This window comes from Scardinius erythrophthalmus, assembly GCF_964197995.2.
Source record: "Scardinius erythrophthalmus genome assembly, chromosome: 6".
NCBI lineage: Eukaryota > Metazoa > Chordata > Actinopteri > Cypriniformes > Leuciscidae > Scardinius > Scardinius erythrophthalmus.
In genome coordinates this window covers 3,656,289-3,799,907 of record NC_138226.1, presented here as the reverse complement: position 1 = coordinate 3,799,907, position 143,619 = coordinate 3,656,289, and the positions used below count along the sequence as shown (strand labels likewise).

General features: G+C 37.2%; 3 protein-coding genes across 5 annotated transcripts in view; all 3 read left to right on the top strand.

Moving 5' to 3' along the window:
• Positions 1 to 25,738: 25,738 nt before the first annotated feature.
• rbms1b (RNA binding motif, single stranded interacting protein 1b) lies at positions 25,739 to 106,958 on the top strand. Of its 3 annotated transcripts, none has more exons than XM_081367781.1 (14): positions 25,739 to 26,032; positions 54,645 to 54,826; positions 69,457 to 69,515; positions 74,904 to 74,995; positions 84,388 to 84,545; positions 85,903 to 85,982; positions 89,005 to 89,120; positions 93,359 to 93,408; positions 94,547 to 94,634; positions 95,907 to 95,957; positions 98,621 to 98,731; positions 100,433 to 100,513; positions 101,276 to 101,354; positions 105,165 to 106,958. In XM_081367781.1, the coding sequence occupies exons 1-13, from the start codon at positions 25,967 to 25,969 to the stop codon at positions 101,345 to 101,347; spliced, it is 1,206 nt and encodes a 401-aa protein (XP_081223907.1). In that variant the 5' UTR covers positions 25,739 to 25,966; the 3' UTR covers positions 101,348 to 101,354; positions 105,165 to 106,958. The 3 variants fall into 3 exon arrangements, with proteins under 3 accessions (XP_081223907.1, XP_081223908.1, XP_081223909.1); XM_081367782.1 differs by lacking the exon at positions 25,739 to 26,032 and adding an exon at positions 33,241 to 33,382; XM_081367783.1 differs by lacking the exon at positions 25,739 to 26,032 and adding an exon at positions 44,416 to 44,994.
• Positions 106,959 to 113,787: 6,829 nt separating this feature from the next.
• Positions 113,788 to 124,636, top strand: cd302 (CD302 molecule). The gene is made up of 6 exons (XM_081367780.1): positions 113,788 to 114,020; positions 115,853 to 115,978; positions 116,061 to 116,171; positions 120,921 to 121,103; positions 123,378 to 123,401; positions 123,612 to 124,636. Exons 1-6 carry the CDS (start codon positions 113,933 to 113,935, stop codon positions 123,812 to 123,814), a joined length of 735 nt encoding a protein of 244 aa, XP_081223906.1. The 5' UTR covers positions 113,788 to 113,932; the 3' UTR covers positions 123,815 to 124,636.
• A 16,161-nt stretch (positions 124,637 to 140,797) lies between these two features.
• Positions 140,798 to 143,619, top strand: part of baz2bb (bromodomain adjacent to zinc finger domain, 2Bb) — a 95,056-nt gene continuing 92,234 nt past the window's right edge. The window contains exon 1 of the mRNA XM_081367777.1: positions 140,798 to 140,958. The gene's annotated coding sequence lies outside the window, so the exon portion shown is untranslated. The remainder of the gene's footprint in view (positions 140,959 to 143,619) is intronic.

Sequence of the window (143,619 nt, the reverse complement as noted above, 5' to 3'; positions counted from 1 at the left end):
TAGAATTTACATAAACCCCGCCCCCTGAACATGATTTATAGATTATCAAGACAGAATATGCTAATCAATGATTAGAAGATAGTTAACTCCACATCAGTGACATACATTTAAAGGGATAGTTCACTTTGAAATTAAATTTTGGTGTGTTTTAGCTTACCTCAAGGGCATCCGAGATATAGGTGTCTTTGTTTCCGCAGTAGTTTCAATTTTGATATTTTTAAGTCAAACCGTTCTTGTCTGCCAGTCATATAATGCAGGTCATAAACAATTCCCAAAATTAAACACATTAAAACAATGTGTAATTGTAAGTACACATTGATGGCCTAAGACACGAAACGAGCGGTTTGTGTGAGAAAACGAACAGTATTTATATCGTTTTTACCTCTTCTACACTTTCCGGCGCTTATTGCGCAGACTAAGCCAGAACTCGTGCACACGTCACACACCAGGATGCGCGCGCGCCCTCAGATCACTTGGACGTGGCTGTGCATAAGAGGTAAAAACGATATAAATACTGTTCGTTTTCTCACACAAACCGCTCGTTTCATGTCTTAGGCCATCAATGTGTACTTACGATGGGGAATTGTTTCATTTGGACTTCTCTGTGCATGCTCTTTGAGACGGTGACCATAGACCTGCATTATATGACTGACAGACAAAAACGGTTTGACTTAAAAATATCAAAATTGAAACTACTGCGGTAACAAAGACACCTACATCTTGAGGTAAGCTAAAACATACCACATTTTAATTTCAAAGTGAACTATCCCTTTAAACATAAACAAAAAAAGTTTATGAAATTTTCAGGACACCCTGTGCGGGAGCAGCAGCTCATTTGCATTTAAAGGAACAGACACAAAAATGGTGCATTTTTGCTCACCCTTAAAAAGTGACAATTTTAACATGCTATATAAAAATATCTGTGGGGTATTTTGAGCTAAAACTTCACACACACACTCTGGGGACATCAGAGACTTATTTTACATCTTGTGAAAAGAGCATTATACCACCCCTTTAACACAAATGAAGGGACGGAGCTTGGTAATGTGTTGAAAGTGAAAGAATGCAGATATGTTGAATGAGTTTATATGAGCTTCAAGGGTGAGAGAGGAATAAAAAATAACAGATTTTTACAGTACTGGGTTTGATGAGAGTACCAGCAATGAAATTAGCTTGTGAATGAAGGGGTTCCAGTAATAATGATTTCAGTCTTGTCCATGATTAGTTTCAGAAGATCGGAGCTGAGCCATTGTTTCATATCAGATATGATCAATTTGAGTAGAGCAGGCGTACACATAGTGTATATCTGGGAGTCATCAGCGTAGAAATGATAATTAAAACCATGTTCGATGTAAGATCCAACCCAGAGGTAGTAAGTAAATGATGAATAATAATGGACCTAGTACGGATCCCTGGGGGACACCTTGCTTCAGGGGGACTAAAATCCTGCATTGAAATGTAAAATTTTCTATCAGACGAAAAATATCCACATCTGAGAAGTGAGATAAGTAAATCATGGCAGACAGTGTCAAAGGCGAGTAGAAGTATTGAGAGAGAGCCAGAGTCACCACAAAGTAGAAGAAGGTTAATCAAGGGCAGTTTCAGTGCAAAAACCAGATTGAAAGGGATCTAAGAGATTATTTTCTATTTAGCTGGCAGGCAACAGTACTTTCCAATTATTTTGGCAATAAACGGTAGATTTGAAATAGGATTTAGGGGTCAAAGTTGGGTTTCTTGAGAACTGGGATAACTGCTGCGATTTTAGTTACTTTTGTAGATTAAACTAGTTTTAAAAAGTTTTTTAAAAACGTTTTTTTCTGTTAATGTTAATTTTATTTTATGTAACAAACATGCTTTAGTTTTATTTAACTATAATAACCCTGATATAGGCTCAAAAAAACTTATATAGGTGTATACTGCTTAAAAAACACATGAGAAAAAATCCTCAGTGCGTGTTGACAAACAGGGATTTGGAAAAGTGTTGTGTTTTGGGAGAACATGAAATCAAGGGCCTTTCATCCCAAAGGGCCTTTAACACCTTTGCACCCTATAAAAAGTATTGCATTTAGTAAAAGGTGCCTTTTTAGAAATCAATTGCTTATTGAAACTGATCCGGTTTTAGTAGGGTAAAATATTTCCAGCATGTCACCGGTCATGCAACTCTGCATTACTTGCATTCTTCAGATGAGACTCCGGCTTTTTACGAAATCACATACTTCCCTACTATAGGTGAAAAACAGTATGTGACAAAAGAAGTATGTCTGAATTCACAATACTCATAAAAAGAGTAGCAAAAGTATCCAGATGACCTACTACTTCCAGCAAGATTCTGAAGTGTGCATGTGATGGACACTTTACTATCCCATGAGGCCACAGGAGAGGATTTGTGAATGACAGTGAAGGGATGCAAGCAATTGAAGCTGGTAGGTCACATGATAATGACAACATGGCGGATGTATACACTCGGATTACATTTACACTACACACGCATACTATTTATTACATGGCTTGGTTGAATTCCAATGTAGAATGCGGTCTGTTATTTCTTGATAACAGACCGCTGCGAAGTATAACACACCGTTGCCATGAAAAACAGAGCGTTGCTATGGACGCGGAACGAACTATTTTATTTAGCGGAAGCAATACAATCGTTTTTAAATCAATAAACTCCTATTTAAATCAATATTTTTTGTCAAATTATTGATTTATTTTTTAGGTAGCCATGTAATAAGCGGGATAATGTATAGCGAGGCGGTTGTAATAGTGAATAACAACCCCTTCAGGCTGATTCAAGACCCCGACGCGAAGTTCAGCATGTCGGGGTTGTTATTCGCAATAACAACCGCCTCGCTATACATAATATCCCTTACATAACATACCTTTGTAGCAGTCGTGAAGTAATTAGAAGAGAGTGTGTGATTTCAGACACAGCATCTCTCACCAAAGAGTGTGTATATTTACCATCACATGAGACGTGTGCGCATGCATTAATGTATGACTTCACACGTGTCTGACGCTGGTGGAAAGATCTCGACATCTGCAGTCAGCGGATGGATAAAGAGAAGGGGTTTTGCTGCTCTGTTTCTCTTCATTTTTTCTCTCTCTCTTGCATGACAACCCTTTTTTTATGCCTTGTTTTTTGTCTGTTGCATATTAATTGGCTTTTCAGGTTTATTTCCCGTCTCTGTTCTCCTAGGGCCAGATGCACAGCCTAAGGCGACTGTTTAGACAACTGTTTGCCGTGTAAGTAGTTACAACCTGGTAAATAATTCAAGATGCAGTTTGCATGTTCAGAAAAGCATTTATATTCACAGTGCTATGATGTTGCAGCTTTTGCAAAGAAAATGGGGTCATTTTCCCAGAGACTAACTAGCTTGAGCCTGGCCTTGGATTGAAGCACACTGTCAATATTAATTCACCATTGAAAATCCTATTTTGGTCTGGGAGTAAATCTGCTACCAGCTTTTACAGTATAAATACATACGCATTGTTCAAATTCTCCTTCTTTTGTAGGATTTCCTTTGAGTTGTCAATCGCAAGAATGACAACAAACAGCTTTTCAAGGAAGGTATGATGAAGACGAAGAATGTGCCCCACCTCGGCAGAAAATGAGACGCCGCCTTAAGACCAAACGTTTAAACACCACACATGCTTGACATTCCTGTCTCACACTGATACAGTATCTCACTAAAAGATCTTTTCTTCTTACTGACAGGAAGTAGATTCAATCTTATAGCAGGCTGCCATTTGAAGGTGAATGCACACCCGCATATAGACTTCTCAGTTTCGGTGAATTCGGCCTGTGTTGATGCTGTAACTATATAAATGCCCACACTGTAAACCCGAATAAGTTAGCAGAACTCAAAAAATTTAAGGCAATCGGTTAAGTTTTGAAATTCAAAGATTAAGTAAGCAGAACTGGCAGATTTTAAGTTTGTACTTAAACATTTCAAGTTAAGAACAATTAAACATTTCAAGTTAGGAATAATTAGTGAACAAACTCCATCGCACACCTGCAGGTGATAACAAGGATAATAAGACCAATTAGGTAGGTCGTTTCAGCAGATAAGGAACTGATGAAGGTCGTGTGACCGAAACGTTGTGTTAATAAATATTCATTTTAATTGCAAGTTAAGAACAATTAAAATCAGAGTACACTATTTCATACATTTAACTTAAAACCTTCATGAAAATCTCAATGTGAACACTTTCATTAGTATTAACTTATAGTTTTAACAAGCTAGTTTGCTAACATACTATTATGTTATCATGCTAACAATAGTATGTTATACAGCACTTGCTGTATGAGAGCAACAATTTAAAGATTTTATTTGCTCTCAAATCAAGCCGCATGCACCACTTGTCACCATGATGGTAACTATCCTAAAACCTTGATTTACACCGATTAAAATTTCTAGAAACTTTGGGACCATATACAGACTAGGGGAACTCATATTAATGTTAAAAAACCTCAGAAAGTGGAAATTTCATGTCATGGGACCTTTAACAGAAATTCTTCCAAAATAGCATAACAAAACATTAATCAATACTCAATATCCCACTTAAAATTAATCTTGCACCAAAAAAACATTATATTACACTTAATTTTAGGATTTACTCTCCCATTCAAGTGCCATCGGCAAAGCATGCTGGAAAATAGACATCCCAGCCATTTCAGTTAAACTTAAGTTTGTTTAATTTCATAAAACTCAAAACAATGAAACAGTTCAGTTTACTTAAAATATATCAGTTCTGTGAACTTGAAAGAAAAAGAAAGTGCTAAATACTCATAAAAGTTAATTTGACTGAACTAATTAGTTTAATTTAAGTTTGTCCTACTCAAACCAATTAATTATTTTGAGCGTAGGGTTTACAGTGGAGTTTTTGTTTTTAACTCACAGAGACTTTCGTTATCAGGTTGTGCTGCAGAAATGACAACATTTACATCTCTTTAAGCAAATACTGTTGCAAATACTTTACCCTACTTGCAGATAATATATTAATTAAATAAAAAGGATAGTTCACCCAAATATGAAAATTCTGTCATCATTTGCTCACCCTCAAGTTGTTCCAAACCGGTATGAATTTATTTCTTCTGCTGAACACAAAAGAAGATATTTTGAAGAATAAATAGAAGTAAATGATGAAAGAATTTAATTTTTGGGTGAACAATCCCATTAATAATACACGTTCATGACTGTTTAATACACTTAAAGGTGCAGTAAGCGATTTCTGAGAAACTATGTTGAAATTTAAAATTTACAACTAAACAAACAATTTTGTGAATATTTGCTAGATGTCCGTTCTGTGTGTGTGCTGAAAAAAATACTTTGTACATAGTCCTAATTGTGTGTAAAAAAGAGAAAAAAATATAGTGGATTGAACCAATCAGACTGAGCGCCACAACAATGTTGTAGCCAAGCACCAGTAGGAGGCGTGTCCACTCATGATGGGGGAGGAGAGAGAGTGAGCCAATCACCAGTAGGGGGCACGTCCACTCATGATGGGGGAGGAGAGAGAGTGAGCCAATCACCAGTAGGGGGGCGTGTCCACTCATGATGGGGGAGGAGAGAGAAAGAGAGCCAATCACCAGCAGAGGGCGTGTCCACTCATGATGGGGGAGGAGAGAGAGCGAGCCAATCACCAGCAGAGGGCGTGTCTACTCATGATGGGGAGGAGAGAGAGTTAGCCAATCAGTAGTAGGGGGCGTGTCCACTCATGATAGGGGAGGAGAGAGAGAGAGCCAATCACCAGTAGAGGGCGTGTCCACTCATGATGGGGGAAGAGAGAGAGTGAGCCAATCACCAGAAGGGGGCGTGTCCACTCATGATGGGGGAGGAGAGAGAGCAAGCCAATCACCAGTAGGGGGCGTGTCCATTCATGATGGGGGAGGAGAAAGATCGAGCAAACGGGACATTTGTAGAAAGAGAGTTGGATGAGATATTACCAAAAAGAAAAAGTTCAGAGGAATATAACTGGAAAGAAGCTGGGACCCGGGTTAATATTAGAAAAGCTTTCCAGTGCAGGAGAGAGACCTTAGAGAGCAGGAAGACCTGAAATCGGATGCTAAGGTTCTGTTTCCGCTTGATGCGCGAGTAACATTGATTTTGCTATGTTTCTCAGAACCGAGATTTAATAATATAGAGATATGCTGTTGTTGTAGTTGAATTACAGCTGAATCATCCATACTTGCGTGAGCTGTCTGTGTCACAAGTTTGTCCTGTCTTGTTTTGCACTTGGGTGTTTGTTGTGTTGGGCCTTGTGCTCGTGTTCATTGTTAGCCCCGCCCTTCTTATCTTGTTATTGGTTTAATTAATTCCACCTGTTGTCATCGTTACCTTCTTTTGTTTGCCTCCCTATTTAGTCCCCTTGTGTCTGTTGTACTGGGCTGTTACGTTGTCTAATGTTCTTGTGTTTTGTTCCCAGTGTTTTGATCTGATTAAGTTTTGTTCTAGTGTTTTCCCCCAGGTGGGAGTTTTGTTTGTACCTTTTTGCTTGTTTTGTTAATTAAAGTCTTATCTTGTTTTGCTGCATTTGAGTCCTCGTTTATGTTTCTTGACCGTATCGTGACAGAACGTAACAGCCATTTGAGGACTCAGCAGCATGGATTCTCGCGGGCTTTCTTCTACCACATGGGACAGAGAGGAGTTTAGAGGAACCAGGCTGGCTAAATTCAGGGGAACTCGTGGAGGACGTAGGGGAGGAGATACGAGAGGTGAGCACCGACAGTATTCTCCAGTTTGGTCATTCTTTGACCACGGACCGGCGAGGTTCAGCCCCGAGCGTCCTTCATCGCCTGTTCCCGTGGTTCCAACGCCGATGGTTCCAGTGATCTCAGTGCCGGTGGTCCAGAGTTCGGGGGCTTCAAGACGCAGGAGGAGAGGAAGGACTTCCTCTGCAACTGTTCACGGCCAGCCAGAGACTGTTTACACCGCGTTTGCCCAGTCAGAGACGGTTCACGTCACGTCTGCCCAGTCAGAGACGGTTCACGTCACGTCTGCCCAGTCAGAAACTGTTCACGTCATGCCTGCTGAGCCGGTGTCCCTGGACGAGATGGCCGTACAGCCGGTGCCTGTGTCTGAGCCGGTGGTGTCTGTTCCTGAGCCGGTGGTGTCTGTTTCTGAGCCGGTGGTGTCTGTTTCTGAGCCGGTGGTGTCTGTTCCAGAGTCGGTGGTGTCTGTTCCAGTCCCTGAGCCGGTGGTGTCTGTTCCTGAGCCGGTGGTGTATGTTTCTGGGCCGGTGGTGTCTGTTCCTGAGGCGGTGGCATCTGTTCCTGAGCCCTCAGTGACCGCGACACTGGCCATTATGGCCACAGCCATGTGGTGTGTGTGGGCTACGCACACACTTGAGCCGGAGCCAGTGTCTGTTCCTGAGCCGGAGCCAGTGTCTGTTCCTGAGCCGGAGCCAGTGTCTGTTCCTGAGCCGGAGCCAGTGTCTGTTCCTGAGCCGGAGCCAGTGTCTGTTCCTGAGCCGGAGCCAGTGTCTGTTCCTGAGCCGGAGCCAGTGTCTGTTCCTGAGCCGGAGCCAGTGTCTGTTCCTGAGCCGGAGCCAGTGTCTGTTCCTGAGCCGGAGCCAGTGTCTGTTCCTGAGCCGGAGCCAGTGTCTGTTCCTGAGCCGGAGCCAGTGTCTGTTCCTGAGCCGGAGCCAGTGTCTGTTCCTGAGCCGGAGCCAGTGTCTGTGTCTGTTCCAGTTCCTGAGCCGGAGCCAGTGTCTGTGTCTGTTCCTGAGCCGGAGCCAGTGTCTGTGTCTGTTTCAGTTCCTGAGCCGGTGGTGTCTGTTCCTGAGCCGGAGCCGGAGACGTCTGTTCCTGAGCCCTCAGTGACCGCGACACTGGCCATTATGACCACAGCCATGTGGTGTGTGTGGGCTACGCACACACTTGAACCGGTGGTGTCTGTTCCTGGGCCGGTGGTGTCTGTTCCCGAGCCGGTGGTGCCAGTTCCAGTGCCCGAGCCGGTGGTGCCAGTTCCAGTGCCCGAGCCGGTGGTGCCAGTTCCAGTGCCCGAGCCGGTGGTGCCAGTTCCAGTGCCTGAGCCGGTGGTGCCAGTTCCAGTGCCAGTCCCGGTGGTGCCAGTTCCAGTGCCTGAGCCGTTGGTGCCAGTTCCAGTGCCTGAGCCGCTGGTGTTTGTTCCAGTTCCTGCGCCGTGGCCGCCCGAGGGAAAGTCTTCGCCCTGGCCGCCCGAGGGAAAGTCTCCGCCCTGGCCGCCCGAGGGAAAGTCTCCGCCCTGGCCGCCCGAGGGAAAGTCTCCGCCCTGGCCGCCCGAGGGAAAGTCTCCGCCCTGGCCGCCCGAGGGAATGTCTCCGCCCTGGCCGCCCGATGGACAATCTGCTCCACCCTGGCCGCCTGATGGACAGTTTGTCCCTCCCGTCCCGCCCTGGTGTGTCCCTCCCGTCCCGCCCTGGTCTGTTCCTCCCGTCCCGCCCTGGTCTGTTCCTCCCGTCCCGCCCTGGTCTGTTCCTCCCGTCCCGCCCTGGTCTGTTCCTCCCGTCCCGCCCTGGTCTGTCCCTCCAGTCCCGCCCTGGTCTGTCCCTCCAGTCCCGCCCTGGTCTGTCCCTCCAGTCCCGCCCTGGTCTGTCCCTCCAGTCCCGCCCTGGTCTGTCCCTCCAGTCCCGCCCTGGTCTGTTCCTCCTGTCCCGCCCTGGTCTGTCCCTCCTGTCCTAGTGGAGCGTCTGGTAGCCGCTCCTTAAGGAGGGGGTTATGTCACAAGTTTGTCCTGTCTTGTTTTGCACTTGGGTGTTTGTTGTGTTGGGCCTTGTGCTCGTGTTCATTGTTAGCCCCGCCCTTCTTATCTTGTTATTGGTTTAATTAATTCCACCTGTTGTCATCGTTACCTTCTTTTGTTTGCCTCCCTATTTAGTCCCCTTGTGTCTGTTGTACTGGGCTGTTACGTTGTCTAATGTTCTTGTGTTTTGTTCCCAGTGTTTTGATCTGATTAAGTTTTGTTCTAGTGTTTTCCCCCAGGTGGGAGTTTTGTTTGTACCTTTTTGCTTGTTTTGTTAATTAAAGTCTTATCTTGTTTTGCTGCATTTGAGTCCTCGTTTATGTTTCTTGACCGTATCGTGACAGTCTGATGCTGTTAGTTGTTGCCTGTGTTGCAGAGCGTTTGTTATTTTGGGGGCGGAGCAATGAAGGGAGGGGTGTGTTTGTTTGGGTGTTGATTTAAAAAATCAACAGTGTTTCTCAGAAAGTACACTTTGTACTAATGTCAAATTTAAAGTTTTGCTTTGAAGTACACTTTAAATCAATTAAACCACTTGCACAGCAGCAAAATAAAAGTGTTAAAGTCTTGACATGTTTTGTTATATTTTTAAATCCTCAATTAGATTCACGTGTTGCTAAAGTTTCCAACTTTGCAAACCCAGCAATGATCTGCTGGTGTTGATAATGGTCCAGGAGTCTCCAGCAGGTGCGTCTGACGCCTCGACAGTCTGAGACGCCACCCTGAATAATTCATTGAAGAACTGGGATAAATTGCGAGGTGAGCTGTCTGGTCTGGCTCTCTAAAGCAGGCGTATTTCTTTTTGTGTTGGCCTGAATGTTAATGTGTACAAATGACTGTTTGACTGCTGCTACATTATTATATACCTTTGTTGCATGTGTGTGTGTGTGTGTGTGTGTGTGTGTGTGTGTGTGTGTGTGTGGACGTGATTCAATGGATTCTGCTTTCATGGATGTTCCTGTTTACAATAAATACAAAAATGTTTATTCATTATTTATTTTGATTTAATTAAGTAAAACAAAAGCTTAATATATATGAACATTTTTAATAAATACAGATTATATATATATATACAAGTATATATATATATATATATATATATATACATATATATGTTTATATAAAAATACAGTAAATATATTTTATTATATGTAATGAATATTCTTAGTACATAAAAATCCAATGCATAAATAAATAAATAAAATCACAAATATTTGAAATAAATTAAAAACATTTAGAAAAATATATATTTCATAATGCAAAAATATTAATTACTTTACATTAATATACATTAATATTCTTACAACATAAAAAGATAAAGTAATGAGCAACATATTGAGGAATCAAATAAATATATATTATAAAATTAATATAAATATAAATATATGACAATATAGAAAATGTTTCTTTCTGTGCTAGAAATACTGCAAGGCACAAAAGATAGGGAAAAATCTAATGTATGTGGGTCACAAAAAATAAATAAATAAATAAATAAACAAACACACATACTTGTATGTGGTCAATTCTTACTGCTACCAGTAAATTCATATGGGTTAGGGAAACATGCAATAATGTTGGTTTAAGGAAATTGCATAAATTAATTACAGAGCAAGAGCAACACAATGTTTGTGTCTAAACTTGAAACTGAAACTTTTCTCATTAATTTCAAGCTTGAACTCATCACAGGTACATTCAGTCTTCTTTGGCAGTCAGTCAAAGTACCTGACCTGCACTAGCACACAGTAACCTGAATCAAAGACTTCTCGACTGTTGACTGTACAGCATGTACTGTACCTTCATCAGCGGCCTGTCAATCAGTAATCCACGGGCATTAAGACTAAGAGCCATTAAAGGGGTGGTATAATGCCCCTTTTTACAAGATGTAAAATAAGTCTCTGATGTCCTCAGAGTGTGTATGTAAAGTTTTAGCCGAAAGTACCCCATAGATAATTTTTTACAGCATGTTAAAATTGTCCCTTTTTGAGGGTCAGTAAAAACGTGTAGTTTCGTGTGTGTGTTCCTTTAAATGCAAATCAGCTGCTGCTCCCGGCACAGAGGGCGCTGTTGTAAGATTCCTACAGAGTGACATGACATTGCATTTGTGTTACGTACTGTATTGTATGTGAAAAGAAGGATGCGACAGCTTGAGCAGACTCACAAATGTGCGACTACAGCAACTCTTCCTCTTCTCAACACTGCCTGCGTGTTCTCGTTTATGTAAATTCTAGGGTTGGTGATGTCACTAACCCGGGAGGAATGTGGTGTAGTCTCTACCAGCCGTTTGTTGTAGTCCTTAAAAAGCGATTTCTTTAAAAGCAAATATCTCCCTTTGCTTTGAACTTTGAGCGTTGTAACTTTGCAGATGTTGTTTATGCTCAAACAGCAACATTACACACTAACTAAAGTTAGAAAAGTGAAATTATAATCAACCACCCCTTTAAATGGGGTTGAATGGGGTGATGGGACAGAGAGACTTCTGCTAGACCTGCAGACAGAGCGCTGGGTCAGAGGGTTCAGCTTCAGCATTTGGCTCAACACTCTGGCAGCATGAGAGGTTAGCAGGATAAAAGCCAGGACTCGGTTTCACAAAACCGGCAATAAAAGGCTTCTTGCATGAAATGGGCCTCCGAAGTGTGTTTTCATGTTCCGAGCTTTAAAACGCAGACAGATTCACCCCCCTCTGTTCATAATAAATCATGTCAGGAACATGTCCAGGTCACATTTCCCCTAGCCTAGAAGAAAAACAAGAAATCATATTTTGCACGAAGAAAATGATGCCTGTTTTTAGGACATCAAGATAGCATTGTGAAACTGGTTTCATGACAAAAATAATGCATGGATGCTTTACTTTCACGTTTAATTTTACGTACAATTTACGTTCATCTTAGTGGAGATTCTCATTACATTCACATTACTATAATGCAGTAATTTATGTACAATGCTGTCATAATGAAATACAGCACTACTGAAAGCTGTGACAGGAGGCTGGAGGCAGAACATGTACCGATGAAGAATTTCCCGCAGCTTCGAGAGATGCAAAGCTTCTCTCTGTCACATCAGATCCCTCTCTCAGTAAAAAATCACCATGTTACATGAAGCCTTTTTGTGGCCTAAATCTTTTTACTGCCTCGTTTTAAGATCTGCCGTGAAAGCTAATGGTTTTCTGGCTGCCAAGAACCTTCGAGGAACTATCCATACATATTATCCACTCGAACCACTGACGACATACACTCTAATTAAGAGGAAGAAGAATTCCTGAAATGCTTTCCAGATGGGGAGGGATAATTAAAGGGACAGTTCACCTTAATATGACAACAACACAGGCAATGTTTCTGTGCTAGGAGGAGTAAGATAGATAGATAGATAGATCTGCAATAATCAAAACATAATAAGCTATCAAAGAATCATCTAAGTTGCTCTTGATATCAATGCGTTTGGGAAATATCACTAAAATCCTCCATCACACACACCCTGTGATGAACAAACACACTGCTCTCTTCCACTCAACGGCAGCTTCCCAATCAATGATCTGAGTCTGACAGCCTCTCGCATGCCATGATTAAACAGCACACACACACACACACACACACACACACACACACACACACACACACACACACACACACACACACACACACACACACACACACACACACACACACACTCATCCTGCTAGACAGATCCTGCTGCTGTTTCCCTGTCGAGTGTCTTTGCCTCGTCATCCACAGCGTTCACACACACACCCTTCCTTCAGGTCACACTCACAGCCATGTGCTTTAATCACACACACACATATATCCACACTTACACTCATCTCCTTGTAATTAAGCAGGATGTGTGTGTGTGTGTGTGTGTGTGTGTGTGTGTGTGTGTGTGTGTGTGTGTGTGTGTGAGAGAGACAGAGAGCGAGTGTATGAGAGAGAGAGAGAGAGAGAGAGAGAGAGAGTGTGTGTGTGCATGTGTGAGAGAGAGTGAGAGAGAGAGAGAGAGAGTGAGTGAGTGAGTGAGTGAGTGAGTGAGTGTGTGTGTGAGTGTGTGTGTGTGTAGATCACAGACTGAGTTATTGCTCTTGTTTAGCCTGATTTGTGGAAACTCACACAATCAGCTTCTCTCAGCACTTTCTGCTCAAACTCTGGACACTAAAGACTACAGTGAGTTGATGAACGGCAGCTGATACACCCTTCACTTTTTATTAGTGTTGGACAAATATTTCATAAAACTCTACCATGCAATATCAAAACGTTTATTTGTACCCTTTGCCACACAGTGTTTTTGGAAGTGAAGTGTGGTTGCATGTGTAAACCACGACCTCTGAGATCACCAGCTCTCCTCACCGCTTGACATCTACGTGTCACATTTCTTTGACATGCATTTTTCTGCACGTACAGCAGATTTTATACTCTGTAGGATATCATGTTTGACAGGATCGTTCTCAAGTGCCAGGTCAGGTGATGACGAACCAGCTAGAATCGCTCATAGGTATTTTCCAGGGGAAATCTTATTTATTCACACATGGAAACATCACTGATCACTAAAGCGGATCAAAAAGTGTGTGCAATGTCTTGTTACTCTTCAGTAGTTTTATGGTTTCAGTGAGAAAACCTGCACTAATGTATCAATCTCAGTGTGACTCAGAGTTTTTGTAGTGTCCTCGTCAGTGTAACGATTATACGTTCCTTTGAAGTCGTGGGACAGAGATGACATGAGGGTTAGCAAAGGGTCACCAAAAGATCAAAGGATTCGCAATAACAACCTGTGTGTGTGACACTTTAAGAGAGCAACCACACATCTGTGTTGTGTTTTATGTGCTTTGTTTTTTTTTTTACATGATTTCATTTATAATCATTAGTCATTTATGTGGTTGTCATTTGATTTATCATTTAATATTATTATTATTTGATTAATATAATTTATCATTTGATCATTTATTTATCATTTTATCATTATTCCTTTATGTCATTTTGGCCTAGTTTCACAGACAGGGTTTAGATTAATCTGGGATTAGGCCTTAGCTCAATTAGGACATTTAAGTATCTTTTATAAACGTGCCTTAGAAAAAAATATATATATTACTGGTGTGCATCTTGAGACAAAACAATGGCACTGACATTTTAAGATATTTTAGTGCAAGTTGCTTTCAGTTAAAACAGCTCAAACATGCATTTTAGTCTGGGCCTTGTCTGTGAAACCAGGGGTTTATGTTTTTATATTTTATATTACTCATTATTTTACTTATTTCCTTGCTCTTGCAATTCTTGCTATTGTTGTTTAATCTTATGATTGAGTGTTTGGTATAAGAATATCTCCATATCAAGGTATAATAACACTTGTTGGAATTGTACTGGTCAGGCGAAGTCTTGGCATTGAAACATACGCAACTAAGATTATTCAATAAACTCTGCTCTTTTTATTATCATCCCTTTGTCTTCTGTTTCTGCTCTTTCCTGGCTTTCTCAGTCAAACTCTCAGGCTGAAAGAAGACGGATATCTTCTGGCAGGGTTTCGGCATCCGGGGTTGGATCTAATATATCTAATATTTCTGACATGGAAATCCATCCTCTTACATTTTGGCGTAGTCGGCAGGGCTTTCGGCACAATCTAACCCATGGCTGCTTTTATCTCTAGTCCTAGTTACAGGTTTTTGTCAGTCAGACATTGTGCAAAGTAAATGAACAATACTAACAATAAACGAACAATAAACAAAAAAAATTGAAAATTAGAAAAAAAATATTATTTATAAAATTTACTTTATTTAATATAACTTTTGATTAATTTTAATCTAAATTTTGTAATTATATATATATATATATATATATATATAATTACAAAATTTAGTTGTATATTAAATAATATTTAATTAAAATATTAATATGTGTGTGTGTGTGTGTGTGTGTATATATATATATATATTGCATTATTAATATTTAGGCCCAAAGTGTCATATGGGCAGGTTTGCATGTCAAAATAATGCAAAATACTTTTTTATAAATAAAATGAAATAAAAACTAAGTACAACTCGGAAAGCAGCAATTGCCAAATTCAGAAAAAAAGTTATATTAAATAAACAAATAATATGAAAAATAACCTAAAGATATGACTAAATGTGCAAATAGTGATTGTGATAATGAACATTAGTTTACTAAAAAAAAAAAGAAAAAAAAAATGAAAACTAAAATATCTAGTGACATAATATGTAGTCTAATATATTGGCCGATATATTGCTCAGCCAGATATATCAGCCATCTTCGTTTAATGGGTATACAAAATTGTAAAAAAAAAAAATGTACTTTGTAAATTTTGTACAAATTTGTTTTTTATCAGTTATCTAGTTATGTCTGTAGCTGTTAGCATCAGCCATTGAAAAATGCAGAGTATAAAAAAGAAAGCAGCAATTAATGCATTCAGAAAATAAAGGGTCTCTGTGTTTATCTTGTCTCTTCTTCCCTCTTCATGGACACAGTCAGAGTGATGCAGAATGAAACGCTGCCGGTGCTGGTAAACCTTTGTCACATCGGTTGTTTCCCCCCACATGTCTCAGAGAGCGCAGAATAAACAGACTGCTGTAGGTCTGGGATCAGACAAAGGGCACGGCTGAGAGCCGGCCGTCCCACGGGAGGGAGACGTAATGAGGAATCTTGCTCAGGAATGCAGAGCGAACACTCGAAGATCACATTTCACGGAGCCACAGGATGAGCCGAGAGAATGTTCACTAGTTCTCCTGCTGTTTGGGAATAATAGTATCTAGCTAGTTTCTGGACACAGAATAGACATTGACGTGTAAATGCTGGCAGTCGTATGTTAATGTTTCAGGTTTGGCAACCATATAGAAACACACTGGAAACCACCGAGAACACTTTAGCAACCACATATCAAGCAACCATAGATAGCATCATGGTGGTCAGTTGTTTAAAAAAAAAAAAAGAAGTTTAACATGTAAGTCTGCAACAATCTGATCTCCGCTGTCAGGAAAAATAAAAAAGTTGTACACCTACAGAAAAAAAAAAAATCATTTAAGGAACTTAGTCATTTGGCTCGGATTTTATGCTCTATTTATGGTGATGACTCAACTGGCATCATATTGCTCAAGTTTCACTTCTTTGTGTCATTTCTAAAGTATTCTTTGCCAACATGACCAAACTAAAGCCCAGACCACAGAAATGTTATTCCAGTAGTTTGTGATTACTGGAAAATGATTTTTAAATGTGATTTTGTGATTTGTAGCAATTTCAATTGATCAAACTATTTTTGAGATGTGCATAGCAATCATCATCATCATCATCATAGAAATTCATATCTATAATGATGAAGATTTACTCAATTTCTATGACTTTTCCCAGCCTAACAACAACTTTGATTTGACCCAAAAAAGTATGTAAAAATAGTTTTTTAAAAGACCTAAGATACAAGATATTGTGAGAGAAAGTGCAATCCAATGAAACATTGTGAGTTACAATCCAATAAAATAAAACGACTGATATACTGTCAATAATTAAGAGTATAAAAACAATGTTATTGCAAAATATTCAGTAGTTTAACAGTGTTGGGAGACTGACTCAATCATGCCATTCACAATGATTTGTGGGAATGGTAACTTTTATCTGTTTGGTAGATTGCACTTCAGGAATAGATTGTTTTTTAACAAAATTATGGCTTATGGCTAAGAAAATATCATCACTGTCCAACCTCAGAGCTCATGGCTCACCTGTCTTGAATGCTAAACAGTATATCAATAAAAATACATTTTAAGTCATTTTGATTTGAATTTTGAACCCTGATTATAATAATAATAATGAATTTTTTTTTTTTTTTTTTTTTTTTTTTACAAACACAAAAAGTGAATCACAAGCAGCCAGTGCTTTCTTCTGAGATTTTTCCAACGGTCATTTCCTGTCACATGAATCTAACTGTGTCACAGATTCTTAAATTAGCTACGCACTGACATTGTTCTAAAATGTTGCTGCTGTTTTCTAAACTTCCCTGGGGGGTGTGGCCTACGGAGCGGGCTGACCAATGAGCTTGCACCATCAAAAAGGTCACAGAGTCGATGGACAAGAGGGAAAACAAGCTAAAGAATGAGAGCTCTGCAAAATGCCATGACAACACAAAGCACTGGTCAGCAGAATGAACGTCCTCAGAAACACATGCGTTCACTGAGCCGTTACTTCATGTGAACCTTGACACTTAATATGTTCCTGCATTTGCTCCCAAATCAAGGGAGGTTTGCATATGGTCTACATAAACAGGTTTCAAGTTGTCAAAACGATCCCGTTCACACGGGTCCGTGAAAATAACAAAAAATGCTGTATTATTCATAGCAGGCCAGTAGTTGGCGATGTCACTTCGTAAAGATACTACACATCTAAAGACTGAACACTTATATACGCATCGTCAAAGACGAGGAATCAAACGAAAACTGTCTTTAATATTAAAGTCCCCCTGAAAATCAAGTTTTTAATGCTGTTCATATGTCTATGTGATGTTTTCAATTATTACACAGCTCTGTGGAATACTTGATTCTGATTGGTCAATCGCGCCATCCGATTATCTGGGAATAACATACCGCTGAAAACAGAAACACAGGCTCATCCGGGTCACTGAATTCAGCAGTGCTATAGGAATGGTTTTTCTTTGTGGAAATTTTGTATTTGGTGAGCTAATAAAATATTAAAACTCAGTCGAATCAATATTTTGTGTACAGTTATTTAATTATGCCATCCAGTATCGTGTCTCCTTCTCTCTTGTTTCATGCAAACGCAGCGGCGACCATTTTGTGACTATTGTTTTATACACTGTTGGATTATAAGATACAAACAGGTACGATTTTAAAACAGTTTAATCTGAAATCAATATCTCTTATCTCCATAATTATTTATGTGTTGAAATGCTGTGTTATAAGTGATATGACTGTATACCGTATCTCTTAAATATCCGTCTAGTTTGCACTTGCAGCGATTGCTCTCTACGCGGAAGCTTTGCATTTAAAGACCTAATAAAATATTTCAACTCAGATCAATATTTTGTGTCTAATTATTTACTTATGTGGCAATTATCCGTGTAATAATGTACATCCAGCCAGTTATCATCTTAGAATAAACCCCTTTCAGGCTGATGCAAGACCTCATCACCCTGTCAAGGGTTTATTCCCAGATAACAACCGGCTGGATGTACATTATCCCTTACTTGAGACAAACCACGTGCAAAAAAGTCAACAGCATTGCTGAGTATTTTCTCCTTAAAGGCGCTCTCAGCGATGTTGGGTGATGTCACTTCTTGTTGACGTTTGAAGTATTGTCAAACAAAACGGAGGACAGCTCGACCCTCCCTCCTCCTCATCCCGTCCCCTCCCCCTCCCTTCCGTGTTTCCTGAAACAGGCTTTTCCGATGTAAATTTGGGACTTTGCGCGTTCCTTCTCCTTTTCCCTCTTCTTTGCTATTTGTTCATCGGAGCGTCGTTTCTTTGGCCGTGTGTCGGCCATATCAAAATTCAAGAGAATATAATTCTAACATTAGTCGTTGTTGTTGTCTAGGACATCTCTCCTCTAGCTAACTTCCCTCTTCATGCTTCTCTCTCCTCCACGCCCCACACCCCCTGCCATGTGCATGCGCACTAACCCCCCACCCCCACCCCCAAATCATTCTTGTTGGTTATTGGTGGGAACACTGTTTGTTATGTTTCGTGGTCCAGGCTGGGCCAGTTTGTTTTTGTTGCCGTTTGTGGAGCCTGGGCTGTCTGCAGAACTTTTTACAGTGAGTTCAGGGGACAGGCATCTAGCGGATAGTGAGGAGATGTTTGCTGTATGTGACAAAAAATGTTTCGGCCTAAAATACGCGTGACATCGCTTAGAGCACCTTTAAAACTGCAGTGAATCAAAGACAGTCTCAAAAACACGGTTTGAAATCACTGGTGTTTCTGACGTCACAAACTACCTTGTAACCAATCAGATCAACGTGTGATCGTCAACCAGTGGATCTCTGAGCTGGTGTGAGTGAGTGGAGGCGGGGCTCATTTGCATATTCATAGAACTGCATATACTAAATGAAGGGTGTAGAGTTCCATTCAAGCTATTTTGAGGGGATGTTTACACAACACCGGTTTCAACTAAAAACGTTAAACTTTTTACGCATTTTGGCCATTTGTTTACACAACAACAGCGTTTTGAATGCCTTTTGAAAATGAGTTTCAAAGTGCAAGTTTTTGAAAATGGTCCCCGTGTAAACAACAAAAACGGAATAAAATTATTGTCTACGGGGGACTTTAAATCCAACACGGAAATATGCAGGAGATTACAGGAATAAGCAAAATAACACAACCACGTTAACATAGACGACACAAAGAACAGACAAAACTCAGAAATTAAATACACAGGGGTTAGCGAGGAAACTAAATGAACATCAAGTGAACTTAATAAGTGACTAAGTGGCACACACTAGGAAACTAGGTCAAAATACAAACTAACAGAACCCTTACATTATGTTATGTTATCCATATTTATTTGAGGTCTCTTGCTGTATGCAAACAGTTATCTTATATGGGCCATTTTTAGAAATAACTGAGAACTGAGTCTGAGTTACGAGCAAACTTTTTAGCAAAAAATATATATTTAAACTTACATTTATATGTGTATTTATTCATTTAGTGTCACGGTGTGGGTTTTGTGTCTTGTTCCTTGTTAGTGTCTGTCATATTATTCCCTGCTTGTCATGTGATCCTGCCATGTGTCTTGTCATGTTCAGTTGTTCCCCGTTATGTTGATTAGTCTTCACAGGTGTTTGTTTACCACGCCCCCTTGTTATCTTGTTTAGCTTGTGTTCCCTGTGTATATATACCCTGTCTGTTTTAGTATGTGTCACGGAGTCCTTGTGTATTTATCACGCCACTTCTGTGTTCTTGTTTATGTTCTTGTTTTGGATGGATTATGATATCGACTATTGCCTGGACTGGATTTTGAGTAACGGATTTCCCTATTAAACATTTCATACTGCACCCTTGGATCTTTCCCTTCTTCCCAAGTGTGGATCGTGACAGAAGGACTCCGTCAGCTTTTGATCCAGCAGTATGTTTACCAGTGCCTCTTTCCCAGCCACCGAGCGGGAGAGGAGGCAAGGTTTTGAGGGGACCCGATTGGTCATTTTTCGAGGAACCCGTGGAGGCCGCAGTAGAGGAGGTGGACGTGGGAGAGACCAACACCACTCTCCACTCTGGCCCCTCTTCGACCCTGGGTTGGTGGTTTCCAGCCCAGTTTCAGTGGTCCCAGTTCCGGTGGTCCCGAAACAGAGGAGGAGAAGAGGGACTCCCTCCGTGACTGTTCTGGTGGATCCAGTTCCAGTGGTCCCAGTGCCGGTGGTCCCAGTGCCGGTGGTCCCAGTGCCGGTGGTCCCAGTGCCGGTTCCGGTGGTCCCAGTGCCGGTTCCGGTGGTCCCAGTTCCGGTGGTTGTCCCTGAACAGCCCGCTGTCGTCCCGGAGGCCGTGCCCGAACAGCCCGCTGTCATCCAGGAGGCCGTGCCCGAACAGCCCGCTGTCATCCAGGAGGCCGTGCTCGAGCAGCCCGCTGTCATCCAGGAGGCCGTGCTCGAGCAGCCCGCTGTTGCCATAGCGGCTGAAAAACTCTTGGATTATTTTTCGACGCTATTCAAGATCCTAGAGTTTCCCAGGAGTATTCACGTCCCGTCTGCCCAGCCAGAGACTATTCACGTCACGCCTACCGAGCCTGTGTCTTCGGACAAGATGGCCGCCGCCGAGCCTGTTCACATCACGCCTGCCGAGCCTGTGTCTTCGGACAAGAAGGCCGCCGCCGAGCCTGTGTCCCCTGACAAGATGGCCACCGTCGAGCCTGTGTCTGTTCCCGAGCCGGTGGTGTCTGAGCCGGTGGCGTCTGTTCCTGAGCCTGAGCCGGTGGCGTCTGTTCCTGAGCCTGAGCCTGTGGCGTCTGTTCCTGAGCCTGAGCCTGTGGCGTCTGTTCCTGAGCCTGAGCCTGTGGCGTCTGTTCCTGAGCCTGAGCCTGTGGCGTCTGTTCCTGAGCCTGAGCCTGTGGCGTCTGTTCCTGAGCCTGAGCCTGTGGCGTCTGTTCCTGAGCCTGTGGCGTCTGTTCCTGAGCCTGTGGCGTCTGTTCCTGAGCCTGAGCCTGTGGCGTCTGTTCCTGAGCCTGAGCCTGTGGCGTCTGTTCCTGAGGCGCCCGAGGGGTCGTCTCCGCCCTGGCCGCCCGAGGGGTCGTCTCCGCCCTGGCCGCCCGAGGGGTCGTCTCCGCCCTGGCCGCCCGAGGGGTCGTCTCCGCCCTGGCCGCCCGAGGGGTCGTCTCCGCCCTGGCCGCCCGAGGGGTCGTCTCCGCCCTGGCCGCCCGATGGACTGTCTGCTCTGCCCTGGCCACCCGATGGACTGTCTGCTCCGCCCTGGCCGCCAGATGAACTGTCACTCCCTGTCCCCGTTTCCCTCCATGGACCTGGCCCCCCTTCCCTCCCCCTGATCCTCCATCACTCCACCTCCCTGGGATTTTTGTTTGGTCTGTCACGTCTTGTAGCGTCTGGTAGCCGCTCCGTAGAGGGGAGGTTATGTCACGGTGTGGGTTTTGTGTCTTGTTCCTTGTTAGTGTCTGTCATATTATTCCCTGCTTGTCATGTGATCCTGCCATGTGTCTTGTCATGTTCAGTTGTTCCCCGTTATGTTGATTAGTCTTCACAGGTGTTTGTTTACCACGCCCCCTTGTTATCTTGTTTAGCTTGTGTTCCCTGTGTATATATACCCTGTCTGTTTTAGTATGTGTCACGGAGTCCTTGTGTATTTATCACGCCACTTCTGTGTTCTTGTTTATGTTCTTGTTTTGGATGGATTATGATATCGACTATTGCCTGGACTGGATTTTGAGTAACGGATTTCCCTATTAAACATTTCATACTGCACCCATGGATCTTTCCCTTCTTCCCAAGTGTGGATCGTGACATTTAGCTCAATGGCTCTAAACTGATTCCACTTCAGCACTCATTGACATCATGTGGTGAACCAACAAAGCACCAAAATCATCAAGATGTCAGCAAACGATTCCTACAGTGCAATTTATTAATATTACCACAAACTACAGGCCTGAGTATGCGAAATTATAGGCTATAACTGAATATGGCTAAAAAGGTTGTTGTTGTTGTTGTTGTGTGCAATTGATTTAAAATAATATAGTGTCTCGTGTCTTGTTATTATGTTGGTTGTGTTTGTGTAAAATCCTAGTATTAGGATCACATGATGTCTTTGTATCCTGAATGTTTCCAGGTCACAGGTGTCTAGAATATTCATACCCATGTGATTGTCTTTGTTTGTTGTGCACTTTATTTGGTGAATTTTTGTAATGTAATGTAATTGATAAGATTTTTTTTGTGATTGTTACTTTAAATAAAATTAAACAGTTTGTTTCACCAAACACATGGAACAAGCACTGGGCCAAATATTATATTAGTATAGTCAGTATAGACAAGGGCACTCATATGAATAGGGAAATCTTCGCCTTACAATTTAAGAACCTACACATTAGCTGGACTCAACTGAAAAAAATACAGGTTTGTGTAATTTGAGTTTAGGAAACACAGTTTATAATACCATAGGAGATAGAGCCGTGCTCACATGATTGAGAAAGGCCGAGTGAACTGACATTTGGCTTGACCGACAGCACATGACTACTTTGCAAAATCAAATAAATTTAACACTTAAAAAACCCATGCATTTGTTCTCATTAGAAATCCAGTATAACTCAGATTTCTTGTTGAATCACTGCAATAAATGAGTGTATAGAGTCTGTGTGTGTTTTGTCTTGACCCCGGGAATGAGTGTTTTTTCTGTGATAAATGAGTGTGTCATGCAGCTCCATCTGGAAGTTGGCATCAGGGCAGAGGAACAGCAGGTATAATGAATTGGGCAGGACAGGCACAAAAAACACGAGGTGACCCGAAAAGGCCCTTCCCACGCATTACACAGGATGACATTGCGTCTCGTTCTGTGATTACAGATGAGGAGCTGTTCTGAGCAGGTTTAATGCACATCAAATAAGTATAATAAAAGTTTGCACCAAAGTTTTAAGTAATAAAATAAGGTCACTTTGTTTGTGCAATACGCATCAGACAGATTTGTGGGAGTGCCGTCTGAGACTAATAGCAAGGCAATTGTAATCTTGGAAAGGGACAGCTATTCGCTAAAACATTCAATTTCAGGTATATAACGCACCTAATTATATGACTTTAGTAATCTTTTCCCCTCTCTTCTCTTTCTCTCTGCCGTTGAGATTTAAGGGGATTAAGATCTTGCACTCATCACTCAAGGCTTTGGCTTTTTACTGCAGGCTTTGGTCCAACCCTTCTTCACAGGGCGCTTAGACATGCATGATGTTTCCTGTCTCCTGATGCTCAACAGGAAGCGTCACTCACATGAGCTTCTGGCTGGACTCCAAACTAGAGGCCTGCAAAATACTGCTAAAGCAGCATTTAACCCTGTTTGCATGGATTATTATATCTCTTGTAGAATCACTGGCATTCCGAATCAAGCGATAATGTTTGTAAAATTGTGTTAATCTTGATAAAACAATGATTTAATGCCAATTAATAGTAATTTCATACAGATTTGGACAAAAATGTTAAAAGAAGAATAGATTTGAAATGGAGGGCTTACCATTGAAGATGCTCTGGAGGGAGAACTTGACCTTCAGCTTCCAGGTCCCATTCAAAAAGTCTAATCAAAAATGGCACTGTGGTCCTTCACATTTTTGTTTATAACCTTATTATGGCCCTTTTTTGCTGTATCAGGAATAGTTTGGGGGGTGTTTCAAAATTGTTTTACTGTTTAAATTGAACTGCAAAGCCTATAATAGACCATTTTACTTACCCTGCAATTGCTCGGCAAGTTCTAAACGAACATATCTTGTTCTTCCTGCTCAATAAGTGATAATATTCTCTTTTTTTGTAGTCCAAATCAGTATGAAAAGCGAGGGAAATGGCTTCTCAAACAAGAAAAAATGTAGGGCGGGACTTGTTTTTGTCCATGATTGGATGGTTGGGTGGTTGTGGTTTGCTATAGAGGGTTTTCACTACACGTCATCAATCCGGAAGTCGGCCATTTTGGAGGCACTGAACATAAACAATGCCACTGAACTGAACGGACTCGCAAATTTGGCTGATTATTGCTGCTGAAAAATGGTCGTGTTTTGGTCTGTACTAATCGGTCGCACCGGGAAAAAACATTTCGAGTTCTATGGACTGCCGAAAGTTAAAGAGAAGAGTGCAAAAAACTGATGAAAGATGGCGTTTGTGGTTGAGAGAGGCACAGCATCAGCCACATGTGTAAATGAAGCGTTGACTATGGCTAAAATGTTGACGTAAAGTAGTTCACTATGGCTACATTCACAATGTCAGTCCAAATCCGATTATCTTTGTAACCCGTTGGAATATGATCTAAAATGATGTCCACACTGTGTATCGCAACTGTTCTCTTTGACAATATGGCAATGATGTTGCGTTGATGGAGGGGTTTGCATTTGCAATAGAAATGTTGTCTTATTTAAATTTTTCAACATGGAAATGTGTAGCTGCCTTGCTAGACTACTGCGTCTTGAGCCGGGCGTGTCGCGATTTCGGTTTCACATTGCATATTGTTACAGCCCTAATTATTAGAATATAGACATTAAGAGAATAACTTTACTTTAAATACTTTAAACTTTAAATACTTTTACTTTTAATACTTAAAGTACATTTTAAATCAGGTACTTTTTACTTCTTACTTAAGGAGGGTTTTCATTGTGGTACTTTTACTTTTACTAAAGTAAATATGTCTCTGGTTATTTGTACTTTTACTTAAGTACTGAGATTCAGTACTTCCTCCACCACTGCATAAACCACGCGAAATCCGATCAGAGCGTTCAGACTTAAGTGGATTTCCTGATATGTGATTTGAATAGGATTTCAAATCACATATGTATGTAGCTTGAAACGGATTTCATGTGCTTTGTTTGGACTGACAATCTGAACGTAGCCAATGTCGGGATAAGAAATAGAAGGAAGAATTGTAGTAAGGACTAGAGAAGCTAGCTCGTTCGGATCTTTACCACATATTAACTTAAGTTTGTCAATTTTGCACTCTTTCCTGCTTACTAAGTCCTTCTCTATATGATTTCGCAGCTTCCATGTGTTTTTTCCGTGGTTTAGACATCATAAATTAGAGTAACAATGTGTTCATTAGTACATAAACAGCGCAATCCATGCCGTTGTTTACATCCGAGTACCTCCAATATGGCCGTGCATCCAGGTAACTGACCAAATCGTGATGTAGGTGCAAACCCTCTATTGGTCGATCTTGTGTAAGTGACAGGTTGCCCCGCCCTCACGCCAGAGGGAGGGGGAAGTTATTTTGATTAAAGATTACAAGGGCACATTAATTACATATTTTTTATATATAGCCTAATGATGTGCACGGATGGATAGGCCTAAATCATTTATAATAAATGCTGAAATATTCTTTAAAAAACAAGAATTGTCAATTTTGATTTCATAGTGACTAAGATTTTAAGATTTGTGTCAATACAGAAACTGACACAATTGAAACTGAAAAATAGACCCACCCTCAGAAATTGTAAAGACTCAAAACTTTCCCCGGTATCCACTATTTGGTTCATAAACAAGGAGGCCATGACGTTGACCTAGTTCAAATTTGTCATATATATATATATATATATATATATATATATATATATATATATATATATATTGGCCCTATCTCTTATTTTAAAGACTATCGTTAATAATTCAAGATGAGCACTTAGGCCTATATGTATATAGGCTATATAGCCTATTTATACATACATTATGTATGTATAAATAGGCTATATAGCCTATAGCTTATGATTAGCGTATGATACATATATGATGTCTCATTAAGTTAAGCACTTAATATAAGACATTAGAACATTTGTGAATCTATTTTTTACCATCTACTGCAAGATTAAAAACATTTATCACAGAATATGAAATATTCTTACTCTGGTGCTTTAAATACAGCGTTTGGTTGGTGTTTATTAGTCTGTGTTGCAGACTTTTCAGCAGAGTTTGAGTGCACTGAAGGGAGGCTGTTTGCTGTGTTTCGCTCCACTGCAGCTCCACCGCCCACATCCATCCTCAGTCTCCGCTTTCGGACGTCGAGAACAGAACCGGTGTTGATTTTCTCCAGGTTTCAGGTCTGACAGTAGTGACATCCACGTTTTTATTTAACGTTACCGCTAATCTTCATGGGCAAGGTGTGGAGGCAGATGTACCCCCAATATACCTACTATTACCCCTACCTTCAAGCCAAGGTACGAAAATCAGTTTTACCTCTTGTTTGATATCGCTTTTGTTGATGTGACTGGTGTGTACCGTGTTTTATTGGATATTGTCCGTTATGGATCGAGTGACGCTGTAGTAAGTTTGTTGCGTACTTGAGATGATTTTTCGGGCGGACATTTTAAATCGTGTTTTTATCAGATATGAACTGTCAAGTACAGATATAACCTAATCGCTGCTGTTGTGTATGCAGTGCTGGTTTAAACTCTTTGTGGTCGTCGTTTTTTGGCGTTATTAAAGGTTTTGTTCGTTCTCTCTGCCAGTGAATTCCTGTGACGTGACATCGCGCGCTGGCTGAAGTCTGAACTCCAGCACTTGTGTTGTTGTGATCGACTCTCTTGTGAACTTACTCATTTATCATGCTAGTTTTTCCCCTTAAGTATCATTGTTGTGTTTTGTAAGACAACATAATCATAGTTTAATTGTAAAAAGACTGAATGTGTTGTTTGTTTATACACAGTCATCAGTATGTGGTCGACCGATAGGGTGTTTCATATGGGCGATAAGGGTAACCGACATACATTACAATTACAAAAATCAAAACTGCTTAATTTTTAAATTATATATAAAAAATATTTTATTTTTTATTCTGAAAAGGTCTGTTTCTAGTGGCTGATGCAGATATCTAGAGTAGGCTGGTTGATGGTTATATTATAGATAGCCTAATTCAGAATCATAGCTAATGACATAAACTATTGTATTAAAATGTTTAATTAATATGAAATATATTTAATTAATATTACACAATCTAATAAATACTTATTTAAACCATAAATTACTCATATTAAATATATCTCTCTCCCAAATAAAAATATTTTTTTATCCATTGACAAGACTGTTGTTAGAACTGAAAACTTTTTAAGTTCTTCGGCTACTTCATCCAAGTGGTCACTGTCCGATAATCTTTTAGATGGTGAAATAATAGCTGATTGATCAGTCTTGTTCGTCTGTCACTACTCACTATGATATTCTTTTGAATTGTGCAATCTGCTCTATTAATAGTGCAGGCAACTGAATATTTTGAGAGTGTTTGATATTAGCCGATAACCATTCCCAGATCGTTGATGTTTTTTTAGTTTTTTTTAAATTGAGTAAATATTGTTTGAAATAAAGTGTTTTTATTCTAATGCATGCACTCTCCACTTTAGATACCAGCATCTGCCATTAAAATGATATTGGTCGACCAGTAATAAATACTGCTGTTTATCAGACATCACAACTGATCAATACTGGGTGGAGTGTATACGCTGCCTGACTATGGATATGGTACTAATCTGGTTTCGTTTATCAAAGATCCAGTTCCTTCCAAAAACATGTCACATTGTAAAAAGCTTTATGAAAGCATTGATTTATGACATAGAGGAAACATAAATCTTAACCACCAACCATTCTGTCAATCAAAAAAAACTCACAGTTAATGCAGTGGTCACTGTTTGACCTGACTGGTTTGCCTTGTTAATACTGATGTCTGCTGACCGAGTCCTGTGAGTATCAGATCCTGAGCTTTCATGCACTTGTCTCCATTAAGGCCTCATATTTCACTCTTATCAAAGTCAATCTGACGTATTTATGAAGGAAACCAGACTTGATTTTATCCATCGGGAATTGATTGGATTGTAAAAAGTGGATGATAGATGTATTCAGGTGGTTGGAGGCGAGATGCCAAGTCATTGATGATCCAAAATTGAAAGTTGATTCAGATGCATATTGAATGCACATATTGCAAAGACAAAATAGATTTTATAAGCTAATATGCACGGCAGAATCATGCACAATAAGACCAGAAAGATGGGAAAGTAAACAGGATCAATTCTGCTAGATGCTAGGAAGCTTGTATAGTATGTTGACTTTATGTGGGGGCCGACAGTATATACAAAAGCGTCCTGAAACTCCAAATACTGCCGCACTTATACAAGATAGAGTCCATTAACGCTTCATAAACTCTACAATGAAGTGGCCTGAAGAAATAGAGCACATTTTTAGTCCACATCATTCATCCTCCTTCATCTCTTATTTTTTGTAATTAGATTTTCATTTTGTGTTCAGAAAATATATCCAGCGTTTGTTTGTTGGCTGGTTTGCTATTTTTGGACACGTGCCCTTGTAGGAGCTTGGAAGTTGAGATGCTTTTGTAAGATAAGCCTTGACAGGGAAGGGAGGAATGACCTTTTTTATTATTATTACAGCAACTTGATTTCTTTCAAGGCTGGAAGCCAGCAGCTTTTGTCTTCATTTGAAAGGCGGAAAGGTAGAACACATTTATATGGTGCTCTGCTACAGCTTAGCTTAGACAACAACCCAATTACAGCATGTGAGCATATTGATTGTGATTAGCTGTGTAATTGAAGGGTCAATCTCACAAAACCGGTCAAAAACATGGTATAAAATATATTTAGGACCATTATTATTATTTTTTTTTACATTATGACATTATTTTCAATCACATTTCGCACCAAATTCAATAATGTTAAGCATTTGTTTTACAGCCATTTTTTTATTAGGTCTATATTAAATTCATTTATATTTTCATTGAACTGTGCAAATTGCCAACCAGGTACAAATGTCAGTATGGAAATGTAATCCGGAAAGTGTAACAGCACATGCAAAATGTTACATCAAGGAGAAGGAGAAAAATGTACAGTTGTGAAGAATAAGTCTACAGCAATTTATTACCAAGAGATAAGGGGAGATACAGAATACAGATGCGCTACTGTAATGGGAATTATGGGTGAATTTGTGCTTCGTTATCAAGAAAATAATGTCACAATGCAGCAAATGCAAAAAGCTTAATTTCCTTGCAAATGCCTAACGTATTTTTTCCCTATTTAACATGTTTTTGTGAGATTGAAATGTGCTTCCACACATTTTCTTGAGAATGCATGAAATAGACTAGAAATTATGAGAAGCAACTAAACTGTAATAAATGTATTCATGTCAAATTTACAAGTCGAGGGAGACATGCTGTTGCATTATCACCAGTGGTGCATAACTGTTCATTAATAATATGAATAATAATTAAAAAGCGCCAGTTTTTCCACCAGCTCTGAAGTATTTCCATGGCTTGTAGGTGGGCCGGTCGTGTCAACATAAGCCTGTGATCGAGGGGTGGGTTTTAGCACATTAACTGCCATTGGACATTACACACAGAGCCTGCAAACAAAGCCATTGTGAAAGGCCTGAAAAAGCCCTATACAATGTTTACAATACAGTTTGAAGAGTTGCCTGGCAGCGGAATGTACACAATTAACCAGCTCATTATGTGTGTGCCGAGCTGAAAGAATTCCAATTGTTCTCCTATGATAGTCATTCTGGGAACTTTTTGACATGAGGAAAATGAGGGACCAGCTCAACAATAATAACCACCATGGTGGCGAAGCACTCTGCCAAGGGCCTGTCTCACAAACACAGGCGGAGAGCTCCAAAGTCCTTCAGCTTAACTGACAAGGTCAATGAGACCCACACAGACTCGTCTGGTATTAATAGACTTGCTTTGTTACTTTGTGTAAACAGGCAATTCAGTAAATGTGTAAGTAAATATGTGAAGATCGAATGGGGTAGAAAATAGTTTTGCTCAAAGGCTATTGGAGGCCTGTCGAATAGTGCCGGGTTGTGTGAATGTGTGTGTATATATATATATACCGAGATCTGTCAGCTGGTAGAGATTCTGCTAAAGTGGATGATGTATTTGTGTGGGTATCAGTGGACAGGACTATTTTATACCATGAAATGTACAGTTCATATACTATTTTTACATGTGGAAACGATGAAGAAACATGGGGTAAAGCTGAAGCAGCGGGCATGACTGGAGTTCAACGTTCAACTATTTTGTCTATTTTACAGAAAAAATTATTTTGTTCACCAGAATTAAGAGACAGAACAAATATATATATATATATATATATATATATATAAATTAGTGCTGTCAATCGATTAAAGGGATGGTTGGTAATGATTTCACTTTTCTAACTTTAGTTAGTGTGTAATGTTGCTGTTTGAGCATAAACAACATCTGCAAAGTTACAATACTCAAAGTTCAAAGCAAAGGGAGATATTTGCTTTTAAAGAAATTGTTTTTTAAGGACTACAACAAACGGCTGGTAGAGACTACACCACATTCCTCCCAGGTTAGTGACATCACCAACCCTAAAATTTACATAAACCTCGCCCCCAGAACACGATTTATAGATTATCAAGACAGAATATGCTAATCAATGACTAGAAGATAACAACACATAAGCTACATAAACTCATCAACTAACCATTCAGAAATGTTCTGTTGCTTCTACATGTTGTCACTTCTTCTTGAGTCTCTCCATCATTGTCTGACTCCGGTTTGAACATAAAAGGCCCTTTAAAAAATACCACCCCTTTAAAAAAAATTAACTAATTAATCACACATTTTTTCTGTTATTAATCGCGATTTAAAAGTTTTTAATATTTTTATATTGTATTAATTTCACAGTTACTCGTAGAAACAACTTGAAGACAGTATATTATAAACATTTGTTGTAATGGCATTTTTATATGAATAAAGGGCAGTATCACTGATACTAATACTAATGTCACATTTAGCTGTGCCTTTATTATACATGGGCTAAATTTTTTCTATTGGCCCAGTCAGACCGGTTCAGATTTTTACTTAACCTGTCAATGCACAAAAAGTTATTGTTTTTGTTGTTTTTGATTAGATTTCCTGGTAGGTCTAACAGGTAGGAGATATACAGAAATTGAATAAAGTTATCAAACACTTTACAGTCTTCACTGCATAAATTATAAATGAAATATAGATTAATCCTTATTAAAGCTACAAAAGTTATTCAGTCAAGAGCAGTGAGTGATTTTCTCTTTTTCCTTCATTCATTGACTAACATTAATGACAGACGCGGATCTGACACATTTTCTCACAACTCTTGACGTTCATTTAAGACTTAATTTAACTAATTTAAGACAGGATACTCAACAAAATGGGCATTTTGGCATAGTTTAGTGTGGTTTTTGTCTGTTCAAGTGCTGTCTGAAAGCATAACAACAACTGACATCTTTCCCTCAGAGTTATTTACATACACTCACTTTGAGCAGATGAATATTACCAGGACGGCGGGATTATTAATGCTGCATTTGATTGTCTGGTTTTGATGCAAAAATGATACTTCATAATCATCTTTGGATATTCTCTGGAAAATATCTCATCTGTCGTGATTGTTTAGAAATTACATGTGTGGGTTGCAGGAGCGAAATGGTGTTTTGTGTCATGCAAATAAACAAATGATATTAAAGTCATGAATTTTAGGATATCATTTTACTGAATCTCTCTCAGAGCCCCTTTCCAATTCCAATTTAGGGAAAATCAAACACTAAAGGCACGTCCAACATCCATGTCTACACTGGATACATGCCGCGCAATTGGACGAAACTAGATCATTCCCCTTGATATCAGAGAAGCTGTTCACACTCGCAGCATGCCGTGTTATGATAAATAAATTACACGCATAAATTCTGAGCTTTGCACCAAATTATCTTCTGGTCTGCTAATTTCTCATCTTTTTTTTTTGAGTGGTCTACTTATGAAAATAACCTATTCAAAGTCAAAGTAATATTCACTCATTTGAATGTTGCCAAATTCTTGATTTGAGATCATGTTTTTGACCCATTTGAAGTATTAGTTCCCCATTTGTCATTTTCTAAATCTGCCAACAGCCTTGACAATGAATACATTAAATATTATGTAAAATAAGTTGATTTAATTTCCGCATATTTGTGCACATCTCATTAAATTGCATTGGGCCATATTTTAACGATCTGAAACGCAAGTATCAAGCGCGAAACGCAAGTAACTTTGTGGGCGGGTCTTGGGCGCTGTTGCTATTATACCGGCGGGATAAATGACTCTTGCGCCCGACGCAAATCTAAAATGTGTTGGTCTGAAGTAGCTTCATTATTCATAGGTGTGGTTTGGGCGTAACGTGAAATAAACCAATCAGAGCGTCATCTCACATTCCCTTTAAGAGCAGGCGTGCTTGTTCCATGGCGGATTACTATTATAATGGCGGATTTGCCAGGAGCGGTTCACAGCCGAGGAGACCGACGTTCTCGTCAGGGCCGTAAAACACAGAGAAGTGACATTGGGGATGGAGAAACCCACCCAAATTAGCTTCGGTTAAACAGGCGTATAATAATTTGGGTAAATGTGTAAGCTAGATTTATGTATATTTTTTCACATCTTCATGGACACAACAAGATGTTCCCTTGTGTGTTAATATTTTTCCTTGTAATAATGTATGGTTTTCTAAAAATGAGAACTGCTGCGTCTATGTGTAGATGAGATAAGCAAAGTGTATGCGCGTTGTGCACACGCTACATTGATTATGGCCAAGCATGCGCCCTTAAAATAGCATCTGAATAACATGCGCAACGCGCCACTGACTTTAGACTTGATCTTTCCTGGTCTGTGGTGGAATTGTTTTCTAAACCTGCAAAATAGCATGAAGGAACGTTTGCGCCGGAACACGCCTCCTCTTTTCGCTAAACCGCTCCCGGGAGCGCAAGTTCATTCTCTAATTTACCGACGTGCGTCTGTGGAGGGAAAAGTCCGCTGTGCAAAATACGTCGGTGTACAAAGTCAATTGTGCTGGGTGCAAGATAGGGCCCATTATGTCTATATCAGCATTATCTTTAGAAATAAGCATTGAAAGACACAATACTGTATAAAATAAATACTGTGTAAATAATTGTTTATTAAATCCAGCCATTTTGTCTTCATCTTAATTGGCGTCATTTTAATTCTACATTATATTGGCTCACCTATACGATTCCTATACGCAGTTTGGATTTTGATTTAAATCATTTCAAGGTCTGGAAATGAAAAAAAAAAAAAATATGTTTGTCTATTGCCCCTATTCAATTTTCTAAAACATAAAATTAAGAATTTCAAAAAATAGTGTTTTCATGCCAAAAGTTTAGCGATCATTTAGTGATTTTCGAGCACGACTGAATGAATTGAAGGTGCTCATTTTCATTTTGCATAACTGTAATGTACTAGTTGGCAATGTACAGTGCACACTGTTTAGTATTCAGCAAGTAGTAAGCTTGTGTTTCATTCCAACCAGTCCTGCACACATCCACACTCTCGCTCTCTCTTGTTCTGTCACTGACTCTCCGTGTGAAAGAGGCGTCTTCCTGTGCGACAGACACACACACACATGTAAACACGCTGCTTTCGTAGTGCCGTGCCGAACTCGAAGCTGCCGCTGTTGATGACCACAATGTGGCCCCCGTTAAGAAGATGGGGCCCTCGGTTGGAGCCCGACGGCAGAGGCAGGAAGGTATGTAGTCAACACTGTTTCAACAGCGCAGAAATTGCAACATTTAATTTCTACTTTGCAAATGGACCGAGACAGAACGAGATTCTCTGGGAGGAAGTCAACGGGCTGAGATGTCTCTCCATTACAAGGGAGAATGTCGAGAATGTGGTCTGGGCAAGCTCGCTTTTACGTGGCGCTTTTTAGAGTTGCATTGGAGTTCAAAAGCTTCCCCATGTGTTTTATGTGTGTTGTAGGCACAGTTGCATCAAGAGGCCGTGTGCATGTCGGTTTGCATGGGTTTATGCACATGCATGTTGGCAGGTTAGAGTGTGATTTGTAGCTCTGATAGCCTGTGGGGGAGGCTAGTGCTTTCCTCTTCATTTGTTTTCTCTGCACATTCAGCACGGACAGCTGTACCATGTCAAGCTGGGAGACTTTAGGACTGATTTGTGGGCTGCTTTCCTGTAGGCTTTTCAAGCTCCTCTAGATCTTGTTAAACATCCTTGGCTATTATAAACTATAGCAGTTCTTAACTGGCTTTGTTTCTGGACTGTTGTTTACCTTGCAATGTCAACAGAAATGTCCCGAAATAGACCTAATTCACTTTCTTAATACATTCTCCTGGTCGTATTGTGCACGATATTCCCAAAGGAATAGGAAAAACCGTAGTAAGTTTGCCATTTTGTAGATATATTTAAAGATGGCCATCTTTAAGCATGATGAAAAGTGGAATATGTGCAAGAATAATAAGCTGTAATATGAAACTCATCCGGAAATTACAAACAGACTTTTTATCGCTCTTAAAACTAGACTTGATCAAGTCTACACCATCGTAGGGGTCAAACTTGTATGCTTTTTCTGCTTAAAGGTGAAGACCCAACTTTATGCATGTTTTGTAAGATTCCCCTCTCTGTTAAACATATTTTATTAGATTGTCCTGGACTTGCAAGCAGAATGCTCTTTTATGAAGTTACCTCACTTAAGGACTTAGTAAGATTATGCTTGAAAAGGTTTGGGATTTTTTATCATATGTTATTTTAAAATATCTTCTATAATATGTTTGTTTGGTTTTTATTTTATTGCTTTAATGCTGACGTGGCACTAAATAAATCAATCTGAATCTGAATCTTTAAGCATGACTGTTTGGATTTATATGAAATGGTAACACTTTTCAGTATAAAAGTCCATTTGTAACTAACTAAGGTTAATAAAAGTATTGCTCATTGTTAATTTCAACATTTACTAATACATTTTCACATTTGAAAGTTGGATCTCAACATTTGTCATGCACTATATGAACTAACATTGAATGATCAAGGTGTAATGAATATAGTAATATTTATATTTTAGAAGGTACAGTACAATTTCATGGTTCAGTAATTTTTAATTTTTTTGTAATAAAGTTCAGAACCATTTTATTTATGTTTGTTTTCATTTAGTATCCATTTTAAAATCTTTTGGTTGATTAATCGGTTATCGGTCGACCTCCAATCAAGACCTTTTATTTCAGCCCTTGGTATGTATCGCTCACTTTGTTTTAGGGCTTTGCAATCAATCGTATTTCGATTTTGGCTTCCAGCGATTATGAGAACAAGATAATCGAGGTAAACTTTCGTTTACGCACTTTCGTTCCTCCCTAAGCCCTTACTTAACTGCTTTGTATCAGTAGAAACCTGGTAGTATTTTCGGGTAACCGTGCTTCCCTCCCTCATGTCCCCCTGAGACGAGAGATTTCTGTATTGTGTGTCTGGAATAAAACCTCAGATGACACAAAAGTCGTCATTTATCGTCATCAGAGGCTTTTTTGTCCTGAGGCGAGAGACTCCAGCCAGTAGGAGGAGCTCGTTCCGCATGTCTTCAACCCGCCCATAGGGGGATCTCACGATAAAACGCCGTCTTTTCAGTTTCGAGTCGACTAGTAGCCTAGCTGTATCATTTCTTCCGATACTGCCCTCTGTAACCGGTAGGCGTGGCTTTGGAGTGTCCTCGTAGGGCAGCGAAGCAAGTGCATTCTGGGAGTTGTTGTCTTTCATCCACATGAGCCAAAAATTAATTTTCTGTCTTTTCTCAGTCTAGAAGGCACCAACTTCTAAAATAATTTCACATTTCTACTACATAAATGACCCAACTTAAATACACATTTTCTGTTTCAGTGGTGAAATATCCCTTTAAAAGCGGATTAAGCCGCAAAAGAGACGCTGTTCCCTCGAAACGCTCCGAGACAGGGCGAAACGCTCATAAGCAAAGTATACCGAGGGCGTTTAGAGACGCGCCTGAACCGTCAAATAACCCACACACACGTAAACAGTCTGTTATGTCTCGAGTCAATATAAACATTTGAGAAAGCATGTTTGAAACGTGTGTGTAACAGTATATTGCATCCGTGCAGATCCGTGTTAGTCAAACAAGAAAAGACAAAGATAAAATCACTCACTGCTCTTGAATGAATAACTTTTGTATAGTTTTAAATAAGTATTAGTCTAATCAGATGTAAAATAACACTGCTGTTTTCCATATCTTTTTCTCTGAATACCACATTCCTGAAAAACCTAAAGCAATGTTTATTTAATTAGTATTTTTTTCCTTTTTTGTCGGTTTTGTTTGCAATTAGTTTCTTTGTTGCTGACTGTTTACTTGTCTGTAACTGTTTTGAGGACTTTCACTTTAATAATCTGCTGAATCTGCTGTTCTTTTACATTTAGAATGATTTTTACAATGAACTATATCTTTATCGTTATCAGCCTTGGTGTGAATGGGCCTTTACAGTGATAAAAATGAAAGGTTAAGCTTACAGTATCAATCTCTATTTAAAAATTAGCTTTTTATTATTTATTACAAAAAATAATGATTTTTAACATGCACTGCATACACAAGTTTTTCAACACTTTTTTTTTTTTGCACTCAAGGTATTTTTGCATGTTTAAAATCTAGTACGAGCACCCCTTTCCTCACTCTCCCTTTGTCCTTTCGTTTAATTTTGCACTCTGACCCTTTGTTTTTGCTGAATCAGCCCTTTCCGTCTCCTCATTTGCCCGTAACATGCTGGCATTACTCATACAAACACGTACACAGCAGAGGGAATGGTGCCACAGGTCACTGTCATGACCCAGAGTGTCCTTTTGAGTGCAGTAAACCACATTATTCCACCCCTACGTCACAATTTAGACATGTCCGTATCACTTTGACTGTTTTGAAAACATCCAAATGCATGGAAATTTTAGCAGAATGCTTTATGTTGTAAACAATTGCATGTCCCTATATGCTTGATTATTTGATTATACAGCCTTTGATGCAGTGTGTGTGTGTGTATGTGTGTGTGTGAGTGTGAGTGTGTGTGTGAAAACCACATATTAGCTGAATATTGAATATTCACCTCTGAGACAGTGAATGCAAATATCTAACAGCTGCTGAAATGTCTGCAGAGACATTAAACTAATCACAAGTTTGGCCTAGAATTGAACATTATTACGTACACTTTTGAGAGAAAACTCTCTTGCATTTGAAAGCTGCAATTATATTTGATCAAAAATACAGTAAAATCAGCAATACTGTGAAATATTATTACCTTTTAAAATAACTCTTTTCTATGTGAATATATTTTAAAATGTAATTTATTCCTGTGGTCAAAGCTGACTTTTTCAGTGTCACATGATCCTTCAGAAATCATTCTAATATGTGACCCTGGATCACGTCACCAGTCTCGAGTCGCACGGGTATATCTGTGGCAATAGCCAACAATAGATTGTATGGGTCAAAATTATCGATTTTTCTTTTATGCCAAAAATCATTAGGATATTAAGTAAAGATCATGTTCCATGAAGATATTTTGTAAATTTCCTACCGTAAATATATAAAACATTTATTTTTGTGAGTGAATGCAGCACAATCGCCAACATAAATGAACAACTTTAAAGGAGATTTTCTCAATGTTTCGATTTTTTTGCACCCTCAGATTCCAGATTTTCAGTGGTTGTATCTCGACCAAATATTGTCCTATCATAACAAACCATACATCAATGGAAAGCTTATTTATTCAGCTTTCATATGATGTATACATCTCAATTAAAAAAATTTGACCCATGTGACTGGTTTTGTAGTCCAGGGTCAGAAATGATGATTTGAATTTTTTTTTAAACATTTTTATTATCAATGTTGCTGCTTTATATTTTTTGTGGGAACTGATACATTTTCTTTCAGGATTCCTTAATGAATAGAAAGCTAAAAATAATTTACTTGGAACATAATTATTAAATCTTACCAACCACAAACTGTTGAATAGTCAAATATGAATACAGTGACCTTTTTTGCGTCATATTTTTCTGGGGCATTTTTGTCTCTTTCTGTGCAAATGTTTTTTATTTATTATTTTTTTATAATAAATTTCTGAAGCTGCATGCTTTGATGAAAGATTGTAATCCGTGGCTTGTATTGACCTGCTCATGTTTGCTCTGTCCTGAATAGCAGATGTTTTCTAGTCACATTTTATTTTATTTTTTTCACAAAAAGGAAAAGGATCGGATCCCAGGGCAAAGATCTCGTGCTCTCTGTGGGATTGTAAATGACCTATTTTACATTCTAACTATCCGACATAAACTGCTGTCGAAGCACGATCAGGCGTAGCTGGGGATTATTGATACCACAAGGTGTTTTCGGTGCTTCTAAGATCACATTTAAATTCAAAACGGCAGACTGAAATCGAAAACTGATGAGCTCAGGGGAAGTTATTTAAGAAGACAACAGGAAATGCAGTGTTTAGGTGTGAAGATGTGCTTTACATTCAGAGAGACGCACAAAGACACGACTCTGTATTTGAAGGAGTTAAAACAATTTTTTTTTCTGTTTGTGTATAAATTGACCAATTGCACTTGCAGCAGATATAGTGAAGCTATACTACTCTTCACACACGTTCCTCCTTCACTTGTGTTTAAAAGCGTCCCATGATGCACCTCAGGAAGTTGGTTTATGAATGTCCAGAGCGAGCGGCTTAATCAGGAAGTTAATGAAGTGATAATTATGTAAATGTGGACCTTGAAATGCAATGTAAGTCGCTTTGGTTAAAAGCGTCTGCCAAATGCATGAATGTAAATGTCAAATGTAATGAATGTTAAATTAGATATTCAGATATCAGACCGATTATTAATCGATACATATTAAATAAGTGGCAAGAAGCGTGGAATATGTGCAAGAATAATTAGCTATGTGACCCTGGACCACAAAACCAGTCACATGGGTCAAATTTGGATGTATGCATAATCTGTAAGATGAATAAATAAGATTTCCATTGACGTATGGTTTGTTATGATAGGACAATATTTGGTTGAGATACAACTATTGAAAATCTGGAATTTGAGGGTGCAAAAAAATCTAAACACTGAGGAAATCTCCTTTAAAGTTGTTCATTTATGTTGGCGATTGTGCTGCATTCACTCACGTTTAACTAAATGTTTTATATATTTACGGTAGGAAATTTACTAAATATCTTCATGGAACATGATCTTAATATCCTAATGATTTTTGGCATAAAAGAAAAATCGATAATTTTGACCCATACAATGTATTGTTGGCTATTGCCACAAATATACTCGTGCGACTCGAGACTGGTGACGTGATCCAGGGTCACACATGAAATTACAAACAGACTTTTTTTATCACTCTTAAAACTAGACTTGATCAAGTCTACACCAGATGTTGTATAGGTAAAGGTGAAGACCCAACTATATGCATGTTTTGTAAGATTCCCCTCTCTGTTCAACATATTTTATTAGATTGTCCTGGACTTAATACAAGTAGAATGCTCTTTTATGAAGTTACCTCACTTAAGGACTTATTTAGTAAGATTATGCTTGAAAAGGTTTTGGATTTTTTTATCATATGTTAATTTAAAAAATCTTCTATAATATTACTTGCTGTTTTTGCTTGTTTGGTTTTTATTGTATTTATATGATATTTGCATTTTTGTAATTACATTTTTGCCATGAAAATAGCATTGAAATCAATCAATCTGAATCTGAATCTGAATCCAGAGCGAGCATTTAATTTTTAATTCTGTTATTTTAAAACAGGTTTATATTAAGTATTCTGCCAGGGCCATTTCTGACCCTTTCAAAACTTAAAAAGCAACTTTTCTAAGCGTTGATTCGATACCTAAATTATTTTTATTTTTTTAGTTATCTTTCAGTTTACTTTCTATAGAGATATTTATTTAATTGATCATTTCTCTCTCCCGATCAACTCACTTCATGTCAAAATTATTTTATTGTGCTTTTAAATAAGACACACAATGTATTAAACAAAATGGACAATGCTTATAATATTTTTTTTATAATAAATATTATTACTATTATTATTTATATAATAAATGATTATTGTTTATTTTTTATATAAATATACAGCAGCATTATTTCTTCAATAATACATTTGTTTTTGTTTATTTCACTTTTAATAATGCAACAGTAGACTATTTTTTCAGTAAAAAAACTTTATTAAACTTTATTAAAACAATTAAATTATGCCATGGCCAAGCATATATTAAATTATTGTTCTGTAATCAACAAAAACTCACCTTTTAGTTACACAAATATGAATTTAGTAAATCTTGCCATATAATTCTGTGAACGAAACATTTCTAGTATGTTTTAAACTTTTCAAATTCATTTTACTGGATATCATACAGCTAACATGTTGATTTAATATGATTATTTTAAAAACATTTCATATTAGATAGCCTAGATGTTGGCATATTATTACTGATATTTAGATTTTATTTCCACATGTCAATTGAACACTTGTTTTCTGGACAAATGTTTGTTTGTTTGTTTTTGTTTTCGACCCAACACTTGCATATTTTGCTGTTGCTGTCATACATTTTTTTTTAAATATATGTTTCACCACAGACTAGTGTTGCACGGTGTACCGATACTTCAAAAGTATCGCGATACTCGGAAATTAAAAACGTCACGATACCTAAATTTATCAGTATCGATACTTAAAAATAAATAAATAAATAAAACGCCTCCCTATGGACGTCTGTGTTTTTTTCCTGATGCACGGAGCAAAGAACCTGCCGCTGTCAGTGTCATGTGACAAAACACTACAGCGAGATGACTGCATGTGCGAGCACAAGTGGTCCACGTCTCCACGACTCGTTGAAAAAGATGATGCGAGGAGTGACATATGGAAGTACGTTGCCTACCTTGCTCTGTTGCACGGTGCACTGATACTTCAAAAGTAAATCGGAAATTAAAAACGTCACGATTCCTTAATTTATTAGTATCCATACTTCTAAGAATGACCGCGTTCCAGATTTGTAAGGCCGGCGACACACTGGCTGCGTGTCGTGCCCGTTTTTATTTCGGCTCCCATGTTAACTGCCTGCGTGACGTACGTGTCTGGGCGCAGCTCGAGACGCGCGGAAAACGAGTGCATGCTATAAATATAACCGACGCCTATTTTTCACGCGTCACGCAAGCATGTTGGAAGCGTTAATTCCCAGGCAAAATAGAATAGGAAAATATGTTTCTATGTCATTTTGACACGAATACATATTAATAAATGACATTTTGATGGTTGAAAGTTTTGACATAAAAACAATAAATGTAATTAAAAAAAATATGATCGATTTTCAAATATTGCACCTCTCAATCAGAGCCGGATTAACGCAAAGGCAAACTAGGCACGTGCCTAGGGCCCGATTGGCGGGATGGGGCCCAGACAGAGGGACAAAAAAAAAAAAAAAATGTACAAATGTCCTATCTACAATTTATTTCAAAATGTATTAATTAACTAAAAATAGTGACGATGTTTATCTTAACCATAGACTGTTACATTACGTCACATTAACGCCAGCCCATGACTGTATATATAGAGGCGCCAGCCAGTTAAGTCCGAGGGGACGTCAGAGGCGGTCAACGAACGCATCCATCAGGTGCAGCGAGTGCGAAGCAAAAGCCTAAATAGGCACGCAAAGAAGCACAGCTCGAAATGCAGGTCATCGATTTTGGAGTGATTGCAATGTATTTTAAATATAAACGTGTGGGCTACTGTAGATCAGCGTATTTCTGGAAAAATCATTCACCGCTTTGTTTGTCTAGTCTACGAGTTTAAAAGAGCGCGAGCGTCTAACGTGCCCAGACGCGACGCTTTGAATTTGCGCGTACAACGAATAACATCGCGTTGGGAGCTGACTAGTAAAAAGCTACAAAAGTAAAAGACAAGACGTTTGTATTCAAAGTTAAAAAACCAACACACTGCAACATTTTTAAATGTTTCAAATAAAGGATCTCATATCTATGGGTCTATCTTCTATATTCTGATGCTGATGATTAGATAATACCCTGACATCATAGCCTATACGAATATTAGATTAGAATTTTTTTCCTGCTCAGTAGCGATCGTATCTTTCTCTTCCACTTGATTTGTGTATAGCATATTTAAGGTAGCAATGCAATACATAATACCATATTACTGATATTAATAATATGACAATATCTGCAGATATTGATTAAATGGGAGGGAAAAATACTGCCCATAACGCAGCTAAAACAATTATAAAAGCAGGTTCATGTTCATCTACTGAAGTGGGATTCTGGAACTGTGAATAAACTGAATAAAACAGCTAAAAATAACAACAAGAACAATAACATCTTCATTAAACAAAAAAGAGATTACCTTAGATAAATTTTGATGTAGTAGCTACCAGTAAAAAGTCTGGACCCATTACTATCTTTAATGTTTTTGAAAGAAGTTTCTTATTATGCTCTACAAGCCTGCATTTATTTGATCAAAATACAGAAAAAAACAGGAATATTCAGCGAGGATGTGTTAAATATATAAAAGTGATAGTGAAAACTTTTTTAAAACAACTTTTTAATAATCAAAAAATCCTGAAAAAAGTATCACATGTTATAAAATAAAAATTAAGCACCATTTCTAACATTTGATAATAAATCAGAATATTATAAAGTTTTCTAAAGGATCACTTGACACTAAATTCAGCTTTGAATCGCAGAAATATATTTTAAAGTATAGTAAAATAGAAAACCATTATTTTAAATTGTAATAATATTTCACTATATTATTTTTCTGTATTTTTGATCAAATAAATCCAGGCTTGATGAGCATAAGAGACTTCTTTCAAAAACATTAAAAATAGTAATTTGTCCAAACTTATGTACTGTGTAAGTAAAAATATACTAAATTTAAAATTAAATGTTGTATAAATAAAAAGGTTAGGAATCATATTTGTTTCAAGTGTTTTTTATTGGGGGTGGGGGGCCTCCAACATGAATTTTGCCTAGGGCCTCCAAATGTCTAGAACCGGCCCTGCTCTCAATACAGAACGAATTATTCTGTAGCCTATTTTGCCGTCAACACTGCCGACGTTGTCTTTGCTGCTATATTCCACAACTCTCTCCCCACATGTCAAATATATCACCAATGAGGCTTATCATATGTTACCAATATTAAACATTGTTTAATATAATCGCTGTTCATATTTTTATTCAAAGTTCAGAATCAAGATAAAGCTCTTATGTTTCTTATGATAAATGAGATAATGCTGCTAAATTTATAAAAAAAATTACCTTGAATGTAATTGCTCTAATTTATTTTTTATATTTTTATATTTCATATTTTGTTCAAATGTTTAATATATCTGCTGTTCATATGTTCATCTATTAGTGTGTTATATGATTAGAATGTTGTCCCGGTTTTAAAATAAAGCACAGCAATGATATTTGAGAGTGTTTCTCCCTTTTCAGGAAAAGTATCGAAAAAGTATCGAAATCGCAATACTTGACTTGGTATCGGTATCGAAACAATAATTTTAGTATCGTGACAACACTACCACAGACCTCATTTCAGCCATTTAACCAAAAACCCGTTGACTTCGGGTCGGTGGAGCCGCAAGTGCTAAAATGCGAACTCGTTTCTCCGTTTTACAAATCTACGTCATCCCTGAACCAGTTTATTCAGCTAGATATCAGGACTTGACATCAGCAGCACAGAAACATCATTGACTTGCTTGGAAACAGATTTAGATTTTAATGCTGAGGACAGTTTTGTGTTTTATGCATTTTGAACTTTAACGTCATCAGTGACATGGCTTAATTTTTTTTTTTTTTTTTTGAGGCAGATTTAGATTAGATGTGAACCAGTGGGTTTGGATAATTGTTAAAGTCATATTCAATATTATTATTTTTTCATATGGATTGTTTATTTCATTCCCAAGCCCATATTGTAAACAGAATTCTTGATTCTTCTGATGAATAATTATAGGATTAAGTTTGGTATTGTTTCTGGTAGAATAGAATAATAATAATAATAATAATAATAATAATAATAATAATAATAATTCAATATACAATACAATTAAATGTAATTTGTATATATATAATTTAATATAGTATGTGTATATGTATGTATGTATGTATGTATATATATATATATATATATATATATATATATATATATATATATATATATTTACTTTTTTTTATTTTCCCTAAGCGTAATTTAATGCAATTATTTTTATAATTTATTTAGTTTTTATTATATGCAAAATCATTCAATGAAATCAATTACAAAAAGAAAAACATTGATAGGGAAAACTGTGTTTAATTGTCATGTAAATAATGTCGCAATGCAAAAAAAAATATCTTAATGGTCCTAAAAGTATTCTTCATTTTCTTTATGTAAAATAATATAATTTCTGATTTCTTCCTACTTTTTTGAAAGGTTAAGTGTGACCTGAACATGTTTCCCGCGGGATTTACTCCTCCTACACCCATCGAGGAGAGTCGGCTTACATGTTGTAGCTCTTCCTGGAGTCAGAAAACACAGAATAGCATAAAAAATCCCCCTTTTTTTTAGAATATATATCCATCTATATTTCATCGGCATTGATTTTTAATGTCATACACACTCAGTTTTGGCTTCTCATGTTTAAACACAACGTTAAATCAGTCCATATAGCACATATGAAATTGTAAAACCACAAAACCTGATGGCCTCACTCAGGAATGTGAAGTATGTGAGCCAAAGGAAACCAAGAGCATGCAAAGGGGGGGTGAATGTAATGTCAAATCCTCTCGCTCCGAAACTGGGTTGTTCTGCACTGTACATAATGCATGTAAATGCACGCATGCATACTTAACATGCAATCTGCATTGTTATCCGAGTGAAGAGGCTGTTTGTGAGGCTTGTAAGCGTCGTTTGTGTGCTAATCTCCCCCCTTTAAAGAGAACACAGTGGTTTCTTCCATAGTGGGAGGTGTAGTTTTGTGGAGAAGTCACCGCAGATCAATGAACTGAGCGAAACAGACGGGCTGGGCAAGCCGACTACACCGAGCGTTCGTGGGATATATGCCTCTCCTTCCGCAAGACTTAATATTTCTCCCCCTATGCGACGATTCGGTCTTAAAGATACGTCTGTAAGTGAGACTATATGACAGCACTGCTCGGTCTCTATGGTTTATAGAGCCACAAACACAACTTTACCCTCCTGGATAGGCAAGAACATACGAGATAGAAGCATTTGGTAGACATTTATTCATCCGTCAGGGGGATATTCGGTTGTTGAGGATGATTTTTGCAAATTCTGGACACACAGTGAGGACGTCGTATAATCGTAAACAGGTAAACCTCTTATTTCACTTTAATTGTGGCCCAAAGTGTGGCTTTGGAGTGTATATGTGTTTGGGGAAACTGTTACGGTGCATTTTGCACTTGTAGTAATAATAATAACAATAACCAAAATGCATTTTAATCCAGGCAGGACTTGATGATCGACGGATGAAAGACTGATAGTGTCCAAAAGCAGCACTTCCATGAAACTAATCCATAAACAATAGCTGTCATTCGTGCCCTTCCAATCAAATGCTCGCCTCTGATGGGTGTGTTTTTGTTGTGTTAGCTTTTAATTTTATTGTGTTACTGCATCGACTCATTCACAATTTTAATTACCCCCCCCCCCAATCAAACCCGTCCCACGAGTTTAAAAATAGGCCTCTTATTTGAACAAGTTTTTACGTGTCTCATGTACGTCACTGCATTTTCCTCTGATGGGAATATACATTCACAGCCCTGCCTGCTCTGATGTGTGTGTGTGTGTGTGTTTGGTTTCAGTGGTTAATCTAGTTTACCGGCCTGTAATGGTCAAAAGTCACAGTGCTGAATTAATGCACCTTGTGTGTTCTCATATTGACACTGTTCGTTAAAGCCTTCTCTAATCTCATCCCATGCATTTCACACGCACCACCTATCTTTAACACGTCCAAGTCATATTTCAGCCTTATTTGGAGATTGTGCATAAAGAAAATGACACATTTCAAAACATTTTGGTGGAAATGTATTAATCCCTCAGATGTTGAGGATGATATTTTGCAAATTCTGGCCCAAGTGAGGACGTCACATCATTGTAAATGGGTAAAAACATAGTTACAGGTTCTTTGAAGTCCGATTTTAAAGTCTTTTTGGGTGAAACCTGCAAATTAAAGTCATATTTCAGCTGGATTTCTGGCTTTTGCATAAAGAATATGACAAATTTTCATGACAGTTCCCTCTCAAATTCTCATTACTTTAATGCCAAACCAAAAACTATATATATAGAGAGAGAGAGAGAGAGAGAGAGAGAGAGAGAGAGAGAGAGAGAACATTTATATTTATGTATATTTTATGCAATTATATGTTGTAACTAATTTAAATGATTATTATAATTTTTTACTGTAATGCATCAAAACATTAACATATCACATTACTCACAATTAAAGAATAATGGGAATTGGGAAGAAAAACGGAAAAGTCAAATGTCTGCATTACCGGTAATGAGAATTTTGGCTAATGAACTGAAAATCAGATCACAATGCCTTTAATTTAATACTGTTTTTAATCTGATTTTGGGGTCAGATGTGTTTCATGTGATGCGTAACTCTTTGCGGTCGGTGTAGATTGGTTTAGGTGACCTTGTCACATCAGCGCATCATGTTGGGATCAGATAGTGTCGCTGTTTGGACTTGCATTATCTGCGGAAGCCTTGTTGCGAATTGCATGCTTTTATTGCGTCTCCTAATGATGAAATTTGATTTATCAGCAGAAGAGATTGACCTCTTGATAGAAGAGGAAGGAGGCTTGAAAGAGGAAGGACTTGGTATGCGCTCAAGAGGATTATACATATATTCATAGGCCCGTTCAGCAGCCGAGCGGGATCTCTCGCAGGGTGAGGCCGGTTACTGGAAGTCGTCAGTGTATTTCCAGCACGGATATGATGGGCTGACTAGGTCTGCGGTTCTCTGATAAGAAGCCAGTCTCTCCCCGCAGAGCTGAATGGTCAAACAGATGCGAGATACAAAACAAGCTTTGAGTTCCTAAGAAAAGCCCGTTCCGCTCTGGGAATGTGTGTGTTTCAGTCAGGCCGGAGGACCTTCGAGGGGAAACACTGGTTTCTCGTCCCTCAAAGATGTTCTTTGTCCACTTGTTTGCGCCTCATTTCCTGTTTCTCCAATGCAAAGATCAGATGAGCGGTCTTGGTTTGTTTTTGAGGTCTGTCCTGAAATCCTGTGCGTGTTTGTTGTGCTGTCCGATGTATGTTTGTTAACTCGAAAATAAAAGCTACTTTATTTTTGCATGAATAGGATGTCAAAATGTGATTCTGCTAAAACTATTCATCCTGCGAGCATTTAAAGAGATTAGCACGCTTCAAGGACTTCCCGCTTGACCGGCAACGTGACTAACTGTGCTGTTTTCCAGTGTATCCTCTCAGAACACTTGACTAATAGCATAAAGTCATTGTGCTTTACAGGATGACGAGTTTATTTTCATCTAAAGTAGAAACCAGGGGTGTTTTATTTCCCAAGGCCGGGGAGGCAGTGCCTTCTCAGAATCAGCCGTACAGGAACAAAGCAAAAGCAATATTCTGTAATGTCATATTGGATAGTATTTTAACCACCCCTTTCTTTTCACTGACACAAACAAATGAATCCTTCCTTTAGCTTGTTATATTTTCATTAAGCTCCAAAAGCACGACTTGAATGGAGAAATGGAGTGAGCGGATGTGCTTTTTACTTTAGTATTGTTGTGTAAGATATGCTTTAAAACTTGAACTTCATTTAAACTTGAGAATGAACTTTGGTGTGACTTAATTAGGCATTAAAATGCATAGGATTGGTTTGCTCGTTGATTGTGTCAGGTTGTTGTTCCTTATGCCTTTAAGCCAGAAAATATGTGAAAGCATGCATTTAAATTGGACTAAAACACCTGAACACAAGGAGACTTTGCTGCCTAATTTCAGAAGTTAAAACATGCCATTGATAGAAAGAGAAGCGTTAATTGCCCTGAAATGTTCAGTATCGGTAGTGTTGGAGGAATTCATATCAAGGCAGATTTGGTGACCTTTAATAATCCACCGCCTTCTTTTTAAACTCGAGCTTGTCTTATTTATCCAGTCTTACGCAGCTGCATTGGACAATGGCATAAAGAGCGGCCAAAGGGTTTCCAGGCCATTTCAATAGGACATTGACTCTGTCCTGACCCCTAAATGCTGTCTTTGTTATGTAGACCTTTAATGAAATGATATTTTGTTCGGCACTACTGGATTTCATGGAGCTCAGATCTGTGCTTTTCAGCACCTGCCAATCTTGGGGATTTTCACTGCGGTCTCTGCCTTTGTGGGGGAATTAAAGGTGCAATAAGCAATTTTTGAAAAACGCCATTGAAAAGTGAATCGGATCGAGCACCAAAACACACATGTAGCCATTTAGCAGTAAGGGGCGTGTCCACTCATCATAGGGGAGGAGAGTGAGCCAATCAGTAGTAAGAGGTGTGTCCACTCATGAGAGGGGAGGAGAGAGAGTGAGCCAATCAGCAGTAAGGGGCGTGTCCACTCATATAGGGGAGGAGAGAGAGTGAGCCAATCAGCAGTGAGGGCGTGTCCACTCATGATATGGGAGGAGAGAGAGTGAGCCAATCAGCAGTGAGGGGTGTGTCCATTTATAGGGGAGGAGAGAGAGTGAGCCAATCAGCAGTAAGGGGCATGTCCACTCATGATATGGGAGGAGAGAGAGTGAGCCAATCAGCAGTAAGGGGCGTGTGCACTCATATAGGGGAGGAGAGAGAGTGAGCCAATCAGCAGTAAGGGGTGTGTCCACTCATGAGAGGGGAGGAGAGAGAGTGAGCCAATCAGCAGTAAGGGGCGTTTCAACTCATGAGAGGGGAGGAGAGAGAGTTAGCCAATCAGCAGTAGGGGGCGTGCCCACTCATATAGGGGAGGAGAGAAAGTGAGCCAATCAGCAGTAAGGGGCGTGTCCACTCATGATAGGGGAGGAGAGAGAGTGAGCCAATCAGCAGTAAGGGGCGTGTCCACTCATATAGGAGAGGGGAGAGAGTGAGCCAATCAGCAGTAAGGGGCGTGTTCACTCATGAGAGGGGAGGAGAGAGAGGGAGCCAATCAGCAGTAAGGGGCGTGTCCACAGATGAGAGGGGAGGAGAGAGAGTGAGCCAATCAGCAGTAAGGGGTGTGTCCACTCATGATAGGGGAGGAGAGAGAGTGAGCCAATCAGCAGTAAGGGGTGTGTCCACTCATATAGGGGAGAAGAGAGAGTGAGCCAATCAGTAAGGGGCGTGTCCACTCATGAGAGGGGAGGAGAGAGAGGGAGCCAATCAGCAGTAAGGGGCGTGTCCACTCATGAGAGGGGAGGAGAGAGAGTGAGCCAATCAGCAGTAAGGGGCGTGTCCACTCATGATAGGGGAGGAGAGAGAGTGAGCCAATCAGCAGTAAGGGGCGTGTCCACTCATGATAGGGGAGGAGAGAAAGCTCAGTGCAAAAGACAGACATTAGCAGAATGACTATAGAAAATACGAAAGAGGAAAAGGCCTGGGGAATATAACTTTAAAAAGAAGGGTTGTGATCAGGCAAGACCCGGTTAATGTCGGAGAAACACTAAAGAGCGGGAAGGCCTAAAACCGGACGCAGAGGTTGCTTTATATAACTTAAGATATGCTGTCTTTTGCTTGAATTTACCCATGTGTCATCTCCGCTTGTTTTTTCATTTGCATTATTATTATTATAAGCCTGGAACGTCTAAACCTCCTCCATCGCCCATTTCAAGCATCGCCTCCTAACGTGTGTCCGACAAGTGAGATAACACTCCTAATATATGGCTTTTCTTTTAGTTCCCCTTTTAGTGATCACTACAACCCTTTAATCTTGTCACATTTGAAATATATTAGGGACCTGTTCTTGAAAACCATGTTTGCTTGTTTTGGATGGAAGCGATGACTTTGCCATGGAAGGAGTAGAGGGGCTAAATATCAATTAGACATTCGACCTAAATTATCATAGTAACACAAATTGCTTTTACTCATTGATGACATCAGGCACATCGGCAGATTTCACCAATGTTGAATATGAATATGAATATGGGCGTGGAGGCATCAGAATAGGGATGTGATCCTTTTTGGGTAGGGGCGTGTTTGTTTTGGTGACTTCAAATATCAACAGCGTTTACCAGGAATCGCTCACTGCACCTTTAAAGGGACAGTTCACCCAAAATGATTTTACTCATTCTGATGTCCATCTGAATTTGTGTTTTCCAAAATCATGAAAAAGTACAGTGTTTTTTATACTGTAACACTCCAAAAAAGACAAATTTCACCATAAAAGTAGTTCATACGTATGACTTTGCTCTGTTTTGAGAGTTTTGAGAGTGCTTGACTTAAATTTCAGTCTATTTTTTGCAAAATGCTATCAAAATGTAGGCCTAGTGCATAAATCATATAGACTACTTTCATCTTGGAAGAAGGAAAATAATACATGGCCCAAGTGGCTCGGAGGTAAGGTCATTTTTGGGTGAATTGTTTCGTTAAATGTGAGTCAAAGTGGAGATAATACTAATAGAAGTAAACAGAAGTGCTCAGTGACAGCATAGCATGAAATAATATTCATCTAAATAAGCCCGTAGCACTATTCCCAAAATCTTATTTGACATCTGCGCCTCATATCCAGTACAAACAATGTATGCTATTATATGAGAGTTGAACTTTTACTCACAAATTAAAGTCAACCCCATTCTCTGGTGAAATTTCATTTGCATATTAACAACATAATGCAGATCATTTTTAAAGCTGGTTTCTTGAATGACTTTCCTCCAATAAGTCATGTTACAGTACATGTTCATGTTTTCAGAAACTTTCAGTGTTCTACATATAAACTTTTTTTTATTACATTTTCATAACACAGAAACAGGAACATAGGCTTTATTTTGAATCAGAATGGTACCTTCAGAATTCATGCTAAGATTGTTGCATATGCAAATACATATTATTGCATAATTTGGTTACACTTTATTTGGTAACACTTTATTTTAGTGTTTACATGTTACATGTAGCCTAGTTACTATAGTAATAACTATAAATGATGCATAATTACATGTAACTAACCCTAAACCAAACCCTCATCCTAATCCTAACCCTATAGTAAGTACATATAGTTACTTAATATCACTCAGTGCTTAAATGTATAATTACAGTGTAACAAAGACACCTTAAAATAAAGTGTAACCATTTATTTTAAGGTGTCAGTATTACAGTGTAATTATACATTTAAGTACTGAGTGATATTAATTAACTACATGTACTTACTATAGGGTTAGGATTAGGTTTGGTTTAGGGTTAATTGTATGTTTTTATAGTTATTACTACAGAAATTACATGTAACGTAACAATGACATAGCATTGCGTTACACTTAGTGTGTTCAAATGGGTCTCTAGACTGCAGACAAGACAGAAGTGGAAGATTAATGACTTTTTCTGGTAATTATACCATCAGGAATACGTTTAGGCTACAAAAAAACAGCCTTTAGATAAGTTCCTCATTGGTGTTTTTCGGTCATGTGACGTGAAATAAAATCATGTGCACTATCATGTAAAACAAAAGGAATGTGTTCTCACAATGAACTTTCTGTTAGTTTAATGTTGGAGAAGTTGTGTAAAAGGCAGAATGGGAACAGTTTTCCGCTCCAGTCTTGTAACTCATCCAGTCAACTGTGTCACTGCTGCATACCAGAGATTCCCAACGCTTCCTCCTCCTTGTTACTTCCACAAAAGAGCGAGCGGGATAATCACAGTTGAACTGCGAGGGCACTTGAGCAGGAAGACCTCCACAGCACAGAACATCTGTGTCCATACAAAACAGGACGGAAGTGATGTCTTTACCACACAAGAGCTCTTTTATAGTGCGGAGAATGAAGCCAGCAAAGCATTGACCTCAACAGATCCGCAGCCCGTTCAGAAATTCCCAAAGATTTTCAATGCGCCTCACATTTGGGTTCTGATTATGAAGTTTTCGTATGGATCCTTGTGACATTTACTTGATTTTTGCGTTTATATTTGAGAAATCAATCCAAAGGTCCAGTTCTCACTGTGCAAAGATTCTTCATACTTTATGATGTTTTGTCTAGTAGAATTTTCATATATTCCATTCCTTTTACTGAATCTAGCATGTGTACAAAATAAATCATGCATGATAAACACATTGACCAAAAATATCTTTATTGCATCCGTAACTATTTGTGTTCTCCTTTTTTTTTTTAGATTGTGCTAAATATTAAAAAGTCAAGTAACTTAATATCAGTCTTCGGCTTGATAGATATTATATTTAAATCTATATTTAAATTTTGCATGTAAAAGCTATTTCCAAAGGAATGACTTTCTTTCGCTAAATCAAGTCTTTTGCAACTTCACTTGAGTATTTTTAGTTTAGTTTATACTTTGTTTATTATTATAGTTTATTTTGAATGAGAATGGTACATAGCAGCCTCCTTCATTCCTGTACACTTCTATTGCATCAAAAATTGCCTCTTTTTTTTGTTGCACTAAATTTATTAAAACTTATGATTGCGTTTACATGTTTCTCAGGACTGCAGAGAAAGACTCAAGTGCTTTTTTTATTATACCTTCAGGAAAGCATTGTGAGTAAAAGCCAACCTTCATATTAGTTCCTCATTAAGGTGCTGTTTGTTTCTTGTTCGGCATGAGGAGTGGGAATTTATTGTCAAAATTTAAGTCACTTGCTTAAATGGGGTAGCGGGGCGGACATTTTGAATATTGCAAATTTATCCACCAACTACTAGGCAACCCATGCATTTTCATGCATGCAAATATGACAGATATTTTACCGTAGAAATAAATAATTCCTTGTGATCCTCTTGCAATTGTTGTAGACGTTCAATGAAACAAGCATGATTCACCTGCACTGAATATCAGAGATAAAACGAAGTGCTTTTGGGTCTGTCGTACATCTGCACACATCAAGGCTTCAGCACATAGAAACGTTCAGCGCTCGCCCTTCGGCCTCTTGTGCCGCATTCACTTCCTTTAGATTCTCAAAGCGTCCTCTCCGACAGCTTTGCTCCTAGGTCAGAGCTTCCGGCCCCTGTGGACCCACTTTATGCTGACAACTGCTTTCTGAAGTAGAGGAGACTGCACTGCAGATATGGATCACAGCGCTGCCAGATACTCATCCTACTGACAAACATGAGCAGTGTAGCATTTGAGCTGAGGAGATTCGGAGATCCTGTAGTGAGTTGGATGGAGAAATCAATGCATTGATGCATCTCCTGCTCAAACTGAAAAGCATATGCTAAACCAAACGTATTCTATTGGTGAATCAGAAACACATATGTTTTATATTTGACATGTTTTGCAATATTTATGAAATGTGAGCATGAGCCATCTTAACTTGACAAAGATTTGCCCCCATGCACTGTTGCCAAAAAAATTCCCAACATCTCTGTAAACACGCTTCCTTTAGGTCCCGTTTTATCAGAACTACGACATTGCTTTCCTGTTTTGCATTTGTTGCAGCTTGTGTTTTGTGTTTGCTCTTGGAGATTATACTTGGAGTTACTCTTTGTTAGGGTTGTAAAAGCAAGCTAGTACCTTCTCTTTTGGACAGCATAAATTAATAGGGATTACTGAAACGAATGAACGATTGAATGAATGAAAAAATGAATGATTTACTGAAATTAAAGGGTTAGTTGTTCACCCAAACATTTGAATTATCCCATAATTTACTAACCCTCAAGCCATCCTAGGTGTATATGACTTTCATCTTTCAGCCAAACACAATTGGAGTTATATTTTAAAAAAAATCCTAGCTTTTTCAAGCTTTATAATGGGAGTGAATAGTTTTTGAAGCCCAAAAAGCACATCAATACATCATGAAAGTAATCCATACGACTCCAGGGGGTTAATAAGGGCCTTTTTGTAATAAAAATATCCATATTTATAACTTGTGAAGCGAAACAATGTGTTTTTGTAAGAAAAATATCTTATCAATGATGTCGTCCTTAAAATTATTTTATTTTTTTCCCGGCCAAATGCATCTCTACAAATTTTAATGGGCCTAGACTGGAAACATTTTTACATTTCAACACTGAGATTGCATTAAGAAAACCACATAATGGATATAAACATGGTAAAAATGTGTTCAAAGTAGCTGAGAGTACAACACTTCAAAATCAAAATAGACTAATATTTTGTTTAAAAGTTTGAATAGCATTAAAATATCCGCATTCAGGTTTGAAACGACATGAGGGTGACTAAATAATGAAATTATTTTCATTTATGGAGGGTGTATTCATGTAAAACACTGTATAAGCAAACCTAAATTACAGGTTGTTTAACTTCCTCCTCAGTCTTTATAATGAGTGTGACGAAGGTTTGGGCGGCTCTTTGACAGTCTTGTTCATTTCATAATTGGTGACCAGACGTCCCGGTTTACTTCACAAGGTGTGTCCCAACAATTCACTAACAAACGTAAATGTGTGCCTGGTTTATCAGTTGGACTCATTGGGAGTGAAATCGTGTTTCTGGAATCGTGTCTCAAAAAAGGAAAACAGAGGAAGTATTTTAACATCAAATAATTACACATTTCAGCTGTTTTGCATTGTTTTGCGTTTAATTAAAAATTTGGGGAAATGCCACTAGTCAGTAGTCAAGTCAAGTCAGCTTTATTTCTATAGCACGTTTTACAATACAGATTGTTTCAAAGCAGCTTTACAGTGAAAATAATGTTTGTTTCTAGAAGAAAATAGCGTCACAGTCCAGCTTAAGTAAGTTCAGTGATGCTCATACGTTTGCTGGATTAGTTGTTGTGCTTTTTTCTGTCCAATATACAGTACTTCTCCTGCCTAGGCTATTTCTTTCTCACCGTTTACTTTTCGCTTCCCTGCTTTCTTTCTGTGACCTTGTTCCACTCTGACTTTAGCTTTGTTTTGTGTCCCCCCCACCAGCCCCCCGTTGGCCCCGCCTCCCACCCGATGGCTCCGCCCAGTCCCGGGACCAACAGCAGCACCAATCACAGCAGCAGCAGCAGCAGCACGGCCGGCTGGGAGCAGCTCAGTAAAACTAACCTCTACATTCGTGGGTTACCGCCAAACACCACCGACCACGACCTGGTCAAGCTCTGTCAGCCGTGAGTACCACCCGAACTTTCATTTCTGGAGAAAACGCAGACAAATATCAGGATTAGGGCTGCACTGTAATGGCTAATGGATTATTAATCACGATTATTGTCATTTTAGAAATTGATTGCACTTAAAGGGATAGTTCAACCAAAAATGTAAATGATTTTACTCACCCTCAAGCCATCCTAAGGTGTACATGACATTCTTCTTTCAGACAAAATGAATCATCAAGCTAATCCAAGCTTTATAATGGGAGTGAATGGCTGGTGAAAATTTGAAGCCCAAAAAAGTGCATCCATCCATTATAAAAGTACTCCACACTGCTCCGGGTGGTTAATAAAGGCCTTCTGACGCGAAACTGTGTGTATTTGTAAGAAAAATACCCACATTTACAGTATAACTTTATAATCTAAAATACCTAGCTTCCGCCAGACGACTTTTTCACCAGCCATTCACTCCCATTATAAAGCTTGGATTAGCAGGACTTTTTTAATATAACTCCTTCAAAGAAGAATGTCATACACATCTAGGATGGCTTCAGGGTGAGTAAATCACGGGCTAATTTTCATTTTTGGATGAACTATCCCTTTAAGCACAAATCAACGTCAACTCGCATGGTTTATTTGACCTCATATAGTTTCATGTAATACTTGCCAGTCCCTCCAGGATTTCACGATTTTTTTTGTGTGATTTTTGCGATCAAAATGACTGATTTTGTGGTGGTAATTTCCAGAAATTTGTGAAAAAATGTGCTATTTTATAATTAGGACATCATATTTACCATAATAGTATTATTTCAGATGCACAATAGTCATACATGACACAAATCACAAACAAAATGCATAAAGCTTGTTTATTTTGGTCTAATCAAATTCTCATCAAATTAACTTTCAAAACAACCTATGGGCAATTTTTCTACCTGACCTCTGTAAATATTAACAGCAGGTGTAGTAATTTATACTGTAGAACTGTGTGTAAATCCTGAGTTGAGGGGTCCTGAGCTGCAGTAGGCAACCAGTTACTTATAGTGCGGTGTTTTGCATGGCGTAGGGTAGGGAACGAGTATTGCGTAGCCAGCCGCACTATAGTAACCTGGCAAGTTGTCGCTTCAGTCGTTAAACGTGCTAAAATAGCGTTTTTCGGGGACTAATATCATACAGTAAAAGAATAAAATAAGCTAAGGCCGCGCCCCCTTGGTGGGCTCTGACATGATGCTAGCTCATTGGCCCACACATCAGAGGCGCCCGCGCCATTGGTTGTGCAGTTGCCGCAGCACAGCCAATGAGTGAGCCAGACACTCACTGCTAGCTGTGCAGCTGCAAAATGCGTTTTACATAGGCTTCAGTAAATCAAGGAAAAGGAGTTTCCCCTTTTCCCACAACATCTGTATCCACGTAAAAATGCATTGAAACTTTAATTAAACTAGAGATATTTCAATTGGGTGATTTATAATATAATGTTTTGTGAGGTCTTTTTCATTTTTGTGATTATTTTGCGGCTAAATGAGGAATTATGCAGGATTGCAAAAAAATGCGACATTTTGTTGATTTTGTGTTGTATTCAGCGATCGCGGAATCGCGAAAAACTGGAGGGACTGACTTGCCTCATAAATTAACACTTTTTTTTACATCTTTACCAGTGGTCTAATATCACCTGATTATGCTTAATTAATCGAGAGAATCAGAAATCGTGATCACGATTAAAGTGCAACCCAAATCAGGACATTATTTTTAAGCTACTGTTTTCATACAGCCCTCGCTTAAGAGTGCCGAAAGACTTAATGATTTAGGGAACCGCTTTGAGAGGTGTTTTATTTGCTGTAGTAGAAGATAAGATGAACGGTGTGGCCTCCAGTGCCCCAGTTTATCCGCATGTGTCTCATTAAGCCCAGTTTCGCTGCGAGACGGCAGCTCCTCCAAATGAAGATCGATTACTGTGGCCGTTGAATACACAATCCAATCGCTGCTTTACAGGGTCATATTTGTAGTCCATTCCCAGTTCTCTTTGAAACAATGTGCAGTTATTGCTTGATAAATGCTTCAATGTGGCCGAATGGCTCTGAGGTCAGTCTATTGATCAGAGATTGTCCGAGGCAGATTATTGAGAGACGTAAGGCTGAAATGTTTTGCCTGAGATCTGAGGACTGTTTCACACTCGATGCAAGTCAGCAGCATCTTTAGCATGATGTCGATTATCACAAAAAAATTATTTTGACTTATTTTTGCATGTTTTTTTAAATAAAAAGGCACAATTTGTGTTTACAGCGAGACTGTACAAGCCTATGGAGCAACATTTCCATTGTAAAAGCAAAATTGTGGAGCTTGTGTTTGTTATTAATGGGGTCATATAATGCCATTTTTGTACAAGCTAATATGATTCTTTAGGGTCTAAATTAAAAGTTTTGTAATATACTTTAACCCTCTGATGGTCTTTATTTATGTCTACACTCTGGGTTTTGGGGTCTCTAGAGACCCCAGAAAATAACATTTAATTTTGTAACAAGATAATAAGTTTTTTTTTTTTACAAATGTAATTTTATTCTGTTTGTTAATGTTTTTACTCAACATTTGTGCAGTTTTTGGAGAATTTATGATATTTTTTAAATTTCTATAAATAAATTAATAAATAAATATTTAAATAGCCTTTTTACAAAAAAACAGCATTTGATGTAAAATTCACTTTACAAAAGACCCAGATTTCTAACTTTCATTCATGGGGATAACATGGATGATTTTAAATGGTTTAATGTAACATTTTTGCCCATTTTTTGGAAAATGCAGTTTTAAAATAAAAAATAATAATTTTAACCACTAGATGGCTATAGAGCTCCAGTATATGCTATTTGCTATTAGACTACCTGAAAGATATCTTTTCACAAGTTGGATTCAGTTGGATTCATATCTAAATATTATAAAATCACAATTATAACAAAAATAAAATATTTTTGTCAAAGTTTAGCATTTTTTTGTACCAAAAAACCCCCCAGTTTTTCAATAATATTACATTATGATTAGAATCAAACCTGAACAAAATGTTACAAAGAGAAATGTTGGAGTCTTAAGATTTTATCATTTATTTCAATCATTTATTTTTAATCTAATTCTAGATTCTAGACACACACAATTGCGTGTGTGTGTCTGAGAGATAAAGAGAGAGAGAGTGTGTGAGTACACATTGTCGATGTGCCATTGTCACCACACCACTTTATATTTGAAGTGGTTTAGCATTTTGGATGATTTTATTTGACAAATTATAGCCTTACAAATGTTCCTGTGTGTGTGTGTGTGTGTGTGTGTGTGTGTGTGTGTGTGTGTGTGTGTGTGTGTGTGTTTACATTTTCAATGTGTCAGTGTCACCAATTTATTTTTGTGGTGGTACTGCATTTTGGATGATTTTATTTGACAAATTATAGCCTTACAAATGTTCCTGTGTGTGTGTGTGTGTGTGTGTGTGCGTGCGTGTGTGTGTGTTTGTGAGAGAGAGTGTGCGAGTACACATTGTCGGTGTCAGTGTCACCACTTTATATTTGTGTTGGTTCTGCATTTTGCATGATTTTATTTGACAAATTATAGCCTTACAAATGTGTGTGTGTGTGTGTGTGTGTGTGTGTGTGTGTGTGAGTACACATTGTCGATGTCAGTGTGACCACTTTATATTTGTGTTGGTTCTGCATTTTGGATGATTTTATTTGACAAATTATAGCCTTACAAATGTGTGTGTGTGTGTGTGTGTGTGTGTGTGTGTGTGTGTGTGTGTGTGTGTGTGTGTGTGTGTGTGTGTGTGTGTGTGTGTGTGTGTGTGTGCGTGTGCATTTTCAATGTGTCAGTGTCACCAATTTATTTTTGTGGTGGTATTGCATTTTGGATGATTTTATTTTACAAATGATAAGAGAACAGTTTTTATAGTCTCAAAAATGTATTCCTCTATATGTGTGTGTGTGTGTGTGTGTGTGTGTGTACGTGTTGTGAGCACTATAATTAAGCATTGTGGATGTTTTTTGCATTGGTGGAAGTGTGCCACTTTATTTGTGCCATTTCTGTCGATGTGTTCTGCGTTGTTTCTGATTTTGATGATGAATTTTGTCTATTTTGATTGCGGGGTCTCCAGAGACCCCGAAGACCACGAGTGTCACAATTTTTGTCACGCTAACATAAAAACAGATATCATTCCACTTTATTTTTTTTTTGTAGATCTAGAAAGTGTTGAGAGCCGTAGAAGGTTTCATACCATTTGGACAAAGGGAACATTTTTTTTTATTTGAGCAAAAGTCATTTGGGGTCCCAAAAGACCCCATAAACCATCAGAGGGTTAATTAAAAATTCTCATTAGTATTGTAAGAAAACACTCATTTTACCTGGTCAAAAACAGCTCTGTTTTCAGCACGCCGTTTAAGTGCATGTGTCTTTAAATGATAATGAGCTTTGCTCACCCCGCCCCTCTGTTCTGTGCGTACTGTGCCCCACTGTTTGTAACACAATAACCATAACGCGTTGTTCATTATAAACGTGGGATTATGAATTATATTGAGAACGTCGTACATAGAAAACACATACAGTGTAAACCTTAGCCACATTCATCGTGAAGTGTGCAGCAAGCGATTTGCCAAGATTAATATAAATATTAATATAAAGGTTAATAAAACGTTACACTCACTTCAGTTCTTCTGGAGGTGCAGCAGGAACACGAATAGTTGGTACCGATCCTTTTTTCAGGAGCAGCTTCTTAGCAGAACCAGCTTTATAACGTTACTGACCCTCTTTTGTAAAGCAGTCTGGTGTGTGAAATGATTTGCGCAAACATGAAAGCATTGACGTTGATCTTGGGGAATATTCCCTTCGAAAACAAAACTCAGCCACTGCGTCTTCAGCGGTTCGGATTTAGAAACATCAATATGATGCTGTGTTCGTTATTACACCCAAGAACAGAACACCACAATCGCTTAGACGCCATTCTGCTCATAGACAGTGCTCCAGCGTATCAACAATGACCGCGCTAGTCCGCACGGACTATGATTGACAGCTCGCTCACGAGCGAGGGCGGGTCTGTGTTGAAACGCTGCTGTCAATCAACAGTCGTAGGAGGGGCGTCCGACCGTGTGATGTCACACGGTCGAACGGCTTGATTTGAGATGGGGGAAAACATATAAAAAGATTTAAAAAAAACACTGGATGGATTTTTATCGCTTTATGATGGTTGTGTACAGGCACTGCCAACACATATTTCAGTGCAATCAACTTGTAAAAGTGCATGTACCATTATATGACCCCTTTAAAACACTTATGTGAAGGATTTCTGTATATTACTTGACAATTAAATCATCTTTATGAAGTGGGACTATGTTTCTACTGATAATTGATGTAATACGCCAAGTTTGCTCCATGTGAACAGTCTCTTTCTGGTATTCTTGCACTAAAGTCACCGCCATTAGCTATGTGCGTTTGACGTTGAAAAAATTGGATTAAACTTTACGCAGGCAAGATAAGTAAATGATTCTCTCACACTAGTATAAAGTCTTATATCTTCTTTTAAACTGTGTATTATTTGCTAAGGATGCACAATGTATCAGAATCATATTGATTATTGGCTAATATTCAAGAATTGTTTTAAAATGTATCTATATTCTACATTGGTTCATTTCGCCTGTTTTTACATGTAGATCACATTTGCAATCATCTAATGTTCACTTAAAGAGTATGTTTAAGCCAACTACTGGCTGAGAAGCATAAGGCAGCGTTTTTAGTCGTTTTCGCGAATCCGTGTGAACGGGGATCGTTTTGACAACGTTGAGGTCTGTGCGTGAAAAACTTTGTTTTAGTACATCGTTGTCATGTAAACGCACCCTTAATTGAAAAACGTTTAATTATATTAATAATTTAATAAAACTGTTAAATGTAATTTGTACCAAATCTAAAAAATGAAACGTTTGTGATTCATGGATTCACTTGTAGCATTTAAAACAATTGATTTTCAGTGTTTTATCTACATTTACTTATTTATAAGTTCATACAATTATTAAGATCAATTATTGCCCATAAAATTTAAATAATTACCCACTCATTTGTATTGGCCAGAATTTGAATATTTGTGCATGTCTAGTATTTTTGAATTTCTATTTCTTGTGTTTTAATGCTTTTTTTTATAAACTGAGGAGTAATGCAACACATAATGATGCCACACATTCTGTCGATTAATGATTTATTCAACGGTGTTGGATGAAGAAAGAGTCATGGCTCTGCTCTGTGGTCTTAGTATTGTAATCTCACACAGCCTGGCACTGCGGCTCAGTGAACTCTCATATTTCGGTCACTCTGTGTCAAGGGCTGGAGGGTGACTTTCCCCTCTAAGAGGTCTGGGATGAATGCCATCAATAAAAGATGAGGCATATGCTGTGTCGCTTTGAGTCTATTGGATAATTTGATGTGATTTTAGAGCAGAATCACAGGACCGGTCCTCAGAGGACTCCTGTGAGTGAAGGCACTAAGAAGATTGACAGATAGACCATACTGCATTGCTGCGGAGAGAAAAGGACACTTAGGAACAGAACGATCCAGTGTTGTCTGTGTGTCTAAGTTAGGGAGAGTGGTATGAGCAATTATATTTCAGCTAGTCATTTTTGCTGAACATTCGATGCAAAAATATATTAAATAACCATATTTTTGAAGACTTTTTGAAGGATAGTCAATTGAATTAAATCATTTTGTTTTCATTTGAGTTTGAGTTTTGATTGGATTTGAAGTTGGGCCAGTAATTGACATGGGATTGGGGCAAAAATACAAACAAAAAGGCCACCAAATTCAAGATAAGGGGACAAAAATGCCAACTTTGCAGTGTATAGATGGCTATTGTTGGTGGTAATACAATTTTATTGGTAACAATCTTAAAGTAATTGGTTAAATTTAAGTATTTGGCATTGAAGGAAACATAGAGACATTTAGACACAGCTAATGCCCTTACACAAGAAGAAAAAATGCCAAATATTGCACATCAGAAAAAATAATTTCTGACCCTGCTTCACATTATGAAACATTTGAGCTGAAAAAAATAAATGCTTAAAACTACAAAAGTCATATTAAAGAACATAGTTCAGGGTTTAAATTCATATCTACATTTAAAAACGTTTTGAAGCACATAATTTGGCTTCTATATTGATGCGGCACTTTGAATATCTAACCTTTTGATTTATTTTATTTATTTATCCCGCTGTGAAATGTTGCAGTACTCTGTGTTTGTTCGTAGCTGTCACACGTGAATCAGTCCTGTCCACTGATCGTGATGTAAAGGGTGTAGAAAGGTATACTGTTTGCTCAAACCCCAAGAACAAGCGTAACATCTTTAGAGGTGTATAGTTTCAAAAGACCACAAGGTTTGTTTTGGTGCATCGCTAGCAGAAGCTGAGCACAGAATGATCCTGTTACTGAATCTCGGATGGAGACTGGATGAAAGACCACTGATGTGACTTTGAAGTCTCATTTTCCTCCTCTGAGCCCTTCATCAAACTTCCTCCCACTCTATACACACACACACACACACACACACACACACACACACACACACACACACACTATCACATATCAACAAACATCGACTTTCTATCACATTGCCCTTTGTGTTTGCTAATTAGATCTCATTACTCAGGAACAGAAGCAGGACTCAACAATATAAACTTTTCCCCCCCTTTTTTGACCAGATATTTGCACTGACCAGCAATTTTAATTGTATGTATCAAAAAGAAATATATATATTTATATATATATATATATATATATATATATATATATATATATATATATACGCCTAAAAAGTCATGTAAAATATAATAAATAAATATTAAAATATTATGCATATTATATTTTTTTCTCATTCCTAAAAGTATTGTTGTGAATATTGATATATATCACATTATTTTTTTATTTATTAAGGTATTTTTATTTGTATTTTATTTTATGCAATAGTTACCTTTTACATGCATTTATGTACTTGTGCACACTGTTTCGGCCTTATTTATGGTTACACTGTATTTTATGGTGTACTTGTTACAGTGTAATTATACATTTACATACTGAGTACTATCAGATAACAACATACTGTAGGGTAGGGTTAGGAATAGGGTTTGGTTTAGGGTTAGTTGCTTGTAATTATGCATAATTTACTAAGTTCATGTACAAGGACACTGTAAAATATATTAGGGTTAGGGTTTTTTACCCTTTTTTTACCCTAAAAAGTCTAAACTCCTTCATCAGATTGTAGTCGGTCTTTGGAATAATTAGCCTGCATCTTAAGCGTCTCAAGACACGTTTATACTGTAGGGTTAGTAGTACAGAGTCCAATGTCACTTTGTTTCTTTTAGAAATCAGCTTTTTAATATATGCATCACCTCAAATAACTTTTCAACTGAATGCCTTGTGATGTTCACAGGTTTGTCCTCAGAGGAATTGGAGCGCCGTCTTTAATTAGAAAGCCTCTGCAGTGTAAAGAGAGCACAGTTCATCTATGGGCGTGATTGAGGCTCTGGATTAGTGTTGGGCTTTTCACTGGAGGGTCAGTGGTGTGATCGTCTAACCCTTCACTGTATTTAGCTTAATCTCATCCTGATGGCTAAAGAGATTTGTCCTTTGACCTTTCTGATGTAACCTTTTCCAGGGCACATCCCTGGGAAATATGTGAGGTCAGAGGTATCAATGTCATAACACAAGCTTACGGGGCTTTGAGAATCAGATAATATGTTGAACCATGCAATCAGTGTGTGGATTTGATCCTCTATTCTTTGGCTGCTTTCTTGACTGCCGATACGATTCTGTTAGGGCTGAGATATAGTTATATTTGTCTCAATATTTTTCAGCTGTTTGATACTATTCAGTATCTCGATATTGATGTATTTGCTCTGAAAGTGTATAAATTTAAGATTATTTATTTATTCATTTGTAGCCAAATATATTCAAAATGTTTGATGCTTATGAATGTTGAATGAAAATGTTGTCCTTCAGCAAATGACTAATCAATAAGTCATGACAACATATGTTTTTACATTACTTCAACTCATCAAAATAAGTTTATATAGCCTGTTTTATTTTATTTTATTTTTTTATGAGATTCAACTTTTTTGAAGTCAGTTCAATGTAATTTAAGTTGAAATGACTTACACAGCTAAGTTGATTGTAGTTTGTGTGTGTGGGTGTGGGGTTGTGTGTGTGTGTGTGTGTGTGTGTGTGTGTGTGTGTGTGTGTGTGTGTGTGTGTGTGTGTGTGTGTGTGTGTGTGTGTGTGTGGGTGTAGAATTTGGTTGCAACACCTCATGCTGAAACTGCATTGCATCTCTTTACACATCATGCCATATATGCTATATTTAGATACTTTGGCAGCCTAAAGATTGCCACCGTAAAACACGCAGTGTGAATATGATCTGTCACTGGAATCAGTCCAGTTTGCTTTGTGTTGATTATCCTGAGAATCTTATCTTATCCTGATATCATCTTCATTACCATACTAGTCTAAAACCTAAGTACATAGATGTTTGTTTAATTTTTTAAAAGCATGCTAGGGTGTAAAATAACTTTTCATTTTCATTCTCTTCTGTATGTTGTTGAAGATAGAAGAAATGCATGAGAACTGTGCTTGTGAATTGTTGCTGAGAGGATTTGCCTCTCCAAAAAAAAAAAAAAAACACTTAACGTAAGCGCCTGTAAGTCGCATATTCATGCAAATCAGAGTATGGCTTTCAGGACCCTTTCACCTTTCCATATATCCAGACTAGAATAGATTAAACAGCCTGTCCTTAAAGGGATACTTCACCGATTAGCATTAAGCTTTGTATTAGTAGAAACCTGGTAGTATTTTCGAGTGACCGTGCTTCCCTCCCTCATGTCCCCCTGAGACGAGAGATTTCTGAATTGTGTGTCTGGAAAAAAACCTCAGATGACGCAAAAATCGTCATTTATCGTCATCAGAGGCTTTTCTGTCCAGAGGCGAGAGACTCCAGCCAGTAGGAGGAGCTCGTCCCGCATGTCTTCAACCCGCCCATAGGGGGATCTCACGATAAAATGCAGATTTTTTTAAGTTCGAGTCGACTAGTAGCCTAGCTGTATCATTTGATCCGATACTGCCCTCTGTAACCGGTAGGCGTGGCTTGGGAGTGTCCTCGTAGGGCAGCGAAGCAAGTGCATTCTGGGAGTTGTTGTCTTTCATCCACATGAGCCAAAAAAAAAAAAAAAAAAATCTGTCTTTTCTCAGTCTAGAAGGCTCCAACTTCTAAAATAATTTCACATTTCTACTACATAAATGACCAGCGGTGAAATATCCCTTTAAGGAAACGCTGTCTAGTTGGAAATGAACCAAAACCAGGGCAGTTCTCCAAGGGAGGGAACATTCCTCAAACATTCTTCAAGGGTTGTGCGTTCTTATGTCGGGTAACTTAGCACTGCATCCGACCCAGAAAGTGACTAAATAAAAGCTATTTCTTCCTTGTTCCTCTGAGTTTTTGTCTTAACCAGGTGCCATGAGTGGCATGAGTTTCCATTTCCTCTTCGTCATGAAATCTCATTGGCCGATATCTGTTATATTATTTATTTTAATAGTTCAAAAAGTACAATAAATGTTCAAATTTAGATTTTTTTTTAAGAATTATTGAAAGGTGTCTTTTTAATAAATGCAACACGTTCCCAAAGTCATGTGAAATAATCGTGATTTCAATACTGACCAAAATAATCGTGATTATGATTTTTTTCCATAATCGAGCATTCCCACCTAAATCCTGCTCCACATAACTGTATACACCTCAGATATAAGTGGACAATTAAATTATTGTTGCTAACAAACTTGAGTGTTTCGCTTACACACTAGAGAAAGCTCTGATGGGGCATTTGATGGATATTAATATTTAAAATGTATTTTGAGGACGTGGAAAGAGCCAGGTCAGTTTCCTCTCTGAAAATATGTGTTTTGAAGCCGAACTTTTCTCAATTTTCTCAGGTTTTGTTCATGATGATGGAGTGTCTCTTTCCTCCACATCCTTACAACACACCATTCCCATTGGATCCGTGGATTTGTAGTGACTTTAATGTCACCTTTAGAGTGTTACTTTGCTAACGATAACAGTATAAAGTTGCCCTTGCGGAAAAAATCCACACCAGCTAGTTGTGATTTCCAAACCGAGAGAGAGAGAGAGAGAGAATAGTCTAAAAATATATGTATTTACAAAACATGATTAAATAAAATCCATGAGCTCATCCACAAGTTCACAAAAAGGTTTATATATTTTGCAAACAGCAATTCACAAACTCATAACTCACAAATTCATATTGACATGATACAATAAAATTTACTTTTACGAAATAAGACGCACACATTTTCATGAATACACAAGCATGTTTGCACCTTTCTGTATGAATTGATTGTTTAAACTGCATTTGCAAATCCTCATGTGTGTGTGGATCTATATATCGTAAATGCATTACTTTTGAAACTATTTTAGCTCCATATGCAGTCTCTATGAAATCATTTTTAAATTTGCTCATCCAGTTTTCGCAAAAGAATTGGAAATTCATTGGGAACCCTACATGCATTTGTATTGTAAATCTATACTGTTTTTTTACTATACCAATACTCTTATGGTCACCAATAATCTCAACAAATATAGGAAGACTGCGTTCACAGAGCAGCTGTTTGCTTAAGCCGAGTTATGAAACATCGCCCTGAGCTCTTACTATAGAGATCAATACGCCTCTGGCGGAGAGTAACTGGAGCTGCCGTCAGGCGCTATAATGGGATCAAGACTGGGGCTGAAATGGCAGGTGAAACACCAGTCACATTGTTCTCTCGGTCATTCAATCCGTCTCTCTGCCTCTCCTCCACCGTCTGGCCGCTGCAATTCAATTGCAATAGATTTTCAGTGGAAGCTAATGGAGAGCCGGCCTATTAGGACGGGTTTTTCCTCCTGATGGCCTCGTCGTTTCCCGGTAAACCAGGCGATGAAGCACATAAAAAGGCCCATAAACGCTGTTGTGCTGTCTCTCTGGACACGAGATTAATGAATGACATTTATCAACTTTTCATAACGCGTTCGCTATGTGCCAAAACCTAGTGAGCTGCCTTCGTAGGCAGCATCTAAAGGGATCATACATGCACAAGAAGGGTTTCAAACATTGGCATCACTTTTATTCTTCATGCTTATTTTATTTTATATTTGTGTGTGACAGAAGTAAAAAAAATCCCATTCATTTTCTCCATAGGGGAATTGATTTTGAACTATACCATTTAAACCGTTAAAGACAAGATCTACTGAGCTACAAGGTTGTTAATCGATCATATATGCTTTTGATGAAGCAATAAGCTGACATTATTTTAACATTTGTTTTTAAATAATCGAATTTAACAGTGGATTTCCTGGTTTAAAAAAAAAAACGACATTACTCATGATTCTGCTTCGAAATTTCCACCAATCAGAGAATCAGAACAGAAAATTGCGCCAAAATTGCCCCCACTCAATCACAGCGAATTAAATAGTCTCTCTATGCTCTCAAACTATTTAAATATTTGTATTTAGATGCATATTTTGCAATAAATGCTTCTAGAAATATAGACGAATAAATGGGATTGTTTTTATCTCCTCAATAATGTCATTAAGTACAAGTTTGATTTGCAAAATGCAATCATTTTATCGCCCAGCTCTTTATATAAAGTTGTATATACAGGTGTCCAACTTTATCTCTATACATACAGTATACTCACATAGGGCGATTATATACTATGTAGAAAATCTCAAATCCTTGATTGTTTATTATCGTCACTAAGTGTAAACTATATTGTCGCCCAGCTCTAATCTGCTAAATGTATATAAGGCATGAAAATATTAATAAACTATGATATAGTAATAACTTTATGATTTTCTGATTTGAAACAATGTGTATTGTGAAAAGTGCTATATAAATACATTTGACTTGACTTCATACACAGTCTTGTATATTTGACTTTCTGTCTGATTTTCAAGCACTTTTTTTGCTTAAAAAAAAGTTTGGGTCACACTTTAGATTAGGGTCCAATTCCTACTATTAATTTAACTAAGTTTAATAAAATAAAATTTAATAAAATTAATTTTATTTTTCCCTCCATAAACTCCTAATTTACTGCATATTAATAGTTAGTAATGTTGTTACGGTTAGGTATTGGGTTGATAAAGGGATGTAGAATATGGTCATGCAGAATAAGACATTAATATGTGCTTTATAAGTACTAATAAACAGTCAATATCCAAGTAACCTGCATTATAAGCAACTAGTTAATAGTGAGAATTGGACCCTAAACTAAAGTGTTACCAAAGTTTGTAATGTGATGTGGTTTCTGGTTGGTTGATTCATGATTGACTCATTAACAAAAAAATCCCCATGGGAAAAAAAATATTTAATGGGAAAAATACTTTCCGCTGTAAACGTGTCCTCCGAGTCCCTGAAAGCATTGAATTACTTTATTTTTCCGCTACCTAACACCTCCGAGCTTTTGATTGAAGCACGGCTTCCATAAGACACTCGGGAAACAGGAGAACGATGCAAGATCTTCGTAATTGATTAATATTAGGTCAATTGGTGCAAAAACAACCTTCACCTCCCTGGAGAAGCAGACCTCGAGGTCACAGACTTTAGGAGTCTGCTGTAATTGGATTTCAAATCTCATGAAGGCTTTCCTATTTGTGTTATTAACTGAAAGAGCTTAATGACCTCTTTTTTTTTTCTTTTCCTGCCATCGGTGGCTGTGGAAGTATTCGTGAGGTCATATTGGTGGTCAAAGGTCATGTTTTCACTCACATGTGCCTTACAGCATTCCACTGCAGTTTTTATAACCTCCTCATAAATCAATCAGGTTTCTGGCTCTGTTAACCTCCAGAGACGCTTCCTCCTGCAGATCTCGCTTCTGGACTTGAAGTGTGCAGAATACACCTCAATACAATCAAGCTTTTCTTTTACATTTTCAGTTTTATAGGCATACATTTTAAAGGAGTAGTTCGCCCAAAAATGAAAACAACAAAATGTATTCATTTACTCCCCTTCATGTAGTTATTCAAATATTATTGTAGGACTTTTGTTCGTTCAATTTGCAACTGTGATAGAGAAATAGATTAAATATTTTCACAATATATAAAATTCAAGCATTTTTTTTTAAATGATTTTATTGTGCTTTTTTGACTAGTCATTTGACTAGTTTAAGTTTTAAGCTGTATCATCCAACTCTAATTTGCACACATAAGGTCATCCATATTCAATATTCATATGCAAATACATATTAGTGTTATTTTAGTATCATTAATATACTTTTATTATAATTTTCTCACAAAAATTAGAAATGTTGCCTTGGCCACTATCTAAAGTAAAATAAGTTGTTTTAAATATTTAATTTTATTTCTGTTAATGGTTATTTTATTTCAAGTAATGAAAATGTATCTTATGGTTTTAGTTTTAGGGTTAACAATAATAACCCTGGTACATGCAGTATATGTTCAATTTTGGCTGTATACATCTGCACTCAAACTATCTTCATGTTTCACATGTTTCGTGCATGATTTATTTATTTATTTTGTTCAAACTGAGTCATTGATATCCGTGTGCGAGTGTGTTTTAAAATTCATAACACATCTCTGTTTGTTCTTGTTATAGGTATGGAAAAATCGTATCAACCAAGGCCATCTTAGACAAAACCACAAACAAATGCAAAGGTACGTGTGTTTATGTTCTGCCCTCTAATATGTGTGGAAAAAAATCTGTGCAGTTTAATGTTTTTCCTCATGATGGGATTTCATATTCCTCTGAGAGCTGCTTATTGCATTAATGTGCACACCAACTTTCATTTCAAATTTGATTAACAAATCACAAAAATGGCTTTTTATGGCTGAGATAATGAAAGAACACAGTGCAACAGTGTGGTGATAATTATTAAAATCCCATTCATTTTCTCCACGGAGAAACTGGTTTTTAAATGGTTAGTTCACCCAAAAATGATAATTGTGTCATTAATTACTCACCCTCATGTCGCTCCAAACCCGTAAGACTTTCGTTCATCTTCAGAAGATTTTTTTTTTAATGAAATGTGTCTGTTGTTCGATTGACTAAGGTCTATTGCGTGAACTAAAGTGCGTCTTCTACACTTTAATGGACAATTAAAAACATTGCATTATATTACATCCCAGTGTTGATTCATTTTATATTGCCAGCAAAATCATTGCGGTGTATTATACAAGTGTGTGTGCAAATGTGTAAGTGTTTATGCAGGCGTGTGTTTACGCCCTTGCTCAGTTATGCTGTCGTGGGTGTATGGGGAAACAGATACGCAGTCAGTCTGTCGCTGCTCTTCCCAGACCCCTCGCTGTTATTCCTGTCCTGGCCTCGCCGTCTTGACTGAGGCCTGTGGGGTTTGTTCCAGGATCTGGCTGGGTTCCTGGGCTCGGCACCTCGGGGCACGCCTGCCCTGGAGCATGTGGCTTAGTCACAGCGTTGTGGATTATTTATGTGCTGAGTAATTTCAGTCAGGCCCGAGAGGAGGGTGTTGATGGACCGGCTTCACGTCTTAGTTTCCTGCAGTCCAGCCCTTCTCAAACCCCGCAGGAATTTTAAAGAAGCCGGATGGAAAATGTTAACCCCCGAGTATCCCTGCGATGCACAAATGCAAATGATCTAAACCCAACCTATAATCTAACCAGCGAAGCCCGACTTTCACTTTCACATCAAACTGCGAAACACTAAGCTTATTGTATACGGGAGGATTTCCTGCAGGGGTTCAGGCTGCAAGACTGCCGAATGACTAACGAAACGTTATCAGCAAGATGGTAGAAAACTGTACATTTCTTGCCTGTTACCACCCACTGCTACTTATACCAACGACGGAAATAAGCTAAATATGTGGGAGAGCGTTGCTATATAGAGTGACGATATTGTATTGCAATAGGTAGCACTTCAAAGTCAATACCAAATCAAAACTAGTTAGCACATTATTTGTAATTGAAAGGGTTTAATGACAATATATGGTTAAAAATAGTTACAAAATAGATGTATGAGATGATGATAATAACTTGTACCATTGATTGTACCCAGCATAAATGTAAAATGTTACGAGAGAGAGAGAGAGAGAGAGAGCAGGGGCGTAGGAATGACTTTGACATTGGGGGGGACATATTGGCCACTATGAATCAACGTCCACCATAATAGTAACATACAGTATGGTGACGTGGTACAACATGTATGGAATCACAAACAGCAAATAAATAAATAAAATCATCCAATCTGTTTATTATTCGACAAATATTGGAGTTGGGAAACATAAAAAGTGTACAAGCCCCCCTGTAATTGCGGGCAGAAATGAGAGTGGCACTTTACAAGGCAAATATTAGATTTTTGTGGGGTGGCATTATTCTGAAATGAGAACACAGAACAATTTACTTTTGCTAAGGTTAACACATAGAAATCGATTGCCAGCTATGTGGCTAGCTATCAAACGTAACGTTAGCTAGCACCTCTCGCACAGCATAACACACGTTCAAAATTCCATTGTTGATTTAATCGTCATATGCCTCGTATCCATAATTCAATTTTAAAAAGCTTGCTAATTTCAACCGCTTGACTGAGACTAATTTACCTCCTACAAAGTCGAGTCTTATTCCAGTTCAAAGCTGGTGCGCACCGGTAACGTATTTGTATGTTCCTAGTGTAATGTTAACTTCTCTCTACCAATCAGATGCTCCGACTATAGGTGAAAAGTGAAGAATATGAAGCTGGTGATTGGGATGAAATGGGAAGGTTTGAACTATCACTCTGGGTTTGACTTGCTGGCAAAACCGGATATCTTCTTTGTCGCGCTTTCAAAAAAGTTCCAAATGTACAGTTTTTGTCCCTGCGGTATAGGCTAATTTTTGGGTGGGACACATGCAGCATTTTCCAATATTGAGGGGAACACGCCCCCCCCCCCCGGTTCCTACGCCAATGAGAGAGAGAGAGAGAGAGAGAGAGACAGAAAAGAGGAGGTAAAGAGGAGAGAGCCCCAGTTACAATCTTGTTTTATCCTTTCCCTGACCATGTGACTGACCAATCAAACTGGTCAAACTGACCAATCAGATAATTACAACTTCCCCCCTTGTACTAAAGGTGTGAGAGTTCATCGACCCCTCAAGTACACACATCTTGGCCTACAGGCCTTGATCGCTATCAGTCCCTCGGTGCCTTTGGGATCTCCAAATGATCCTTGTGGAAGAAAGAGGTGGAAAACAGTAAAGCAAATATCTTTGTTCATTTCAAATATCTTGGATTATTTTCAATCCTACATATACTTGCAATATTTTCAGCATGATTTAGCGGGAAGGGTAAAAATAAGCTTTTTATTTGACTAAAGATCATAGTTTCAAAACCACAATTTTTCTGGTTTAGACTAGTTTCACATTTAAGTTGATTGACCCTGTAAAGACGTGGAATGATAGTCTAATAATAATATTTTTTGAAATGGAACAGTTTATTGAACTGAAATAACAATATTTTAAGGTTCAATAAACTGTTCCATCATATTTGACACATCAGGCTTTTATGGCTCATATAGTGTGATGTAGTGAGAATATGGAGCTGAATAATTTTATTCAGAGGCACAAACTGAGTGAAAAATGTGCAATTTGGTGCAGATACTGATGTTTATATGGACAAAAATATTGCTTGTAATGTAAATCAATGAGATTTTGGGCATCGGACTACTTGCATAAAATGCATATTAATATCAGTCGTCACTATATCTCCCAATAATATGTCTCAGTAAGATTATATTTAAAAGCTGTTTTATGATTAAAGCTCTGTAGTTTCAACACCTATGCGATGCAATACAATGATGATTGAGAGATGAACAAATTAACGTTTCTCGAAAGCCTGATGATCATATTTGAGACTTTAACATGATTTTTCTTAAAGAATTAAATGATGTATGAATAAAGTAAAGTAAAGATGCTTCAGTCCAGTAAGTGTTCATCTTGAACTAACAATATAAAGTTATTCTTATGTTTACTGTATAAAAATTAGTAAAGATCTCACAGCAAAAAGACACGTGAACCACGAGCTGAAGATGAACGTTTTTACAATTATACTAATCAATATGACAACAAAAGATAAGCATCAATTTAAGGACCAAACGTAGATTTTTCAGCAAAGTTTTGATCATGTTGATCATTTAGAGGCCTTAGAAATTCATGTATCAAGTATGATATCTTCTATAAGAAGATAAATATTGTCAATTTATGCTTTTCTGGACGATATGACCGAGGGGTTGATTAGCTAATTATTTTTTATTTAAAAAATGTTTATTATTTTACTTTACTTAATTTAATTTTTTGTTTTAGTTTACTTTACATTTTCCCATGAATCACTTCAAAGTGTCAGTTTCAGTGAATCATTTTGAACCTGATTCAATGAATCATTTGTAACATCACTTACAACATTGCTCAAGACGGCTCTCCATTTTTCATATATTAAAATATTGTAGTAAAAATATATATTTAGGAAAATGTTGTTTATTTCTCTGTGTAGGCTTGAGCGATATACATGTGTTTATATTTAAAAATGTATTTACCTTCTTGCATTAAACATTTTGAATCTACTTCAGTGAAAGGTTTGGCTGAAATGTTGGTTCTTCTGATGAAAAAAGCAAAACTCTTTTATGCTATTTCAATAAAAGATGTTTAAATCAGCTTTTCTAAACACCACATTGTGTTTTCTCTTACATATAAAGAATTTGATCTGATATGTTGCTGTCCGCAGCAGATGGATCATACCTGTGGCTGCGTTTAGTGAGTGTTTCTTCGTCATGTACGTCATATGTATTTGAGCTATTAGTCAGGATGTTCTGTGCTAGCTGTGTTTGTGGTTTGACCTGTTCGCTGATTAAATATAGCAACGGGCTGAAGCAGAGGAGTGTGAAGGGAGGAGCCGAACGTAAGGATAACGTTATCTTGGATCGGCTTCCTCCTGTCCATTTAATTGTTCTCATTAGGGGAAGCAAACACTGATAGTGCAGCGGTTTTCTCACTCTGGGCTCTGTGATAGATTACTCACACAACACACTTACTCACAGATAAGATGCTCTCTTGAACCCGCCGCTTTGCTTCCTGCTCTTAAAGTGGCAACCGCTGATGTTTTCAGCCTGTACGCTCTTTGCACACGCTCACAACAGGTCCTGCGTCTGTTGGCGTTTTGTGCATTAAAAAAGCAAATACCCATCAAATGCTGTCATTTAAGAGCTTTTGAGACTTGCGTCTTTATTGTCTGGTAAATTGCATCACTTTTCCTGTAAATTACATCATTTTCTTGTCACAAAGTTTCTTTACAATTTTTAGTAACAGAGTTTCCCAAAACGTTTTGTGAAATTACATTTTACATGGATAAATGTGCACTTAATCGATTTATGTTTTTCTGGATGATGTGACTAAAGGATTAAAGTTGAATAGCTAAAAACATCTTATTTCATGAATAAGAACGATAACTTTCTATTAGAACTCTTTGGCTATGATGACAGTGGTCTTGGACTACTTTATACTGTCACCTTTTTATATTTTTGTTTTACTTTACTTTACTTTACTCTGAAAAAAATGATTTGTTAAATTTAATCAATTTTTTTTACCGTAAGTGGTTGCACACAATTGATTTTAGCTACATTTAAACAAATGCATTAAGTTGAACTAAAATTGATTAAGTTCAACTTAATGCGTTTGTTTAAATGTAGCTAAAATCAATTGTGTGCAACCACTTACGGTAAAAAAAATGATTAAATTCAACTAATCATTTATTTCAGTGTACTTTACTTTACTTTACTTTACTTTACTTTACTTTACTTTACTTTACTTGAATCACCACAGAGAATAATGGAAATAACTGAAAAAAGCAAAACAGCAATTCATTTTTGGAGGTTAAATTGTATTATTTTGTATTAATTAATCAATAATATTCTCAATTTTTGTATTTTTATTTTTTTTACAGTTTTACGCTATAGATTCCCCCTAGTATGCCTTGTTTTTCATATGTAAACTGTGTGCTGTCTCTTTAAAGGTGTATCTAAGAGCATGTTGTGGTTGTCTGTCTCTCAGGGTATGGCTTTGTGGACTTTGACAGCCCGGCCGCTGCCCAGAAAGCCGTCAGCGCTCTGAAGACCAGCGGCGTTCAGGCTCAGATGGCAAAGGTAAGAGCACACCTGAGCACACCTGTTCTTCCTGTCACCTGCAGCTCCTTCTGACACGCCTCACTGGATCTGTGTGACGTCAGCAGACGGGTGTGAGTGTGTGAATGCATCAGCTCGAGGATTAAGACACACCCTCACGGGTGCAGCATCTAGACAAACCCGCTGAATGCCTCAAAGACAAACCTGACAGGAACATGTCAATTTGTATTGCCAAAAACAAAAAGGCTGTTAATATATACATCCAAAGTGCTGGTATAATGCCCTTTTCACAAGATGTAAAATAAGTCTCTGATGTCCCCAGAGTGTGTGTGTGAAGTTTTAACTCAAAATACCCCACAGATATTTTTATCTAGCATGTTAAAATTGTCACTTTTTGAGGGTGAGCAAAAACGCACCATCAAAACCCGGCACAGGGGGCGGAGCTACAACAGTTTGTGTCCTTTTACCTCACACACACATGCACTGAAAATTTCAAAAACTTTTAGCCTTTTATGTTCAAACCGGAGTCAGACAATGATGGAGAGACTCAAGAAGAAGTGACAACATGTAGAAGACATTTCTGAATGGTTAGTTGATGAATTTATGCAGCTTATGTGTCTATCTTCTAGTCATTGATTAGCATATTCTGTCATGATAATCTATAAATCGTGTTCAGGGGGCGGGGTTTATGTAAATTCTTGGGTTGGTGATGTCACTAACCCAGGAGGAATGTGGTGTAGTCTCTACCAGCCGTTTGTTGTAGTCCTTAAAAAGCAATTTCTTTAAAAGCAAATATCTCCCTTTGCTCTGAACTTTGAGTGTTGTAACTTTGCAGATGTTGTTTATGATCAAACAGCAACATTACACACTAACTAAAGTTAGAAAAGTGAATTCTTAATCAACCACCCCTTTAAGATTTCTTGCATTCTGACATTTCCATTACAATTAAACACGTTTTCTACCAAATTCTCTTCATTGTAATGCAAAAAAATGACTGATTTTGGAGTTGTGGCCGAGTATTGCATTGCAGTTGTGTGGTTTACATTCCTGCGGAAGTAAATAAGTGGAGGCCGTCATGGTGACGTCTTGTCTGAAGCCTTGACGATCAGGCCCTATAAAAGCCTCAGTCAGGGACAGGGTGTGTCTCATTGCACTCACAGTTCCCCATCACGTGACTCAAGGACTCTCAAATCTAGTGAGCTGCCTACATTTTAAAGCATGCTTCATTCTCTCCCCAGTTTTATTTCTAAACAAATTAAAGATGTTTTGTTTCATTGCCGTCTGGTTTTTGTTAACGGAGGGTGTATATTGCGAAAATGCTTTTTGTAAAGACAACTTATATTGACTCTCATTTGTGTTCTTGGTCTTTTGTGATGATTCACTAACAAGGTACCTAGAGCATCAGAATTTGCATGCATATTTATTTAAAGGGCAAGTGTGTAATTAAAACTGAATTGCAGTCTGTCTGAGCGGCACAACCGGATGGGATATGGTTATGTTAAAGTATATCAGTACTGACAGTGTAGTTTGTGCTGAAGATATCATTTCAAGAGCACGGTTATCTGTGTTTAATTATGGCTTTTTCCTGAAAGAGTAGTTCGCCTAAAAAAATGAAAGTGTTCTCCCTGCACAGTACATTATAAATGGAGGTGCTTGGACAATGCTCTCACTCTGGCACACTCATCTTGGCGTGTTGTCCTTGGATGTTTCGTCCTTTCACCTTGTTCATGATATAAACAGATGGTTAGACGTCAATATCTCAGACAGGAAGCCCCTGGAGTAACCGGGTGACACGGCAATGTGTCTGAACACTTCACTCCGGCTTTGTTTGCAAAACTAGCTTACTATTTTTATGCACTTTTTGCTGCCTACATTGTTTTAAAAATATGTACACACTATGCATTGATAAATCTCTAAAAAAAAACATTTTATACTGCATTTTGTCACATACCTTCATACTTCTTGCTGTTATCATATCAGAAATTTTATTTTAGGTGCAGTTCTGTGTACAAAAAAAAAATCTTGCATTTTAATCAAATGTTGAGTTCAGAAAGAGACATTAATGATCATTGCTTTAGCATTGCGTATTGTCGCTGTTGGGCGAATCCTTGTGTGTCCAAAACTGCCTTCAGGAAATGGAAAAAAAAACCACTGTATTTTTTAAATAATTAAACACTGTTGTCAAAGTTGATATTGTGCCTTTATACAGGTGAAACTCGAAAAATTTGAATATCGTGCAAAAGTTAGTGTATTTCAGTAATTCAAATTAAAATGTGAAACTAACAAATTTAGTATATATACCTATATACATATGCATGATTATAATTTTCAGAAGGCTGACATTTCTGTATTTAAAATCCTTTTTCTTTTTTTTATTGATTTCAGGTAATATTTAAATTTTCTGAGATTTTGAATTTGGGGTTTTCATAAGCTGTAAGCCATCCAAATTATAACTTTTGCACGATATTCTAATTTTTCGAGTTTCACCTGTATATGCTCAGACATTTGCATGCTTCATTATATTATTAACATCAAAATCAATCTCAAATGGGAGGTTTTTTTTAGGTTTTTGATCAGCAAATTTCTGATATACGTGTTTTGTCCGTCATTTGAACGACCACATCTGAGGCAGAAAGTGCATCGCAGTACGTTTTCATCAACTTACAGGTTATAAAGTTTATTGTAGCTATAACTATGTGGATGCTCAGTTTTTTTTTTTTCTGTCATTTGGCCAAAATCTCATGTTATAAAAGATGAAGTATTTAAGACCTTATTGGCTATGAATCGACGACAGATGCTAGACTAAGACACTCTTCTCCGCTCCTCAAATAGCCTACATAAAACATTAGCCTTTATTTATCTGTATATAGTGTTTCTTGAGTAAAGTAAATGCTGTACTTATTCAAACAACCAGTTCTTTATCCTTGATCCTTGCATTGCAAACAAGCAGAGAAGTTTGAGTTACGAGGTTCAGTCACAAGCTGTTTTGAATACTTTTCATTGGTAAAATATTCGCAAAACCCACAGAGAGATGTGCAGGGTGACCAATAGTAATGATTTATGGTAAAAAAATGTTTATATATATATATATATTAGATTTCTGCCCAACAACACATAGTGTTTTCTGTTTTATACTTTAGATTTGGGCATTGTAGTTCATCTGGGTATACTATGCATACATATAGAAACTTCACATACATGGTATACATACTATATAGTGCAGGAATAGTAAGAGGAATATATTCTGAACATAGTCTTCTTACACCCTCACATATGCCATGCATTCCTGTTCACACATATACATATACACTGATTTTTTTTTTCTCTCACTTTCCTTGTACCATCTGTGTCTGACACACACTTACTCCATACGCATATTGTGTGCTTTTTCTGTCGGAGTCACATGGTTCATGTTGAGTAAATTGTTAGCAGGTGACACACATGCAAGCCCACACACACTGATACCAATGTTTCTTGCACTGCTATTCAGGATCATTGCTTCATACTACTCTTAAGTATGATATTTCAGACTTAATTATTTAAAAATTGTTTTTTTTGTGCTGGAAATTGGTATTTGGTGTCTAATGTCAGCTGATCGGCTAATAGGGATGTGTGTGAGATTGATGTAGTGTCTTTCCTCAGTATCTGTGCACTGATCAGAGCGTAAAGCTCTTAATGCCTGACCTGAGAGATGTAATTCAGCATTGCGTGCCGGCAGAACGCTCCAGCGCTTGAGCTGATCTCCATGTCTGAACGACCTCGCTCTCTCCGGTAATCTGAGGCCAGCTGCACCAGCCCGGCATAGCTTAGCCTATAGGTGTATGTAGATTTTCAACACATTTTTTAATAAAAGTCAAGAAAATGTCATGAAAACCCTGAAAAAAAAACACTAATGGAAGAATGCACACTTGATGATGCTTTTACTTAACTGTTTGCTCCCACCAACCCAACTTATTTTTTAATGTAACATGAATGTTAGATTTATGAAGAAACTCATTTGTACAAAATGCATTTATATTTGTATTTCTATATTCAAATATTATGCATTTAATATAATATAGATTTAAATGCATATAAATGCATAAATCAATACTTCATATTGATTAAAATGCATGTTAAATAAATACATGCACAGTAGGGCTATTGCAAACAGAACACATGGATATTTAAAGTATACATGGATATTTAATATTAATATATTTTCTCTCCAATTTTAGTGTGTTACTTTCAATAAAAGTGCGGTTATTTTATTTTATTGGCTTGAACTTTTTTTGGCTTGAATTCAGTATGATTAATTTCATTAAAAAGTCTAATATTAATTCAATTATACAAAAAAATGCGAAATTAAGATATGAAATAATAATTAATTTTTAATTCGATTTCTGCACAGAATTTTAACACCCTAACACACACACACACACACACACACACATATATATATATATATATATATATGGTCAGCAAGGTTTTTTTTTTCTCAGTTGATTAGTAATATTATTACTATTTAAAATAATACATTTTATTATTTATTCCCTGTGATGTCAAAGCTGAATCATTCGAATATGCTGTTTTCCTGCTCAACAAAACATTTATTATTATCATCAATGTTGAAAACAGTTTCATATTTTTGTTGAAACCGTGATACTTTTTTCAGGATTTTTTGATAATCAGAAAGTTCAAAAGAACAGCATTTATTTGAAATATATATATATTTTCTGCAGTGTCACTCTTGATCAATTTGATCTTGCATCGAAAGCATTTTTTTTTTTTTTTTTACATAATTCTACATATTTCAGTCAATTTTAGTACATTTTATTCATGCTATTTTGCTTCCAGCACCTTTTTAAATAAGAGCTTCCGTCTGTCTGGTGAAGCCCGGCCCTGATGACCAGGGTTAGCACCGGTATGTGGCTCTGGTATTAGATTTCAGGTCAGGATACGTCTGTTTAAAAACCACACCCGTGTTTTAGTTCTCCCCTGGAGCAAGCCAAGCACATTGTGAATTTATTTGCCATTCAAAAACGGGCCCATAAAACGCCCGCTAATAGCTACAGTGTTCGACCTTCTGTGTTTAGTTATATGGACATTGTCATTTGTAATAGCTACTTCTTGTAAAAATAAATAAATAAATAAACATTGTTTTTGATGACTCTTAAGGATCTCCAGCTCTCAATTGCTCTTCCATCCGTTATACCCGTGATGGAGCATCGTTCTCTGGGTACGACAGCTCCGCGCCGGCCCTCTGCCATTGTTCCCTAATGCTGCTATGCTGATTTTCTTTCTGTCAGCGTATTACTTTAGTAATCCAATCCCGCCTCTCCCTTGTCTTCTCTTTGTTCTGCTCATTTTTCCTCCATCTCTTAGGGGTGGAGATTGAACGCAGTAGGATGTTAATGAATATTAATGTAGCGGCCCTTTTGTCCCTGGGGAGAGTCTCTCTCTCTGCCTGTTTCTCTTTTGGTTTGTGCTGATGGAAGGGAAACTACGGCAGAAAATCAGTCGACGTTTCGCCGCTCGGATGGGGGGTGGCCGAGAGCCGCATGCAAATGACCTGCTCATCAATATTAATGCTCACCCTTTATTAGCTAGAGAGAGTGAAGAGGGAGACATGTTTTCACTTTAGCCTCTTTTATGAATATAGTTCACCTGTGCTATGTGTATTTAGATATTGTCTTAATTAACAGTTTTACCAAAAGTAATGAGCTGCCTGCCTAGTCGGCATGTTAAGGCATCGACACAAGGCCTTCCAAAACGTAGGCAGAATTGCGTTTATCCTTTGCAGAGATACAAGTTTCCCTGAGATATGAAGCATATATGTACATATATGTATGTACAGTATATAACCAGCCCCAACCAATGACGATTGACAGGAAATTAAATTGGTTATTTGGATTCTATTGGTCCGTGTTGCACTGGGTAGCTCAGCCCACATGCACGGGGTAGCTCCGCCCACAGTCAAATTCTATTTGTCCACATTCTTGTTCCACATAAATATATTAAAAGTCAAATTCTGATTGGCTGTGATTATATTATATATTTTGCTCTAAAAGTCTAGGCAGACGAACTGCTTGTTGCTTTGAGTTTGTTAGGAAGTTTAAAGCCCGGGACACACCAAGCCGTGCCAAAGAACTAGCGTATCAAGAGTCCATTTTCGTCATTCAAAAAGGGAAACCGAAAACTAGGACTGCAGATATAAACACTGTAAACAAAGCAGCGCTTGCTTACCATTTTGAATATCAATCATGCTAATCACTTTCTTTGTTCCAGTCAGCTCATGTTATTATGAAAATATTCACGCATTCGATCATTCACGCATTCACAGAGTTCTCTCTCTCACCGACGGCCCGATTCAACATGCTAAATTGGCCCAAATAAACCCGACGGCATACGACTAAAGCTAAGCCATCCAACGTTCAAAAATAGCCCGACATTGTCCATCAACTGATAGTTGGCTTGGTGTGTCCCGGCCTTAAAGGGATATTTCACCGCTGGAAAGATGAATGTGTATTTAAATTGGGTCATTTATGTAGTAGAAATGTGAAATTATTGTAGAAGTTGGTGCCTTCTAGACTGAGAAAAGCCAGAAAATGTATTTTTGGCTCATGTGGATGAAAGACAACAACTCCCAGAATGCACTTGCTTCGCTGCTCTACGAGGACACGCCCAAGCCACGCCTACCGGTTACAGAGGGCAGTGTCGGGAGAAATGATACAGCTAGGCTACTAGTCGACTCGAAACTGAAAAGACGGCGTTTTATCGTGAGATCCCCCTATGGGCGGGTTGAGGACATGCGGAACGAGCTCCTCCTACTGGCTGGAGTCTCTCGCCTCTGCACAAAAAAGCCTCTGATGACGATAAATGACGACTTTTGCGTCATTTAAGGTTTTATTCCAGACACACAATACAGAAATCTCTCGTCTCAGGGGGACATGAGGGAGGGAAGCACGGTCATTCCAAAATACTACCAGGTTTCTACTGATACAAAGCTTAATGCTAATCGGTGAAGTATCCCTTTAAGAAGACATCTATGTAGGCAGCTCACTAGGTTTATGAATAGGGCGATTATTGAATGGCAAGTCTGTGATTTCTGTTGTCAGATCTCCAGGTGTTCGTCCGTTAACTGATAAAGTGTGTATATACTGTGACGGAGCTCTGGCAGTGTGTGAATTGAAATAAATGATAAGATCTGAGGGCCTCAGGTGTTTTTGCAGGTGTGTGTAACTCAGGTGTGACTATTAACACCCTTTTAAACTAAAACCTTAAAGAGATAGTTCACCCTAAATTCACCCACCATTGACCAACTGAAACCTGGTCTAAAGTCAATGGTGCAATATATATATCTTAGTTATTTAAAGAGCACGTTAGTAATGTGCACCTATAGGCGGATCCACAACGTGCGTACACTCTGCTTATTACACACACATGGACGCACAGCAGCACAAATATTAAAAATAAAAGGATTACAATGTAAAAGATTATTATTGTGTACATAAAGACATGGTGGAATCCGGCTTGTCCCGTAGATGATCTGCTTGCACACTTTAACCTCGCTCTCGAGCAGATCCGTTTGAGCTCTGGAGACGCGTTCGGTCTTTCCACTATCAAAATCCATCATGTAAATTGCAAATCCGCCATGGCGCGAGCACACCTGGCATTTAAAGGGAATGGGAGATGAGACTCTGATAGGTTTAACGCATGTAAATCCCAAAAATAACCCATTACTCATTAAGAGAAAAGGGACAACCCTTTTAGACAATGCGCCGGGAGCACCGACCATTTTTCCCCATCGTTAAACTAGCAAAAGTGGATTCGGACACGCCCTAAGTGAACTCGCGCCCTGCGCGTTAGACCATGCGCTTAGATCGTTAAAATAGGGCTCCTGGTGTTCCTCAGGGCTCAGTTCTCGGCCCTGTTTTATTTTCTCTTTATATGCTTCTTTTGGGATCTATTTCAAACAGATATTGAGTGACCTTTCACCTCTATGTGGACAACACCCAAATGTATCTGCCTTTAAAGTGTGAGAATAAGCATGTCTTAAAGCCAATTTTAGACTGTTTGGGTGAGTTAAAACTCTAATTTTTTACATCTTAACGAGAGTAAGTCTGAAATTATCCTTTTTGACTCGAATGAACGCCGTGTTCATGACTTTGATCTTGATTCCCTGTCACCGTACAGTACCACATGTGTTAGGAATCTGGGTGTATTGTTTGACAACAGCCTTAAATTTGATAAGCAGAAAAGTGCTGTGGTTAAATCTTGTTTTTATCATCTTTGTTTTTTAACTGAGGTTAAGCCATTCTTGTCTCTTAAATGAGTTTGACACAGTTATGCATGCCTTTGTAACGTCTCGGTTGGATTATTGCATCTCACTGTGCGTCGGTGTTCCCTAGCCATCCATCTCACATTTACAATTAGTTCAAAACGCGGTGGCCCGACTTCTCAAGGGGAAGCGTAAATGTGAGCATATTACACCGATCTTGATTTCACTTCATTGGCTTCCAGTTAAATATAGAATTGATTTTTGAAGTCTTTTATTTCTATTTAACTCCCTTTGGAATCAGGCGCCACAATACCTCTCTGACTTACTGCACCCGTACACACAGTCGAGATCACTTAGATCAGGTGATTCTGAATGACTTTATGTTCCCAGGAGCAAAATAGAGCTTTTAGGTTGTTGGACTTAACAACAGTTAAGTAACAGTCTCCCGGCTTACATTAGAACTGCCCCAAATGTATATGCATTTTTAAATCTTCTCTTAAAACATATTGATTTTCTTTGCCGTTTAATTTTCCTTTATTCTCTGCTTCTATGAATTTTTAATCTAGAAACTTAACCATTTTAATAGCTTTCCCACTTTATTAGCTGATTATTGTTTTACTATATGTGATTATTGCTGTGTTCTTTTTTTATTCCTTTTTTATGCAGCACTTTGGTCAACTTCAGTTGTTTTTAAATGTGCTATATATATATAAACATTGTATTGTATGTGTGTGTGTGTGTGTGTGTGTGTATAGATATATAATATAAATATATATATATATATATATATATATATGTATATATGTGTGTATATGTATATGTGTGTGTGTATATATATATATATATATGTGTGTGTGTATATGTATATATGTGTGTATATATATATTTTTGCATGCCATATGACCAGTACCCGACATCAGTCAACCAATAAATTATGAATTATTTACTGCCATTTTGTGAATAATGAATAATATGTCTGTATTTTAAAATATAATTTAATTACAAGTACTTACATTTTTAGATTAATCTGTTTATGTAATCCAAATTACATAAAAGTTACCACCCAGCACTGATGCTCAGTGACGGATAACAAATAAAATGGCAAAAGTTTCACAGTTTTTGTCTCTTTTTTTCTCTGTCACACTCCCGACAGCAACAAGAGCAGGACCCCACTAACCTGTACATCTCCAACCTGCCGCTGACCATGGATGAGCAGGAGTTAGAGGCCATGCTGAAGTCTTTCGGACAGGTCGTCTCCACACGCATCCTACGGGACAGCAACGGGGCCAGCCGAGGGGTCGGGTTCGCCAGGTGAGGGTCCTCATATCTGAACCCAAATCACCATATCAACTCCTGTTGTCACGCTATCATTCTTTGTGAATTCCCCGATCATGGTTGAAGACTGTAGCGTTGATCAGGGCACGGGATTCAGACGTCCTGGAAAGCCCCTGGCTTTCTGCCCACCACAACACAAACACCTCAGACCCTCCCAATGATTCTTAGTGCCAGTCAGTTGCTTTAAAATATATCTGTGTATATCTGACATATCAGCATGGCAAAGCCAGGAAACTGAACTCTCTGAACTCACACGGGGCAAGTAAAAACTTGTACTAAGTGTTATTCACTTGAGTGAAAAAGTAATCTGAACAGGTTGATTTAATCAGAGAAGCAAGTTTTTTGATAACAACGATATAAATAAAGACAATGGTTTTTAATGTTAACACAAACCTTCTGTCATGTTGGTTTTTATAGCCCACATTCAAATGTTTATGAAAATTGATTTCAGTGTATTTTTGTTTTGTTTTTTGTAGTCAAACTAATTTAGACATTCAGGAAGAATGACATTTAACTATTTTTATTTACTTTTTTTTATTTTACTCAAATTTGACAAAATATAAAAATAAACAGCAATATATTTTTAAATGCATATTTTTAAATGCATTTTATACATAAAAATGCCACGCAGAGAGTTATTTTAGTATCATTGAAATACTATTATAGTGTTTATTAATATTTTAAAATATATTTTTAGTTAAAGTTTTAGTCATTTTGTTGTGTGTTTTTTTATTTTTTTATTTATATGTCTATATAGTTTTTATTAATGTTTTTATTGTATTTTAGTACATCAAGTTAAACTAAATTAAAATGAGAAATATTGCCTTGTAAGCTAGCTGAAATAAAAAAAAATACATTTTATTTTATTTCAGTAAACGTTTATTTTATTTCAAGTAACAAAAATGTTTGTTTTTTTTTACATTTTTAATTTAAGTTTTAGTTTTAATTTACCATAACAACACTGGTTCTTTGAACATTTTTGAGTGATGGCACGCATGAATCATTGAATCAGAGGTTTAAATTGATTCACTAAAATAAACAGTTTGAAGTGACTCACTGAAATGAATCAATCTTACCAACTCTAACTCTAAATGAAGTTTAAATGAGAGATGCTGTTATTATAACCTCTTTGTCTGAACAAGAAATAAAGGCCTCCATGCATTTATAGTGCATTAACAATAGCGTGATCTTAGTTTATTTTATATATTGTAAAAAGCCCTAGCTATGCTTCATATGACTTTTCATTTGACTATAACACCTTTCTCAACATTGACAGGAATGATGTTTGATACTAAAATGTGTAAACCTATAAACCGATATTATGTTTCTCTAGGATGGAGTCAACAGAGAAATGTGAAGCTGTCATCTCTCACTTCAATGGGAAGTTTCTGAAAACACCAGCTGGAGTTATGGGTAAGTGTGTGTTACGGGTGCTTCAAGTTTACTTTAAACGAATAGTTCACGAAGAAATGAAAATGCTATCATTGTTTGCTCACCCTCATAATGTTTCCAAATCCTTTTCTTCCACAAAAGAATACCCTTACCTCTTTTTTTCCCCATATAATACGAGTAAATGATGACAGATTATCATTTTTGGGTGAACTTCTCCCGTAATGTGTGTTTTATCTCTGTTTGTTTGTGCGTAAATGCACAGCGCGGCTCTGTTCGAGCACATTCATTCATTCTCTGGTAATGATTCTCCTCGGATGGGGTCTAAATGGAAACAGGCTTTCGGGCATGTGGCGCAACCATTCAGCCATACCAAACGGCTTTCGCACGAATGTAGATTCAGACTTGCTGCACGAAACACTGAAAACCCACAAAGCTGGGTGGAGCTTTGTTCATAATCAAAGTGGGAGCTTATTTGATTCGTGGAGGTTCGATCGGGGCTCAAGTGAATGCAATGTGTGCTAATTTTTCTTTGAGTGGAATCTCGGCCTTGCGTGGCCTCTCTAAGCATTTTAATTGGATTATTAGACTGAAATAGTCTCCACTGACCATGTCAGAAAGGAAGGAAGGGGATTATACGAAGACAGCTTCCACATTAGATGCCTGTTCTCAAAAGCATTGTGGGAAAGTCATTGTGGATGGAGCCAGGAAGCCTCAGAGGCTTTAAGACGGAAATCGGCGGTGTGTAACTGGTAGAGATTTTGCTATGCAATTTATGCATTACATCTGCAACAATGAATCATAGATGCTGAAAATGTGTATAGTGGGTTAAGTCAAGACGAGGATGTTGGTTATTAGGCACAAAGTTTAGTTTTTTACAGCTAGAGCAACTTCAAGTCACACCATGTTGTGACCCATTTTACTTCCATAATCATGAAACATGATATTCATACTTGCACTATTTGATATTCAATTGCACTATTTGTGCATCCTTAAGTCCTGACATACAGTACTGTCAGGACTTAAGGATGCACAAATAGTGCAATTCTGTCAGATTCAGTTGTTATTTTCTTACTATGGCTGGTCAAAATTTGCAAGCCACTGAATAAATGTAAATACAGGGAACTACACTGCGACCAAAATGGTCGCATATGCGACCTTTTGAAATGCCATTGCGACCAAAATTTTTAATGGGTCGCAAATGTATCACTGATTATTTTTGTACCTATGTTTTAGGCAATATGCTATGATTTACTATGAGCATTTATTAAAACAGAAATGTGTATTTTAAGAATACGTTTTATAACGTGCTCTGAGCATTCAACACATCAAGTTGGCTTCAGCCCCGCGACCGTTACTTAGATTAAAACGTACCATTGTATCTGCGCGACTCGCGAGCTCTCTCTCTCTCACACAAATACGGACGCGCGCGCAAACAGAGAGAGAAGATAATTGTAAAATGAAAATTGACGGGCTATAATTTAAATTTTGTTCTTGCTTGTTTTGTTTTTTCTGTCAAAATGTCGGAAAGCATATTGTATTATCCATCCGTGTTTTTAAAATTCGTTAAATGACGGACGTTTTACAACAGCCCTCGTTATGTCGGATTCGTCAAACTTAGCCTACTTGATATTATTTTTAGAATAAGTGATTCGTTATGCTATTATTGGACTCCTGTCTATTCATTGTCAACTGTTTTCAATAAATATGTTTGTATTGGCTAACATTTATGCAGCTAATGCCTGTCCTGTTTAAAATGTGCAATGTTCAAATGCAAAGACAGCACGTCACAAATAGAAGCTCTTTTCCCTGTGGTATTTAGTATCATATTTGGTAATTGGAATAATAAATTAAGTAGCCTATCTTTATTGTACACCTGTTTTTTTCATTTTTTTTTTCATTTTTTTTTTCTGTTTTCTAGGGGTTTCTTAATTTTAGACCAGCACACATTATATGCAATGCAATGCAATATAATGCATGTGTGTCCTATGTGTGACATATTTTGCACACGGGTAAAGGTGCCCAACATAAGTTATTTCTAAAGTAAAAAAAAAAAAAAGAAAAATGTGTTTTGGAAAATTTCTCTTTATTTGATTATCAGTAAATTTGTTTTCTATACAGAGATATCGGTATCGGCCATAACAGCAATATTAATATCGGCCACAATTTTCACATCGGTGCATCACTACTTAAGAGTTCAGGAGTCTGCCCATCTGTGCCAACCATAGCATGTTGAAATCCATTTTGCACTTTTTTGTGTACTGTATTTTCTATTGCAGTAAATCTATCCCAACCAATGTTAAAGAAAACAAAAACAAGAAGACATGTGGTTTAAAAGATGGCAAGTAAAATAAAAAGCACATCTGTATGCAATACAGTTTCATTATTGTTCATTATTATCCAGAGCGGCTTACTATAAACAATTTGTGCGACCAAATCATGTTTTGCGCCAGTAACTGAAAAAGTTAGTAGCGCAAGTGCCACCAGTGAAAAAGGTTAGTGTAGCTCCCTGAAATATAAGTTAATGTAAAACGTAACCTTGATTTGTTTTTTAAAAAAGAGGAAAATGACTAACTAAAGCGTTTTTATTTTAAGAGTGCATGTAATGCTTTAATCAAATAACATGAAATGCATTTTTAAAGGGAAAGCACTCTTTAAAAGGGTTTCATTTTTTCCATAAACTAGTTATACATTTAAATTTATGCATTTGGCAGACGTTTAAATCCAATATTATTGAATGCATTGCACTCAAGGTATGCATTTTATCAGTTCATGCATTCCCTGGAAATCTATCATTTCCATAATCTAAGTTATCGCTTTAATTTTAAGTGCTAGATGATGAATCTTAATTTAATCTACAAAAAAATCGAAATGATTGATATCTTGTCCTGCTCTGTATTTTCACTCTGTGTTTAATGTACTTACCGAACAAAATCTCTAGCGCTCGAGCCATGTCTGCTGTCACACTATGATGGTTTTGGTGGTGTTATGAGTGTTATGAGCATCATGCTGAGAGTTCATGCACCTCCTCCGTGTCTCTCTGCAGCGCCGTCAGAACCCTTGCTGTGCAAGTTTGCGGACGGAGGCCAGAAGAAGCGTCAGAGTCAAAATAAATATGTGCAGAACGGACGAGCCTGGGCCAGAGACGGGGACAGCAGACTCGTGAGTACTGCTCTTTTGCTCTCGGTGTCCGCATCACTCTTAGCAGCCATACATCACCTGCCACCGCTTGTTAGCAAACACACGGACAGCAGAGATGTTACACAACGCTGGTCATGTGGGTGTGTGTGTGTGTTTACACAAGCTACTCTAATACAGCCATATATTACGTGAGCTACACAAGTGATACTGAGAGTGGTGTGTGTGTGTGTGTGTGTGTGTGTGTGTGTGTGTGTGTGTGTGTGTGTGTGTGTGTGTGTGTGTGTGTGTGTGTGTGTAAACTGCTGAGTCACTTGATATTGCCCATCATGACACTCACGCTCTGTTCTAAATCCTAGTGAGCTTCCTACACAGGGAGCTGCCTTATAATACAGCATCCTAACTGAGATCTACCCTCAGAAGTGCCCTAACCCTGACCCTGATTTGAAATCCACAGCATATGTGGATTTTGGTTAAAAGTAAATTTGATAAAAAAAAATAAAAAAAAATAAAAAAAAAATATTATATTTTCAATACACTTCAGGATTTTATTAATCATATTTTTTTTTTTTTTTTTGATCAGTACTCTTTGGGATTGAACTAATCATATTTATAATCAAACATTTTCTTGCTTTTGTCACAATGCATTCTGAGATTTGTATTTATCAATATTTTACAATATTCCTCATCCAAATAGATTTTTGTAGACTTTGTCTTTTTTATGTTATTTTATATTATTGTATGTTTTTTATTTTTATTTTGATCAGTTATCTTCGGGATTTAATTAATCATATTTGTAATCAACATTTCTTTATAAGCTATATTGAAATTATCTCTCTTTGATTTGAATTCATCATTTTTTACAACAATATTCATCTAAATAGAATTAACTAGTCTGTTTATAAAATCTTTCTTTCATTCGTTTGTTTCTTCACACTAGTATTAGTTTAATCGCGATTAATCGCGTTAATGTCATAGTTAACTCGCAATTAATCGCACATTTTTATCTATTCTAAATGTCCCTTGATTTCTTTTTGCCCCATTATCTTTTCTCATTTTAATGCTCTTATCAACATGGAAAAGTGGATCGGCTTGCTTTGTGCAAATGTTTTTTTATTGAAAACAACATTGGCATAGGCTATACTGTAGTGTTCAATTTCACACTAACATTCTCACTTGGAGCAAATAATCGCATCAGAGAATTCGCATCAGCTGTGTGTGTGCTTGGCCATCAAGTGGTGTTTCAGACTGGACGTGCTGCGATGATCGCTCAGTTCACAACGACAGAACACACAGATCACTTTGGTCTTGTCAATGGAACCATTTGGCAACTTTTTAAAAGTAAACTTTCCATTCAGAATCTTATTGGCATCCATTTCGGCGTCTCGCGCTCGCCATCCACTCAAAACGTAACGTTAGCCTACTACTCTTTGGCCGGCTCGCAAGCCCAAACAAGTGTGTGTGTGTGGCGTGCCTGTTGTTTTGTTTCCGCTCTAGCTAGATCCGGTGTGGTGTTGTAGTTTTTACTAACGTTACTAGGTGTTGCAACAGCATGTGAAAAAAACGACAAAGTTTGCTAGGCCAAAAATAGCGTTTGAAAAAATGTACGCTGTTAAAAAGGGTTTGCGTTAATAACGCGTTTAACTGACAGCACTAATAATAATCTATTTTATTTTATGTATTTTTTCATTTTTTTGATAATTTTTTTACAGATCTCTTCAGGATTTAACTAATTGTATTCATATAATCAGCATTTCTTTTGCTTTATAATCCATCCTACAGTGATTTTGTCGCAGTGTATTCTGGGATTGCCTTATCTGAAAAATTTGGTCAAACAAAGCGCCTTTGCAGACTTTTAACACATATGATGCCTTAAAATGCTGCCTGTGTAGTCAGCTCACTAGGTTACGGAGCCGAGCGAGACACGTGCCTGTAGTCACAGTGTCACATGGCCATTAAAAAAGAAAATGTATTACATCACATCACAAATGTCCTTAATTGAGTCGATGCTGTGGTTTTTCTAATAAAAATGACTTTGAACATTTTAATTTTTTTCTGCTTATCATGTGCAAGCCTCGCACAGAGAAGGTCGTGGACAGCATGTAATTACAGCACAATGGGTTTCCTGTCACGCCAGATCATTTCCTTAAACCAATTTTATGGGTTTACATTTACATTACATTTACATTTAATCATTTAGCAGATGCTTTTGTCCAAAGCGACTTACAAATAAGGAGAACAATAGAAGCAGTTGAACCAGTTATATATATATACTGTATATATGTATATACATACATACATACATACATTTTTGGCTGCAAATTTGAGGGGAGAGTAGTGGCGTCATTTATTTTCAGTTTTCAGTTATTTGTCAGCAACTACTGTATAACAAGTACGGTGGCCCATCAAGCATTTGAACACTTAAGTCACACTCAGTGACATAATTTAATTATTGCATTAAAGGAACTTTCGGCCCTATAGTGGTAAAAAAAAATGCATGCATGCAGTTTGAGGAAGAATATTGTTTTGGTTGTGCTTCGGCTCCGCGTGACTGTGAGGATGAATATGATTATCTGACTGTTACTAGGCTTAAAGGGGTCATCGGATGCAAAATCCACTTTTATATGGTGTTTGCATATAAATGTGTGTGGACACAACCACCATACAATGAAAAAAATCCATTCACTCCTTTTTTTTTTTTTATCCTTAAAAAGCCTAAAACACTCTCAAAAATCAAGCCGTTTGGATTTTCTGAGCAATATGATGTCACATTGCTCATGCTCCGCCCATGAGCGCTGACGGACCGTCCCGCATTAGCATATTTAATGTCCGGGTCACTTTTTACAGCCATATATCTGGTTAGCAAACACACGGACAGCAGAGATGTTACACAACGCTGGTCATGTGGGTGTGTGTGTGTTTACACAAGCTACTCTAATACAGTCATATATTACGTGAGCTACACAAGTGATAGTGAGAGTGAGCTTCCTACACAAGGAGCTGCCTTATAATACAGCATCCTAACTGAGATCTACCCTCAGAAGTGCCCTAACCCTGACCCTGATTTGAAATCCACAGTGTATGTGGATATTGGTTAAAAGATATAACCAGTTTAGATCTCAAGCTGACTAACTATAGACGTTAATGTAGCTTTACCCATTAATAGACGCGCTACTTCTTTGAAAATAAATTCCAGCACATTTATTACGAGCTCTGTCTCGTTCTCTTTTTTTCCAGCAGACTCTCCTCTGTTCGGTGTTTGTTTAAAATGGGTGACACACACACACTCACACACACCTAACCTCTCACACCAGACACACGTCAAAGCAGCCGGAGCAACTTTTCTCTATTTACAGATTCAGATATGATGAGACACACACTGGCAAGTGACACATGTACGCAAAAAAACCATCCCACCCGCTCTAAAATATAAACACCTATAATCAGCGTTCCCACGGGTCATGGAATTTCTGGAATGTCATGGAATTTGAAAAGGTCTATTCCAGACATTGAAAGTCAGGGAATTTTATATATTTTTTGTCCAAGTCATGGAATATCAGGGAATTTAGTTTGTTGCTTTAAATTTTAGTTTCCATTTATCAAAATGTAATTTTTCTGTAACGATTTTTTTATCGCGCTGTTTCACACATCTTTCTACGGAGCCCCTGAGGGGACCTTTGCAAAAATAATAATACGGACTTTGATTTGATTGTCTGCTATATATTTGCTTCTCATTTATTAAATACAGGCAATTGGTTGATGAAAAATATATTAAAATTAAGATACAATTTATAGAAAACGAAATTCACTTTAAAGAAAGGCTTTCTACAAAACAGAACAGCTCGGTGCTCCGCAAAACAGCAGCCTGTTTTGCCGTTCATTATAGGTCATGGAAATTCATCTTTTTAGTCAGTGAAAGTCAGGGAAAAGTCAGGGAATTAGATTTGGTTTAGAGTGGGAACCATGTATAATAGACTTGCCACAGTGAAGACAAAAACACATTTTGGAAGAAGGATTGATTGATTTTTTTTGTTTTTTTGATTTTTTTTTTTTACAAAAAAAGTTACATAATACACCTTTTAAGTAACAAAATATCAAAGCAAGTGTCTGTATCTGTGCTTAACACTTTTCTTCATCACTTTGCTCAGTGTATTTTAGTGGATGATTCACAATGACAAAGTGACACAACACTTTTTGTTTTCCTTTTTGAACACTTCAAAAACTGAATAGTGTAATAATTGTTTTATTTCTCTCTCTCATAGGCTGGCATGACCCTCACGTACGACCCCACCACAGCTGCTATGCAAAATGGGTACGAGACCGTAAGAATTCAGAAAGAACCAGTGTTACTGTAGTATTTGTAGAGGATTATACAACCCCTGAAATAATTCATGTAATCACCACACTTAGAGGATCTTCACCCTGATTATAGCAAATAAACAACATAAACATAACACAAAAATAGCTTAAAATTCTGGCTTCATGAAACATACCTCAAACAAATCCACGTAAATTGTATTTATTTAATTGTTTTATCAATTTGATTAATTCCTTAGTTTTTTCCTCTACTTGCTCCGGGAAAAGACATTCCATTAATAAAAAAATAATAATAAAATTAGTGGATTTGTTTGAGGTATGTTTCATGAAGCCAGAATGATAAGTTATTGAACAAAACGTTTTGTGTCATATCTGTGATTTGTTAGTTTGCTATAAAGTAAAAAATCGTGAGTGAACATCCTCTAAATTTGGAGATTCCGTAATTTTTGCCAGGGATTGTAGTATTTATTAATATTTTTATTTATTTTTACTTTCATTTTAATTCTAGTTTATTAGTTTTTGATTCTATTTAGCTTTCTTTCTTTTTTTTTCTCTCTCTCTTTTAGTAATTTTAGTACTTTAACATAAATTTATATTTCAGTTAATTGCAACATTTCAAGGTTTTTGGGGTTTAAAATATTAATTTCATTATTTTAAATCCGCTTTATTTCATACTTATTTATGCTCTTTATAAGTTTTGGTTTCAGTTAACAATAAAAACACTATTATTAATATTATTTATTATTTTATTATTTAATTTTTTCATAGAGTTGCCATGGCACAATAAAAAAAAAGTAAATTATTATTATTTTTATTTTTTTCAGCCTTATTTCAATTAATGAGTTATTTTCAATGAATACAATTTTGTTTTTGTTAACAATAACCACACTGGAGAGAGCATGCACATCAGTTCACACTACAAATGCTTGAACGTTTTTAGTTGAGTAAAATAGTCAAGTATTATATATTTATACATGTTAATACTTGAACAAATTATATTTACAAATATGTATATAACAGAAGGTATCTTATAAGGCAGAATACTCATATTCAATGCTATCATACTATATTCACAATATTGCACAGCCTCACATACATAATTGCTTAAATATGTCCTTTTCATCTCTCTGCAGATTCTATCCGACCGCCTACAGTATTACAAACAGAATGATCACACAGGCGCCCATGTCTACATACATCTCACCTGTGTCCACATACCAGGTAACATAATCCAGTTCAGATCGAACAGACCGATCGAGGTCTCAGAGGTGGATGTGTCAGAACTGAAGTAATCACTCTCCCTCATGTTGTTCCAACCCCGTAAGACTTTCGTTCATCTTCAGACACAAATTAAGATATTTTTGATGAAATCTGAGAGCTGTCTCACTCCTTCATAGGCTTCTATGTAATCGAGATCTGCCATCACAGAAAAGTCCAAGTGACTACAGTGGCTCAACCTTAAGTTAATAAAGCGACGAGAATACTTTTTGTGCGCAAAAACAAACACAAAAATACCGACTTTATAAAACTCTTCATTTTCTTCTGTGTTTCTCTGAGTGAGTTCACGAGTGTAACAGCGCAGCGCTTCTGGGTTGTGCGTCAGAACGGAGGCTCACTATTGGTCGGCATCACACGCATCACACACATGACCAGCGTCGGCCAATAGTGAGCCTCCGTTCTGACGAAAGGCCCACACAGAAGAAAATGAATAGTTGAATAAAGTTGTTATTTTTTATTTCTATTTTATAATTTATTTATAAACTTTTTCAAAGCATTAACAAGAAGCTTCATACAATTAAAGATATAGCTTATAGCCCCTCTTTATAACCCTTTCCGCTGAAATAATTAACCAAACATCACATAAAAGTTAAGACAACAACAATAAAAAAATATATATATACATATATACATAGCCAATAATACAATTTTCTGACATACGGTATTCGTGGTCTGTACATAATTATAAAACAAAACCCCAATTGGTGATCATATTTAACATTGATCAATAAGTGGGAGAGTCTTCATCTTCTCAAAATATGTAATCATGGGTTGCCAAGTCTTTTGGACAGATCCTTTCATTAAATATTTAATTTTCTCTAATTTTAAGTTATGATACTAGATCACATAACCACATTGAGGCTTTATGTGGGCTTGTTGACATCCACTCCAATAATATTCTTCTTCTCATTTTTTTTTTTTTTTGCGCACTGAAAGTATTCTCGTCGCTTGATAAACTTAAGGTTGAGCCACTGTAGTCACTTGGACTATTTTAACGATGTCTTTACTAACTTTTCTGGGATGGCAGATTTCGATGCCATAGAAGCCTATGGAGGAGTGAGACAGCTCTCAGATTTAATCAAAAATATCTTCATTTGTGTTTTGAAGATGAACGAAAGTCTTGGGGTTGGAACAACATGAGGGAGAGTAATTACTGAGAGAATTTACATTTTTGGGTGAACTAACGCTTTAAGGGATTGTGTTTTTATCGTTCAGGTCCAGAATCCATCCTGGGTCACCCATCAGCCCTACATCATGCAGCATCCGGTGAGTCTGATCTCTCACGGTCCAGTTCATGCTGGTCTTCAACAGTGTGTGTGTGTGTGTGTGTGTGTGTGTGTGTGTGTGTGTGTGGGAGATCTACACTTGAACTGCTCTTAGACTGAGTGTGTGGGCGACATCTAAACAGACTCACTAAAGCTGCAAACCACATCAATATGAACAAACTTATGCCAAATAATAGAGTTAATAAGTCTAACCGTAGGCTGGCACATCAATACTTGACAGCATTGCTCATCCAATCAGAGTTTTATAAGTTTCCATTTATAAAAATATATATATATTTCTTCACGGCACTATCAATATAATAGCCTATTTTATTTTATTATGTTATATTATTTTATTTATTTTTTAGTAACACTTTACAACAAAGTTGTGTTAGTTAAGGTTAGTTAATGCATTAACTGACAATGAGCAATACATTCGTTACAGTATTTCTTCATCTTTCTTAACATTAATTAATATAAATACTACTGTTTATTGTTCAGGTTCTTTAACTAATGTTAACTTTTGATTTTAATCAGATATTAGTAAATGTTGAGATTAACGTAACAGATTAATAAATGCTTTAGAAATATTTTTTATCTTATTACCTAATGTAGTTAACTATGAAACCTTATTGTAGTTACATTACATTCTTTTTACATTTTTAATTATTGTATTTTTAATTTCTATTTCTATTTATTTTTATCAGATTTTTGTTTCTTTTGTTTTAGTTTATTTATAATAAGATCAAATAAAAACGTTGTTGTTTATAAAAATACCATTTGCATGTCAAAGCTCTGCTGCAGATATGTCTTTAACTGTGTGTTGTCATATGAACAACCAGTAATTAAACAATTAATAATTAAACCGATTTAAGTTTTCATAACCTTACAAATTTGCATTACCGTCATTTCTTTTAAAAATAACACAGTTGGACACCATAAGTCATCAGACGGTCACAGATATGTCATGTCTTACTGTAAATAACGTAAAAAAACATTTTTTTTTCAATTAACAAATTTATTTATTTATTTATGTCAATGTAATTAAACGTACGAAAACATTTTTGTCAATTATTTCCACTCCGTCATTTGAGAAGCCGCTTTTAGGAGCAACACTGCCTATAACAACATAAAAGTTCACATTTTGTCCCTGATACGTGACATGTGCTTCCTACTCTTGAATAGCAGCAGCCACCGCGGTTGTGCAGGAAACACTGGTGTGAGTGTGTGTGTGTGAGTGTGTGTGTTTGCATAAGTGCACTAACACTAAATCACACACAGATGCTGTAGTACAGTGTCATTGAAGCCCACGCCAGCATAAAGAACCTGAGGGGTGTGCGTGCGTGTGCGTGTGTGTGTGTGTGTGTGTGTGTGTGTGTGTGTGTGTGTGTGTGTGTGTGTGTGTGTGTGTGTGTGTGTGTGTGTGTGTGTGTGTGTGTGTGTGTGTGTGTGTGTGTGTGTGTGTGTGTGTGTGTGTGTGTGTGTGTGTGTGTGTGTGTGTGAGATAGAGATCAGTGATGAGGTACTAAGATTGCAGGTACTAAGTGAAGCTCAGCTGCATGAATGACACATCAAACAGGAAGAGACTCTATGTGTGTGTTTCTATTTGAGTGGGTGTATAATGTATATAAGTAATGTGTGGTATAATGGGCTTATGATTTTTGTATGAGTCAGTGCGTATAGAGCTGAGTGCCGTGGGTCATTAATGCGGAAACTGTGGCATTTAAAGGCCAGTAATGGCGCTGATGCCTCATAGCTCTTAAATATACGGAAGATTTTTAGAGTCTGACTCACAGCGTAAGAAAGCAGGACTCATCACACACACATCCCAGACAGACCCCGATCTCCGACACTGTACACTTCACAGGTGACACACACTCTCGGTCTCATTTACTTCATATTAAACTTCACAAACCATCATCTATCATACATTTCAAAGATATCTATGGTATTACCAGGATCTGTTTTTTAGTGAATATTATTTATTTTTTAAAGCACAGCAGTGAAAATTAGCAAAAAACAGGAATTTTGGGAAGCATTCGGGCTGTAAGTTGCATATTTCCAACTTTTTTCTTTGAGGGAATTATTATTATTTTTTTATTTTTTTTGTAACAAAATGTTATTGGTCAAACATTATGAAGACAAAGTGTGAACAGTAATTGTGATTTTTATTTTATCAAAGTTACAACGTTAAATAATTTTCATCTAATATTTATATTTTATTTTATTTTAGCTTTATTTCAATTGAGTTTTAATAATTTCAGCTAAAACAATAAAAACATTAGAAAGAGCAAATCAGCAAATTCACACTGCAAACGCCTGAAAATACATATTTTAGTTTATTTCAGTTAGTTGCAACGTTTCTCATATGTGTTTTTAAGTTTTTCATTGAATATCTATCATTTTTATTTTATTTTAATTAATGACAACACATTTTAAATTTAGTTTCCTTTTGAAAAGAGCATGCATATCAGCAAATTATTTTGCTTGAAAGTACATAGTACACACATATTGAGTAAAATAGAAAAAAAAAAATTTAAATTTAAAAAAATGGGCCAATTATGAAAGGAAGTGTACATATGTGGATATGCTCCTTATATGTGGCTTTCTTGCCTTTTCTTCCTAAGTGAATTAATGTAATGTAAATGTCCCGTTCCATCATAGGGAGCAGTGATATCGCCCTCTATAGATCACTCCATGTCTCTGCAGCCCACGTCCATGATGAGTCCTCTCACACAGCAGATGGGTCACCTCTCTCTGGGCAGCGCAGGAACGGTGAGCACAAATCAGCACTTCTCACACTACTGTCTTGTTTCTTCAAAATCTGCTGAATCACTTGCAGCTGTTAAAGGGTTAGTTCACACAAAAATGTAAATTCTGTCAGTAATTACTCTCCTGCAACCCCGTAAGACTTTTGTTCATCTTCAGAACACAAATTTAGATATTTTTGATGAAATCTGAGAGCTGTCTCACTCCTCCATAGGCTTCTAGGTAATCAAGATCTGCCATCCCAGAAAAGTTAGTAAAGACATCGTTAAAATAGTCCAAGTGACTACAGTGGCTCAACCTTAAGTTCATCAAGTGGTGAGAATACTTTTAGTGCGCAAAAAAACACAAAAATATTAACTATTTATTTTCTTCTGTGTGTTTCTCTGAGTGAGTTCACATAGTGTAACAGCGCAGCGCTTCTGGGTTGTACGTCAGAACGTAGGCTCACTATTGGCCAGCATCACACACATGACCAGCGTCGGCCAATAGTGAGCCTACGTTCTGACTAAAGCTCTCAGATTTAATCAAAAATATCTTTATTTGTGTTTCCGAAGATGAACGAAAGTCTTACGGGGTTGGAACAACATGAGGGCGAGTAATTACTGACAGAATTTTCATTTTTGGGTGAACTAACGGTTATAAAGCTCTGGCTGTGTTCAGAATGGAATGGCCTTTATACATTGCTTACTATGTTTTTTAAACAGTATGCACTATGCAACGCTAAATATTACAAAGTAGTTTGTTGTATACTGCACATTTTGTTAAAAGCACCGTGTCATCCAGGTATCCATGCAAGTACTTACTTTGCAACCTCTAAAAAGTGCATTCTATGTAGTATGAATGTAATCATGTGACCTACCAGTGTCAATTGCATCCTCTCCTGTGGCCTCATGGGATAGTAAAGTGTCCATCTTATGCACACTTCAGAATCTCGACGGAAGTAGAAGGTCATCTGGGTACTTTTTCGCTACTCTGAGTATTGTGAATTCAGACATACAATTCGTCACATACTGTTTTTCACCTGCTATAAAGTAGAACGGAAGAACTGATAAGAATGTAAATGTGTACCTTGAAAAGAATCTTGAAATGCAATGCAAGTCGCTTTGGATAAAAGCATCTGCCAAATGCATAAAATGTAAATGTAAATGTAAATGTAAATGTAAAGTAGGGAAATGCAGCCCATGACTGACCTTAAGCGCCACCTACTGGTGAATTATCAAGTTGCAATTAAAACATAAAGGCCACAATATGGAAGAACACATTTTCTGATAATTATAGTATTGAACAATTTAAAGGTACACTATGTAGCTTTTAGCGCTCTAGCAGTTAATATACAAAAATGCATGCGTCTTGAAGATGGATTCATGATGTACTCGTTAATTGTATACATTTTGAGTGAACAAAACATCGCATTAAACTTTTATGTTGGACGTTTTTATAGTGCAATAATATTTTTTGGGGTTACACTGATTCAGCATATAATTGGCCAAACGCTGCAAAACAATGCATAGGCCTATATTTAAACATATACAGGCCACACATGGATCATGCACAACAGTTGATCTCAGCAGAAATACTCAAAAGTAACCAAATAAAAAAACGCTGACAGAATGAGAGCACAAAAAACACTACAGCAGCAAAGTGTGCAGGTTTGTAGCTGCATATGTTGATGTTTTCTCTGTGTGTGTGTGTGTGTGTCTCCTGTAGTATATGCCAGCCAGTCAAGCTCTCCAGGGGCAGTACATCCCTCCATACACTCACATGCAGACCACCGCAGTCTCAGTAGAGGTGGGTTCATGTCCACACACACTTTCCCAGACACAGATTTAACCTCGTCCTGTACTCGAGAACTGTGTGAGTTCACAATCACCATAAATGGAGAAAAGTTCAAGAACAGACTGGGCTTGTGCAACTGTGCCGAGTGTTAAGAACATGTCCTGGGAACACGTTCACTCCAAAATCAAACTAAAGATATAGAATAGAATATTTTGCTAAAAAAAAAAAAAAAAATTGTTTTTAGAGCTATTGATTTTTTTTCTGTGAGATTATCTTGACAATTAAGCACATTCTCCCAATTATGATGCATAATAAAAATGACAATAATAATATATTATTTAAATTTAAGTATTAAAGTATTTATTCATTAGGGTAGTATTTTGTGTATTGCCTTTAATTTGATATATTAATATTGATATATCATTTGCCAATGATATATTTTGAATATGAATTATACAATTATTAATTAATAATTAATATTATTTAATTAATATATATATATATATATATATATATATATATATATATATATATATATATATGATAAAGTATAATATTGTAATAGTATTATTTTTTACAGTATTACAGAATGGGAAACCTATTATGTTGTTTGTTTTTCAGTGACATGAGCATGTTTTTGTGACATTCATCCATTAGCGCATGTTAATTGCCTTCAAAATAATCAGCGATTATATAATAATAATAATAATAATCAGTCATTTATATTCTGATTTGGTGTCTAAATGTGAGAAATTGAAGCATGTTCTGTTGTAGGAGAACAGTCCACAACCTCAGGTGGATTCGTCCAGTGATCATTCACCTTATACCTATCAGCAGGCCAAGTGATGAAGAGGTACTGTCACTCACTTCTTTCACCGTTGATCTGTACACACATACACATCATGTAACGGCTCGTGTGTCGTTTTACCATAAGTTTTTGGAACCCAAAAAATAGAATAGAAAAATCGAATCCACTGAGATTTTCCTATAAACCATTTAAACATTAAAGCCCTATTATGCCCTTTTTCAAAGTCTTGATTTTGTTTCGGGGTCTACTAGAATAGGTTTTCATGCTTATGAATGCTTCATGAACGTTATTTTACATATATTTGTCAGTCTGTCAGTAATTCTCTGAGGTGCGTTTCCCAAAAGCATCATTAGCCAAATGTGGTTGCAAGTGCCGTTGAATTGTGTTGGTAACGACAGAACTTGCAACCATAGTTGGCTTTGGAAAACCCTTTTAGTTTTTGTCTCCATTGGGGCTTTTGCACTGGGTAGTTATAGGAACTAGTCACCAAGGCCGTCCCCACGAGAACTACATTTTCCCCTAGGGCCATTTTCCTGGTTGCATTCGCACCTGCACTGCAGACTTTTATTTTGACAGCATTAAGAACGTCTGAGCACACAGCTCTCCATTCTCCATCTTCATTAGTTTATGATCTGCTTAACAGTCTAATACCTTATTAGATAGAACTGTTAAAGAAATTAAGCAGTATATGAAAATGTATTATAGCATTTGCAGTGTGCTTAATGCCCAGGTTGATTCCCTCCTTAGCGGAAAGGTTGAGAAGTTCTTGGATTTCGGCGTCAGTCCATCTATCGCTGTTTTCCAAGTTCGTGGAGTAAATATATAGGCTATAAAATGCCGTGTGTCAGTGTTTCGCATGCATTCGGCCAATCAGCATTCACTTACGTCACTGGTAGTTCCTGTTGTGCTGGGTTATAGCCTACTCTGAAGTAAGAGCTTAATTAGTCTCACCTAAAGGCGTTCCTAGGGCTAAAATCAATCCCAGATCCTGCGGTGTGAACACGCCAAAAAGCAGGTTATAGTCAAGTCACCTTCATTTATATAGCGCTTTTAACAATATGGATTGTTTTAAAGCGGCTTTACAGTGATAATAGTGAATTAAAGTAACAGAGATTGTTTTGGCTTTATAGCAGCTCTAGGATAAAGTTATTGTCCAGCTAAAGTTAGTTTTGATTGATTCACTTCAGTCGCAACGATCATTAGTTATTAACTTAAGGGCCGCTAAACACGACACCGTTCTAACAGAAAACTCTTAAGTTCTCTCTGCGCAAACTTTAAAAACACGAACCCGTGAGAACGCTGATGGCGTGCGCATGCGTATTACGAGTTCAGTCTATAGGTATGTGCGTTTGAGTATGTGAGCAGGCGTGTAGTCCAAACCAACCCTCAACAAACTACTTGTCTGGCCTTAAAATTTATATTAGGTTTTTATTCAAACTTATATAGGTTATAGGAACTCTGGTGCGAAAGCCCCTTATCAAGCCCCTCCTTCTGAAAAGCACACTGTGCTCTGATTGGTTGGCTGGATCAGTGTGTTGTGATTGGTCAAGCGCTTCGAGTGTGTTTGGGAAATGTCCCGCCCCTTACCATAACCGCCAGTTTAACACACTACTGACTAATTCACCCAGGCTCCGCCCCTTTATTCTGCATATTAATTATTTAAATGAGGAATATTGTGACATGTTTGTTCCCGGAAGAAAACTCAGGACTACAATGGAGGCGTTTCAGGAGTTCAGAAACACTGACACTGATATAGAGAAGAACTCCCGCTGGAGAAAGCCCTAATTGGACCCCTTTAATGAAAATGCATTTGATAAGAATTAAATAATAGACTTTTTCTATCATTAAAATTATAGACTGTTCCTCTTATCTTACATTTTTTGGAAATTGTCAGCCAACCAAACAGAAGATGTGGTCAAACCCAAAATCTATTTGGTATCTTATTATTCACAAAAACTAATGTATTCTTCAGACCATTAAAATGCTGTTCTGGGTTCCAGGAGGAGGACGGCCTGTGCATGTGGAAGCAGTGCATGAGGATCCTTATCTAAATGTTTAGAGGTCATTTCAAGTGTTGATGCATCATCGGTTTACATCAGTTTGAAACGATTGGTCTGGAAGTATAAACAGGTTTAATGCGGTATTAGTTTGAGCCCACCTGCAGTCATGCTTCACTGGTCCTGATGTGTGTGTCCGATCTAAATTAAAGGGATAGTTCTTCCAAAAATGACAATTCGGTCCTCATTTACGCACCCTTGCCTCATTCCAGACTTTTTTATTAACTTATTATTTGATGGTTATTCATACTGTCAAGATCCAAAAAGAACAAAAAAGTATCTTAAAAGTTGTCAATACAGCTAATTGGTTTCGTCATTTGTCATTTTCCATCATTAGGCGCGTTTCCATTACTGATTTGCGCAAAACTTTTGTGATTTTTTTTCTTCTAAATGTCGACAAAAAACTATTGTGAAATGACAGTGTTTCCATTAACTGATATTATGCGACTAAAACTTCATTTTTTTCTCTTGCGATAAATCATTCCAAAAATCATGGCGTTGGTAGGTTTATGTACTATATCCCAGCCACCGCACTAGACATTATTATTAATCAAAGGAGACGTATGTGTGTTATCCTATCATTAATGGCATGGAAAGACCCTTATACTGTGAGCGGCACATATGAGGTGTTTCTGGGTGTTTCTCACTCATTTCTGCTTCGAGGTCTTGATTGTGCCATTTATTTGAGGTTTAGAATCCAGTATTCCTGTAATTCCTGTAATTTTATTAATTTAATAAAGAGCTCTGTCTCGTATTCTGTCCAAACACACCGCGTCATCTACGTCAGCTGACCTGTAAATGCGCAAAAACTGTTTCTTTTTCGAATTGCTTGAAAACCCACCTCATGCGAGCGGAAAGACGGCGAGTTTTTGCGAACATTACGTGTTTCCATTGGCCGTATTTTCAATTTTCAATTTCAATTTGCGCAATTTGAAGGGTAATGGAAACGCGGCTATTGACGTGGAGGAATCAATGATCTCAAACCTGCTTTGATTCATCCATGGCATGATTTTTTTTTAATTGTACAGTCGTGAATAAGATTTATGAAGTCTTGCAGACTTGAAGATTCAACCTCGTTTTGTGTGTCAAGGAAGAAAAAAAATAAGAGGTTATTGGAATGACATGAGAGTGAGTAAATGAACGAAAACCTGGAAGTAAAAATAGAAATTTTACACTTGTAATTTTCATGCATGGATTTTTTTTGTTTTTGTTGAATATACGTTTTTATAGTAATGCTCAGATCTAAAATATTTTGTCGCTGAGAAATTGGTCTTTGGTTCAAGATGTTGGGAAATATATTATGTTATCTACTGTCATTCAAAAGTTTGGGGATGGGATTTTTAAAAAGCTCACCAAGCATTTATTTGATGACAAATACAGTAAAGACAGTAATATTGTGAAATATTATTATATTTTAAAATAACTCGTATTAAATAAATTGTAAAGTGTAATTTATTCCTGTGATCAAAGCTGAATTTTCAGCATCATTACTCCAGTCTTCAGAGTCACATGATCCTTCAGAAATCATTCGAATATGATGATTTGATGCTCAAGAAACATTTCTGATTATTATCTTTGTTCAAAACAGTTGTGCTGCTTCATATTTTAGTGGAATTTGTGATCATTTTATTTTTTCAGAATTCTTTGACGAACAGAAAACAGCATTTATTTGAAACCAAAATCTTTTGTAACATTATAACTCTTTTTTGATCAATATAATGCACCCTCGCTGAGTAAAAGTCTTACAGTGTTTGTGTCAAACTATTGATTTGAAGTTTTGGTTGTGCTTCACTTCCAGGGTTGTGTGAGGTCGAGAGAGAAGGAGACGACTGCTAAATCAATAACAGCTTCCTTTGAAGGACCGGCTCTACCGATGAATCAACATTTTGCACAGGTTCTACGATGAGTTCCTTGGTTTTATAATAAAACTACTTCAACTATTTTGGTATAAGTTCCATTAGGTGCAAATCAAGGATTCATTTCATCAGAGGATGCTAACAAAGAAAAAAAGAAAAAAAAAATGAAATGGAAAGAAAAAGAAAAGTTTTATTTTAATAAGGAAACTGATTATTTTTTACCAAGGATTGTCACATAGATGCAGGAACTTCATCATGCGACTCGATGTGCATGGATATTATTCTTGTGTTTATGATTTCAGATTTGTTTTTTTTGTTTTGTTTTCTCTCTCTCTTCTTTTGTACTGAAACAGATGTTTGTTCTTAGAGATTTGTCAGCCGGACATCCTGAGAAAGATGCGTTTGTGCTTGCGGTGTGAGTGTCGTTGATGTGTTTTTCTGTTGTGTGCTTCATCTTCGGTCTGACCGATCTGTTCGTCTTATACGATTTGCCTTAAACTCTTTCCCGTACGGTGGCCGAAGAAGAGACGTGTGCGGCCGCTGCCTTGTAAATCAGCTGAATAGGGCTTTTTTAGCAATCTCGCAAAAAGGAAAATTTCGCTGCGCTTGGATTTCGGTGTTTTGCTTTTTCAGATCTTTTAGAGTACAAACCGTTTCGAGTGACGACATTGATGGAGTTTTCATAGGATTTAATGTTTTTATAATCAGAGGTGATGATCCTTTGGTTGTTTGAATGTGGTAGAAATTCTGCTGAACGATCACATTTTTGATAATCGCCTTTTACTTTCGTTTATAAATCTCGGTGTTGTAGTTTAGCTTTAGATGAACTCGTGTGGGAGGGAGGGGGGAGGGGCTTTGACTCGTATTCTAATTTTGGGGGCGGGAGGGGGGCGTGGCCTGTCAGTCAGACCGAAAATGGTTTGATGCGTTCAGAGTTAAACCTCTTTAAGAAACGGCAGTGGTTCTTCAGCGTGTGGATTTCAGTGCTCGATTATAGCAGGCGAGTTTACTTCACCAAAGCGAGCGGATCGTGCGGACGTTTTCTCTCGAGGCGGGCCACGCTGAGACTTTTTAACAGACTAGATTGCAGTTCTGGAGAATGTGCCTTCTTTGTACATATGCATTCAGCTGTCTTTAGTCGTCGAGGTGCGGACACCGATAGCGTGAAGGACGATTTGGATCCAGCAAGTGCCACAAACTAAACTAAAACATCACTACAGAGCGGAGACAACTGAAACTGAAACGTGGAACGAGGACAGGTTGAAACGACGGCACCGTTTTAAACCCCTAGTGAGCTGCCTTCCAAGGGAGCATCGTAACTCATGATGATTTGTTAGAGAAATGCGTGCATCATACAAATGGATTTCAGGAGAGTTTTGCATTGGCATGTTGCTGTAAAGGTACAAAGCACACACAATTATTAGTGCTTTTTCATTAGAATCAACCATTCTTTACGATTATTTTTTTTTTTTTACTCGAAATGCATTATGGGATTGCCTTCTCAATGAAGGATATATATGATGCTGACTTAGTATTTGTAGGTATCTTAGTGCACTTACTGCCGTATTTTCCAGGAAAATAAACTGAAACATTGACAAATATTATAAACACAATAAACATGTGTTTTATTTCCCGTCACTCCACAACCAATCCTTTAAACGCAATGGTATTTGAAAATAAAATGAAAATAAAACAAACATCAATTATAGTGTGCATTCATTATAAACAACATTTAGAATAAATAAAAAAACACCAAACCTTAAAGCGAAACTGAAACTACCAAAGAATCCAAATGTTTTGCGAACTCGAATCATGAAATCTATATTTTTTATGGAATATTGCCGTATTTGTTATAAATGAATTATCCGTGCACATCATTTTATGTTATTTTGTTAATGTGCCTCATAATCTTGAATCAGAATAACTTCCCGTCCCTCTTGCAGCATCTCTTCTCTTCTCTGGTGACGGGGGCGGGGCAACCTGTCACTCACATGACATCAGCCAATAGCAAACCACAACCATCCAATATGGACAAAACCAAGCCCCACCCACATTTGTTCCCGTTCACTTGTGTATACGCACAATAGGGAAGAAAATTGCATTATAGTATCCATGTTTCAGGTGATAAAAACGTGACGTGTTGGGGAGAATATGACGGGCAGCTCACTAGGGTTTAGGGCGCGGCCTTTGAAACAATAATCGCATCCATTACAGGAAAATGTCTTTTATTTTCTTCTAAACTCACAATATACTTTAGTAAGGCTTTATTCATTAATTTGTCTTCCAAAAGACTGTGTTTTTGACCTGGTGGGTCTTGTTGACCGGTTATCTACCTCAGAGTTTTGTTGTCCTCTGTTTTAATTGGTCGGGCTAGCAGGTTCAGCCCGCCCCTCCAGACCAAACGGACCGCTCAGGAGCTGTCCATGTACACTTGATTTCTTTCAGGTTTTTTCTTTTCAGATACTTTGATCCTTTTCTTCTCCTTCTTCTTCAAACAAAAAAGTTTTTTTTTTTTTATTATTGTTATCGTTATAAGGAAAGTTTGTTTTAGTGTCGTTTAGCATTCAGATTCATCGTTTCGAAAGCAAAAAACAATGCTGCTTTTCATCACAAGATATTCCAGTAGTCCATAGGAAGTAGACAAGAAAGCGTGCGCGAGAGAGAGAGAGAGAGAGAGAGAGAGAGAGAGAGTGAGAAACAGCGATGCTGAAAGTTGCGGTTTTCCCGAGACATCACTGTTGTATGAAGCCCATTTACCGCACATAACACAAAAAAACGGTAACACTTTATTTTAAGGTGACGTAGTTACACGTTACAGGTACTAACTATAGTAATAACAGTAAATTATGCATAATTAGTATTATAATAAGCATAATAAGTTACTAACCTTCACCGTAACACTATAGTAAGTGCATGTAGTTAATTAATATCACTCAGTATTTATTTGAGGAAGTACAATGTAACAACGACATCTTAAAATAAAGGGTTACACTTTATTTTAAGGTGTCGTTGTTACAGTGTAATTATACATTTAAGTACTGAGTAATATTAATTAACTACATGCACTTACTGAGTTACGGTTAGGGTTTGTTTTAGGGTTAGTTGCATGTAATTATGCACAATTTATAGTTATTACTATAGTAACTACATGTAACGTGTAACAAGGACACTGTAAAATAAAGTGTTACTAAATTAAATGTAACAAAAAATCATGCTCTTGTAAATCATATTTTTGGTATTAAAAAGTTAAATTATGATTTAAAAAGTCATATTTATGAGATTTATAAGTCATAATTATGACATAAGTCAAAATTATGACGTAAAAAGTTGAAATCATGAGATAAAAAGTCAAAATTATGACTAAATTTTGAGATGAAAAGATAAATACTTAAGTCATTATTTTGACAAGTCAAAATTATGACGTAAAAAGTTGAAATTATGAGATAAAAAGTTGAAAATATGACATACTAAGTTGAAATTGACAAAAAGTCATAATTGACTGCATTTTTCATCTGAATTATTTCAACTTTTACGTCAAAATTATTTTTAAATCTCACGTAGTATCATAAGTTTGACTTTTTATCTCATAATTGTGACTTGTGTAATAATTTCGATTTTTCTTTTCTTATGTGTCAGAAATGGGCTTCCATACTGTTGCTTTCAGACCGAGTCCAGACAGAGTTTTAACGGCGTATCCGTGGTGCTCAGCTCACAGCCGAGTCCATTCTTGACGTGCGTGCGTGTGTGTGTGTGTGTGTGTGTGTGTGTGTGTGTGGCAGCGAGTGTGTTTCTGTGGAGTTCTTGTGTGGCTCATGCTGCTAGTAACATCTGAATCCGAAGTGCCAATCTGTGTCTGGGTCAAAGAGTTGAAAAGAGTTGTTGTGCAGAGAGAAATTGCTCATGAATATGAAAAATCATGTACTAGACAGCCATTAAGTTATATGAAAAAAAAGAGTAATAATTTATGAAGAGAGAAGTTTTGTACAGACTGTTTGAAAAAATAAAAACAATAAAAAGATTTTCATAGAGATATCTATATGAGAGTTGATTTTGTAATTTCTTTCTCTGTTTTACGTGCCACACGCTTGCCAGTGGCATCTTGTACGTTCGGTTTATCAGAAACCTTCCTCTGTATATTTTCTTTTGTTTTCTGGAGTGTTTGTTGAAGCCAAAAAAAAGCTCTTTTTCTCCCCTTTTACCCTTTGTTTCCAGTAGATTGTTAATTAAGCTTTATTTCTGTTCATTTCTTTGAGAATTTTTTGAATAAAAACACATTTTGTTTTATTCATGTTGTCGTTCATTCACCTAAAGCATCACGTCTGTTATGATATGTTTATGGTGTTTTCTTTAGACAACATACAAAGTAAATAATGCCAGAACTGTCATTTGAAGTTGCCTGCTGTTTACCACGTGACCAGTGTGTCCCTCTCTGCAGTTCTTCACTCTGACCAGCAGGTGTCAGTGTCTCCGCTCAAAGTTGGATTTGAGACACACTACTTCACTAGAGCCAGCTTTACCTGGAGCAAACCAGGTGTAATGCTTTCATATCAGCACTTTTCCAGAGACACGGGGAAAGAAAGACCAGGAGCTGCTCTTTCTGGTCCAGATCCATTAGATCTGCGCTGTGCATTGACTGTTATTCAGAAACATGCATAAGGTTAAAAACATGTTAAAAGAATCAAACATACACTGTGATATCAGGATCCAATTGTTCACTCAAATGTTAATGTATATATCAAAACCTATTCATCTATATAATCTACAAGACCAGGCCTAACCACATGTGCACAAATGCTCCAAGTACTTAACTAGTTACATTTACTACATACATATGTATATATATATTTATATATATATACACACACACACACAGTTTTTATATGAAGTTCATTATAAATACTATAGACTTCCCAAAACCCTGAAGAAAACCTTTATGCATTTTAATTATAATAATAAAACTGTTATTTTAGTATTATTTATATACTATTAAAGTATTTATGAATATTTGTACTTAACTTTTATTAAATTTAATTTTAAGTTTTAGTAATTTAGAATTTTTTTAGTTTTTGTTTTACTATTTTTATTTAGCTTTAATAAATTTGTTTAGATTTAGTCATTTTAGTACTTCAGCTTACCGGTATATATATTTCAGTTTGTTGCCAAAGCAACATTACTAGTTTTCATTCAAGTTTGTTTTTCATCTATTTTAATATTATTTTTTCAGATTTATTTCAATTGGCGATAACAATTTTTAATAGTTTCAGCTAACAATAATCACACACACACACATACATACATACATACATAAAATAAAATAAAAAATTAAAATAATTATTTACGAATCCAGGGCATCCTCAAAGGAAGGTTTTCTCAGATTTAGTTCAATCCTAGTTCACAATTTTGTCCCCAAACTATAGCAGTAAAAGTAGGCCTGAAAAGAAATTGTTGGATGTGTGGAATAGACTTGATTTGATTTTGATTTGATTTTTGATTTGAATAATTTATTTCGAGCTAAAGAAAAGAAAAAACAGAAATATATACATAATAAAAGAGAAAAAAAGACAAAATAATTTACATTACAGCTCGAAAAGGAGTGGGAAGAAGACAAGCTTATTGACTCCCACCCCTGTTCATAAACCCAAATAACAATAGACAACAACACTGCATATTTCTTACCATTTTACAAAACAACTATCAACCGAGTTGGTTACATATTAACAAATGCGACACTGCATTATACCAGGTCAACATTTACAGTATCTCACACGCTACAACCAGTGTATTATTTCTGTCTCCCATACAGAATTCATTACCATGTTGGCATTACCGTTATTCATCATCACCATTACAACCCATATAGCATTACTCTGTATCAAAGTGTTTGAATGATACATAAAATACTTTTATTCATGAAAGGTACAGTAATCTCAGACCGATTGATGCTCATGATAACAGAGAATAGTCTTATACACTTAAACAGTAAAATGTGTTCAACTGAGTTTACAGCACTCTTTTTGATACGGGAAATCAATATCAAACTTCAGACTGCACAATTATTCAGACAAATCTTTAAATGAACCATCCTAATGAAGGTTTGTCACTGATACTGTACTCAATGCAGGAGAAGCTGTGCCTCCTGAAAAACTGGAGCATTGAAGAGAGACTGGGTGTATAATTCAGTTTCATGATGTAATGCAGCAATCAAACACTAGCAGAACAAGAGCTACAAGAATCTTTCATGCAAAATGACAACACAAAAATGATCTGAACTTTGTTCTGTAGGTCTCGGTGGAAATATGAGTCCTGGTGGTAAATCATGGAGCAACAAAACTGCACTGATGCGTTGAGGGTTCATATGAAAAACACCCATCCAAAACTGCATACTTCCTAATCCCTACAAAATGCAAATACAAATGCAGTGTATTTCATGGTCACATTACCTTACATAAACTACATATCTCAAAATCAAACAGGACTAACCAGATCTCTTCTGAAAACTCTTCTTGAGAAACTTCATGACGGAGGGTCACAGATCCCCTTACAGGACAGCTTAGATCATGACTGTGTTACGAACCCCTTTTAAAAACTGACAGAAAAGGGTTGCATAACATGAAGGACATGTGAAACCTAAATACGATGCTTGAACATTTATTTAAATAAAACTAGTAAAACACGTATCATAATGAAAAGAAAACAAAGATATTTCTAAGATAATTACCTGACTATGATAAACACAAAAAAACAACAATAAAGCACTTCAAAGTATGAAGGCAACAAATATTAACAAAATTACAATTTAACCCTTTAGATCCTGAAGCTAAAATAGGTGTTATTCACATATTTTGATTTTTTTACTGTAAAATTCTAAAACAATGTGCAATCTTCATGTGCAAGGTGTCATCTTTTTCAGAAGAAAAATAGCTGTAATCAAATTACAGTTATTGACCATTACTGTGTGTGGTGAGTTTGTAAATAGAATTTAAATAGACCAAAAACAAACAAAAAACGAGAAAAAAATTACTGATTTTTATTTAGAAAAAAAAATAGAAAAATCATGAATGAAAGAAACTAACACTTTAAAGTTGAAAAATGAACTATAATACACATATACAAGTCTTTCTTTGTGACATTGGGTTGCAGTTTTACTTTAGGACACACACGTAAATGCATGCATACATAGGCACGCACACATATACGGTAAAATTAATACGTTTACATTGCCGGAAGTCAATGATTATAGTTTATAAAGGTTTAAAAATGGACATTTTTCTTACAAAAACCCATCAGGCACTAGAGCCGATTACTTTTATGATGGATGGATGCACTTGGCCACTATTCACTCCCATTATAAAGTTTAGAAGAGCCAGGATATTGTTTTATATATAACTCAGATTATGTTCAACTGAAAGAAGAAGTCATATACACCTAGGTCCTAGGATTATGTGATAGTTTCATTTTTTGGTGAACTTGCCCTTTAAGAAGCGCTGCATCAGTTCATGCAGCGAGAGCGCCATCTACAGGACCATCTGAGATCCACACCAAATATTGCTCTGGCAACTAACTAAACAAGTTTAAAATTGAAGTAACTATAAATTATTTATCATTAAGTTAATCATTTTAATAATTGCTTTTAATGTTCTGAGTACAGGTTTTTAAAGACATACTGTACCTAAAAGGTTCACAAAGTTGACTATCCCCCACAATACTGTACGTTTCTTTAAAAACGATGAGCTTGCAATGATCACACATTTATTTTATTAATGTTATTATTATTCCACAGACGTCTGGGGAGTGAGAGATTGTTTCATTTCTTTAAACAACTGTAACTCTGTTTATTTTTGCACTATGTCTCTCAGACTTTGATATATAATATTCATAATATTTCCATGTTAGCCTGCTTAAAATGAAAGTTTATATAAGAAAGTTTTCTTTAAAATCTTAAACACATTCCTAAACCGTGCAAGTTATTGAAAACATGAATAAATGTGTCTATTTTTTTCATGAATAAATATAATAATTTGTGGTATAATTAATGGCATTGCCATCTTATTTCATTTTAAACATTTAATTCAAAATGGTAAACATCTGGGAAAACAATTTCACATGTATGTCCTTTTGATTAAGAAGAATCAAAGTTTCTGATGTATTATTATTATTATGTAACAACGCCACTTTAAAAATGAACTTAAAAGCAAACAAACAATAAAGGTGTCATCTCTGTGTCCAGTCAGACAGGTTGTTTTATCCGAGTGTAAGGATGGTATGAGTTCACTGTTGCAGTCACGTATATACATACCTGTGGGATTTGATGGCTAGAGGCTCTTAAGTCTAGTTAACAGTGCCAAAATAATATCTGAAAGGTCATCGGTCATCTCTCTGTGCTTTAATATACAGTAATACAACTTAATAATGCACAAAGTCTCAGATTAGCTATATGTGGACATAGCAGTAGCAATACTATTACAAAACTAGAAACAATGCATTTAAAACCTTGACTAACCAAGTTAAGTTATTGTTGACACTGTGCGTGTGTGTGTGTGTGTGTGTGTGTGTGTGTGTGTGTGTGTGTGTGTGTGTGTGTGTGTGTGTGTGTGTGTGTGTGTGTGTGTGTGTGTGTGTGCGTGCGTGCGCGCGCGAGCGTGTGTCTGTGTCTGTGTGTGACGCGTTCAGCGTTCAGGCTCAGCCATGATATCTGCACTGTGTTGAAAACATGGAGTCCAGTTTTCGTCATTTTACAGTGTTTTACACCGTTCTTCTTGTCCTTACGTGCCGTTTCGCGCGAGGAGAAGACAGTGCTGGTGAGTAGTTTGCGTTAGCGAGTGTTTGTCACGCGTTTAACGCTGAGCTCGTTACGGTATTGTTTGTTTTAATGGCGATGCAAAACAACAGGAGTGAACTTCACCAGAGTACATCTGAGATCTCCAGTGTTCTCGCCACGAGAAACCGTTACATTGTTTCTTTTGAAATTGAATACATTGTTACAGTTACATTGAGTTACATTTGAAAGTTCTAAAATGGAACTTCAAACTTCTCTTCGTGTCAGTAGCTCTGCATCACAATGTCACGAGCTTTGACTACTATCTTAGCAAAACTGGGGAAAAATAGTCAGGCTCTAAAAATGAAAGGGGAAGCTCCACATAAACGTTGCTTTGTTAGTAATACCATTAGTTAGTAGTCTTATAATTATCGATACTGTAAAACTATAATGATTCGGCGCGTGAATTCCTAAATGAGCTTTCTGAAGTTTGCTTTCACGTTGTTTCAGTTTTTGGTGACAGTGACAGAACTTTCTGGAAATATGCGGGTTGATTTTGATTTTCCTGTAATTATTATTTTCATGCATGTCATTGAAATGAATTTAATATTTATCTTTAAAGTAATTGAAATGCCTGTAGTGTTTACTTATACTTTTCTACTTTTCATTTGCAAGGAGTTTTTTTGCAACCTTTAAATGTTTATAGTAATAATTCGCCCAAAATGAAAATCCTATCATCATGTATTCATATACTTATGCAAACCCATGTGCTACCATACAACATTGGCAATATACTGCATTTAAGTCTTCTGAAGTCATTATCAAAACATCATTGGTTCTTGCACTGTAAAAATAATGAAATTATTTTTGTTTTGTTTCCATTTCAAATATACATCAAACTTTCTTAAATCAAGATACATTTAGGCCTACTGGAGAAAATTAATTAGATATTAAGTGTTGCTTAGTTTATGCTTAAAACAAGAAAATATATTTGCCAATGGAGTAAGAATTTGACAATGTACAACTTGATTCTCAAGGGGAAAAAAGTTTTGTATATTTTTCGTTTTCAGCAAAAACTCACTTAGTTTGGATTAATTTTTTAGAAAATAAAACTTAATATCTTATAGCATTGTGCATCTCAAGTAAATATATCTTGATTTAAGAATGTTTAGATATTTGTACTGGAAACCAAGACAAAAATACTGAGGAAGAGCACATTTGTCATTTACGTATTGTCTGGTGCTATTTTTGATCCGAGAACTTCAACAGCTATTTTTCCTGTTTCAGAACAATTGAAATACAGTTCATATGTTATGTGAACTACAGCTAAGATACTTTTGTGATACTTTTATGAGGTTTGTCACTATGAACTGTTGTTCAAGTTCAAAATGTCTTAAGTGTTCCATGAAAAGATACAAAATCTGTCCTCGCTGAAACCAAATGCTGCATGATATAACTCAATCACAATTAATGTGTCCTCTCCGGTTCTACTCCGGTTCGAGCGGGATTTGAACCGGCATTGGAGCCGAGTGCACTAACAAGAACGCTAAAGACCGCGGCCTAGTTAGGGTTAGCTCCTCTTGAGGTCAAGGAGTGATGTTTACTTGCACTAGCTGGCCTCTGTTACACTAACCCACCTAAACCTCACTCCCATAATCCGGGTCACGGCACCAACGCAACCCCTTCGGTTCTACTCGCACCATTCACACCTCTGTTAAACCAGTCCATGACAAATTTGATGTTCGGTGTGCTGTTCGGGTTAAAACAAAACCTCAAATTAGCATAGAAGTGATCGTTTTTATCGCTTGTTACCTTGTGTACAAACCTGGTTAGGACTTGTTGAACTGTTAACCAAAAAATGCCTTGTCTGTATAGACTGCCCTGCAGACGGACGAACATGGTTGACGCTCGGCCTCAACTGCTATCATTTCATCCATGGAGATGAGGACGTAGCCAAAAGCTACACTTTTGGAGATGCAAGAGCAAAGTGTGGAACATTTGGTAATTGCTTTTTTGCATCTAAACTTGTGTATTGTTTTTCTACACTTTATAGTAGAGTTTAACCTTCCCATTACATTTTTAGATCTCTTGACAGTAAAAAGCGCAGAGGAGAATGAATTCATCGTTAATTACAGCCCTTCTGTGTGGAAAGGCAAAATGAACATTTGGCTGGGAATGTACTATGACAGCGACGGTAAGTTTAATTTTCATCCAGAAACACCTCAAAACCTAGCGATGCAAGTCTTTAAACATCAGAATGATCTATATTTGCTTTCCTGATGCCATATCTTATTGTGAATGTTTCATCTGTGCGTGTTATTCTAGTGAAAACATTTTGTTTTCGTAATCTTTCATCAAAATGTAATAATATGCTCCACTTCTGAAACAAATATTATTGTCGGCTGACATCGCGAATCCCTTTTACTTTTAATAAACCCCTCCCCTCAAACCATCAGCCTTCATTCTAGAAAGTGACACTAGGACTGGGCGATAAAATGATAGTGACAATTATTGCGATGTAATAAAATAATAACAAAAGTGTTTGTATAATGTTTATGCACAATGCAAATAATGCGTGTTGCAAACCGTCACACTGTTGCCAATAACTGATAGGTGCTGCCATTTCTGTTACGTATGTAAAAACGTTAAAAGGGAAACACGCCAGAAACGCTGTGTGTTTGATCACCGCGCCACGGACCGTTTATCAGCTCGGCTCAAAACAGCGTGAGCTTAGTTTATACATTTACTCGCTGACCGTCTCAATCACACGACCATTAAACAACGCTGTGAGATCCAGTGAGAAGCGTTTGAGTTATCCCAGACAAACCACAAATTAAATGCCTTGTGATTTAAACTAACGCCAGATGAAACCGCGCTGACATTCTCAACAACACTAATGCGGAAAACAGGAGAAACGTTGAGCAACAACGATACTGTTAGAAGGCTTTTCAATCCACAAATCACCTACATTTACCATGGATTTACTCTAGTAACGCAAACTGTAACCATGGTATTGTGGCAGAAATGTGGGATATTCATATCGATTTTTTTATTATATTATTAATGTAGACATTAAAGGGATGGTTCGGAGTAAAATCAACCTAGGGTCCTTTACACCATGACCTCGAGCCAAACCTTGAACATTATTAAAGTTAGAGCTTATTTAGAGATATCAGCCGAATGGCTTAGTGCAGGCGCTAATGGATGCAAGGCTGTATCTGGTAAATTACCGCACTAATAATGCCCAGAATGGCACCAAACTTCTACAGTAGTACAGTATTGGAAAGTTTATAAGTACATCAGGAGTTTATTTAACTAACACGTGCCTGACGGCTCATGCTACCGCTAACCCGCACATCGAGGTCACTTCAGTGATTAGGGAAAAGCACGTAAAAGTCCTAGCAAACTACATAATAATAGTTATAATATTAATCCCATGACCGTAATAGCCATATATTGTAAAACAAATGCACTGAAAAATAAAGCAAACTTTCATAATTAGTTTTGTACTAATTTCTATATTTGAAAGAGATAAGAACATGATCTTTTATTTTTGCATCAAGCTTTTATTTTGGCGGAAAACATGGTTTACAAACGTATTAAATGCATTAAAGGGATAATGGAATATAATTAATTACAGTATTTTTTGTTACTAAGCTATTGCAGTTTTTGTGTATTTGTATTATTCTAAATGTCTTTAGGCTACTGTTTAATAATAAATACCATAGAAACAGTATAGTAACCTTTTACACCGTGGTAGTGAGGTGCACTGCGTGGTTTTACCTGTGGTTAACAATCCAAATACTATATAAAACTTTACCCTTTAAAAAGGAGGTTGTTATAATTTCAACAGATGTTACTATTTTTGTTAATGAACATACATTTACATCTGCATTTTCACTCAGGAGCAAAAATCTGCCTTAAAAAAAGAAATAAAGATTTGATATTTATCTTGATAATTATCAATATCAACTGATATGAAATTTTTTATCTTGATAATTTTTTGGCCATATCACCCAAACTTAAGTAAAGGCACATTCACACCAAGAAGAACGATAAATATATAATGATAAGATAACTATATCAGTGTCAACATCAGTGGATGATATCGTTCTGTTTTTTATAAGCATACACTGCAGTTTTGTCGCCTGTCACTTTAAATGCATGAGTTCTTTAAAAGTTGATGGATTCTGATTGGCTGTCAATGTTTTAATCATTCATCAGCTGGAGAAAATTGTTCTGAAAGTGATTTCAATGATATCATTTCTCTGTGCTGTTATCGTTATAGTTGTAGTGTATTCTTAAATATTTTGAAGAATATTTTTTTAGAACTTTATCAAAATTATTATAGTTATTGTCCTTGATTTGAATGAGCCTTAACACCCACTTTTCAAAAACCACTCAATTTCATGAATAAAATCAGTCTTGCCTTACATTATATTTTCCTCATTGAATATCCTGTTTCACTCGGAAATATGTACGATTATGGATGTAATCGAATACAATTTCACGTTGATTTTAAGAAGTAAAATTTCAAATATGTGAAATTATAAATAATAATTTAAATAGTAAAGAGTAGGGAAAAAAGGATTCTCTAAAGAAATAAAGCAAATTACACATAGATATAAATGGTTGGATATTTTTTATTGCTTATTATTGTGCACACTTTTTGTTCTTAACTATGTAAATCACATTTAGTTCTTTAGTAGATAATTTTTGCAATATGCGGGTTATACAGTACTTTATTCTTGAGTTATACGTTCTAAAAGTAAGATAATGTTTTTCCCATTAAAAACACAAAAACATATGCAGTAGATGCTTAAAGGGGTGGTTGATTATGATTTGACTTTTCTAACTTTAGTTAGTGTGTAATGTTGCTGTTTGATCTTAAACAACATCTGCAAAGTTACAACGCTTAAAGTTCAAAGCAAAGGGAGATATTTGCTTTTAAAGAAAGATAACTACACATAAGCTTCATAAACTCATCAACTAACCATTCAGAAATGTCCTGTTGCTTCTACATGTTGTCACTTCTTCTTGAGTCTCTCCATCATTGTCTGACTCCGGTTTGAACATAAAAGGCTAAAAGTTTTTGAAATTTTCAGTGCATGTGTGTGTGAGGTAAAAGAACACAAGATGTTGAAGCTCCGCCCCCTGTGCCGGGAGCAGCAGCTCATTTGCATTTAAAGGGACAGACACAAAAACGGTGCATTTTTGCTCACCCTCAAAAAGTGACAATTTTAACATGCTGTATAGAAATATCTGTGGGGTATTTTGAGCTAAAACTTCACACACACACTCTGGGGACATCAGAGACTTATTTTACATCTTGTGATAAGGGCATTATACCACCGCTTTAAGCATGTTATTGGACGTGGTCCAGCTTCCCTGCACTGGAATGCAGCTGAACTTCACTAATCTGTTCAAACCAGGGCCTGTGGAAAAGAGTTGTTTACCAGACTGTTGCTTAGTCAGTGTTTTAAGTTCACACCGTTAAAGAAGTGCTTTGAAAAATCTTAACCAGTCTGTTTAGTTATAGAGGATTATATGCCTGGTGTTGCTGACAGTTTGTATAACTTCTAAATGAGTGAATCATGAGTAGCTACTTTCTGTTTTAAACGGTTTAAGCAAACATTTTGGCACCAGTTTCATGTCGTTCTGAACACTTCTTTCTTTCATGGGAGAATGTTCAAGCTGTTCTTTTGTGTTTGTTCTGACGGCTGTGCCAGGTTTGACATCACTTAAACTAAAAATAATATGGGTTTGAATGGCATGAGTGTGAGTACATGATGACAAATAGTCCTTTAAAGTTGCTCAGTCTCTTCGTTAGATTGTAAACACAGTAACCTTTCAAGCTGTTTTCCTCTAGTGCACTTTTCACACGTGTCGTCACACAACACAAGGAAATCCTGTTATTTTAAGGGCTGATTCAAAGAATATATCATCCACACACCCAGAGTCCAGATGCTTTCAAGTGAAAACTATAGAAACACATTCCAGACGCCACATGTGTGCATCAGACTGTTTAGGCTTCATGATGAAAGACTTCACTGAGTTATTGAACAATGAACCAGAGGACAATGTGAACTTTGATCATCTGAATGACATTGTTGTTTCGTTCATCATGTATTTACATGTACTTTTAATGTGTCAAACCTAAACATTTGGCGTGAGGTTTTGTTGAAGATGAAAGAATGGGTAACACTTTACAATAAGGTTCATTAGTTTACTACATTAGTTAACATTAACTAATAATGAACTGCACTTATACAGCATTTGTTCATCTTTGTTAATGTTAATTTCAACATTTACTAATACTTTATTAAAATCTTGTTAACATTAGTTAATGTACTGTGAACTAACATGAACAAACAATGAACAGCTTTATTTTTATTAACTAACATTAACAAAGATTAACAAAAACAGTAGTAAATGTATTGCTCATTGTTAGTTCATGTTAGTTAATACATTTACTAATGTTTAATAAAGGAACCTTATTGTAAAGTGAATTGCAATTGGCTTTAAAATGATTAACAAGTTACTGTATGTCATTGTTTTCAAGCTAAAAATGTGCATGAATTATAATTTCTGTTATTTATTTATTTATTTATTGATAATAGAGTATAGAGTTTTAAATGAAGGTTTTGTAGGACCTAATCCTGTCAATCATACCTCCTTACAGTCACAACACACACATAAACAGCTGCTATCCACCTTTATTTCTTTGATTTATTAATAACTTCATTAATATTAAGCTGTGCAGGTGGGCTTTAGTGATCAAGTTTAGTCCCGACAGCAAACTTATGTGTTTACATTATACTAAAAGATTATATGTTCTTGTGAAATAAATTTCACAGTGAAAGCTATCCTGTTATTTTCACTGAGAATGTTTATATGAAATATGTCTGGTTACAAGCATTACTCTCTCACTGTGTCTCTGCAGAAGATGTCTTCAAGTGGCATGACGATAACAGCGTGTTGCGCTATAATAACTGGGAGGACGGCGGCTCGGATGACACGGATCTGCCTCTCATGGACACGTGTGTCGCTCTTCACTCCAGCACCGGGAAGTGGGAAAACATCAGCTGCACGGAAGAGCCGGAGAACGGGGTCGTGTGTCAGACGAGTAAGTTCAGAATTGTGAAAAGTGGTATTTTAGTAGCACTGAGATACCATTATAGTTATATATATATATGTCATTTGTAAAAAAAAATCAGTTTCAGTTTTAGTTATTTTAGTACATCAAGTTAAACTAAATGAAAATGTATTATTATTATTTATAAATGAAATTTAAATGAAAATGCTTTGGCAACTAGTTTGAACTTTAAAATGTGGAAATTATCCTTTGGCTTCTCATAGAAACACAAGCTATACACATACACAAGACACAAAATTAAAGTTATTCTCACAAAAGAGATGCTTTCCCTCTAGTTTTTGGATATTTTATTTTATTTCAAGCAACAACAACAAAAAATTATGCTTTTGGTTAGAGCTCCACAATTGACCCTTCGCTAAGCCACGCCCGAAAACCGACACAGGCCAATCGTGGCTTAGCAACCGTAACTAGGCGCGGGAGGTCTGGCAAGCTTTCGAGCGAGGGGAACATGCCGAAGCGTTGTGCGTATGGATTGTGCAAATCAGATACCCAGTATCGTAAAAGTTTGGACGGGGTGGTGGATTTTGTTCCCTTCCCAAAACCTAAAACCCAAGGGGAGAAATGCCGGGCGTCATCTTCATTTATATAGCGCTTTTAACAATGTAGATTGTTCCAAAGCAGCTTTACATTGATAATAGGAAATTAAAAATAAAGTGTTTTGGCTTTATAGCAGCTCTAGAATAAAGTTATTGTCCAGCTCGTGGATCAAGCAGTGTGATTAAAGGCAAGACGGAGGCTCACAGACATAATTTAACGTTACTTAAAAATATATTTCAGCATTTTGTTAATCGACGGCCAAACTAGTAACGTTACCCCAATCCGATCGCGACTCTCCCGGTGTCTAGTAAAAGTAAAAGGTAGTTAAAAGGAGGGAACATCAGGGGGCTTGCCGGAGATCTCCAAGGAAAAGGTTGGTATGCAAACTTAATCAGTTCGTAACAGTAAGTTAGTCACTTATGTGACCCACGACGTGTGAGCAGTAGCCTGGCGCGCTACAAATATAAGCGGGAGAATGTTATCATTGCAAAGTGGCATAATGTCTTGTGTTTATTCCACAATACTTATGGATAAGCTGTTTGATTTATAAATATTAGAATATTTTCAAATTTCACTTACGCTGCTGTGCATGTACAAAGCTGTTCCTCAATTTGTGTGTTTCCCATTTGAATGATCAGCGTACGAGGCGGCTACTGCTTGCGCTGGGACCTAACGTTAGGCTTTAGCTTAAATTTTGATGAAATTATTCTCTAATCGTTTGCATATTATGTCGTGGATATAGCCTAGCCCTCGAATGCATACTGCAGTCTTGCTCTCTCATATTGTCACCTGTTCGCCAAAAATGACTAATTATCTCCTTAGGAATGTCTGAAACCGGTGCATACATACTGTAATAGACGTGCCAGGCGCAAAAGCTTGACAGGCGTAGCAACAGTAACTAAGGAGGGCGGGGCTTAGCGAAGGGTCAATTATTGGCTAAACCATCACAATCTCACCCACGCATCTTATTACCACGTCACAAACAGATTTTAACCACACACTGTCATTATTCTGTGTTACAATAATTAAAATTGTCACAGAAGTACTGGGATAAAAGTTTATAGTTCGGATATAAATACTGATGTTTATCGGATGTAAATAACCTTTTTAAAGTTAATTGATGCTTCAAATTAATATAATATCAATTGCATCGTTACACCAGTAGGTGGCGACAAGTGACTGTTAAAAAAAAATTCTCATTGAATCATTCAAGAGATTCGTTAAAAAACACTTTTTTCCAGTAATGAAAAAAATTTTAAAAAAATATTTGAATAATAAATTCAAATAAATAAAATATTTGTAAAAAAAAAAAAAAAAATCAGGATTCTAAAGTTAGTTTTTTGGTTTTAGTTGGGGGGGGTCTCTAAAAAAAACTAGAGAAAGCTCACTGCAGAGTCAATGGGTGGATATAATATCATTATATATATATATATATATATACAGTACTGTGCAAAAGTCTTTGGCGCGTTAGTATTTTCACCCAAAAAATGGTTTTAAGCCAGTTATTTATATCTTTTGCTTAAGTGTGTCAGTAGGAAATATCAGTTTACATTTCTAAAGATTACTTTTGCCATTAATTGTAATAATCTAGTGAGATTTTTGTATGCACAAAGAGTCTGTCAACAGCCGCTTTGATCTGATTTTTAAATATCAATGCCCATAAAAAAATAGTAATTTGACCCCCGATTTTTCCGATCTGTTTTTCAGAGTCAGTCTTGATAAGCCCACCCAGTAAGTATGATCTTATTTTTGTAATATTGTTTACTAGTATACTGTACTTACTAGTATACCTGTACATGAGTTTTCCTCATTTTTTTCCAATCAAGACACATAATGTCCAAAATGTGTAATGTTGTTAGTTCCTCAATCAGCTTTTTTAATTTGTCTGGAGCCATTATGGCCGGACTAAATGGTCTTGTTTTTGTGTGTCCTCGTCTCCAGAGAACAGTCCTCTTCTCTCAGCTCTGGTCATCATCAGTGTGGTCCTGATTCTGGCTGTTTCTGCTGTGATCTGGTTCCTTCACCAAAGAAGCAACCCGGATTCATCCATTCTCAACCTGATCGAGTACCACCCGCCCTTCAGATCCCCTTCCAACGATCAGACCTGCTTGGTAGAAGCTGAAGAAATCGAGGAGATGCCTTAGAGCTCAGTGCTGTGCTGAAGATGATGAAGATGACGTTCCCAGGTTAGAATAAGCAGCAGGCGTTCATAGAGATCGTGAACTCTTCCCTCTTCACTGGTTCCTCAACTACGGTCCACAGGCGGTCGTAACTCAAATGATCTCTTTCTCGTGGGTGGAATGGAGGACTGGATGGGGAAATACTGTATTAATGCCATAAAAGAGTTGCTGGGGTTTCATTTCACAGCATCTTTCTTTTCTCTCATCTGGTTATTGACTCTTTTTGCTTTACTAATATTTCCTCTGAGCTGCATTGTGTCAATCTGGTGAGATTAGTATCTTTATCGAGCTCTGAAAAGGGCAAGAAATGCCATGTATCCTTGTGCACTATATTCCAGGTCAGTTTATAGATTAAGTGGTAATTCAGTGAAATAGCCTTGCTGCAGCTCTCAAATCAAACCGAGATCATGTGGTAATGTTGCGAGTGCCAAATTTGCCTCTGTTTCTGTTTGTGAGATTCACTAAATGGGAAGTTTTGTCCGATTCATTTTGTCCAGTGTTTGTTTTCTTTCATTCTCAGTTGGAAAGGTTACAAAAACATGTTTGTCATTGCTAGCACTGTATGAGCACCTCAAGTTTTTAGATATGGATACTTCCTGATTTCCAATCACAATGTTTTATAAATGTTGTTGTTTTTATGATTTTGGATTTGCCACTGACAGTCGTCTGTATCTGTGTCTATACGAATGATTATGAATGTATCCATACGTGAACAACAAGCCATTTCTCAAAGAGAAACTAATCAACTGTTGGTCTTTCAAAGCGAATAAAGATTCATCGAACGTTTCAGTTTGTTTTCTGTTTTTACTGACCTAGAATACAACCAATCAAAGACGAGCTCATCCCAGACTCGCATGAGCTTCGATTTAATGCTGTTGTAAGCCATTTCAGGACAACTTCAAGCACACGGCGGGTCGGCGGCTCAATGAAACCTCAGCAAACACAGACTTGCAGAATTATTAGACAGTTGCTGAATAAAGAAGCTCCTAAGTTGACACAAAATATTGATTTAAAAAGGAGTTTATTGATTTAAAAACGATTGTATTGCTTCCGCTAAAGAAAATAGTCCGTTCCGTCTCTACGGTTAGAATCCTGCGTCCATAGCAACGCTCTGTTTTTCATGGCAACGGTGTGTTATACTTAGCAGCGGTCTGTTATCAAGAAATAACACCGCATTCTTCATTAGAATTCAACCAAGCCATGTAATATTATATAATAAACATATTTAACAGACGCTTGAGTCCAGATGAATCTGTGTGCTGGATGTGTATTGTGTAATGAGAGAGAGAGAGAGAGAGAGAGAGAGAGAGAGAGAGAGAGAGAGAGAGATCGGGATGAAGTAGGACAGCTAATTGAGGGCAGATGAATTAGCCTCTGGGGTTTTTATAGATAACTGTCATGTTTCTACCCTGAAAGTGTCAGTTTCTCTCTGTATCGCCAGCTGCTTCATCTACACATGTTTGGTCATGTTATGACTGCTACTGCATTAGGATTTATTAAGTCAGATCTGTATTTAAACCAAAGTGGCACACAATTTGAGGTTGATAATCAATAGGTTTCACAATAGGATCCTGCTAGTCATCATCATTGTCCTGGAAGTGACTTTGTTTTGGTGGGGGAAACAACATAAGCAACAACATCAATAAGTATTATCAAGGGATTTGATGAATTCTGAGATGTTTTGTGCTGTTATAGTTGTTCTGATCGTTTTACAGAAAATGCAAAAAGCCACAATAACTTGATATTAATCCGTTTAGCTAGAAATAATGTGCATTCACCATTTCTGGTTTTAGAAGAACACAATAGCCCTTCTCAAAACCTAAAGCTAGGCCTAAAACTTTCCTAAATAGGGAAAAAAATATTTTAATATACTGAATGAATGAATGAGGCATTTATATAGCGCTTTCATATGTGCTACTGTACACCCAAAGCGCTTTACAATCATATCAGGGAATCTCTCCTCAACCACCAGCAGTTGTTTTATATGTTATTGTTTTATATGTTAATAAATTGTCTTTTCATTGAAATCAAAGTGGTTTCACTGGTGAAAATAACACAGATCCTCCTAAAATATGGCTTGTACGAGTCTTTAGGGTTGTTTGGATTTATTTACAGTGTGTGTGTGTGTGTGCGTGCGTGCGTGCGTGCGTGCGTGTGTGTGTGTGTGTACTTGTACAACTATCTTTGGGAGGACCAGTTTTTTTTAGACCATTGGAGTGAGGACAAGCGAGTACAGTGAGGACATTTTGGCTGGTCCTCACTCTCTGAGAGCCTTTAAAGGCCTGTTTGAGGGTCAAGACTTGGTTTTAGGGATAAGGTTATAATGAGGTTAAGGGTCGGTTTAGGGTCAGGGGTCGGGTTAGGCACTTAGTTGTGATGGGTAAGGTTAGGGTAAGCGGCTAGAGATTGCATTGTGTCAATGAATGTCCTCATAAAGATAGATGTACAAGAATATGAGTGTGTGTGTGTGTGTGTGTGTGTGTGTGTGTGTGTGTGTGTGTGTGTGTGTGTGTGTGTGTGTGTGTGTGTGTGTGTGTGTGTGTGTAATAGTAATGCTAGTAGTGTTGACAATAATTAATTAAACTTTTCAGCTCTAAATGCACATTATTTAAGATTCATCCAAACTAGTAATTTTGGTGAGTAACCCACAGACTTGAGTGTCCTCATCTGACATTGAAGCTTGTCACTGATGACCACTAGAGGACGCTGTTACTCGTGAAATGATCCCTGTAGACCAGAGATGGGCAACTTCAGTCCTGCAGAGTTTAGCTCTAACCCTGATCAAACACACATGGACAGGCTGATCGAGGTCTTCATGATCACTAGACAGCTACAGGCAAATGTTTTTATCATTGGAGTTAAACTCTGCAGGACCGAAGTTACCCTTCCCTGCTGTAGACAGAGAAATCAGGCAACACGTGACAGATGCATTTTGTGCATAAAGATTGTTTGAAACAACCTTTGACATCAACAAGAAAAGATATGAGTATGTGTTGGATATATTTTCTCCTTCCTTTTAAAATAATATACAATGCTATGCACAATTGCATGGTTAGTGTTGCATTTGAGCATTGCATGCACAAGCTGAGGTGGCATTTTCATTGAACATGCAATCAGTTTCTTCCTGTTCCTTTTTCTTGATTCAATGCATTTCTAGATTTATGATATGAATGTCTGTAAAAACGTTTTTGTCCGGTCTGGATCAGGACAGGTCTGTTTTTTCACATTTCTCAGCACAGGTAAAGAGAGAGTTCAGAAGAAGTGAACGATACGCCTCTACGCACAGATTCCCATAGACAGATAAAACGCTCTGTTGTTGACAGGAACTGAAAGCACTTACCTTGCACATTTTTCTAGGGTTTTAAGTTTATGTTGGGTGAATTAGTAATGACTTGCAGGCACGTCAACAACACCAAACCTCAACAAGATGGAACAAAGAACGAAGACGCTTAGAAAGACACAAAGTCTGATTTGTATTGCACTTGTGGTAAATAAACAAAATGACTCATGAGGCTTCACACACAAATCTCAAATCCAATCTTTAGGACATACTCTTGTCACTGTCATTTTGTGAGTTATGAAATCAGATCCATTTTTTCAGTCACCTGAGATGCAGAACTGCAGTTATCAGATAACATAAGTCTTATGAAAATATTATTTCATGAGTGTTTTGCTGTTCGGTATGTAAGCTTATTCCTTGAACTATGGACTATGACTTGAACTATGGAAGCTTACAGAATAAAAAATATAAAAAGTAATTGTGACTCTTTTTTCTCTCACAATTACGAGTTTACGCAATTCTGACTTTATAACACGCAATTCTGTAATGTAAACTCGCAATTGTGAGATAAAAAGTCGCAATTATCTTTTAAAACAGGGGTGGGCAAACTACGGCCCGCGGGCCACATGCGGCCCGTTAGGCTGTTTAATCCGGCCCGCCGAGTATTTAAAAAAATTGTCTTAAGATCGCATTAATTTTGCCTTTTTTTCTTGCAATACTTTGCGTTTTATATATATATATATATATTGCGTTGCATATATTTGACAATCGGAATATCAGATATTGCATGCCATAGCTAACAAATGTAAAAAAGGAAAAATGACATAAAAGCAGATCATCATTCATTCAGCGCTGTTGTGGCTGCGGTGTGTCACGTAACAAGCAATGACGCGTCACCATGGAAACCAAACAGACAGCTGCTTAAGCGCATAGACTTGTTGCACGTTAATGTTTTTTCCTTTTTTGGAAACTCAGTGAGAAAAAAAATGTTTGGTAACCGCTTGCACACCTTAGTTTTTCCTTTGATTTGTCTGCTATTTAGTTTCTTTGCTCCTCTGGATTTGTGGATGTATCCTGCCCGATTCCGTTTACCGACCTTTATCGTCCGGCTTTTGACTACGCTCCCCTGTCTGCCATGTGCAGAACCCGTTTTTTTTTTTTCATTAAATGTTCTGATCTCCCTTTGCCTTTTATGTTTTATTTTATTATTCTTAAAATAAATTTGTATATTCGTTTATTTCCACAAATGTATGACTTTTGGAAGTGCAAATTGCCATTCAGTTTTAATAAAGTTGAATTAACGTAACCTGTAATTTTTACTCTTCTAAGTGTACACTTGCAGATGTTTTGTTTCTAATTTACTGTTAGGCCATTAAATAATAATAAGGATAAACAATATTTAAAAAGTATAGGCTATAATTATCTAACATCTTTAAAAATTAACATCAAAACATAACATGCTAAATGGGGGATATCTAGCATAAAAAAATTTATTGTCAGAATGTCGTCTCTCAGTTGTTGAATTTCGCACAGACATTGCCACAACGTTGTCTGTTTGCTCAGCCCGATCTTATGAAAGTGCGAATACCACGAATTGTATTTGTAGTGCATAATGTTTTCGCGTGCATATGATATTCACTTTATGGCGTGTAATAGGCACGCACTCCACACCCCTAATCCTAACCAAGGGGTTTACAGTGTGTAGCATGCACGAAAAAAAACAAAAAAAAAAATACATTTTTGGCATATAAATGGCACGAGAAATAAAATTTGTGGTATAGATACGCACTTTCATGAGATCGTGCTTCATAATCTGCTACTGGGCCGGCCCTCTGTCAAATTTTTAAAACCCAGTGTGGCCCTTGAGCCAAAAAGTTTGCCCACCCCTGTTTTAAAATGTTTTATTCTGTAAGCTTCCATAGTTCAAGTCAACATTTATTTCCATAGCACATTTAAAAACAGCACAAGTGCTTTAAAAAGTGATAGAGATATCAACACACACTATACAGAACACACAACAGCATCAAACACCATATAGAGTTAAGAACACACACATGTGTATGCCAACAGACTGAAGTCAGATTGTAGAGAGAAGGCATGTGCTGCCGTTTTGTTATGAATCTATTGTGAAATTATGAAAAAATACATATCACAGTGCCTATGTGCTGATGGGTAACAGGATTCTTATCGTGTGTGGTTTAGACATTGTGAATCATTTTGCAAGTAACTGTCAGGGCAAAGTCCAACTGAAGACACACACACACACACACACACACACACACACACACACACACACACACACACACACACACACACACACACACACACACACACACACACACACACACTTCAGTTTGTGCTTCCTGCAGTTGTCTCCAGTCTTGTGAAACTGTTTTGAACATCATAAAAAACACTAGGCCTGGTGTGTGCATGTGCGAAACTCAATATCACAATGCTTGGGCATTCTGGGTGGTTGTCAGGGCATTGCTATGTGGTTGCTAATGTGTTCTAAGTGGATGTTAGTGTGTTGCTGTGTAGTCTGAAGGGTGTGTAGGTGGTTGCCAAGGTGTTGCTATGTGGTTTATAAGGTGTTCTTTGTGGTTGTGTTTGTGTTGCTAGGGTGTTTGGGGTGGTTGCTGAAGTGTGCTGGTTGTTGGTGACTTGATTTGTGGTTAAAATGGTTTTCTGGGTGGTTGTCAGTGTGTTGCTATGTGATTTCTAGTGTGTTCTCTGTGGTTGTCAGTGTGTTGCTATGTGATTTCTAGTGTGTTCTTTGTGGTTGTCAGTATGTTGCTATGTTGTTTCTAATGTGTTCTTTGTGGTTGTCAGTGTGTTGCTATGTGATTTCTAGTGTGTTCTTTGTGGTTGTCAGTGTGTTGCTATGTTGTTTCTAATGTGTTCTTTGTGGTTGTTGCTGTGTTGCTATGTGATTGACAGGCCTTTGATATGTGGTTGCTAAGGTGCCCTTAATGGTTGTGTGTTGCTATGTGGTTGCCTGGGTGTTCTGGGTAATTGCCATGTGGTTGCAAAAGTGTTGTTGCCATGTTGTTGCCAAGTGTACCGATTGGTTGTTGCTGGGTTGCTAGGGTGTTCTGGGTGGTTGCCAGGGCATTACTACTGTGTGTGGTTTCTAATGTGCTCTTTGTTGTTAGTGTTGCTATGTGATTTCCAGGCCTTTGTTATGGGGTTGCTAAGGTGTCTTGAATGGTAGTGTTGCTATGTGGTTGCCAGGGTTTTCTGGGTAGTTGCCATGTGGTTTCTAAAGTCTTCTGATTGGTTGTTGGTGTGTTGCTATGGGGTTGCTCAGGTTTTCTGGGTGGCTGCCAGGGCATTGCTACTGTATGTGGTTTCTAAGGTGTTCTAGGTGGTTGCTAAGCTATTCTAAGAGGTTATTCTGGGTGGTTGCCAGGATAATGCCATGTGGTTTCCAAGTAGGGTGTTCTGAGTTATTGTTAGTGTGTTGCTGTGTGGTTGCTGGGGATTCTAGAGGGTTGCTAGGGTGTGGCTATGTGGTTTATAATGTGTTCTTTGTGGTTGTGTTTGTGTTGCTATGTAGTTGCCAGGGCGTTGTCATGTGATTGCTAAGGTGTTTTGAGTGGTTGTCAGTGTGTTGCTGTGTGAGAATGTGTTGCGTGTTGTCAGTGGTGTCTTTCTATGCAGTTGCTAGGGTGTTCATGGTGGTTGCCAGGGCGTTGCTACTGTATCTGGTATCTGAGGTGTTCTTTGTTGTTGTTGTTAGTGTGTTGCTATGTGGTTGCTAGGGCGTTGCTACTGTATCTGGTATCTGAGGTGTTCTTTGTTGTTGTTGTTGTTAGTGTGTTGCTATGTGGTTGCCAGGGCGTTGTCATGTGATTGCTAAGGTGTTTTGATGTGTTTCTGTGCAGTTGCTAGGTTGTTCTGGGTGTGAAGGGCATAAATGCTGTCAGACTCCAGGCAGCTGAGGATCGTTTGGTGATTTGTACTGGTTTCTCACACTTTCCCAGGGTTCGGCTCGCTGTCTGGACCTCTTAGGACATGACAAAAGCCAGGTCAACAAAGCCTAATTTATTAGAGGAGGACACAATAGCTGCTCTGAGGGAGAGGGGAGGCTCCTGCATCTGTGTGTGAGAGAAAGAAACGGGGCCTAATAATAATAATGAAACAATAGACAAACCCAAGTGTTTCGTTTGAGTGACTCCGTCCGTTTTTTTTTTTTCTTTCAGATTTCAACTTGGCAGCAGTTTTCTTAAAAGAGTAAGTTTCACAAACCTGAATCCTATTTCACCCCAAGATCACAAGAAAGAAATTATGGTTTGCTTAAAGGATATAAATCTGTTCTTAAGATAATTTTTTAAGAATTTTTTTTACCTTCCACTCTGAGTTTTGAATAAATACTTGCATGTTTCAGCAATTTTGTGTCTTGCTTGTCATCACTAAATTATATTACAGTGTTTCAGCCAATCTGCTCTCACTGCATTGGCATTAAGGTATTAAAAAAAAACATATCTGTCAGCCATTATTTTCATAACAATAAAGCCCCCCCCCCATTCTAATTACTATAATGCAAAACTATCTAATTCTCATTACTGTATTGTGAAAAAAAGTATATATTATTTATAATCCAAATTGTTTATGCATCCTAGTTATTTTATCTACTGCCTTCCATTTATACTAGTGCTGTCAAATCAATTAATCACGATTAATCGCATCTAACATACTGTATATTTACCAACTTTTATGTTAGATGCGATTAATCGCGATTAATTGATTTGACAGAATTAATTTATGCAGTTGTGAATATATGAATGAATATATTACAGATAATCAAATGGAGATTACAAAAAAACAAAAAAAAAACAAAAAAACCTTAATGCCATGAAAATAATGCACAGTTTAATTAACCGAAAAATAGATTTCATGTTACTTATGCAAAATATAATTTCTTGTTTTTTGTTTTTTTTTGATTTAAGGGTGAAAAGGTTTTGGTTAGATTCAGTAAGGTTTCTATGGCAAGTAATGTTTATTTGTGATGATTTAGTACTGGACCTAACCACTGTTTGATTAATTAATTTGACTCTATAAAAAAAGAATCCCTCCTGCTGCTTAAAAAATATTATAGCATTGGAAATGAATGAATGCATTGCATTTTTCAAATTGGATGATTTACGTGATTAATTGAGCTCTTGGTACCGAATGCAGGAGAAACCAGAGTCCTTTAAAATGATGCCACCCGCTTCCACTTTAATTATACTGTGTCACGCGGTGCTTGATTCTTCAAACAGACCTTTGCTTTTGTCTTCCGTCTCCCTCTTTACTTTTTTTCCAGCCGTCTGTTGTCCAGGAGATGGATGGTTTCTGAGGAGCATACATTACGGAGAAGCCTGCCACCATTGTGATTATGGCTGTAATGGCCTGTTTTTGATCAAATAACACCAGAGGCATCTCATTCGCACGCCTCTCGCTTTCTCATGCTGGTGCATGAAGGAGGAAAAGGTTAGCGTTGACCTGACACAGCTAATTAAAAGGGACAACGTTCAGCGTTAATATGACAAGACACAAACTGACAGTTGGCATGGAAATGTGCATAGCAGATGCCATGTGCACACCACCAGACATGTGCCGTTTTCTCACGTCCTTTGTTAAGACAATATGGTGTTTGCACACAGAACGGCATGGCAGATTTGCATGATTAACCTAGAACTACATGATTTGAGTTTACATTTTCCGAAGAAAAAGAGTGGCGCTTACCATGCAAAAGTCATCACCTGCATACAGGTGAAACTAATATATAGACTCATTACATGCAAAGTGAGATATTTCAAGCCTTTATTTGTTATAATTTTGATGATTATGGCTTACAGCTTATGAAAATTTAGTGTTTTCATAAGATGTAAGCCATAATCATCAAAATGATAACAAATAAAGGCTTGAAATATCTTACTTTGCATGTAATGAGTCTATATATTAGTTTCACCTTTTAAGTTGAATTACTGAAATGAACTTTTGCACAATATTCAAATTTTTCGAGTTAATCACTGTTGTTTTTATTCAACAACATAAAATACAGAAGTAATACTCTCTTGTGATTTTGCTAACAAGTCTAATTGGGACTACAAAGATTTTCAGAGACATTAAACGTCATCACGCTGTCAACATCCTAATCTACTTTCACAGCCTTATTGTGTTTTGCAATTCGTGTGTAACTCAAACTTTCAAGGGCAATGTTTTTAAATAAAAACCAATAGAGTTGCCAGAAGCTTAATGGTTGTGATGTTGATGTGGTGTAGTTTATTGTTATTGCCTACAAATTTCAGAAAAGTTGTGTTAATTTGTGTTAAGATTGTCATTGTGAACAAAATGTGTAAGAATCACAAACTTTTGTTGGTCACAGAGCTTATTTTCTCCAATAATCCAAAGGCCATTGGACAAATCCAGTTGGGTTTTGTCAAGGGAACTTGATAAACGTCCAAAAAACGTCATAACTGCAATGCTCTGGTCTATAGAGCTATTAGAAAGCTTACAAAAGGTGTTTTTCGGCACATTTGTGGCTTAAGGCCTCTGAAGCGCTTCTGTGGCTTTAGAGGGACAAACACACAGCTAATCAGGACAAATAGCAAAAATATCATTGAAAGTGAGTTTTCCATTCACATGTGTTTCTTTTGGTCGAGGTAAACTCATTAATGTTTCTTAACAATAGTGCCTCTCTTTCCTTTTGTCCTGTTCCCGTGCTCTGCCGTCTCTAGCATTGGTCTTCATCTGTGAGCGTGCCCCAATTACCAGAGCCAAAACAAGCAGGACCATTAAAACAGCCCACTGGAAGGAACCAAGAGGCTGCTGGGTAATACAAGTCCTGTGATCCTGTACTCATTCATCTTGTCAAATCAACACTGCTCTTGCTGTTCACTGGATGATAAGTGTTTCCTTTTGGAGCATTCCCTAATAGATAAAAAGCCAGGGATTTTCCAGGGTCATATGATAACACTTGATTCTTGCAATGGCCAGATTGTTCTCTTGATCTGGAAGATTTAAGAAATCGTTTGGCCTCAATAATGCTCAGTTTTGTGTGTGTGTGTGTGTGTGTGTGTGTGTGTGTGTGTGTGTGTGTGTGTGTGTGTGTGCGCGCTGCTGTTTCAAGACAAACATAATCAAAACACAATCATCACTAGTTGATTGAAATAAATGTCCTAAATGATTCATTTAGAAATATGCATGCATCATGATTAAAGGGGCTATGTATGAATTTTTCATGTATTAATCTTTTTTTTTTTTTTTTTTTTTTTTTTGCCAATGTGTGCAGTTTGTAACGAATCATAAAAAGCGAGACCTTCCCCAACTTCCTAGGTTGTCTATAAAAAGCCTGGTGACTGATTTTTATGTGAAGGTTTCTCTGGGAAAATCCAAAGGAAGTGACGTTTACACTCCCTAAAATCTCTCTTCCGTTCAATGACACATGATACTAATGTTCAGGATAATGACGAAAGAGTCATTCTGTACAGTAATATCAATGTTTCATGCAAAAATAAGGGATTGATTCAAAGTATAGTCTCACATAGCCAGATCTATGTAGTCTTAAATGTACTTATTAATCACACTATAATCAACAGTGTATTTTAATGACCTCATCTGTCGTCATGATGCCTGTGAATCGCAGAGATGCTGCAAACATCCACATCTCTATGATCAGATGCTTTTCTCACTACTGTCATTTTTGAAAAATCGTCAATGCAAGTGAATGGGAGAAAATAATTATTTTCTGGTCCCGTTTGAATTGTGCCATGAATGTGAACATATGTTGTCTGTTAATTTTTTATATAATTTTTCATGTTACGAGTTTGACAGTATATGGTATGATTCTTCGGCTAGCAGTTGTGTAAAAGACATAATGAGAAAGACTACATGTCGCCTATGTGACGTCACCCCATAAAGTTGACTTACCCGTGGTTTTCGCCAACCTCAACGATTTTGTCCTCTCCCAGAAAGAAGGCGGTGAAGTGCACCAAAGACACAGCCATGTTTAGCGGGATCCGTGAGCTAGTGTCCGTGTGCAAGTGGTGTTGACGTTTCAAACGCGTCGAAAGCAGCGAAGAGTTGTAGTCCACAAAGTGCTCTCACACAAAGTCTAACCGTATCAAACTTCTACCCGCTAAATTGTAGCATTCTTTACACGAAAAATTATATAAAAAATTCACAGACAACATATGTTTACATTCATGGCACAATTCAAACGGGACCAGAAAATAATTATTTTCTCCCATTCACTTGCATTGACGATTTTTCAACCTAGAGGTCCAGTGGGGTTAGCGGAAGGGGCAGTGAGTGGACGGTGTCTGGATGTTCATTAACAGTATATCGCTGCAAAAGTATTTCCAACTCCTTTTTACTTCTAAGCAAAGAAAGAAAAAATAACTTTGTGAGTATTTTGGACGGTGCATTGAATCACATTCAGTCTCTTGTACGTTACGTGTGTATTGAGTGCGATCACGAGCAATAATCTGCAGCTGCAGTTCACTTAATGGCCACCGGTGTCGCTAATAACACGGGTTTATGATTTTTACATGTATCCCCGTTAAATATCATCCACCAGGGGTCATTGTTATATTCATCTTTAATTCATGTTTTTGGTGAGTTTTGAAAAAGTAAGGGCATGTTTTAGCCATTTTTATTTGTCATCACTTTTTTTTTTAAAGCAGCCAAGTGAATTTTTCATAGTTTCATGTCTCGTTTCTTCTAGATCATTTCAACCCATGTTTATATGCTTAAGTATTTGTTGAGTGCATTGGGTTCCTGATCAACCTGTTTGGGTTCAGTTTGTGATAATGACCATCTGACTGTACATTTTCCTAAAAATTAGTACAATTAGACAGTTACAGATCCCAGAACTCGACATCTCAAAAGGTCAGAACCTTTTTACTGTTTTCTCTGTAATATGAGTATGATTTTCTCCATCAGATGATAAAAAAACTAACTCAAATGCTCTTAATGCTCATACTGCTTTAATGCCCAATCAAAATGTACTTGCTTTCATTCATTTTCAAATGCATGAATTATTAATATGCATATGTAAATTGTGCAATGAAATAAAAGGGTATTTTTTATTTATAAATACAAACACAAAACCACCATTGAGAGATGAATCGTTTGAATATTTGAATACATTATTCATGTCAGCAAGCAGCTGAATAGTCACCCATCCAAATCATACGCAGCGTACAATCTCTTGACAGTAATTAATTCCTGCCACTGTCAGATTCATCTGCAATAATAGAGCAATTACTTTATTTAAGAGAACATTTACCAGAGAGACAAAGCCATAATTACTCTGTTGTTGATCTAATGCAGGTTAATAGCACAATAGTAAACAAATGGTGTGATTGTGGGTTGCTTAATTTAGAATTTTTTTAGGGCGAATCATTTTTTTAATAAATGAAATTAACTGTGTTAATGGTTGGTCGCCATTTGCTTAAGAAAAGGGTCATTCCTAAAGTATGTACTTTCTTTCTTTCTTTCTTTCTTTCTTTCTTTCTTTCTTTCTTTCTTTCTTTCTTTCTTTCTTTCTTTCTTTCTTTCTTTCTTTCTTTCTTTCTTTCTTTCTTTCTTTCTTTCTTTCTTTCTTTCTTTCTTTCTTTCTTTCTTTCTTTCTTTCTTTCTTTCTTTCAATCTTAACTTGTGTAAACAATTATCATCATCCTCCAGGAAGTGACATCATTTTGGTGGGAAAACAGCAGTTTTTCAAACATTAGTAATATTCTCAATGATTTGATCAAATGAAATCTGTGATGTTTTGTGGTGTTTGGTTGGTTTGTGTCACTGTAAAACATTCCAGCCCGTTTGATCAAATGACACAACAACAACATTTACAATGTTCAAAAGGTTTGGAAGAACAAGAATGATTAGTTGTTGTTTTTCTTCAACCTTTCCATTTGTCCTCTTCCTTCTTTTTGTGCTGGATGGTTATTGTTTTTGCTGAGAAAAAAAAATAAAAAATGAAAAAGATTACTCTGCATTCCCTTGATGTGTCTACAGAAAATCAATAACTCTGTCTGCATGGGCTCTGGTGGTGGACGACGATGACAACTGCTCAGGATGTGCCGTGGACTAATGTGGAAAAATAAGAATTAAAACAAAATAGCTACATTAATTTGTTTTCCATCAGCCTCTGGAGAGATAGTGTGCAGCGTTCCTCTCAGTCTCATTATACTTTCTAATCAAGACTCTTTTAAAAATCCTTTTTAAGGCGACAGCCAGATTTGCCCTCCCCCCCCCCGTTGTGCTGCTGCGCCTTGCCGTCATTGTGCTTCTGCTTATTACTTTACAAATGACCGAGGTGAAGCTGACATTTTCACTGCATGCAGAAAAGCTCGGTATGTATGGCCTCTGCGGTAATGAATTTGCTTTGAGCTCTCGCTTCCCCCTCTGCTTTCCCAATCAAGATTCCCCAATATAATTACAATCACAGCATCTCACTGCTGTCCCCAACGCCACTCCAAAAGCTGAGCTCAAACCAACAACCTCTGTGAAAAGAATATGAAGGCAAAATCAATGAGCTCGCAGGAAACCTGATTTAAATTCTGCAAGCTGAATAAGGATTTTTTTCTTCCACATCTTTAATTCAGGAGTGACTTTGTCAGTAAATTGGACTCATACTGTTAAAAAGAGCGAGGTGTGTAATCACAGGCCTTGTGAAAAAAAAAAAACACTGTATCAATATTTTAACAGTTAACTTGGTCATTTTCACCTTCTCATATAAATATATATCAACAAATATTACACAGCATTTGTGCTGGTTAAAAAACAGTCTAAATATAGCCTATGCTATGCTCACAAATCCTTTCTCTCCAAGCAATGGTGCTTTTTTATTAACATATATAACTCCAATTGTTTATTGAAAATCAGCTGCAGCCTAAGATGGTTTGCTGGTCTCCCAGTCTGGCCAAACTGGTTTTAGAGGGGTTTTGGACACTTGTCAGCTGGTCAGGCTGGTTTACATCAGGTGTTCTCACTGCTTTTCATTACTTCATGAAATGTTACATCCGTGCTGTCATCATGTGCCTGACTACACTTCAGGATTCAAATACACACGTGAACTTAAAGGGAAAGTTCACCCAAAAATGAAAATTCTGGAATCATTTACTCACCCTCGTGTCGTTCCAAATGTGTCAGACTTTCGTTCATCTTTGAAACAAAAATGAAGATCTTTTTAATGAAATCTGTGAGCTTTCTGTCCCTCTATTGGCAGCTACACAACTACCACTTTGCCATTTTAAAAAGTTCATAAAGAGATAGTAAAACTAATCCATTTTAATTGAGCGGTTTAGTCCAAATTTTCTGAAGAGACTCGATCGCTTTATATAATGAACACTGAATTTAGGCTTTTATTGACATTTAGACATTGATCAGCGAATATAAACAGAAGCTCAACTGAACCTGTTTGACGAGCGAGAACAAACCTCTTGCTGAAGCTCAAATGTGATGCGTTACGAGAATGAACCTCATTGGTTCTCGCTGAAGCTCAAATGTGATGCGTAACATGAGAATGAACCTCATTGGTTCTTGCTGAAGCTCAAACGTGATGCGTAACATGAGAATGAACCTCATTGGTTCTTGCTGAAGCTCAAACGTGATGCGTAACACGAGAATCAATCTCAGTGGTTCTTGCTGAAGTTCAAACGTGATGCGTAACACAAGAATGAACCTCATTGGTTCTAGTTGAATTTCAAACGTGATGCGTAACACGAGAATGAACCTCATTGGTTCTTGCAGAAGCTCAAACGTGCTGCGTAACACGAGAATGAATCTCATTGGTTCTCGCTGAAGTGCAAACGTGATGCGTAACACGAGAATTAATCTCATTGGTTCTCGCTGAAGTGCAAACGTGATGCGTAACACGAGAATGAACCTCACCGGTTCTTGCAGAAGCTCAAACGTGATGCGTAACACGAGAATGAACCTCATTGGTTCTTGCAGAAGCTCAAACGTGCTGCGTAACACGAGAATGAACCTCATTGGTTCTTGCAGAAGCTCAAAGGTGATGCGTAACACGAGAATGATCCTCATTGGTTCTCATTGAAGCTCAAATGTGATGCGAAACACTAGAATGAATCTCATTGGTTCTTGCTGAAGTTCAAACGTGATGCGTAACACGAGAATGAACCTCACTGGTTCTTGCAGAAGCTCAAACGTGATGCGTAACACGAGAATGAACCTCATTGGTTCTCGTTGAAGCTCAAACGTGATGCGTAACACGAGAATGAATCTCATTGGTTCTTGCAGAAGCTCAAACGTGATGCGTAACATGAGAATGAACCTCATTGGTTCTCGTTGAAGCTCAAACGTGATGCGTAACATGAGAATGAACTTCATTGGTTCTCATTGAAGCTCAAATGTGATGCGAAACACTAGAATGAATCTCATTGGTTCTTGCTGAAGTTCAAACGTGATGCGTAACACGAGAATGAACCTCATTGGTTCTCGCTGAAGCTCAAACGTGATGCGTAACACGAGAATGAACCTCATTGGTTCTTGTTGAAGCTCAAACGTGATGCGTAACATGAGAATGAACCTCATTGGTTCTTGCTGAAGCTCAAACGTGATGCGTAACACGAGAATGAATCTCATTGGTTCTTGCAGAAGCTCAAACGTGATGCGTAACACGAGAATGAACCTCATTGGTTCTCGTTGAAGCTCAAACGTGATGCGTAACACGAGAATGAACCTCACTGGTTCTAGTTGAAGCTCAAACGTGATGCGTAACACGAGAATGAACCTCATTGGTTCTCGTTGAAACTCAAACGTGATGCGTAACACGAGAATGAACCTCATTGGTTCTCGTTGAAGCTCAAACGTGATGCGTAACACGAGAATGAACCTCATTGGTTCTCGCATGTCGAGCAAACATGCTTGAGCCTCCGTTTATCATAACAGAGTTGATTAATGTTTATATGTGAATAAAAGCCTAAATTCAGTCACTACAGAATTTTTACTAAACCGCTCCATTCAATTGGATTAGTTTTACGATCTCTTAATGAACTTTTTGAAGAGTCAAAGTGGTAGTTGCGTATCTGTCAATGGAGGGACAGAAATCTCTCAGATTTCATCAAAAAGATCTTCATTTGTTTTCCGAAGATAAACGAAAGTCTTACGGGTTTGGAATGACATGAGGGTGAGTAAATGATGACAGATAAATAAATTTTATTTTATATTAAAATAGAAAACCATTATTTTAAATTGTAATCATAGTTCACAATATTACTGTTTTTTTCTGTATTTTTGATCTTGACTTATTTTTGACTTGATAAGCATAACTTTCATAAACATTAAAAATAGTAATGTTTCCAAACTCTGACTGGTACTGTATACATAAGTGAAAATGAACGGAATGATACACTGATTTTCATTAATTAATTTATTTTTATTTATTTATTTATTTATTTATTTATTTATTTATTTATTTATTTATTTATTTATTTATTATTAGACATTAAGACAAACATGAAACATTCATTCATTAACAACTATAACAAGACAGCAAAAAATTTTGTAAACCTAATTTCTTATTATTATCTTTTTGGATGTCTTGTTATAGTTAAAGGAGTGATATGTTGTGAATAAGCCCTTCAGTGACGTCACGCCGCTTCCTTCAAGTACAAACGAACGTGAACCGTCACTCTGCCGTTGAAGATTCATTTCACACACACACATTACACACACGCGAGCTCTAAAGTCTCACACACACAGCACTGCTGTGATACAGATCTTCACAGCGCTTTCGGACTCTAAGAAACCCGTTGGAAATTATCTGTTTCCACATTATATGTTTCCTGGATGGTCTATGTTAAAGTGAAAGCAAAAGGTGAGTGATTTGTTTTCATTAACGTTAATCCGGCGGAGATCGCGCGTCCTCCGGTAAACGCTGAGCGCGTGCCCGTGTTGGTTTGTGGATAGTTGCTGTTGTTTGCGCACTGAAGCAGATTGATAAGTCACAAACTCACCAAAAGATGTGTTATTAATCATAATCTGTTGTTAAAGTGATCGGTTGTCACATTTTTAAAAAGTATATGAAGCCTGTCCAAAATATTTAAATCAAAACGAGGCTTTTCAATCTTAAAACCGTGCGTAAAGTAGTTAGTTGACGTATGACAGACACGTCAAGTGCTCCGAGTTCCTTTGTTTACATTAGCATCATCTTGTTAAAAGCTAGTTTACATGTCAGTGAGGCTCTTTTCCCATTCAAAACCAATATTTATGTTAGCATCTACATATTTTATGAAGGAAAGGGCATACAACTGTTTAACTGTTCATTTAAGTGACCCTTTTGTACGACAGATGGATTTTTAAGTACAAATATTGCGTCTCTCAAAGGAGCTTATAATAAAGCACCCTAAATATGGTTAAGATTAATTTCTTCCTATCCTCATCCTTGATGTCAACTGCATTTAGTAGTAGAGGAGTGAAACATGAAATCGTGTCATTTTTCTTAGTATTCAGCAGCTTTGCTTTCAGTCAGAAAATGTTATTTTAGTACTATATTGCTGATCTTTTCTGTTTTCTATGGATTAGCCTTTACCATTCAATACAAGTCTTAGCAATAAATATTGTCTTAAACAAAGCAGCTTGTCTTAGTGGAAAGGAAAAGACTGAATAGGAGTGGTTTGATTTTACAGATGTTATTCTGGGTGTGATGTTGCTCCTTCATGGATGATTTATGAAAATACGACTGTCCTCTTTAGATGTCATTTTGTTTTTTATTATTAGATAAGGCGGTGATGCATAAATTCTTGACCTAAATCTTCTAATGCACTAAACAAATAACTCTAACTCTTAAAATGCATAATTTTGGAAAGAATCAGAGTGAGATAATCTTATTTCTAACTTGTGAGTCTTTTGTGATTTAATGATTCATGCATCAGAGGGTTAAAATGTCCATATTTAAGAAGAAAGTGGCGTGTTTATGTATTGTAAACCTGAACAGTTCGAAGTTTTAGAAAGTTTTATTGTGATGTGTGGCTTGCTTGTTTGTTGAAATATGGGATATTGAAATGAGTTATTGAGCCAGAGCACCTTGATGTGTTTGACTTTTGAAGAAGTATTGTCAACATGCCTCCTCTCTTTAAATCCTATTAGATATATTGTATTGTCAGTTTGACCTCTTGAACTTATGTTTGCTTGCATAGGATTCGTCCAGTGAGATATGCCGATCAGACCTTGAGACCTCAAAGGGTGACGTACTCACAACCCAAACGATTCAGTTCAGATTCAATCCTGTGACCGAGACTGTTGTCATTGGCCATAAAGATAAAAGTGGGTGTTTTATTAAAAAAATACGAAAAAAATAACAATTGCTGTGTCTGGATGAGAAAACTTATCATGAAAATGTCAAGGATTTTGGGACTTAAACCAGTTTGTGCAATTCATCCAATAGCTTTCCCTCGTCCCTTGTCTTTGCCCCCTTTTTATGTTTTATTATTTTTGTTGCAAATGCTCCGCTCTTTCGGGTGACACCAGCTGAACTGAAGACGCCAGAGAGCCGAGCGTCTTCCTAACAGCGTGACATTGTGCTGTAAACCACGAGAGATCCGTGAAATGAGCTTAAATCTCGTCGTATCTGAGCTCTTTATACCAGCTGTGAATGAAGTCTCAGCATCACACTGCTCCACAAGACCCGTTTCAACACCGAAGCTTCACGAAGAAGAGCTAAAAATGCATCTGTGAATAATTTGTTCTTATGTGTGGGAGAAAAAAAACAGCTGTCTCACTTTTGAAATAAGTTTGCGTCAGTGCGTTTAGTTAGTTATTCCCCGAAACTGCATCAGTGTTGTTGTTTTTGATGATAAGTGCTTTAAAGCGTTTCTTTGAGCTAATGCAGGGGAGCAGCTGTATTGCTGAGTGTCTGTGTTCTTCGCATCTCTACTGGGAATGCGCATCTCCTCTCGTCCTCGCTGATGCATCGACCACGCAGCAGCTGCCCGATTGTGTGGAGATGCTTGGAAACCATTAGTGGAAATGATTTGAAAGAAACCAAAAGACCATGCTCCTTTTTTTTTTTTTTTTTTTTTTGCTGCTTAGACACACGCTCGGAGACATGGATTATACTAATACATTCTCTCAAACTCGCGTTTTGTAGTGCAAACAAATGCCTATTGTTACTTTGCGTAGAGCCGCAGTTGAACACAAAAGCGGCCTGTGATGTACTTGTTGTATCTCAGCTGCAGGAAGAATCCACTGCTGTCAGGACTTGTTTTGTGGTTGTACCTTTTATTTTTGCCACTTGAAAGAAAAAAAATACAGTTTCACAAACAAAGTCTCTCTGCTGAAACCAGTTTGGAGGCGTTGCTCAGAATCGTTTATGAAACAACTCTTGAGGTTGAATATATGTGAATTAACTAATAGCAAAACATGCAAGGTTTAGACTGTGTTTATTTCGGCAACTGCAGATGTAATGGCTATTTTCAGTTTATGTATCATGGGATTTGCATTTCCCTTGATCGTTTGAGATGTAAAGAAACTTGGAGAG

What these genes read in the sequence shown, in the direction of transcription:
- cd302 (XM_081367780.1), top strand. Translation starts at nt 113,933, where the DNA reads ATGGAGTCCAGTTTTCGTCATTTTACAGTGTTTTACACCGTTCTTCTT. An exon ending in GCGAGGAGAAGACAGTGCTG is followed by an intron (nt 114,021 to 115,852) that starts GTGAGTAGTTTG and finishes TTGTCTGTATAG; the next exon opens with ACTGCCCTGCAGACGGACGA. An exon ending in AGCAAAGTGTGGAACATTTG is followed by an intron (nt 115,979 to 116,060) that starts GTAATTGCTTTT and finishes TTACATTTTTAG; the next exon opens with ATCTCTTGACAGTAAAAAGC.
- rbms1b (XM_081367782.1), top strand. Translation starts at nt 33,314, where the DNA reads ATGACCACAATGTGGCCCCCGTTAAGAAGATGGGGCCCTCGGTTGGAG. An exon ending in CCGACGGCAGAGGCAGGAAG is followed by an intron (nt 33,383 to 54,644) that starts GTATGTAGTCAA and finishes CCCCCCCACCAG; the next exon opens with CCCCCCGTTGGCCCCGCCTC. An exon ending in CGAGGGGTCGGGTTCGCCAG is followed by an intron (nt 84,546 to 85,902) that starts GTGAGGGTCCTC and finishes ATGTTTCTCTAG; the next exon opens with GATGGAGTCAACAGAGAAAT.